We start from the raw sequence: 127,284 nt of genomic DNA on the forward strand, positions 1-127,284 counted from the left end.
GGTTTTCGTTTTAGAGCTAGGCATTTTTGTCTTCTTACTTCTATTATAGCCCCGTAGTGCGTGTCTGGCCTGTTATGGATTGCAGTTACTGATATTTAATTTAAGTCGTCGGGAGGCTCATCCACGCGCTTCCTCTATCTACATCGCTCAAACCTGTTGCAATTGTCCTGTTTAACACTGTGAAGCTGCTTTGAAACAATTGTCATTGTAAAAGCGCTATATACATAAAGTTGACTTGACTAAGTTCTTACTAAGTTGTCACAGAACGTTATATGGTTTTCTGGGTTTATGCATCAGCTTAATCATCCAATGAAGTATGAAACTAAAGGTCCAATTATTACTCCATCCAATTCTGTCTGTTGTTTATCTGTTCGTGTTCCATTTTTACATTTTCATTCTGCATTTTTACATTTTCAAAAAAACATAATTTATATGTTTAAAAATCCATTTACCTTGTGGACACACACCCACAATGGTTGGTTTCGGCGTAGACATTCATGCAGAATCACATGGGGTAGACATACACACGGATAGCTGAAAATGTGTACAGATAACACGCCACTTGGCTTTAGAAAGTGACGTGTATGTTTACTCAAAGTCATGATGTCATGTACTCATATTGCCATTTGAAAGATTTGTATCAAATTAAAAGAGGAATTCCTGGTTTCACAGACAAGGCTCAAACTCGTCCCAGACTTAAATGCATGTTTGAGCTGTTTTAACAGAAAATAACACAGCAATGATATATCTTAATATTTGTCAGTTCATCGTGATCTCACAAAGTTTCGTTATAGAATGAAGTTGTCAACAATAAATCTCTCACTTATATAGTGGCTTGACTTTGTTATTAAGAGGTTTAAAAAAAACCTCTAAAAGGTTTAAAAGCTATGCCGTTTCAAGTGGTGAGATTCTGATCGCGTTCCAGAGATCAACAACTATCTGTGATTGGCTGCATCACTCACCGCTGTGTCTGTGATTGGCTACACTACTCACAGCTGCAAAAACACGCTGTAAATACATTAGGGGTGTCCATGGTTAACCGATTAACCGTTAAAAATTGCGTAACCGGGTAAAACATTTTGCTCGGTTAAGTGGTGTGCTTTGAATTTAGTTGTAATATATTTTGCACCCCTAGAGACCGCCAGAGCGCTCCCAAACATTTGTAATATCCACAAGAAGAAGTCATGACCAGCTTTCTAATCTGGCAATGAAGCGGGCAAAGAAAGCGTGGGAGCACTTTAAAAATGAGAGTGACGGGGCAAAATGCAAGTATTGCAATGCAGTGCTTACCGCATTTTTCAGGCTATAAGTCGCTCCGGAGTATGAGTTGCATCAGTCAAAAAATGCGTCATGAAGAGGAAAATAACTCACTATAAGTTGCACTATAAGTCGCATTAGGGCAGAAGCAGAGCGGGAGCCGCGCGCGCTGTGCATAACGGAGCAGAAGAAAGAAAGTTTGAAGTGAGAAACTTGTGAATGACTAGAGAAAAGCAGAGGTTACTTTAACTGTCATGAAGAAAACAAAAAAGCTAATCGCGGACTGAAAGCAAGATGGCCAGAGCTGAAGGGACGAGTCCACAGATGCTTGAACTCTCTGCCGGGAGAGGCTCAGCCGCACGAGTCAAACGCTGTGTGAATCGTTCTCGGCTGCATATTTTACTACATGCTCTAATCATGCAGGCGCCCTCGCGGCCACTCGCATTGCTCGTGAACTGGAGCGAATCTCATCCTAATTTAACTAATTTAATAATGTCTTTTAACAATTTAAAACGAAAAGAAATAGGCTACTCTCTGATTGTGTAATCCATGATGTGCATTTCTCTCTATAGGCGCGTTCACTACGGAGATGGTGGCCGTCAAAATAATAAACTAAAAATAATAACCCTGACGCACACTATGGTTAACCGAGTATTAACCGCTAAGGGCCTCGGTTAACGGTTCATGAAAAACTTGAAAACGTGCAGCCCTAAAATACATGCATTTGATGCTCTCCAGAGCTCGGACACAAATGTGAAGATCTGCAAAATCTGTTGGCACCTATTGTGTAGGCGCCAATTAATGCTGTAACTGAGGGTGCTTTTGCTTGCGTTTGAGGGTGCTTAGCACCCCTGTGGAACCGGGCCTGCCTCAAGAAACTAATTTCGGATAGACTTCTGAGGCTTAAGAGTTTAATGGTCTACAGCAAAATAGAACAAGCTTTGGTGAGAACTAAACAAATATTTAGCTACTTCATTAGTAATTTCTCACTAGAAATTACATCAGAAGTGAAAAATGTTGGTAAAAAAACATTTACACACAAACACCCTCGAATGCAACTTTCAGACTCTGGGGAGATCTTTTTCCCCCCAGCTCAACTGTCACTGAATGGAAAGCACAGGATTGTGGGATATCAAAGACAGTGAAGGATACATGTATGCCGCCTTCAAAAATCCATCAGATGAAGGTCACTCAGGAGACAGGAAGTAAAGCTAAAAATAGATTCGGACGTGGCTTGATGCCTTCCTGCCTTGAAATGTTTCCTCCGAAGGCAGCATTTTCCAGTTTTTGGACGCAGCTTCAGTCACCTGTCAGATCTGCACTGCACTTCTCAGCATCCTTCCTGCTGCACTCAGTCAGCCATCATCGGCACCAGAGTTCTAATCACCTGCACCTGCACAACCTCATCAAGACCTTTTATAAACCCCCATTCACGTCACTTCCATGTCTGGTCTCATTGCTTCTACTGCTGACCTTGTGACTCATCTGAGAACCTGCCAGTAATAACCTCACCTCACCTCACCGTGATCTTGATCTGTCTTCTGTCTGCCATCTTCTGATCCCCCTCGTCATCCCTCTGGATTCACCCTCAGCCCGCTTCACCATTCACCATCTACAAGAGGAAAGACTGTTCACTACCAGATAAGCCTTCAGTCACTTTTCATCCACTGCTTTCACTTACCTGTTGCATTCCTACTCTGCTCCCTTAACCTGCAATAAAGACTTGTGTATTCACTTACCTTGTCTGTCTTCTTCTGTTTGTGGCAAATACATGGCTGCTTGCCACATAAGTAAATAACTTGACATGCAATATTGATCAAAATCTTTAATTTAGAGATGTCAATTTACACAAATTCTCATGACCGATCATAGTTTAAATTAACGCTTGATTAATCGCTAACAACTGTAATATGCATCTACAGCAGTGGCTTAGACAACAGCATGACAGAGTGTACAAATACAGCTGTCATTTTATTACAGTTACTTCTGATTTAATCAAACTAAATACTGTTTATAGACTGTAGAACAAGTGTGTGTGTATATATAAAACAATAGTGGAATTAATGTCAACTTTTGAAGTCTAATTTAAAAATATATGTTTTTATGTATACTCACATTTGTAATACTTTGGTCAGTTTTTGGAAAGAGTCCATGATACCGGATGCTATTTAATTAGGATGGTCTTATTAAATAACTGTACACTAAATATTTATTTAAGTTTTAATATTTTATTAGCTCACCAAGCACAAAACTTACATGAGGAAAAATCATTCCTTCCTGGAAAGCGTAAAGTGCAGATTTCAGTTACCCGGATGAGCCTGTGTTATCAGTTTTTACCAGTTGTTTTCAGGGAATAACAGACCGCTGGATGGTGCAATTGACCAATCAGAATCAAGTTTCACAGAGCTGTGTAATAAATACCAATAAAGTGGTTATATATTTAGAGCTTCAGTTAACTAACCAAATGGGAAGTGATTTTCTGATTGAGTAACAGTCTCTGTTGTTCTGTAGGTGTGTTTGGTGCTGATGAAGAAGTGAAGATGATGCCAGTGAAGAAGGGAGATTCAGTCACTCTACACACTCCCTTTACTGAAGAACAGAAACATGCTGAGATAGAGTGGGCATTTGCAGCTGCAATAATAGCTAGAATCAATATGACAAGTCAGCAGATCACATATAATGATAATGTTGATGAGCGATTCAGAGAGAGACTGAAGCTGGATCCTCAGACTGGATCTCTGACCATCACAAACACCACAACTGAAGACTCTGGACTTTATCATCTACAGATCACTGGAAAAAATCTTTGGAGGAAGTCATTTAGGGTTACTGTCTATGGTGAGTAGAAAATTAAATGTTATTGTCCTGTCAGTTTTGGTTTGCATCGATGGTGTGAGGACCCTACTGGAATTGCTCAGTCTATTCTTATTCTTCTCCAAAATAAATCACAATTTTGAGAGTCTAAACATGCTCCAAAACTCATGAAGCTTTGCACAGACATCAGAAGTGGAGAAAATTTATGTCTGAATGGGTTTCAGAGTGGCAACATAGGTCGATAGCGACACCTACAATACAAAATTTCAATTAAGCTATGTTCATGCTGTTCACGTTTCAAGTACAAGTTTGAAATTCAGTACACATGTAACAGCCCAATACCTACAATCCCTGTTAGCAACATCTGAAAACCCAACAGGAATTTTCTACGCAAAATTGTTTCAGTTTTTGCCATTTCCAGACATTGTAAAATGTCCACTCTGCTCAATAGTCCTGTCCTGTTCTGAAGACATCTACATGCCAATATTCAGTTTTAGTCAAAGCGCCACCTGCTGGCAGCAGGAAGTGTGGCACATCAAAATTACTACTATTTTCACCATTAGAAGGAGCCAATGAAAAAAATATTTTTCTTAAAATTCTTATTATTGAACATATAAAATATGACCTCAGGCTGTTATTTGTAATAAAAAAAAAATTGTTTTAACTAAAGATTTTAAACGCTACCATACGGTTGAGATGTCAGTTCATGGTAAATCTTGCGTTACATTTACAGTAGTTTATGATGTTTTTTTGAATGTTCAATAAAACTTGTAACAATGTTAGTACAGTATACATTTATTGTAGTATATATACACTGATCAGGCATAACATTATGACCACCTTCCAATATTGTCTTGTTCTCCATTTTGCTGCCAAAACAGCCCTGACCCATCGAGGCATGGACTCCACTAGACCCCTGAAGGTGTGCTGTGGTATCTTGCACCAAGATGTTAGCAGCAGATCTTTTAAGTCATGTAAGGTTGCGTCTCTATGGATCGAACCATTCCTGAACCATTTGTGCTTTGTGGCAGGTGCATTATCCTGCTGAAAGGGCCACAGCCACCAGAATACCTTTTCCATGAAAAGGTGTACATGGTCTGCAACAATGCTTAGGTTGGTGGTACGTGTCAAAGTAACATCCACATGATGGCAGGACCCAAGGTTTCCCAGCAGAACATTGCCCAAAGCATCACACTGCCTCTGCCGGCTTGCCTTCTTTCCATTATGCATCCTGGTGCCAAAAAGGATGAGCATTGCCAAAAAGTCGAAAAGAAAAGTACATCAAAACGCAGGAATAACTTCAGGGCTAGGCCAGGCCTTTATAACAAACAAAAAGTCAGATAAATAATCCCAGGAGAAACTAAAGTCCCTGTCAAAAGAAAAATAGGACAAAAAGTACAACGTCTTTCCTATCTCGCTAACTAAACACAAACAGAAGAAAAGATATCTTGAAAATAAAAAGGCACCTAGCCCCTACAGCGTTAATAAATAACGAACAATAAATGTAACAGTGGCACACACGTCACAAAAAAAAAAAAGAATGATAACAAGGAGAGGGAGTAACTTCAAAGAAAGAAAACACCAATGGCTCACTCAACAATAGTTCACCAACACTATTGTGTTTCACAACACTGCACAAGACTAAAAACACGGATAAGTCTGTGGCTCTCTCCCTCTAGCGATGACGTGCTTCCGCTCCTCTTTTAAACGGACGCCGCACCGCCGCAACCAACCCGCGTGCTCTGACGTCACATCCAATTTGGGCAGAACAACCTATGCAGGATTGACCAGCGAAGAACAAGGAGGAAAAAAAAAAAAACACCCATTCGAGAATAGTCACAGACGTAACACCCAGGTAAGCCACGCACACACAAAAGGCCCTACGTGATATAAAAGAAAATGTGATTCATCTTCTTCCTTTGCTCTGTGGTCCAGTTCTGATGCTCACGTGCCACTGTTGGTGCTTTCGGCGGGGTCAGGGGTCAGCATGGTCACCCTGACTGGTCAGCGTCTATGCCACCCCATACACAACAAACTGTGATGCACTGTGTATTCTGACACCTTTCTATCAGAACCAACATTAACTTCACGAGCAATTTAAGCTACAGGTAGCTCTTCTGCTTGATTGGACCACATGGGCCAGCCTTCGCTCCCCACGTGCATCAATGAGCCTTGGCCACCCATGACCCTGTGGTCGGTTCTCCCCTGTTCCTTCTTTGGACCACTTTTGATAGAGACTGACCACTGCAGACTGGGAACACCCCACAAGGGCTGCAGTTTTGGAGATGCTCTGACCCAGTTGTCTAGCCATCACAATTTGGCCCTGTCAAACTCCCTCAAATCCTAGCTTGCTACATATGTCAGTTTTTCATGCTTCTAATACATCAACTTTGAGGACAAAAATTCCACTTGCTGCCTAATATATCCCACACACAAATAAGTTCTATGATGAAGAGGTGTTATTAATTTCACCTGTCAGTGATCATAATGTTATGCCTGATCAGTGTATGTGTAATATTATTGAAATTGTGTGTGTGTGTGTGTGTGTGTGTGTGTGTGTGTGTGTGTGTGTGTATATATTGTAATGGCAAAACAATTAACTCCGTCGCTTCACTGAATAAGAGACAAACATTAGACAATTATAATTATAAAGGTTTATTTAAAAAAAAAGTTCCTTGCAAGAAAGAGGCACACAAGGCCACACCAAGTGTACACTCCAGTCATAACAGAAGTCACAATCTCTTATACTGTTGGCAGCATCCTCCCCCCCTCAGTACATTTGCATACAGGCCGTTGTTTAAGTCAGGATGTCACATAGGCCATATATCTGATCACACATATATCTGGTCCAAGACCTTTGACCTAGGCATGACTCTGCATAACTGTCGCATGGTCATATCAAGATTTACCATAACAATATATATATATATATATATATATATATATATATATATATATATATATATATATATATATATATATATATATATATATATATATATATATATATATATATATATATATTACTATGTCTGCTTGATGAAAACAATAAAATAAAATATCCCAATGGACATCCTCATAATCCACTCTCTGACTGCCCTATTGTCACACTTCAGTCTGTCCTACAGTCTGGCTATTTTATCCCTTTACAGAGATATTAACCATTTATTTTTGGAAAATTATGGCAAACAGGTGTTTATGTATTTCTCTTATATTTTGCCATATTTTTTATTGTTTAGACTCCACCCTACTATCTACATAATTATTGTGGTTTGATTCTCTACTTAACTGATATCTTATTTGACCCTATTATTTGATGACCGATCAGCAACTCATTCTTTTGTGTGACCGACTGAAGTGTGCAAACTGATACTGTCACCTGAAAACTGAAAAGTCCCATCCCTCCATGCCAAAATCAGACAGGGGGGGTGGAGCAATAGAGCTGTAGAAGAATTCTGTCTCATCTCCTTCTTTTGACTGCATTTTTTTAACACTCAAAGTAAGGTCTACCATGCGGTTGAGAAATCAAAGGGTTAAACGCATGTCACTGATTTTCACTGTTTTCCTAAGGCCACTGGGTGCCGGTGGTCCCAGGTGCGAGGACCCTTTCGTTGCTGCTTGCAGCTTTAATTATGGGCCAAGCACCGAAGGTGCAGAGCTCCTCTTGAAATTGTTAAATTTCTTATTATTATTGCACAATTGAAGCGTATGGGACCCAATAGAACCGCATGCGGGAAAGTTATAAAATTTGGTACACTGATAAAGGTCAGTACCAATAGTAACCACATCAAATTTGGAGTCTTTAAATCATTACCTCTAGCGCCACCAACTGACCAAAGTTTCACTCATGTTTATGCTAATAACTTTTGACACACTAATGAGTAGAAACAAAATTCAATATTTTCTTCTGATTCATTGGTTCAAGTCGATTCGATTGCATCCTATGACATCATTTTCCGTCATGAAAATTTCCCCGCCATTTTTAATTAACCGAAAACGTCCCCGGTTACGTATGTAACCTTAGTTACCTGAGAACAGGGAACGAGACGCTGCGTCAGCTGACGCTACGGGGAACGCCTTCAGCGTGACAGGTGTCTGAAATCGCTATCAAATCACAATCCTACTGACCGTCGGCAGCTGGTGATGTCATCACCGTGCGAACAGGAAGTATAAAAAGGCACCGTGCCAACATGACAACATCCGCTTCGTCTGAAGGGACTGTGGGCAGGCACACCTTGAAGCATGGCCATGTGACGCAGCGTCTCGTTCCCTGTTCTCAGGGAACTAAGGTTACATACGTAACCGGGGACGTTCCTTTTCGAAAGGGAACTCGCGCTGCGTCAGCTGACGCTACGGGGAACGATATACCCACGCCGCCATGCTGAGGGGAGTGCACGCCCCTTACTGGCAGTGAGAACTGCCTGGACGAGTGTTCGCGGAAAGTCTGAACCACTCCCCCTCTAGCCACACAGGCTGCCAGTGACATCATTCCCTACGGTCATAGCCCAAGCTATATGCCTAAGAGAGAACCTAAACAAGTTTTAACTGAGGTTTCCTACTCTCGGCTTGCTCGAGGGCCTGGGACCTACTACTTTCGAAGGAAGGAGTCCCTTAAGGGAATGTGGCTAGGGGACCCGAGGGCGCCACCAGCCGTCACTAATTCGGGAAAACCCTTCACCGAATGCCACCAGGGAGGCCTCACCTGGCATCACTTCTGTGGGACACCCCAGCTTGGCCAACCCTGTCTGTCAAAACAGAGCCTCCGGACATCGCTCTACTTATGAGCATCCAGACTGAGGGACTGCAAAGTGCCAATGTCCTCCTCAGACCGGAACTCGGAAACGGGAATCCTGGAGAGCAGTACTCAGCTTAGTGCTTCTTACCCTTGCCATCGAGGGGAGTCTCTTCTGCTCGATCCTAGGATCTACTGAGCACATTTATTACAGGGGTGCTCAGGAGGCCTAAAAAGGCCTATGGACTGATCTACCCGGGAGGCCCCGAGGGGGGCCTGCCCGTCTGATCAGACTCAAGCTGCCGTAAGCTCGCAGATGATCCTCAATGAGGGGAGCTCTTAAGCCAGCTTGGTAGGTAAACTATGCTGTAGGCTAGCCAGTTCCCTGTCCTGAAGGGACTGCGCAGCAGAAACGGAGACTCGTTGTGCTAGGGCACGAGCCCGCCACTGAGTTATACCGGCCCAGGCCGGGACCCAACGGCAGGCAGCCGCTAGCTGTCAGCCCAAAGCCAGTTCTACGTTCCCGCTTAGGGGAACCGTTTCCCCTCCAGGGAGGCCAGGAGGCGCCTCTACCTGGCACCGTTAGTGCTAGCTGTTAAGAGCCGCAGGAAGGTGGCTTTACTGGTTCCTCACTCATGAGGCCATAACGCCAGAAGCCACCTATGCTAATGGCTAGCTTGTCACCGAGACCTGGTCCGGGAATCCCCTCCCAAAAAGGCCCGAAGGGGCCTGACAGCATAATACACTGGCCTACCGAGCGTCCCAGCTCGGGGGCTCACCCTCAGGCGGCCTAGAGCGGCCTACTTCCTGCCAGCCAACGTGCAAACTGTCGGGAGCTATTGTGTTCCCGGGGCTCGCCTCCAGGGAGGCCTGTTTGATGCCACGTACAGTCCGGTCCTTTTAGGGCGGCCTGGAGAGGCCTATTGCCGAATGGCAGTTCCCTATAAGATTGGTGACATACGGTGCTTATCCGATGGCAAATCCCACCGGAAACCCCGCAGGGCCGGGAAACGACCATAGGACGGCCTGAAGCGGCCCGTCCCTGATAGCAGACTATGCTAGCCGCCTGGCTAGCACCCACGCACACTGTCGCAAGACCTGGGAACCGGGGCTCACCCTACAGGAGGCCTAAAGCGGCCTAGATCCTGTCAACCAATGGTCGGAACCCTAGGTCACCCCCTCAGGGGACGCCATGTGAGGCGTGCTGAAACTCAGCGAGCCCTTAAAGTCGGGCTGACAGTGGCTGTCTGCTGGCTGATGAGGACTGGGTATCCAGTCACTACCTGGGGACTCATCCACAGGGAGGCCGTTAGGGGCCTACTTATGACGAGGTTTCTGCTGCAGCCGACATCGTTGGGGAGAACCCTCCCCGCTCACACGGGCAAAGATGTCGGAACTCACCCGCAGGGAGGCCTACTGAGGCCTACCACCTGACCCAGAGTTAACTGCCCGGACTGCCTCGGCTGGCGTCTCCCGCCAGCCCGCCTTCTATAGTCGGTCCGCCCCAGCGGCCCATAGCAGCCTTCTGCAACGGCGCAGTCTCTCAGGCAGCGCCTACCAGCGTGGACCTGCCTTGTACCGCCTTGAAAACGCCTTGTACCCTCTAAAGCGAGGGGAGTACAACTTACGCCACCTGCCTCCAGGGCGGCCGTCTGGTCGTCCAGCGGTCCGCCATCCGCGCAAGGGCGTCAGCCGTGACAGTGTTTCGACTCCAGGGGAGCATCCTACCAACCGATGCTTTCAGATGGTTGCGAAGTACAGCTCGACCCGAGCCTAAAAGGTGAAGCAGAAGACACAGAGCAAAAAGTGAAATATATTGAACACACACAACCGGCCATTTCCTGAACCAAGCCGGGGGGCCGCCCAGAAGTGGCGGCCGCACTAGCTCTGGGGGGCGGGGCTAGCAAAACCAGTCTGACTGCGCACCGCGAAGAGACGCCTACCCCGTCCCCACGACCACTGGCTGAGTCGCGATTCATTCTGCTACACACTTTTTTGCATTAATAACAACCCCCAAATGCAGAAGGGGGGTGGGCATTGGCCGGACAACCCTACTACGGGGAGGCCGGGTAGGGATACAAAGCTCCTGCGGGGATACCGACAGGAGCCCGGGGCAACTGCCAGGGCGATATGCCACCGCGAGACGCCACCGTCATCCCATCAACAGCCTAGGCCAACTTGATGCACAAGCATCGGTCTGATAATCCCACAACAACGGCCCTAAGAAGGACTGGGACAGACCTTACTGTAGTTCATGCGCTAGCCTAACCTCACAAATTAATCTAGATATTTCACTAGCAGAGGTGCCACCGCTACCCAGAGGTGGCTACAGCTAAAAACGTTCGCCAGGAGAACATACGTCAGTTTATATCGCCGCTACATGCCCGCGGCATGTGCGGTGGCCTCATCTGCTCATATTACACATATCCAGAAGAGAAACCCACCCACTGTGTTTATACAAACATCGTTCTAGCCACCTTTACCGGGGAACTACAGGCCCACATTTCCATCTGTTAATACTTTCCTTCGACAAAATATCTCTCAGGGAAGCATAGAGTCCAAACATACGGCATTGAAAAGAAGAATGTTTGCCCTAAAAGGGGACTCACCCGCTGTCTTCAGTGCCTCATCGCTTCATGTAACATGCATGCTTCGTCGCACTAACCTGAGGGTGGGGCGCTCTCACACACCGGCTTGGCAGGCCGTCAGAGTCTCACATCCGCTCATCATCGGCCCGCGCGGCCTGGTGTAAAGCGCGCCCGGGGAGAGAAAAGAAAAGAAAACAAAGGAGGGGACACTAAACTCACTTCCGCGCCCTCGGGGGCGGAGACTCACCACCTCGCTTCCGGCGCTGGAAGTGGTTCTTCTCCCCGATGTCCCTCCTCCTGTTGCGGGTGTCCCGCCTCTTCTGCGTCCTACTCCTCCACGGAGGGGGCGCACGAGAGGCCACGCTGCTGCGTTGGCCCAGTCGGTGATCCTCGAATCCCGAAGAGCCAGGGACACCCTCCTGCCTGGGCGCCACCCCGGACCTCAGCGGAATACATGTTCTATACGCCGCTGAGCGCACCCTCGCCTCTCTGAACTTTCCCACCACCGCCTTGACGGAGGTGCCGAAAAGTTCAGAGGGCGAGACCGGGGCATCAAGGAGAAAGGCTTTTTCTTTCCCCCCGATGTCCGCCAGGTTCAGCCACAGATGCCTCTCCGTGGCGACCATAGCCACCATCGATCGTCCGATGGCGACTGCTGTGTGTTTGGCCGCCCGGAGAGAGAGATCCGTGGTGCGGCGCAACTCAGCCATCGCATCAGGGGGTAGGCCCTCCCCCTGATCGAGGTCCCTCAGCAGATCGGCCTGATAGGCCTGCAACACTGCCATTGTGTGCAAGGCCGCCACCTGACCTGCCGACGTGTATGCCCTGCCGTTAAGACGCGAGGTCGTCTTCAATGGTTTAGACGGCAGGGCAGGAGCTCTTAGTGTCGATGGCCGCCCAGACGCGAGATAGTTCGCGAACGTCTCGTCGATGGGCGGCATCGACACATACCCTGCCTCGGCCAATCCCTCGACATCAGCGAAGTTAAAACGCTGATGTCGATGGATTCGCGCCGAGTAGGGTTTCTTCCATGCCCCCACGACCTGCTCGTGAAGGTCGGGGAGGAATGGAAGGCTCCCGGGAGCTGGGCGGCTATGGTCAGGGAGAAACCGATCGCCCAGTCTGTCAGGGCGGGCGGGCGGCCTCTCCCCTGGCTCTCTGCGCCGCGCGCCCCATCACATCTATCAGCTCCCCATACACGGGGCAGGATGGCTGGGAGGATTCAGCCTCAGCTTCATTTTCCTCCTCATCCACAGCCATCCTCTGATCGACCGGAAAAGCACGGACTGACGACGAGGAGGAGTCTCCATCCGACTCCTCCTCCGTCAGCCTGCTCTCGCGACCTGGCTGATCGCCCGCGAGAACTGTACTCTCCAGACGATGAGCCAGGTCCATCTGGGAGCCCCAGGACAGACGGCGCCGCTCAGCCTCAGCTTGAGCGGGACCGCTCCCTCCCTCGAGAAGAAGGCCAGGCGAGAGCGGAGCGTCCTCAACGGAAAACACTCGCAGTTTGCGCAGGAAGCCCCCTCGAGGACCTCCCGCGCGTGCTCTTCCCCCAGGCAGAGCACACAAAGGGTGTGTGTGTCCTCAGGCGTGAGAAACCTGGGACACGGATCAGCGCACTTCCTGTATGCTCCCTTCACTTTGCGTGTGCACTTCATTCTGACTTTCCAGCGAACCAGACAAAACAGTCCCTGAAGACGAAAGGATGTTGTCATGTTGGCACGGTGCCTTTTTATACTTCCTGGTCGCACGGTGATGACATCACCAGCTGCCGACGGTCAGTAGGATTGTGATTTGATAGCGATTTCAGACACCTGTCACGCTGAAGGCGTTCCCCGTAGCGTCAGCTGACGCAGCGCGAGTTCCCTTTCGAAAGGGAACCAACTTTTTCAATCTCCTCCTAGGCCGTTGGTCCAATTTACACGAAAATTGAACCAGATCATCTTCAGACCATGCTGACAAAAATGTATGGAATTCAAGTTGATTCGCCAAATCGTTTTCGATAAACGTGCAAACAAATTGTACGTAGCGGTTGCAAAAACACTAAATGCTATATCTCCGCAATGCTTTATCATATTCAAACCAAACTTGGTACCTGAGACAACATGCAATTTCGGCACAATGCCACCTACTGGTCCAGAGATACAAAAAATGGCTATTTTGGCTTATAACTTCTGAACCATTTGTCCAAAAATCATAGAACTGGTCTCGTTAGATTGTGGGCGTCATGCCACGTAGACTGATATCCAATTTTACCATGTCGGACAATTTTGAATTATATGCTAAAAAAGCTGTATTCTACGAACGCATGTATGGATTGTTACGAAACTTGGTATGGGTCATCACCATGGTGCCCTGAAGTAGCCTGAGAAGTTTCAAAACAGCGCCACCTAGTGGATAATTTTTTTCACCCAAAGGCTTATAACTTTGGGTCTGGTTGACATTTTTAACTTTTTTTACTTTTTTAAAAAAGTAACTTTTTTTGTCTCCTGAATCCTTACTGAGTCAAACGATACTCCGATTTGCCAGGTTTCGAAGTATGGTCTGTGCAGCGTTGTAATTATGTGCTTATAAAACATTAGCTGATATCTTTGAAACCGCTAGTCCGATCGAGCTGAAACCAGCGTCAAAACTTCGGAAATATAGGTCGATAGCCAAAAGTTGATGACTAAATGTCAAAATATTAATAGTACGGGCTAGTAAAATCCAATCAAAGTGAGGTGTCAATCATTTTTTAATGTGTTTTTCATATAAATGTCTATAACTCCAAAATGAAATTAGATATTTTCACCAAAATCCACACACACATCTATGGGCTCACTCCGAGGACACACACAAACATTGGCAGGATTGTGCCTCTTGGTGGCACTATAATTAAAAAAAACAAGAAATTGACTCTATACAACTCAATGTATTAACATGGGGTAAAAATGTTTGCTTAAATAAAATTCCTTCTGTTGTGCTTGGCCCCGATAATGGCTGCTTGCAGCTATATTTTAATGTATTATGCTTCTAAATGATTTATTATATATAGAAATATAGATATAATTCATTTCTATATTGTATAATCTAGAGATTCATTTTTGTATACTTGATCATTTTTTGTATACATTTTTTTGTTCATATTTTCTAGACCCTCTGCCGATTCCTGACATTACCAGATACTGTCCTTCATCATCATCATCATCATCATCATCATCATCATCATCATCATCATCTTGTTCATTGTTGTGTACAGTGATGCATGTATCAAGGGCGAATCTCTCCTGGTACAAAGGACGCAGTTTATGGTCCAGCATCAGTGTGTCTGATCTCAGCAGCAGCATCTCTCTACCTCTGGAGGTGGAATATCAGGATAAAAACACCTACAGCTGTGTGCTCAACAATCCCGTCAGCAACCAGACCAGACATCCCAACATTACTAAACTCTGTCACACATGTGCAGGTTCAGGCAAGTGGTGATATTAGTGTTACTGAGCTGAAATGCAATTCATATAGCAGCATACCTCACTTCTTAACCTAAAGGGGGTCGCACACTGGACGCGGAGCTCGGCGGCGCGCCGCGCAGCATCTCAGGTATCGCACACCGGACACGCACATTCTAAAAGGATTTTAAAAGGCTACGTTTATTATACATTTCCCCAAAATATGTTTAGACTTTATTCAAGCTGTTGAACTCAGAATGTAAAACAAATGTGTCTTGTAGCAAAGGTTGAAATCAGTGTACCTTAACGATAATATACTTTTAATATAAAGCCTTGAAATGGCACTCTGTGGCGCGGCAGGATTTAGAACAACTTCCTGAGTCGCCGCGGACAGGCGCCGAATGCCGCCACCGGTGTGCGTACACTCATTGAAAACAATGTGTTCGAATTTTAAAGACGTGGCGCGCCGCCGAGCTCCGCGTCCGGTGTGCGACCCCCTTAACAGTATGCATCATTGCAGAAACTAACTAGCATTCATAACTGTCATTTGAACTTTGTACTATGCTAGTTCTGTTGATGTGAGTTATACACCAGGGGTCCGTTCTTAGTACGTCACAAACTCATAGGGATGCCAGAATTCTCAATATAATATTGAACCGTTCAATACGGCATTCACGGTTCAGTACGCGATTGTGCATTGCGTTCTTTTTTTTTTTTTCGGTTTTGTATTTAATTAATTATTTCTATTTCACTCAGTTTATTGCAGCTCTGTTCGAGTGTGCCTGTGAGTCTATGTGCTGATATGAGCAAATATTCAATCATATGCACTAAAGTTGTTCTAAATAATGCAAAAACTGCTCTTGAATAAAGTAATAATACAGTAGCTTTTAAACAATGTATATTGTATATTAAAGACTGTCGTTTTAATTTAAGCCTACATTTATTCATTCAATATCATACTTAAATGCTACTGTGTCTGAGCTGCCACTATAAATCTTTATATTTATAAATTTTATATTATACAATACACTAGGAATGTGTACAGGTTTTTTTTTAAAGTAAAGTTAAGTTTAAGTATGGTTAAGTCTTTTAAGTAAAATAAAGAAAGAGTATTGCAATAAAAACATTTTTGCAATAAAACTTTCTGTTACTGTCGCCAAAGAATCGAATAGCAAAAAAACAAACTGAAAAGAAAACCGTGTTTAAAAACCAAGACATGTATTGGACCATGGACTAACTGTATTGTAGTATCCCTACTAACTCAGTTAGCTGGATGTGATTGTTGATGATCTGGCATGATCTCAGATTGTTTGGTTCTTCGAAGCTCATCCCTGGACTTGTTGTCATAGCAACAGATCCATAAGATTAATCGGTTACTTCAGCGATTAGCATATGGCTTTTTATCAGTAGAAACCCTGGAGTATTTTCGAATGATCATGCTTTCCCCCCTCATATCCCCCTGAGATGAGAGATTTATGCATTTTATTTCTGATGATGCAAATATCGTCATTTTGCGTTATCGGAGGAATCTTTGGCCAGAGGCTAAAAACTACAGCCAGCAGAGGGAGGGATGGGGGGTGGGATTGCACTCACAGATCAGCTCGCAGCTGAAGGCATTCATGTTAATGGAGCTGTGCAGAGCAAAGTGAGTGTTTCAACTTTTCAAATTAATTCCTATGAAAGTTAAGGGGGGGGGGGTGAAATGCTGTTTCATGCATACTGATCTTTTTACACTGTTAAAGACTTGGATTCCCATCCTAAACATAGACAAAGTTTCAAAAACTAATGTTGGACGTTTGATGGAGTATTTCTGTGTCAAAAATACTCCTTCCGGTTTCTCACAAGTTTTGGAGAGTTTTTTTCGAGTATGGGTCTGCTTGACATCAACGGGTTGGAATGCGCGCACGTGACCAGAGCGAGAGAGAATGCATGTCCCTAAACACTGCTCTCAAGATGCAGATCCACTGTCGCGCCGCGCTCCACTTTATTCCTATGGGTGACATCAAGCGACTTCAACGCTTCAGCACAGCATTCTGGGAAGGCAGCGCTGCATTTGAACCGATTTGAACGCAGAAATGAAGAGAAGCGTCACAACATCACGCTTCAGTCGTGCCGCAAAAGTGGATCTCCACAGTCACTGCTGTCAAATCAACAGTTACCAAAGAAGTGTGTTTTTGATGGAGCGATCCCAGCGATAAAGGTTCACGATCGTGCTTTGGAAGCAGGCAGTAAGTAAAACTGCTTCAAATGTCTGTTGTTGGCTATCGTCGCGTAAGTAAACATCAGGAAACAACACGATCGTGTATAACGTTAGTTATTTATCAATGGATCATGCAATGCATGGTGTGTGTTTAAATACATTTGTCACCCAAACATAAACCTAGGGGATGGTCACACAAAGCGTTCTTCTTTCAAAGGTGCTACTCCGTTGTTTTTCTATACACTATCTGACGTGCAAAACCGTTTTGCTTGCTACTGCTAAGGTTTAGTCGCATACAATAGTCCATAAACCGAATCATGTCCTCATAAACTGCGAGTAAACACACACAAATTTTGACAGGCCACTACAGTACATATCAGCGAGAGGGACGTCCTGCTGTTGCTGTTTCTCCTGTTCAATTTATTTCTGCCTCCGGATCTGATTCTGGATCATTATCTGTATTAGTTTAATCTGATCGATAGCCATGGTTTATTAGGATAATGTTTTCTTTTCCACACTTGAGGATTTCACAGATTTCAGACGTTATCAATACAGTAGCTGCGCACTCTCATGATTCTTTAGCTCCGCCCACACGATACGCCTCCATCCGCTCGTTTTTTTCCAGAAAGACTCGGTACAGCCTATCTTTCTATTATAAATATAATAAAACTAAATACTTTTCGGAGATATGAAGGATGCAATACTACTCTATTGTTACTAGGGATGGCGAAAACTAAACATTTTCTTGACCAACCACCGAGCCTCATTAGCCGGTTGAAACCGGTTAACCGATTAGTTTAAAACAGGGGTCCCCAATCTCGGTCCTGGAGGGCCACTGCCCTGCAGAGTTTAGCTCCAAACCCAATCAAACACACCTGAAACAGCTAATCAATGCTAATCAATGCATTTATAGGCATTGATTAGCTGTTTCAGGTGTGTTTGATTGGGGTTGGAGCTAAACTCTGCAGGGCAGTGGCCCTCCAGGACCGAGATTGGGGACCCCTGGTTTAAAATATGCTGCGTTATTTGAACTAACAGCCGCGAGCTGCGGCTGCAATTTTGCAACTCTGTCGCATCTCTCTATGAGCTCTCTGCCGCTGTGCCTCCCGCTCTCTCTCTCTCACACACACACACACACACACACACACACACACACACACACACACACACACACACACACACACACACACACACACACACACACAGTCCCGGCGCCGCCGCCTCCCTTCCACTCATGTCACTTTTTTTAAATCCCCTACAGTGCGAAACATGAGTCCCGCAAACGCGGCGCCGAGGAGCTTGTTTGTAATCGGAGGACAATAGCTCCTGGCTCCAAAATGCTTTGGGTACAAGGTGATCGCGTTGAAAATAAAGGCATTAGAAGCATTAAAGGCATTGAAGCGTTAGAAGCTCATTTGAAACATTGCCACGGCTCGTTTAAGAAAATGACAGCTCTGAAGAGACGCCGCTTTAGTTCGAGGTAGTGCTAACAGTTATAAAGAAAGATGATGATCAACACCTTATGTGTTACCACTGTAATGTAGATGTAATATATTTCCAAATGTAAGCCCATCTTATGCGGAATGCACACTTCATACTGTCGCCTGCCCTGGCTCTAACCTCGAGTGTTTTAGCCTGTTTACTTTTGGCAAACCTTGTGAGCGCGCAAACCCAAACGCTGTGACCTCACGCCAAATGTTTTTATTGTTTATTAAGTACAAACAGACGAGTTCTGAAAAATTGAGTGTGAGGGATTTGTTCACTTCAAACAAAAAGATTTTGGAATGAGACGGCTAACTGTAGCAGCGTTTAGTCCACTGTCTATAATAGCCTAATTTAGAGATCACTTTATTTTTTAAACGACAACTTTGATCGGTTAACGTTGATACGGTCAACCATCGGTCAAACGGTCATCGGTTAACATCCCTAATAGGTACTCAAGATTGACATGAGATTGACTGAAACTCAGTATTTCACCCCCCCTTTAAGCTTCCAAAGGCATGAACTGTGAACGACTGCCGCGAGTGCGGTTCCATGAATGAGCTAAATGATGAGCTAAATTACCTCAGGTCTCATCACGAGAGCTCATTTAGCTCATTCATCATGGTGAATGTAATCTAACTCCTGCAGCGTTTGTGCTGTGACACTCACACAGCAACTCACTCATTATATTGAACAAACACGTTCAGTTTTTAATTGTAGTGTCTTTTCACTAACTGAACTGATTTTATGAAGATGAACGCGGCCGTGGTGGGAAAGTAAAAGTGATTCAGTAGCGGTGACTTTGGGAATGGCCTCACAGGGCAGTGAAGCATTCTGGAAATTGTAGTCTTTCATCCCCATGAGACGACAATTTTCTGTCTTTTCTCAGTCTAGAAGGCAGCAAATTCAAAAATAATTTAACATTTCTACTACATTAATGACCCAGTTTAAATACAGATTCATCTTCCCAGCGCTGAAGTACCGCTTTAAACCTGCTCTGTCTGGAGCTTATTTCATGTAAACAGGATTAGATCAAATCTTGAGGGATACTTAAAATCTGTCCCAGCCACTGCTGCTTTTTTGCAAGAGTTGAATCAGATTGCAATAATCATTTTAAATAATAATAATATAAAAGTTTATTTGAAAAATAATATTACGATGTGTAAAAGGTGTATAATATTATGCACAGTCACTTGATTGAGATTTATTTGTGAAGGAATAATTACTTTATAGTTGTATTGGAGGTTTACACACATGTTGTGCAGTTAATCTGCGTTGTGCATTAATTTGAGGGATATTATGGGATGGCTTGATGCAGCGCAAGAGATGCAGATATTTGATATTGACCGCTAAGAAACTTTAATTAATACCGTCATGTAACAAATCCGCTTCAAATTTAAATAAAAATGTAATTACAACTTTGAAATAAAAATGTTAAGGGTGTACAAATACTATAAAATCATGAATATAAATAATTGATAATCATGTTAATCAAAACAGTGCACATTTAATTTACCTACCTTTTATGTTGGTTTGGCTGTTTCCTTATAAAGGTCCAAATTCTTTTTTTATTTTTTTATTATGATCAATACGTTGTCTTGACACCAGCCAATCGCTGCATTGCTGATCGTGGTTTCGAGTATCGATGCATCTGCCCTCTTCTGGGAACACAAGAACGTGATCTCGGCTAATTTAATCCAGATATTTTAATCCAAACCGCAAATTTGTTTGAAGAACCAAATTAGCCAGAGATCAGATATCACAATTAGAAGATCTGGGGTCTGTCAAATCATCTCAGATGTATTGTTTGTCAAAATTATCCATTCTGAGCAGTTTATTAAACAGATCTTGATTGAAATCGAAGGTTCATTGCCATTTTTCCCCTCCTCAGAAAACATCTGCTATTGTGGCTCTGCAGAAGCTGTGATCCGATTGGTCGTCTCTGCTCTGATGGGCGTGGCTGCTGTGGTTGCTGTGGTTGTTCTCATCTATGACATCAAATCCAGAAAAGTTGAACAAGAGAGGAGAGAACAGACCAAATAATCAGACCTTGATGAATCTGCCATTTTAAAACAAGACTAGAGTCTCTATTTTTTTTTTTTTTAGAACAGAGTTCAGTCATTTTAGAGATACTGCTGTAAAAAAATATTTTTAAAGTTTATATTAAAGGATATATACAAGAAAGTATTATTTCAGTCTTTCTGCTTCAATGTCATGTTTTATTCAATGCGTTACTTGCTATTTCTTTATAATTATATGTGGAATTTACTAGCAATGTCTGTGTAAAAATGGTTTCTACACCTATATTTTAAATGTACCACACCTTTGACAAAAGTTTTCTATGATGTAATAAAATGTGTTGCAAACAAATAAAATGTTTGTGGTGGGGTCAGTGAAAATGGTTGCAGGGCCAACACTCAGAAAACTAGTGGAGGTGTATAAATGTACCTTTTAAAGGTACACAATTGGTGTACAACAGGGCTTTTTAAATCTTGCCCTGGATGGCCAATGCACTGCAGAGTTTAGCTCCAAACCTCATCAAACACACCTGGGGCCTGTACCATGATGGTAGTTTAACAAACTCCGGGTTACAGGATTAGTTTTGAATTGACAAAACCAAACCATCGTATTAAGGCTTTGTTGGTCCCATGATGCTAATCATCAGCTTTCTCTGTCAACTCAGGCTTTGATCCTGAGTTCAGGAGTTTAACAGTGACATCAGCAGTGAACAGCCAATCACACGCTGTTGAACAATCACACGGAGTTTCCAATCACACAGATTTTCACTTCTCACGAGAGAGGCAGTGAGATTAATTTCTCTCTTCTGCAGAATATTAGGCCTACATGATTGAAAAATATTAAGAATTTAAAAAAAAACACACAGCAAGAAGAAAAGCTGTCTATGAAAGAGGAAAAAATAGTATACGTCAATGCAAGTAAAAGTTATGAAGTTAGTTTATTTGATATAGAGAAAATTGAACATTTAAGCTCAGTAAGCTTCTTTTTAAAAATAGTTTTATTTATTGATTTTAAAGCTTATTTATATGACTTTACCTAGGCTATTTATATTAATTTTAACAAAGTGCATATTAATGATTGATTAACTAAAATTATAAATATGTAATTGTTTAATGGTATAATAAACATAAATTATATCTAAACCATTCAAAATTATTATTTTTATAAATAAGCATTGTTAAAAGTCAGACGCTTTAGTCTTTAAAAAACATTTGCTATGTAGTGACCTTTAATTTGGAGCAGAAACAGGGGGAGTGACTTTATTGCATCAGAGGTGTGTCACTTTACTCACAGCTGATTGGTCCAATTTCAGTTTGAGATCTATTATCCAGAACATAACCTGCCCTGGAGCAGGTTAGCCGTGGAGCATAAGTTACTATGGTGATGAACACAGGTAAAAGCCAAACCACGTTAATGGTACTTATTACAAGGCTCTGTGAAAAACTTGATTCTGATTGGTCAATCGCGCATTCCAGCGATATGTTATTTCCAGATAACACCCGCTCATACGGGTACTACGAGTTATCTTGACCGGTACTACTTCTATGCTTAACGCTGGCGCCATCTTGTGGCTTAAACAGCCGTGGGTTACAATGGAAGACTTCAAGGCAGGTTTCCTTTATAACGTTTTTAATATAGATATTTTTCTTACACAAAGGCATCGATTCGAATCAGAAGGCTCTATTAACCCATTGGAGTCGTGTGGAGCACGTAATTTGACGGACAGCTGCATTTTTTATGGACTTCAAAGTAACACAACTACAACTAACGTTACTGCTGGGATTAACGTGAGCCTGGACTTTTTTAAATACATCTCAATGTCATATACACCTATAATGACTTGAGGGTGAGTAAATCATAGGCTTGGTTTCATTTTTGGATGAACTAACCCTTTCAGCATTCATTTTCAACATTTAGCAGCAATAGATAAAGGCTTAAAGCAGGTTGGAACTGTTTTTCTTCGCGGAAGCTTTGCATAAGAGCTAATAAAATATTTAATCTCAAGACAATATTTTGTGTCTAATAATTATTTATTTGAGACTAGTAGCCGTGTAATAAGCGGGATAATGTACACCCAGCCGGTTGTTACCGCAGAATAAACCCCTTCAGAGTGATGCAAGACCTGATCACTCTGTCAGGGTTTATTCTGCGGTAACAACCGGCTGGGTGTACATTATCCCTTACCTAAAACCCAGGATTGGCACAAACTAAGTTTAAACAAATCTGGCTAGCTAGCTAAACCACCTTCATGGTACAGGCCCCTGAACTTGCTAATCAAAGTCTTCAGGATCATTAGAAAATCACAGGTGGGTGTGTTTGATCAGGGTTGGAGCTAAACTCTGCAGGGCATAGGCCCTCCAGGGCAAGATTTGAATAGCCATGGTGTACAATTATGTTTTTTTCCTCTACTTAGAGCAGAGTTCAGTCCTAGTGATTTGCTGTGCTGCAGAGTTTGGCTCCAACCATGAAAGACATCTATAGAATCTCTTATTGAGAATTAACAGAGGTTTAGATGTAGATTTTTTTTAATTGAAAATGTTATGTTGCCATTAGGGTAATCAGTGTTTCCTTTAGTTGGGCAGTTTGACTCTCGTTTTTTTTATTTTTGTGTTTTTTTAATAGAGTGTTAACAAAACACGAACAAAAATTGTCATTAAGAAAAATGTTTCAAAATGTTTACAATGTTTACAAAAGAAATATAGGCTGTACCGAGTCTTTGCGGAAAAAAACAGAGCGCTTGGAGGCGTATCGTGTGGGCGGAGCTAAAGAATGACGATCGCGAACAAAGCGGTGACGTCCTCAAGCGTGGAGAAACCCAATGGCTATCTCAGCTAATGGATATATGATCCAGAATCAAATCTGAGGCAGAAATAAATTGAACAGGAGAAACGGCAACAGCAGGACATCCGTCTCTGTGGTATGTACTGTATTTAGTGGCCTGTCAACATCAAAGTCTTTACTCGCAGTTTATGAGGACATGATTCGGTTTATGGACTATTGTAGACCTTAGCAGTAGCAAACAACGACATACTTAATGCTGCAATGTATGCTGGGAGCCATGTTTTGTACTAAAAAACATGGCTCCCAGCATACGGTGGCTTAGTAGGGTTGGAGATGAACTCTGCAGGATACAGCTCTCTAGGACCGAACTTGCCTACACTGAAAAAAATGGTGTGCTGGATTTACATGATTTAATCATGTACATCGGTTCCACATGAAGCAATTTAGTTAAACATAACATTCACATAACTTCAACATCATGGAATTAAGTAATTGCATAATCTCAAAATGATTTTAATATAGTTCCCAAACAACAGTGGTGTGCACAGAGGGGCTTGAGACCCGGCCTCTTTAATCAAGCCACAACCTTATTTTGTATTTGTATGTTTTTGTGGTCACTAGAATGATTTATAAGACTGCACTAACTAGCTTTCATTCTGGTAGTCAGCAATAGCACATAACGGACATGTCAAGTGCTATGAATAATGACATGTGCTGTCTCAGCTTAAGCTATCGCCCCGCTCTGCTCCACTATGGTAACCCAGTATAATTTAAATGATTCTAATTACTGCAGCATAATTAAACATGAAACACTATTTAACAATATAAAGTCTCCCCCTTATCTAATTTTGCCAAAAAAAACACATAAAATAACAATTCTACTCTTCTCGTCAAGTCCCACGCAAAGCATGTAGGGAACTACAGTTTCAGCTAAAAACATGTTCAAGTACTTGATTGGTTCACATTCAACCCAAATAATGTAATCTAGTAGATTACACATTTTAGAGAATTACATTAATCGAAAGCAAATAAATCATGTTTAGAAGATGATTTAGCATTAAAATTTGTGTTTAAACTGGGTCATTAATGTAGTAGAAACGACTCCCATCTTTCAAATATTCATATTCTTGTGTACTCAACACATCATCCTCAATAACCCTGACTCTTGCGTGATACCCAGAATATTCCGATCTAATATGATTTCTGACTGTAAGGTTGCCAGAATAATAATCATACACTGTTTGATACACTGTTTGAGTCTGGTTTCTCCCAAGTTTTGGTTATTTGCCATTGTCGCCTGTGGCTTGGCTTGCTCAGTTGAGGACACTAAAATTATGATCCAAGTTATTCAACTAAATATACAAATAAAATGAATTTATTAGGTCTTATTTCATTCTATAAACTATAATACTGATCTGCCAACATTGTCGCTATGATAAATTAAAATAAGCTGATAACATCACTGTTTTCTTCAGAAAGATTGTACAGCCAAATCAAATTTTGTTGGAATATTTTCCTGTTTAACACTGTGAAGCTGCTTTGAAACAATCACCATTGTAAAAGTGCTATATAATTAAATAAAAAAGTTATTAAATATAAAATTATTTTTGAATTTGGTGCTTTCTAGACTGAGAAAAGATGAAAGTCAACACTCTCAGAATGCATTGCTTCGCTGCCCTACAAGGCCACCGCTACTGGATTACTGGATCACTTCAATTTCAGTACAGACACTACAATAAAAAAATGAGCGTGTCTGTACACTATAATGTGTTTGAGCAGAGCGAGTGTCATGGCACAAACACAGCAGGAGTCAGATTACATTCATCACGAGAGCTGAGGTAAGCGTGACCGTGGCAGTCGTTCACAGCACGTGTTCAGTCTGGCGCGTTTTCAGTTCATGCCTTTGGAAGCTTAACCTTCATAGGAATTAGTTTGAAAAGTTTAAACACTCACTTTGCTCCTCTGGCCGTTCCATTTACATGAATGCCCGCAACTGCCCGAGCACTGTGAGTGCGATCCCACCCCCCATGTAAGGGTTGAAAACATGTGGAAATAGCTCCTTCTACTGGCTGTAGTCTTTAGCCTCTGGCCAAAACATTTCTGGAAAAAAATACTCAGATGAAGCAAATATCGTAATTTTGCATGATGGACTTTTTCCATAAATAAAATACATAAATCTCTCATCTCAGGGGGATTATAATTTAAATATAATCCCAGGTTTCTACTGATACAAAGCCATATGCTAAATCGCTGAAATAACCCTTTAAGGGTACAACCCCAGTGACAGACAATTTTGTACTTTTTTTTTTTTTGAGCGCGACTGAAGTTCAAATCAGAAGTACTCTTCCAACTGCTATTTTATATTATTGTAACGGGGACAACAGAATAAGTATTCAATGTACTTTATCAAATAGAGGTTAAATAAGGCCTAGGTTCGGCTCTACGAGGATTTAAAAAGTAGAAATTTGGGCAATTCAAGCAATTAACAGCCGGCAATTTTATTAAAGACTTTATAACAATTTTTTAAATTAAAGATTTTATTAAAAACCTTGAGTAAACAATCTTTCACAATTTACATCAATACACAATTTTCTGGTTTCCACTCAACACCATTAACCAAGAAAAAATGGTTGATATTGTGAAGTTGAATGTGAAGTCCAGGAAGTAAAGAAAGATAATGTCCCAATAATCCTCCTGGATTCCTTGTGTGCAGAGATGGCAAAAGTACTCAGTTCCCGTACTCAAGTAGAAGTACAGATACTTGTGTGAAAAAATACTCTGGTAAAAGTAGAAGTAATGATTTAACTTCTTTACTCAAGTAAAAGTAACAAAGTACAGGCTTGATAATTTACTTAAAGAATAAAAGTAAAAGTAGCCTTGCAAATGACAACCATTTTTAATGTAAAGCTACCTGGACCACACAAAGGTTACTAGAGTGCAAGCTGAGAAACTGTTGATATGTTGATATGGAAAAAATATGCCAGTGCCTACATTTTAAATACAGTCAAAAGTCTTGTCGCTTGTGTACAAATTGACCTAAAGTGCCGCTGAAATATATTTCGAATCAAGATTTTTTTTACAAGAAATGGCTCATTTTAATCCCACCAGCTTTTGTGATAATGTTTCAATGAAAAACTAAACTTTCAAAAAGTATTCTAATATTCACAGCTTGGTAAAGCCCATTGAGTCAATTTTTGCAAAGACATAAGTGTTGTCACCTTGTCATATGAGCTTCACCTGTGACTAATAATGGATCAATTAGGTCTCAAGTGTGTATAAAAAGAACCCCAGTACGCTAGACCTTCACATCAACTGCAACTAGACCTCTGCAAACATGCCTAAGATTCACCCTGAGTCTAAAGTTTTTATTATCTAGAGGCTGAAGACCAGATCCACCGCTGATGTGGCAGAGAACTTCAATGTGTCTCAGCGTCAAGTACAGAGGATAAAAAAAAAGATTTGAAGAGACTGGAGACATTTTTGACAAGCCCAGGTCAGGCAGACCCCTCAAGACAACTGCTCGAGAGGACCGTTTGTTGGCTCGAAAATCCAAGGCCAGCCCATTTTCCACTGCAGCAGAGCTCCTCGAGACCTGGTCACCTGAAGTCCCTGTGTCAACCAGAACAGTTTGTCGGATTCTGTCTCAAAATGGCCTCCATGGTCGAATCAGTGCCCAGAAGCCAGCACTAAACAAAAGACAATTAAAAAACCGTGTGGCATTTGCCAAGGCCCACAGCCTGCTAAAAGGATGGACGCTGGAAAAGTGGCAGAAGGTGGATTTTTCAGATGAATCTTCTGTTGAATTACACCACAGTCACCGCAAATATTGCAGGAGACCTACTGGAGCCAGAATGGATCCAAGATTCACCCAGAAAACAGTGAAAAAGGCACTTTTCGAAAAATGGTGTGTTTCTAGTAAGATTACAACTTTTGATCAGCTCCAAGAGTTAATCTTGTTGTACGATTTTAAATCTTGTGTTCCAGACAATGTTGTTGTTCATTTGAATGAACAAAAGGTGCCAGACTTGCCTGGTGCCGCTGTGATGGGTGGATAAGTTTGTTTGGACACATCGTAATGTATTTTGTTCTACACGCCAGGCTAAAAGTCAGTCTTTTGCTAAGGAAAGCTTGGAACCACCTCAGGCTTCTGCTCATTTTGCCAAATCAGAGAGTTTGTTGGGGGTAGACGTATATCTAGTCCTAAGCGTACAGGGGACAAGCAGGTATGTTTTTATTGTTTTGATCCAAGTCACTTAATTTCAGAGTGTAAGGCTTGGAAGCAGAAAGGTGTCTCTTCCAAGCCCAAGAATGTAGCTTTAGTACAATCCGTTCTAGAGTTTAATGATTTGGAGGCTGTTGCTTATCAACCTTTTCTCTCCTTTGGTTCAGTGTCTCTTTTACATGATTCAGAGAAACGGCAGCAAGTGAGGATTCTGAGGAACACAGGAGCAGTACAGTCACTGATTTTGGAGGAGATGCTACCCTTTTCACCCGAGTGATGGTAGTGATGTAGTAATTTGTGGTTGTGAAATGGGATGTGTTAATGTTCCCCTCCATATAGGGTAAACTTGGAGTCTTACCTTGTCATAGGGCCAGTTACGCTGGGGGTGTGTTCACGGTTACCTGTAGATGGTGTCAGTCTTATTCTGGGAAATGAGCTTGCAGGTGATAAGGTTTTTCCTAGACCTATTGTAGAACACAATCCTAGTGTTGAGTTTTCTGATCTTTCTGCCCAGTTTTCTGCTGCTTTTCCTGCCTGTGTTGTGACACGTGCACAGTCAAAGAAATTTGAAAACACAGTTGACTTATCAGACACTGTTCTTTTCTCTGAGCCTGACTCTGAAAAATGTAAGTTGAGTGTTGTGACTGAATTTGTTCCAGAACCTACTGAGTGAGATGCATTACCAGCGTTATTTGAAGGTTTGTAAAGAAGACTTGACTGCTGCTCAGATGTCTGATCCTTCCCTGGCTCCTTGCTTTGATGCTTTGGTGAATGTTAGTCAAGTGCCAGAAGCTAGAGTAGCTTATTTTTGAGAGGATGGAGTGTTAATGCGCAAGTGGAAGCAACAGCGTTCTGACTTGAATTGGCAAGAGGTTCATCAGAATGTACTACCTTCTTATTATCGTTCACAAGTGTGGCGGGAGGGTGTGGTTTTGCAAGGTCTGTAGCGGGAGAGAAGAGGCGGAGCCGAGCGATGAGTAAGTAGGTCGTGCAGATCAATAACACCTGTGTCTGACTGCAATAATTGGCGTGGAGAGACAGCATTTAAGCCACGGCAGAGGAGAGGGTGAGAGAGAGAGAAGGACTGGGACTGCTGCTGCACTGCACCGCATGCTGCAAGGACAGAGTTTGATCAAGGAAGAGAGACGATTATCCACTGAGAATTGAGTTTATGAAGGAGAGTGCGCCATGGGCGTTCGTTCTGTTTGAGAGTGTTTACGTTAATAAAGAGTGCAGTCCCAGTCTCGCTGACCCCATCTTCTTCCTTTATATCACGACGAACATCCGTTACACTGGTGCCGAAACCTGGGAGGAATAAGATCGCCGCCATGCAGACCCTGCAGAAGACGCCGCTTGCGGACATCGCCCAGTCGCTTGCCGGTCTTCACCAGGAGCAACAGCAAAACCTGCTGGCCGTAAGGGAGGAGCAAGAGAAACGATTTGAAGTCCTCCTTCAGGCCCAGCATGAAGACCGGGAGCTGTTACGGCAATGAGAGGGGCTGTTCAGGCCAACTATCTTGTGGTAGCTATTATAATAGTCAAAATAATCCAGTAATGATGTTTTTAGCTACTCGATCGAATCCAAGATGTATAAACTCAGATCAATGAGGCTAATTTATGCCAGATAACCAGGAATTATAAACAGAATTTCCACTGTCTGGCCATGTGCGACCGAGGGCTATAATCAGCCCAAAGTAGTGACTTGCAGTAGGCTATAGCCTTTGAGCGCTTAGAGTGGGCGGCTCCGCCGAACGCGTCTTTTCGCGATCACGGAGTAGTTTGAAAGGCTATAGTTTGAAAGACGGAGGGTGGCACGGAATAAAAATACCTGGTCCTAAATATCCTCAGACTGAGCTTCGAGGCCATAATCAAATGGAGCAAGCAGATATTTATCTTTATTTCGCAAAGAATAGCACACGTTGATCCACATTAACTCCATCCGATCGGCTACTTTAAATCGCTTCAATTAGTGCCTTTAGTCCAAAAGAGCGCACATTTACAGAAATCTTGATAAATTCTCATATGTTCATGTCTCATTGCTTTACAGAGAATGATCAGTTCTATAAATTTGTTCACTATGCTCTCAAGAGTTTTGAGCGCTCTCTCCACGGTCATCACAATATAGGAATAGGCATAGGCTACATGAAAGACAGAACGAAAGAAAAGAAGAAGGAAAAAAAAACCTTTTACGCCTAACGAGTTCCCATTTTATATAGTTAACACGAGCCTGTGAGGCTATGAGATGTGTTTGATGGCTATGAGGCTATCACACCAGCAAGAGTGCTGTTTTAACGAACATCTTCACAATCGCAAATGTGACATTATACAACAGTTTTTTATAGATTAGCCCAAAGTTGTTTGCTAGATTAAAATAATTAGGATTTTTGAAAGACTTTTTTGAATAAAGGATTCAACTCTCTCATTAAGATAGAGATTTGCTGCCACCTACTGGCGGTGTCATTTTCATAGTTAAATAGTAGAAGTTTCATTTTTTTGCCCCCAATTATTTCCTATTTTCATATTACAGTTTAAACATTCATCTCTTAACATAATTTATGCAATTATAATTTGTTGTGTAAATACACATGCCATGTCTAAACAGCCCGTGTCAATCCCAAAATATTTTATTGATACCGACTCCTTTTATTTGGTCATAATAGCCATACATCGTGTCTGGCTATTAGAGGACAGATAGCTATGACGATGATTTTAAAAATACAGTTTTCTCTTGGCTTTATTATTAGAGTTTGGATCTTCTCTCAACCGAGTGAGCACATCCTGCATTATATTGTATTATAATGACGATGTGATATTAGCCTACCACCAAACTTTGACTAAAAGCATGTTGCATTAATTGTTCTAGGAAACTGGAAGCATATTAATTATTTTTGTGTAAATTGTGCCACTCCATTATGATGTTTGTAGTGCAAACATAATCTGAAGCATTAAAGCAATATTATATTAATATAACAAAAAAAAATGTAAGTGAATAAAAACATCTTAAACAAATAATACATGTATTATTTACATTTGTATGATGACAATGCTCAATGCTCAGTGAACATGTTTTACATTTAGGCTATTTCAAAAGATTTTTTTCAGTCAAAGAAGCCAAATAATTGCCGAAAAACGATCATATTAAGAAGAGGTGGATTCATTTTGTGAAGAGCCACTTTGATGGAGAGCTGAAGATCACTACCAGCAACCGACTCTGTAGTGATCATTTTACCCAGGATAGTTTTATAAGCTTTAGTCGGAGACAACTGGGAATCACTGATAATCCGTTGTTACTGGTGAATGGGGCTGAACCGATTATCTCCTGTCCCGGCCTCCATTCTCCCATCTCGCCGACAGCCGATGCCAACATCATCCGCAGTAACATTACGTGCCCACCAATGAGTTTAAGTTTCCTTGTGTGCTTATGTTATAATTATAGCAGGTAATGTTAGTCCTAACTTAGTTAACTAAATCCTGCAACCCTTTAACGTGATTTAGTTTTGTTTAGATACATCAATATGATTCCTTAGACAAGTGATTTCAACTATTATATCTGTAAACCTGTATTATATCTGCAATATCTGTATTATATCTTTTAGTTTGATATATGACTATAAAGTGGCAAAATACACTTTATTCTGTTATTTATTGCTAGCCTAACTTTATTTGGCTAAGTTTATGCTAGTTACATAACTAGCTAAATTGAATAAAATGGAGAGGGGAAAAGTACGGACCATTCTGTTGCAGATCGAGGAGGATGATGTTTGTTATCAAATATGTTGTGACAGGGGAGGCGTGGTTTTGCGGGATCGGCAGAGGGAGAGAGGAGGCGGAGCCGAGCGGGGCGTAAGTGGGTTAAGTGCAAATGAATAACACCTGTCTCTGATTGCAGTAGTTGGCGTGGAGAGACGGCTTAAAAGCCACAGCAGAGAGAGACGAGGGAGAGAGAGATTTGGACTGGGACTGTGCGTGGCTGCTGGAGGACGACAAAGAACAGAGCTGTTGTTGAAAAGTTAAAAGAGTTTGAGTGTTTGAGCATAACTCCAACGTGCATACTTTGTGTTTGATAAAGAGAAATAAAGTTGCAAGTCCCAGTCACGCCGACCCTGCCTTCTTCCTTACATCCTTGACCCGAACCACACTGGTGCCGAAATCCGGGAGGAAGAAGTGTGCACGCCGCCATGGAAACCTGACCTGGTGCAATCGCTCGCGGGCCTCCACCAGGAAACTCATCAAGATCTGCGGGCCGTCAGGGAGGAGCAGCAAAAAAGATTTGAGGCGCTCCTCCAGGCCCAGCATGAGGACCGCGAGCTGTTCCGGAGCTGGATGGACCGGGAGGTTCAGGCCAGTCCCAAACCCGCCAGCGACTCAGCCGCCATCATCGCGCTCTCGAAGATGGGACCGATGGACGACCCGGAGGCGTTCATCGACCTCTTCGAGAGGTCCGCCGCCGCTCGGGACTGGCCCAGGGATGACTGGCCAATGCGGCTCCTAACCCTGCTATCGGGAGAAGCGCAGGTAGCCGCCCACCAACTGCCAGTCAAGAACCTCCTGGTCTACGACGACCTCAAGCGCGCCATCCTGCAGCGGGTCGGCCGGACACCGGAACAGCACCGCCAGCGGTTCCGGACCCTGGCGCTCGAAGAGTCCGGCCGGCCCTTCATCTTCGCGCACCAGCTCCGGGACTCGTGCCGCAAGTGGCTGATGGCCGGAGAATGCGACGCCGAGGGGATCATCGATCATGTGGTGCTGGAGCAGTTCGTCGCGCGGCTTCCGAGGAAGACCGCGCAGTGGGTCCAGTGCCACCGCCCGGCGTCGCTGGACCAGGCCATCCAGTTGGCGGAAGACCAGATGGTGGCGTGCCACGGGGTCGGCGAGCCCTTGCCAGCGGCTTCTCTCTCCTCCTAACCCCGCCCCGTCTCTCTCCAAACCTGTCCCCGCTCCCAGGTCCAGAGCTGGAGTGCCGCCCCGGCCAGCGCCGAGGTGGAGAACGGGGGCCGCGGCCGAGACAGCGGCGACACCCCGGCCGGCGGCCCGGGGAGGAGGGAGCCTAGATCCGTTCCCGGGATCATTATCCCCGTCCCTCTCTCCACGCCAAGGGCTGGACCCACTTCCAGCCACTAGGGCGGTGGGGAGGCCTGGGCCGGCTTGTTGGCGCTGTGGGGACCCGGGACACTTTATTGATCGGTGTCCGATGATGGAGGTGGGGACGCTGGTCCGGGTCCCCGACGCGCCACAAGCCGCCCCCAATCAAGCTGGCCTGTACCAGATACCCGTGAGTATCAAGGGGGGTACCTATCAGGCTCTGGTGGATTCGGGGTGTAACCAAACCTCCATCCATCAAAGCCTGATTCCACCTAGGGCATTGGGTAACAGCCGCATGGTTAAGGTGAGGTGTGTGCACGGGGAAGTGGTGGACTATCCGTTGGTGCCCGTGGATATCCAATTTAGGGGACAAACGCATAGTGTTGAGGTTGCAGTTAACCCGCGCCTCCGGCATCCCATAATTCTGGGGACGAATTGGCCAGCGTTTAATAAATTATTTCGGCACCAGCGTGGTTCGGGTCAAGGATGTAAGGAAGAAGGCAGGGTCGGCGTGACTGGGACTTGCAACTTTATTTCTCTTTATCAAACACAAAGTACGCACGTTGGCGTTATGCTCAAACACTCAAACTCTTAACTTTTCAACAACAGCTCTGTTCTTTGTCGTCCTCCAGCAGCCACGCACAGTCCCAGTCCAAATCTCTCTCTCCCTCGTCTCTCTCTGCTGTGGGTTTTAAGCCGTCTCTCCACGCCAACTACTGCAATCAGAGACAGGTGTTATTCATTTGCACTTAACCCACTTACTCGGCTCCGCCTCCTCTCTCCCTCTGCCGATCCCGCAAAACCACGCCTCCCCTGCCACATATGTCAGTGTCCTTTAAAGGGTTACTTCAGCGTTTAGCATCCCAGCAAACAAAACGTTTTTACAACTTTCCACAACGTTGTATTTTGGTTGCAATTAGGTAATGTTGTAGTACAATGTTTTAAAGACGTTTTAAAAACGTTTTTTTAAAATAGAAAAACAATGTAACCAAAATAAAACATTTTAAAAACATTGTTAAAATACCAACCTGGAACGTTTTCTTTAAGTAGTCTACTACGAAAACAAAACTAGACCAAACTACAACTTTTGGTAGACGTTTTATTCAGGTGTTAAAATAACGTTATCTGCATGTTGGAAAAAAAAAACGTTTTAAAAACATTGTGAAAATACCAACCTGGGATGTTTCTTTAAGTAGTCAAAAAAAGTAAATATCACGTTTGTCTACAACGAAAACGAAACTAGACCAAACTACAACCTTTGGTAGACATTTTATTTAGGTGTTAAAATAACGTAATCTGAACGTTGGAATAAAACGTTTTAAAAACGTCATGAGAGTACCAAAATACAACCATACCTCCAAACCATGCCAAACCTCCAACGGTACGTTTGTATATTTTTCACAAACATGAACGTGACAGTAACATTTTAACATCAACGATTCAGTGACTGATCGAGTAACACAGATGAGGCTGATGTATGCAGAGCTGAGCATTCGATATGTTGTGAATATACTGTAGCGTTCTCAGGCAATAATGAGACGTGTTGGTGAAAAGGGGTGTTTATTTGGGCTGTTGTAGGCCACAACCCACGCCGTACACACCCCGACTTGAACAGAGAGCCGCACTTGAAACAGCGAGGCACTCCTCTCCCCCCTTTTTTCTAGCCTAGAAATCTAGACGCACCCTAGCGGCAGCAAATTTAATCTGCCCGCAAGTGTCGTCTAGGAACTCTCAATATCCTTCTGAGCTGGATTCCTCAAAATCTGGACGGGCCAATTACATCGTGTATAGAGTCGGCGGGCGGGGCCATAATGACGACGGCCGAGTTGCGTTTGCGTGCTTCTGTTGTCTAGTAAAGACAGAAACTGGCAAACGGTGGTCTTTCGAAATCAGCTTTGACTGCGACTCTGGAAGACTTGGAGTTAAGGTTTTCGCTGAGAAAAGGACAAAGAACAGCACTGAAGTCATTCTTAAAAAGGGAAAATGTGTTCGAAGTTTAGCCGACCGGATACGGTGAATGTTTAATCTATCAACAAGCTCTGTTTCACTTTCATTGCTCTGGTTGGTTGTAGCGCTATCCTATCGCGTGCAGAGGGAGTTTGAAAGACAACCGTTTATCCCGCCCCTTGGATTGAGCCCTGTCTATGGTGAGTTTCCAGACCAAACATCTTGATGTGGGTCTGGCTTGTCAGGCTACCTTTTTTCTGCTTTTTCCCCCAAAAACCCCTAGGGGGTGGTGCCTCTTCGCATATTTAACCCGAACCTCCAATAACAGGTAAAGAAGTTAATGATAAGTCCACAACACCAAAATTAATAGTGTCACATAAACATTAAACTCCTTGTCCACTAAAACACAATAACATTTAGAACATGTTACACTACCCTCCTTCTACTGAAGTCCTCGACCTTGAGGACAAAGTCTCTAAACTTGACTGGGGTTCTCCTCCTTCTCTTTGGATGCCCCCTGAGGAGCGTGTGATCTTGGCGTTCAGGTACCGATTCCTCAGAGCCCCTCGAAGACTTGCCCAGAGGGGTGTCAGTTAACAGTGTCACTTGCTGGCCACCACTGGCCATCTCTGCTAATTCGGTTACCCCCTCTGGCCCCTTCGGGGTTTCAGCGTTTTGCACTGTGCTGGCCAGCGGTGATGCAGCACCCCGGTAAGGGGCCAGCCTATCCTGATGCAGCACCACTTTGCGCCCCCGAGGAGGCAACTGCACCCAATATACAACCTCCCCCAGCTTTTCCAATATTGGGCATGGTCCCACCCAGTGGCTATCCAGTTTTGGACACCTCCCTCTCTTCCTCCCTGGGCTGTAAACCCAAACTAGCTCTCCCGCCCCAAAGTCACGCCCCCAGGCATGCATGTCATAAGCTCTCTTTTGCCTCACCCCAGCAGTCACCAACTGCCTTCTGGCATATGCATGGGCTCAGTCCAAGCAATCTTGGAGCGGTCTCGCATATTCGGGTCCTGTGTGAACAGGTGGAGCATCTGGGGGCTGACCAAAGGCCAACTCTGCAGGGGTCCTAATCTCCCTACCTAACATAAGCAGGGCCGGAGTGCATGAGGTAGAGTCTTGAATACCAGCGACAGATGAGTGTCCCAATCATGTTGATGAGTGGATGTTAAGATGGACAACTGCTCAGCTAGTGTCCTGTTGAATCATTCTACGAGCCCATCACTTTGAGGGTGGAGTGGGGTGGTGCGGGTCTTGTTGATTCCTAACCGCTCACCCATGGAAGAGAATACCTTGGACTCAAAGTTTCTACCTTGGTAACTATGGATACTCTGGGGAACCCCAAACCTATTAAACATGCCCTCTACCAAAGCGTTGGCAACAGTCACAGCCTCCTGGTCAGGCAGTGCAAAGGCCTTAGGCCAATTAGTAAAATAATCCATTGCAGCCAAAACAAAGCGATTCCCCTGCGTGGTGCAAGGAAATGGCCTCATGATGTCTACCCCCACACGCTGCATTGGCTCCCCCACTGGAAACTGCTGTAGCTTGGCCCAGGACTGACCCTGTGTCCCTTTGCATGCTGTACAAAGATCACAGCGCCTGCAAAAAGTCCTCCACATCATGCCTCAGCCGTCCCCAATAGAAGCTCTGACGCAGACGTCGAAGTGTCACCCTAAAATGGCCAGTTCCTGTAGAGCCATGCATGGCCGTCAACACTGTCCCTTGCATGCCCCCAGGAACCACTACTTGGCATCTCTTTTGTCCTGTTGCTGGCACCACCCATCCTCGCTGGAGAACCCCCTCTATTAGCCGCAAGCATCTGAACATGGCCCACAATCCCTTGGTGAATGGGGAGAGGGCTGCAATCTCCTCCCAGGGTGGCCGCTGCTGTGCCTCTACCCACAGCATCACAGGCTGCAGGTCCGGGTCCCGCCTCTGATTCTCTGCCCATAGAGTGACATCCACCTCTTGCAGCTCCCTGCAGACCAAGTCGATTTTCTGGCTAGGTTCCAGCTCCCGGGCTTCTCTGCGCTCACAATACTTGCATCCCTGCGTACTACATGGCCGTCTCGACAGGGCATCTGCGTTACCATTCCGTTCCCCCACACGATGTGTCACAGTGAACTTGTAACTCTGCAATTCCTCGAGCCAACGAGCCACCTGGCCCTCTGGCTCCTTGAATGTCATCAGCCACTGTAAGGAGGCATGGTCGGAGCGTATGATGAAATGCCGACCGCATAAATAGTACTCGAAATGTCTGATGGCGGAGACGGCGGCTAACAGCTCTCGCCGTGTGACACAACATCTCTTCTCAGCTTGACTGAGCACCTTGCTGAAATAGGCCACTACTCTTTCCCCATCTGGGTACACCTGGGACAAGACTGCACCTATTCCATCCCCACTCATGTCAGTGTCCACAACAAAGGGCAGGTGGGGGTCAGGAGGTGCCAGAATGGGCGCGCGCACACCAGGGCCTGTTTCAGAGTATCAAAAGCTTTTTGACAGCCCTCTGACCAGACAAAGCACTGATCTTTCTGTAGGAGTTTGTACAAGGGAGCAGCAATACAGGAAAAGCCCTGTACAAACTTCCTGTAATATGATGCTAAACCCAGGAAGCTTTTTAGCTCCCTTTGGCTCACCGGAACAGGCCACTCCCGTACGGCTGTCACCTTGTCTTCAGCAGTGCCAATTCCCTCACTGCCTATGTGATGCCCCAAGAAGGTCACCTCCCTGCTCAACAGCCGGCATTTATTGGGATGTAACTTCAGACCTGCTGCTCTAATTTTCTCCAGCACTGCCTTCAAGGCTGTAACAGCTGAATTGAAAGAGGTTCCCATGTGCCAGTATGTCATCCAAAAACACCAGACACTGCTGCTGCAGAATGCCTTCCAGTACCCTCTCCATTAAGCGTTCAAATGTGGCAGGGGCATTGCAAAGACCAAAACAGAGAACTTTAAATTGGCAAAACCCCCTACCCGTGCAAAAAGCCATCTTGGGTCTGGCCTCCGATGTCAGAGGCACTTGCCAATACCCACTTCTCAAGTCCAATGATGAAAACCAGCAAGACCCAGCCACATGATCCAAACATTCATCCACACGTGGAAGAGGGTACGAGTCTTTCCGTGTCACTGCATTGAGCCTCCTGTAATTGACACAAAAGCGCCTCTCCCCCCCTTCTTCGGGACCATGACTACTGGGGATGCCCTGGGGCTTTCAGAAGGTTCTATTATACTGGCACGCTGCATCGTCACTAAAGCCTGCTCCGCAGCCTCCTGCCTTCCTAAGGGCATGCGTGCTGTTCTAATTTTCTCCAGCACTGTCTGCTTGCACTGGCGCTGAGCGAGACTAGGGCTTGGGGGTCTGCAGTGTCACGCCTACTGCGCCCCCTTCCTGTTTCCCAAATTCTTAGCTTGCACAGGGCATTCCTTAACCAAATGCCCCGGCTGACCACACCCCCAGCAAAGTCGGGCCTGTGTCTGCCGTCTGGGAGGAGGCAATGCCAGCCCACGAATCATCTCTGTATTCTCATCCAGCCATTCAGGTTTTGGTGAAGCTGTTTGACCCCATCCCATTGCCCTGATGCTGGGGGAGGGGTCAAGTGCTGACCCCATCATTGCTGCTTCAACTGCCATGTCCCTCTCCAGCACCAACTCTACGGCTTCAGCCAAATCACGTGGGCGTGCCAGCTGTGTATGTATGCGTAGTTCTGCTGGAGAAAGAGCTCTGATGAACTGATCACGGGCCAACTCGCTTTGCACTGATGGTGGAATATGTGCATAAGCTCGCCTTGCGAGCGATTCAATATCATTGGCCAGAGCTCGCAGTGGTTCTCCTGGAATTCTTTGACGGCTGTGCAACTCGGACCTCAGATCTCAGATCTCAGAAGCTCAGATCGGAAACACTGTCCAAAGCGGCGTCTCAATGCACCAACCAATGCACCATAAACAGCTCTTTCACTAGTGTCAAGCAGCAACAAACATGAGAGTGCATCATCTGTTAAGCAAAGAGCGAGCTGAAGGACTTTCTGTTCTTCTGACCAACCATATGCATGAGCTAATAGCTCAAATTGGAGATGAAAAGCCTCCCAACCGGCATATTCGATTCATGGCCGCCGCCATTGTTGTTTACCTTTTGACCCCTCGGCGGATAATGGCGGCTCGCTTTCTGGCCTGCATCAGTGGTTTCACCCGGCTCTTTCTTTACCAAATTCGCCTTAAAGTGACTGGTTACAGACGCGGTGTGCCCACCAAACGTATTTGCTGCCCCAGTGTAACAGTCATCATCCTCCATCTTAATGCGCACGGTATTATCCATTCTTACCCGCGGAAGATCAGCTGCTTAAATCACGCACGCACAATCAGGACTCAAATCAGACACTTTATCTCCAGCTTTCTGCGATCGTTTTTACTTCTGACACCAGTTATAGCGTTCTCAGGCAATAATGAGACTTGCCCGACAGACAAGAGCCTGATTAAAACAAAAAATAACTAGCGAATCACCAAAATGCAAGGATGATTGTGCATTAGTTTAGTGTAAATGGCGATCGATAGTGGATAATAATATATAATGAACTGAGGGTAAAAAGGTCTTTGCTGTTGACACTAGTGCAGCCTATCGAGGAGTAATTACAACACTAGAGCGTTTAAGCCATTTCCTGAATACCATCATGACTGAAAATGACACTGATTTCATATGACAGCTCCATAAACAATTAATTAACATTCACTAACATTCACTTAACGTCACTTACATTTTAGATGCAATATTGAGTGTTTTGTTCTATTTTAGCAGCGAAAATCGTTCATTTGCAGAACCGTAGCGCGTCACAAAGCAACTGAACGATTCAGTGTTTGAATGAATTGTTTGAATGAACGACTCAATGACTCAATCTTTAAGATAGCCATCTGCTGCCACCTACTGGAGGTTTAGTTTCATGTTTAAACATTTATTTCCAACATTTATTTTTTGTCAATTCAAAACTACAAATCTCTAAACATTATTTAACGCAGTTGTTATTTTTCAGTGTAAATTATTTACTTTGATTGGTAACAGCCCTTATTTTAATTTCATGTATTTATCAAATTTAACAATATAAAATTAAACTTGAAGCATAGCCTATATTTAATAAGATTAGGGGGAAATGCCCTTATTTATATCACAAATATTCAGATTTAAATATGTCAAAGCTGATTGAACATTGGTAAGAATATTGCTTCGGAAAAAAAAAATATTTACAACACACACACAAAAAAATTAAATAAAAATCAAACTTTTTTTCAGACAAGCAAATGTTTTACTCGGACAAGTGAATGAACGATTTACTTGTCCGAAGGACAAGCACATGAACATGCTTAATGTCAAGCCCTGACAGGTAATGAAGGTAATGATAACAGTCCACAACACCAAAATTAATAGTGTCACATAAACATTAAACTCCCTGTCCACTAAAACACAATAACATTTAGAACATGTTACAATACTTTTAGGTACTCATTTAACTGATAGCATGGCTACATTAGAGTATTATTATATTATATTATATTATATTATATTATACAAGCTTTCATTCATTCCATTTACAGTTTTACGTAGGCACATAGGCTGCAGTTTCCACTTAAACGATGGCCTACGTAATCAACTATCGGGACATTATACTTTAGTATGCAATGTTTTAATTCTAGATGTATGTATTTATGTAAACGCAACACTGCACAAATTAGGCATGACGTGTTTAATGTGCGTGCGTGCTGAACATTCGAACATAGACAGTAAAAGAAATGGACAGAGCTATCCCATTGACTTCAACGGTGGAAAAATGAGGCCAATCAGAGGCACTCACTTCCTGATGGCTGAGTGAACTGTGCAGGCTCAGACTGAGCTTGAGGACGTAGATGTGACGTGAGCCTCCTGTCTGACAGCTGTAGGTCTTCTAGTAGTTGTGGAAAGGGAAATCTGAATCACGTTGTTTAAATATTTTCTCCCGTTGCTTTTGGCTCACTATGGGCTTCTCCTCATTCTTCTCCTTTGACTTTATCAGACTTTGTTTCCACGTCCCCCCGACTGTCTCATAGAAAGTAAAAGATTGCTTCTGAGCGTCTCCTCCTGTCTATACGGTAATTTCTCAACTGTGCGACACAGTCGCGTTGGTTATGACGCAATAGTTAGCCTATTTTTACAAAAAACAGCTTCTACGGGGCGATAGTGTAAGATACAAGGTAACGGAGCCTTTTATGCATTGTCCTGTTTCTTTAGAAATAAACAATGGACAAATGGAGTCTATAAACACCTCAGATGTAAAGTTATTCACTGTCAAAGTGAAGCAAAAATGAATGGGAGTCAATGGGATGCTAACAGCAGGTGATGGCTTGGTTAGCAATGGCAGCCCCTAGGGGTGGAACGCTTTCCGAGCGCTAGATTCGAGTTGCTTTTCCCCTTGCATTCGAGTTGCTTTTAAACTGGAGCGGATGGAATTACCATGGAAGTAAAACATGTGAGTAAAACTGCTTCAAATGTCTATGTAGTTGGCTATCGTTGCGTATGTAAACATCAGTGAACAACACGTTTGTATATTTAATTTATCAATGGAGCATGCGATCTATGTTGTGTGTTTAAATACATTTGTTTAGCTGACCAATATAGGTGTCAGTTTGTTTATTGTAAAACCACCCAAACATAAACCTAGGGGACGTTCACACAAAGCGTGCTTCTTCATTCAAATGCGCTACTCCAGTGTTTTTTTATACACTAGTCTGACGTGCAAAACTGTTTTGCTTGCTACTGCTTAGGTTTAGTCGCATACCAAATCATGTTCTCATAAACCACGAGTAAACCCACACAAATGTTGACAGGCCACTAAATACAGTACATACCACAGAGATGGACATCCTGCTGTTGTTGCTTATCCTATTCAATTTATTTCAGCCTCCGGATCTGATTCTGGATCATATCTGTATTATTTGAATCTGATTGATAGCCATGGTTTATTAGGGTAACGTTTTCTTCTCCACGCTTGAGGACGTCACCGCTTTCAGACGCTCTCATGCAATAGCTTTGCGCTCATGATTCTTTAGCTCCGCCCACACGATACGCCTCCATCTGCTCGTTTTTTTTCCGGAAAGCCTCTGTACAGCCTATCTTTCTTTTATAAATATAATAAAACTAAAGACTTTTCGGAGATATAAAGGATGCAATACTACTCTGTAGGTACTCAAGATTGACATGAACTCGAGACAGGACGGGCTCACTGAGAGTGCGTGTAGGTCACTCACACGCTTAACCGAGGCCAGAGCCAGCAGAAACGCGGTTTTGAGTGCTAAAAGCTTTATGGTCATGGTCATGGTCTGGAGTTTGTTAAAGGAGGGTAATGAGCCTTTAATTGTTTGATAAATGCAACATTATCACATCGCAAACCAAAAAGACCCACAATGACACTCCTCCACAGACAGGAAAGGGGGACGACCCACAGCCAAGTTTGAAACAAACTTCATTTTCAATTTATCAACTGACTGAACTGCATGCACCTCACTTCAACTCTGGTAAGTTCTCTTAAAACTTTAAACTTATTTCATCGTATTACTATTTTTATCTACTTTATTTATCATCGCTTTTCTTAAACACTGTAAACCCTAAAATTGTCTTTGCTTAAATATTACTTTAGTTAAGATCCTCAAAAATGTAAGTTAGTTTAACTTATTAACCTAAAAAATACATAAACTTAAGATGACAAGTGTTATGATCAGAGGTGGGTAGTAACGAATTACATTTATTTGAGTATTTTTTTGGATAACTTCTAGAGTATATTTAATGATGGGTACTCTTACTCAAGTACATTTATTGTGAAGAAACTGTACTTTTACTTCATTACATTTGGTGGAGCTCCTCCACTACTGTCAAATGGTATTAGTTAATTAAAAAAAAAATCATATTTTTAAAAATAAGTTAATATGACTTTTTCGCAAGTCAACAACGTTTTGTTGGACAAAGCTGCTTTGCGAGAGGTGGCCACGAATAACCCGCTTATGATTAGTGCGCGTTTAGTTGGAAGATGATGGGTGCAGCAGAGGAAGATGTGTGAGAGCTACAGGAGCCAGATCACCCGTGGCCTCAAGTTCAGTCTTTGTTTTTACTCCAAGATGTTAAAAAGAACAGTTTCATAATGCGATGCATGCTGTATGCACCAAAATGAACTGACATAAGCATACATGAAGTCCTGACATTTAATAATAATAATAATAATAATAATAATAAATTTTATTTGTAAAGCCCTTTTCATAGTTAAAAACAATCCCAAAGTGCTAAATACAATTTAAATTTAATTTAAATACAATTTACTTTTGTACTGAAAAACTCTGAAAAGACAAACCTTCAGGGTGTGTAACAACAATAAATAATCTGTAGATAGATCATTACTGACACACATGAAACTAGAAACACAACTTGTAATTTACTTGCCTTAGGCCGACTCGAAAACTGCATTTCGGACCTAAAACCAGGGGCGTAGCCATCTTTTCAGAAGTGAGGGGGACAGAAATGTCGTAATACCATTTTTTTTTTTTTTTTTTTTTTGGACCAATATAATTTATCGCATCTCTTGCTTTTAATTGGGCAAGATATCAAATACACTGCTGAACAATAACCAATATTTAATATCTATAATATTATTCTCCTATTCTCCTTTTTTTTTTTTTTTTTGCCAATTTTATGATTGGTTTATATACTACAAACACTTCTGCATTAAGACTCCATAGATTTTATGCAATGTAAAAAAATATATATATATTCTGATGTAACTCATCTGTTCTCTATGTGAATATATAGTAAAATGTAATTTATTCCTGTGATCAAAGCTGAATTTATCATCATTACTCCAGTCTTCAGTGATCCTTCACTAATCATTCCCATATGAGGATCTGATGATCAACACACATTTAGGATTATTATCAGTTGTGCTGCTCATGGTGATGCTTAATTTTCTAAACATTTGTGGTAAAATTAAAAAAGAGAGAAATTAATACTTTTATTGATCAGACATGCATTAAATTGATCACAAGTGATATTTTTAATATTACAAATTAGATAATTTATTTAATAAATGCAAATAAATGCTGTCCATTGAACTTTCTATTCATTAAAGAATCCTGAAAAATAACATGTAGGCTATCATGGTTTCCACAACATTTTGGGAACTGTTTTCAACACAGATAATAATCATAAATGTTTCTTGATTATGAAATCCTCATCTGAGAATGATTAGTGAAGGATCATGTGACACAGAAGACTGGAGTAATGATGATAAATTCAGCTTTGATCACAGGAATAAATTACTATATATTCACATAGGAAAAAAAAGCGGTTTTAATTTGTAATAATGTTCAAAATATTACTGTTTTAACTATTTTCGATTACATAAATGCAGCCGTGGTGAGCAGAATACTAAACATTAAAAAAGCTGCATTATTCATATGATACTTTATTGTCAATAAATAGCCTACATTGAGATGACTTAAAAAACACACATAAAGCATATTGTCGCACTCGTCTGATTGTCGTCGTCACGTTTCATAACTCATAACGATTGTTTTCCTTCAGCTGCAGCTCCAGCTTGACAGGGTATTACGAACCCACTTTTGGACTTTCTGTGAGAGCGCCCTCCTCATATTAAGATTCGGAAAAAATTACAGGTCATGCATAGATAATTTTTTGTCTCTGAATTTAAATCTTGATGTATTCACATTGGTTTCTATGTAAATACACTTGCCCCTGACCTCAAGAAGCGCGCTATCAACCGAGTTTAGAGAAGGCTGTCGTTAGCGTCTCTGTTACTTGTCCGCCCCCATACAGGGTAACTCCAGTTCGAATCCCGCTCGGAGCGGGTCGACTAGGATCGGTGAGACCCAGTAAAAGTGCGGGGGACGAAAATAAATTTTATTATATTTACATTTATTTACATTTACATTTACATTTATGCATTTAGCAGACGCTTTTATCCAAAGCGACTTACAACTCAGGAGAACAGGAAGCGATCCGTCAAGAAGAGGCAACGAAACACAAAAAGTGCCCTAAATTCTAAGATTTGTACACTGCTTAGAGTAGCAAAGACCAGAAAAGGAAAGAAGAAAGGAGAAATAGAGGGGGATTTTTTTTTTTTATTAAAAGTGAGGGGGACACGTCCCCCCCGTAATCTACGCCCATGCCCAAAAACGATGATGAAATCACGTTATTTTTGGCAGATCCATCAAGGATTGTATGCTGAACGTGCTGTCATAGCTTGGAATGCAAATGTAGTAAGTGCTCTGAGAAAATTGCTTTGTTACTTTTGTACTGCGTTACTTTTGCCCCGGTTCTCCCCAAACCATAAATTTTTACGCTATTTTTATTGATCGGTGTGATGGTAAAACAGATATCAAATGATTCTTAATTTGATTTGTAATATTGAAACACATTTGTTAACACACTTACCATTAACCATAGTTTAATCGTGTGTGTTTCTGTGAGAAAGAACATTTATCTATTTCTGAGGCCAGTTAGTGATGTTGTCCCGTCAAACTAATAACGATAGTTTCATGATTTTGTTCACCTTATGATTGAGAAATCAGCGTGTACTGATGTCAATGGGGCAGAATGCCCTCAAGCTGAAGGTAGGCTACAGTCTTTGGCAAACCAGCTTTTTGGTTTAGAGAAAATGTTTGTCACATTGTTGCAGACTTTGTGTCAGCATTGTTAGTATATTGTCAGCTCAGTACATAGGCCTATTAGTAGCATTTTCTTTACTTCATTATCCATTAATGAAGGATATGTTTAAATGAAGTGCAGAGTCAGTTGATATAGCTAGTAATTGTCAGATCACCCGCTCCCATCCAAAGTACACTAGAGTTACCTACCATCTTTGATTAGAAAATGTACTCCCCCACCGCAAGAAAACTGATGGGGTGCAGACCTCAAGGATAGGACCCTGAAAGCACGTTCTCTCTGCTGTTCCTGAATGTATCGTAATCACAGTAATACGCACGCATACTTTTTTTTAGCTGCTAGCTTGCTTTTTCAAACTTCGGCTTGCTTGACAATTTTGATGTTTTACTTCAAAAACAATCATAGGCTACTAAAAATACATTTGAGTGTGTTGAAAGTTATGTTAATGTTACTCTGTACATTCGCACAGTGGCCGCTATGAGACACTTGTTGCACATTGCAGGAAGCTAGATCGATATAAAAATAGTATAAAACTGGATGACTCGTGTTGTTAAATGATATGCAGTTATTATTTAAATACATTATAATAAGAAAATGCTATATTGCTGTAATGCAGTATTACTATTCTGCAGTGATACTGGTTAAAATGTCTGATTTTTCCAGATTTAAACATTGTTAGAAACATTTGTGATAATGTACTTAGTAGGCTACACAAGTCAACAAAACATTGTTCTACTGGTTTTTGGATATTTTAATGCAAAAATATCCTTTATATCATGCTGTGTAAATTCTATAAGATTTATTTAAAATAGATTGATCTAAAAAACAGCTGCATGTATCCTCAGCATTAGATCCTCATTTCAAGTAGGCTACCGCCCTTTCTTGTAGAGGACATTCGTGATGATTGTTAAGACTGATAGTGAAGCTTCAGGTCTGGAACCAATTTAAGCATTTAATGTAAGTTGTAGTTGTACAGAAAAAAAGCTATAAACTGAATAATATTCTTGAATTGTTCTCCCAGGATCTGCTGGTGCTTGTGCTGAGGGAAGCGTGCCTAAAAATTATGATTTCCTTGTTCCTGATTATATGGATTATGCTCCTACTCCACCAAAGAAGTAGGTACTTTTAAGACATACTAAAGTAAACACTAATGATGTGTATACATAAGACTAAATACATTTCACATATGAATTTATGGAAGCAAATGTATGCCATGTTAAAATGCAGTTATTTCAAAGGGGCAATGTTAAATGCAATACACTCATGGCAAGTGGCATAGCGTCTGGGTATGCAGGGTATACATGTGGACATGCGAATTGGGGCCACCTATGAACACAATTTTTCATTTCCCACGGCTGACTTGCTATGCCACTGCCCATGGGCTTGGTATTTAATTTCACACTACAATGAAAAGCAATACTGTATTTATTTAATTTCACATGAAAGTGCATTTCATCTCTAAATTTAAAATATTTGTTTGGCTTGTCAAGCAGAAAAACAACATTTATTCAAACCTTTTTTTTTTTTTTTTTACCAATATACCATTGCTCAGAGAGTTTGGTCAACCTCTATTGATATTGATACTGGCCTAGTGGTTTTTGGGTATTTTACTGCAAAAATACTACATAGTGCACATTTAAAGTGTTTATTTAGGCTAATGTGGGCACATGCAATAACAGCAGCAAGGCAGGTGAGGCCATGCTGTTTTCGGTATGGGTCTGATCTTCTGTCACGTAACGGTGTACGAAGGAAAATTCCAAAACACAGTAAATAAATCCACATAGTAAAAACACAGGAGAAAGGCAAATTAATCTCCACACATTGACGTTACACAAGACAAGATCGGACAAGGAACTCAAATACACAGGGCGTACATATAGTACTACAACACAGCACATGTGAATGACATGACTAATTAGAATTAGGAAAAGTAGGCCACAGGGACTGAACCAAAAACAAAAGAAACACAAGACAGAGCATACAGGTGCTTGTCATATAATTAGAATATCAACAAAAAGTTGATTTATTTCACTAATTCCATTCAGAAAGTGAAATTTGTATATTATATTAATTCATTACACACAGACTGATATATTCCAAATGTTTTTCTTTTACTTTTGATGATTATAACTGACAACTAAGGAAAATCCCAAATTCAGTATCTCAGAAAATTAGAAAACGATCATGTTACCCTTGGAGGGGGGAAGGATCTTGACGGAATCTAACAACTAGCAGTGGTTGAAGGAGCCCAGCAGGAGGTTGACTGGTAGTCTCACAACTGGCACAAACCGAACAGTCCATCACAAACTGGTGCACATCCCAGGCGATGGATTTGCGCCAACCTTGCACATTGCGTCACTAATGATAAAATATGCAACCGATTTATATTGTATTTAGAATTTACCACTTTAAAACATTACAGAGAAATTCAAATGTAAAAACAGCCACATAAATTATTAGGAAGTATAGAGGCCCTTGCTTTGAATGAGCTCAGCACATCTGCGGCCACAGGACATCACTAGATACTCACACTGCTCCGGTGTGATCTTGGGCCACTCTTCTTCCAGTCTCTTCCACAGTCCGCTAACTGTAGTGGGTTTCTTAGCCATAACTTTGTCGCCAATGATTCTACATAGATTTTCAATGAGGTTTAGATCAGACTCTGGGCTGGCCATTTGATTATTTCCGTGTTCTCACTTTCAAGGAACTGCTTTATCCGTTTTGCAATGTGATAGGGGGCATTGACTTGCATAAAATTACGGGCTGATTGGGAGATGCTCGCAGTGAAGGAACCACATGTTGCCGAAGGAGGTTCTGATAAACAGGTTCTGCCATGTAGCTGTACAATAATCCCAACTCCTGCTGCAGAAACATTCCCAAAACCATGCCACTTCCTCCTCCATCTTTCACTGACTTCTTTGGGCACTTTGGGTTTAATCTTTCCCCAGTTTGATGCCAAACATAATGTTTCCCATCAGACACAAATAAATTAAACTTGCATTATCACTAAAATTAACTCTGGACCAGTTCTCCTGTGTTCACACAACATGCTCCTCAGCAAAGGTTAGTCTAGCCTTTTGATTCTTTCTGCTGATGAGAGGCTTGGTCACTGCAGAGTGAGCATTCAGTCTGAATTCTCTTAAATGACAAGACACTGTATGGTGAGACAGATCCTCACTGTGTTCAGCTCTGAACTGGCGAGTAATTCCAGTTGCAGTGTTGAACCGATTCCACATTGAAAGTCTCCGCATTGTCCTGTCCTCTCGCGTATTGGTCTTGCGTATCTTTTTGGGCACTTGAATTAATAAGTGTCTTTGTAAAGCTTCAATATTCTAGGAATTACAGATTTGGAATGACCAACTTCTTTTGCAATAGCTCAAAGGGTCAACTTAATCTGGAAACCCTGGTGTTGTAGGGTTTCAGTCACCTTATGCCTCGTTTCCACTGAGCGGTACAGCACGGTTCGGTACGGTACACATTTATTTGCGTTTCCACTGCCAAAAGTTGTGACTGTTACCAAAATGCCGAACCGTACCATAACACTTTTTTCGGTACCCTTCCGTTGGGGTACATAGCACAGTAGTATGTAGTACTACTGTACTTAAGGGTGGAGCTAGACTCACTGCAGAACGCTGATTGGTTGACAGAGAATCGTCACTTGCACGTGTGACAGGGGGATCGACAACGCAAGAGGCGCTGTTTTTAAATCACAAGATTGCAAAACAATGTCGGCGCACAGCTTAACGTTACCGTGGTCAAGCCAGGAGGTGCAGACCTTGCTGGGTATCCTCAGCGAAGAAGGGGTACAAAGGGAACTCGATGGCATGGTGAGAAACAAAAAGGTTTTTCAGCATGTTTCTGAGAGAATGGCTATCGAGGGGTTTCAGCGGACGTCCGAGCAGTGCCGCATTAAAAGTAAGAAACTGCGGAGTGACTACCATAAGGTGAAAGACCATGACAGCCGGAGTGGTGTTCACAGAAAAAAATGGAAGTGGTTCGATATGATGGACGCCATCTACGGACACAGACCAGCAAGTTTGGGAAGAGAAGGAGGCATTGATACGGCCACCTCGTTGCTGGAGTCGATGATGGAGTCTATCGGTAAGTTCGTATAACTAGTTGTAAAAAAAAGTGTACAACGATCACGGTAAAGCTTACTTCCAACACACAACTTTAGAGCAAGCCTGTTGTTTGTTTTGCAAGCCAGTGAGGTATCAACCGAGATTTGCAAGCTAGCAAGACGCTAACGTTAGTTCATTAGCCAGTGGTGGACAGAGTACAAATCTAGAAACGTACTTAGTACAGATACCCTAATAAAGCGGTTCCCAAACTGGGAGCATCATGCAAACTCCCAGGCATTCCTGCATATACACTCCAAAATAGTCCTTTTCCGTCGACTACTCCCTGCAGGATGATGGAATGCCAGCCTTTTCTGTTGAAGTAATCACAGTGGTAACTCTTTTGGGGCTATTATGGGTATGTGTGACCCATCAATGGCACCAACACACTGTGGAAGTCCCCATCGGTTCTCAAAGTAGGCTGCCATCTCTTTAAGCTTCTGCTGGTCAGGAAAACTAAAGCCCCGTTTCCACCACAGGAACTTTACCCAGGAACCAGGAACTTTGGGTGGTACTCGGTGTGTTTAGACCGCAGGAACCAGGGTCTAAATGAAGTTCCGGGTAAATATTTCCCCCTCCAAACGGCCCTGCTCGCGAGGTAGTACTTTTTCAAAGTTCAGGAACTTTCGAGGGCGGGACTTGGGCGCTGAACATGCTGATTGGTTGAGCTCACGCAGCATTTTATTTCAACGGGCATTTTTAAAAGTCTTTTGCGAGGTTCGGTCTCGTTCAGTAAATATCAGTCTTGCTCTCTGTCTGATGGAGCGCGGTCGTCTCAGCCATCTCACGTTCAATGTCCGTATAGCTGATAATAATATACATTGTCATTTTAAATCTAGCTTTACAAGCTTTCTGAATATTCTGCATTCTGCTGAATCTGCATATTAGTTCTCTTTTCTGTCGTTGTTAATTACCTCTTTAGTAAACCTATACATAACCAGAAAAAGCAGCACAGCTTGAATCTCTTCCATACTCGTTATTAATTTTTTTTCACCATGTAAACGACCAGACCGATTACTTTTAAGTGTGCGTCCTTACAAGACGTGACAGCGCGCGCCGCGCTCATGTTGACAAGAGAGGAAAGTTCATTTTTCTGAGGGGTAAACTTTTTATTTCGTAAGTTATGAAGATAATGTTGGAGTAATGACACAGCGTATATTGCCCCAGGCAGTTTTTACTTTAACTGCGCCTGACAGAAGATTTTTTTTTTTTTCTGAGATGATTATTACACTTTACAACAGATAAATAGCTTATATAATACTGTATTAGTCAGTGGTGGGCCGACAGGGCCATCTCTGCTGGCCCTGTGAAAATCATTATATATATATATATATATATATATATATATATATATATATATATATATATATATATATATATATATATATATATATATATATATTAGGGGTGTAACGGTTCACAAAATTCACGGTTCGGTTCGATACGATACACTGGTGTCACGGTTCGGTTCGGTACGGTTCGGTATGTTTTAGATACAGCAAAAAGAAAAAATTGGCAGAAATTACCTTTTTTATTATTATTTTATTAAAACTAACAAAGTATGATTTTTTTGTTGTTGTATGATTTTACCCATCTTCTATGTAGTTACAGGAATAAGACATTAGCTCTTTACATTAGCGTGTGCGGTGCGTGTTGCGTTGTGTGTTGCAGGAGCCCCACACCCTGTAGTGCTTTACATATGCTGCGTTTGCAGTCCGCAACTGATCCGCTGTTGTATACCACAAACACAGCATTTATTCATTATTTTTTATTTAAAATCCAAAAGTTTTTGCTGAACATGCCTCGTCAGAATTCCAATTTTCTTTGTTTACTCTTTAATAGAAGTCAGGTTACGGAGCCTACTACATTTAAACAACATTTTATTAAATTCATTTATTCATATTTATATACTTTAGTTTTAGCTCACAAAAGTGGCAAAACATTTAAACATAGTTTATAGCCTTAAATCACAAACCTTTTAAATTAGAAACTTACAATAGTCTATTCAAAAACAGCCGACTCTAGTCTTTACTTTCGTTTTTACACCCTTTTAAAAGAAATCCTGCAGGTCAAAAAGAACTTTGCTTTTCACCTCCAAGAAAGTACGAGTGCTCTCCATTATGGCACTTTTTTTTTAACCTAAATGCCAGGTAAGGTGTCGTTTTGTTGCTTTACTTGAGAAAAAAAGCCATGTGTTGACTTTGAAACAAGAGTATATTTTAAATGAGATGCATCTGTGGTGAAATTACTAGATTTTCGCGTCAGTACATGTTTATTTTAACGTGAACAATGTTCTACCACTTTAATGCAGCAACGCAGCGCAGCAAAAAATAGACTCGGTACGAAAACGATCCGTGCACTGCTGCTGCTGCAGACGCAACGCTCCTGGAACGGACTGACGGACAGCACCCGCGTGCAGTTTGAAAGCTGTGATCCGTTAACATGGGGACGGAAAAAAATACGCACCGCACACGCACTGCAGACGGAGTATGTGTGAAACGGGCGTTAGGTCTCATATCTGCGGCTATAAATGGACCACTCGCTGCGGTGATGTTTTTTTTTGCCATTTCAATAAGTTGGAAATGTCTGTCTAAATGCTGCGGGGATAGTTTGTGGGATAGTTTGTGGCTGTTTCTCCTTTTTATCGTCTTTTTGTCGGCGTAAAGACAACAAGATCGTCTTGTTGTCGGCTTTGATTGACATGACATGAATTATTCCCGCTGCTGTACCATCAGCAAATGCGACATACCGTTGTTTTTTAATCCATCAATCTTGCCAACACCATCATAGCTTACCAAGAATCCAAAGTTCACCCAAACACCAGACCTGTTGGTTATTGGAGGATCTTCTATTTCTGGTTTGTTAAACGCAATTGCCATTTTGCCACGAGCATTCAGCGCGTAGCCTACTGAGTAAGCGAGCACCTGACTGAGCAGCCTATATTTGGTGTTTTTTTTTTCTTTCACTTCGGCGGTGTCAGGGGCATTGGCTGTTACGTCATTTTGGTTATTGGGCTACCTTGTTGAACGCATATTATTATATTTCACACACTTTTTTATTTTCCAAATCTAATTAATTAGTCCAAGAACCGTTCGGTACATAATGCGTACCGCGTACCGAACCGAAAGCCTCGTACCGAACGGTTCAATACGAATACGCGTATCGTTACACCCCTAATATATATATATAGTTACGATTATATTTCCAGAAAGAATGTATTTATTTTTGGTGTATTTTCCATATGTCATCATCTAAACGCATCACAGCCCCGAGGACCAGCACTAGTAGAATAGCTTGCCTTCCATTGAAGCTGCTATTTTCCATTGGACCATAGCTTTGACTGACGTGGGTCATTAGCCAATCAAAATTTGATGTGTAGTGATAGAACGGCCCAGAGGCCCAGCGATGTGTCTGTGTGCTACCCCCTGCTGATGTCTGTACCGTCTGAACCGTCTGAGCCGTCTGAACTTTTCGCGGGTTGTGAGATTTCTGTGTGAAATAAACTATGGCCGCCACGGATGACAGGCTGCGTGCGAATGATCGATCCTGATGTCAAGCCGGTAATGTTAGCTAACAAGCAGTGTTTTTTCTGTTTCTTTGGATGTTCTGTTGGTCCGTATTTTTGTTTGTTTAAGAGTATTTGTGCCAGCTGATTTTGATTCTTTTCACCATTTGCCTAAACGGTGACACGTGAGTGCAGTATCATCAATAAATAGTCAAATTGCCTTTTTGTCTCACGTGTACTTTTTACTTGCCCCCTTCCCAACGAACACTATGAAAGCAAAGTTCGTAGTAGTATTGCGTACAGTGCATTATTGTATTTTGCGTGTGTGTGTGTGTGTGTGCGTGTGCGTGTACGTGTTGTTATGGCGTGGGGCGTGTTGATCGTTAGTGAAGGCCCTGACTGAAACCCCACGGTACGCTACTGGTATTAGTCCTGGTGGCCGTTAAGAGTTGCTATGGCTACAGTTAACACATTCCAGCTGCTGGAGAAAACAGTGTTGACATTTTTGGTGCGGCAGACAAACTGCATGTGACAAAATAATTGTGATTGAAAGTCATCACGTGTAAATACCAGATCGGTTTAGATAACGTCTCATGTAAATAGTCCATCTATCAATCGGTACACACAAAAATGATTACTGTCCTTCACTGACTTGGAGGAGCAGTCGCGCGCAGTCCTACATCACCGGACTAATCTGCCTAATCTTCACGGAACTATAGATCGCGGTCGAAACGCAGACAGCTGCAGGTCTGGGGGGGAGAAAAGTTCCTGTAAAAAAGTTCCTGGTACAAATTGTTCCAGGTAATTTTGGTGGAAACGGGGCTTAATCTGTTCTGGAACTAACAACATGCAAGCAGCCTCACAGAATTCCTGGACGCACCGACACACTGTTGTTTTGCTGACTCCAAAAAGATGGCCAATACTTCTGTTGTCGCTGTTGGTGGCCAGCTTCCATAGTACGATGGCAACTATTTTCTTTAGTGCAACACACGCTAAAGTTTGTGTCCTGCTTTTCCATTGCTGGACACAGCATGGCACAAAGGAACAGAAATGTTTCTTCAGACATCCTGAAGTTGTGCACCCACTGTGTGTGTGTGAATCCTGGAACGATCACATCCCACCACTCATTTGAGCATCTGAAAGTCCAAATGGTTGGTCTGCAGCGCCGATTTTGCACCAGCTTGATTAACTTAAAAAACACAAAGAAAACAATGTTAAAACAATGTAGCAGTGATGGACAGTGTGCTAAGATCCTTTAATTAAAAGTTAAACTATCATAGACCGGCTTAAACAATACATAGTCAACAGAAAATTACAGCATTGAAAGTGTTTCTCCACCAGAGAGGGCACTTTCATTGAAGCAAAAAGTAACACTAGCCAACAGATACAGACTAACTATTTTCGCAAAATTACAGACAGTACAGATAATAAGTTATTAATCTCAACTAGTATTGCGCTTGTAATAATATACAGAGTCATGTGAGTGATTGATGTTCTCAAAATGCAACCTTCACCGTTTTTATTAGTATAATGAATAGATTGTAGTTTACAGTTATCACAGTTCTATGATTTTTACAGATAAAGGCCTGGTTTCACTGGCAGGGCTTTTTGTACTTATTTATTCTTACTGTAGGGTTATTTAATTGATAAGAATATTCATTAGTTAGCACATGACAGTACATGAGATGCCATACTGATATGGCAAACAATAATCATAGGCAGCTTGTCTAAGATTATTTGAGAGTAAAATAATCTCTGTTGTAAAGCACAGTTCACTTCAGCGCGACCTCACTCAGGTTAAGGTGCCACCACCCTCTGGGCTGCAGGCCTCAAAAACCTGCTACCAACACCAATAAACACACTTTGTTTTACATTCTGACTTCAACAGCTTGAATAAAGTCTAAACATATTTTGGGGGAATGTATAATAAACGTAGCCTTTTAAAATGTGCGCGTCTGGTGTGCGATACCTGAGACGCTGCGTGGCGCGCCGCCGAGCTCCGCGTCCGGTGTGCGACCCCCTTAAAGTTACGATTTCTAACGTTCCGCCGTTCATTCCAGACGCGGATTTAGAAAGAGAGTTGTCTCGTTATGGAAAGTTCGCAAGTGGCATTAAAATGGTCCCACTCGGGTGCAAGAATGCGGCTTTGAAGCATGTGTTGTCGTTTCGACGACAGGTGTTTATGTTTCTGAACTCACCGAATCTGAATGTTTCATTTAGGTGTGTTTTTGATGGAAAGTCATATATGGTGTATGCTAGCGCTGGAGAAATGCGTTGTTTTGAATGTGGCTCATTGGGTCATGTAAAGTTGTCGTGTCCTTTTAGAAGTGAAGTCAGTGAGGCTGGTCCAAGTAATAAATCGAATGAGAGAGAGCGGAGCAGCCAGTGATAGAAAATACAAGTAACGTTAGTGAAGCTAAGTTGCTAAATAGTGAGAATCGTGTTGAAAATAGTTTGAAACAATCTCAAGATGACAGTGTTACCGGTGCCCAGCTGTTTATCAGTGAAGGGCAGAAGGAAAACAGTTCTGGCAATGTTCAAAAGCAGAATAGTGCTGAGAATGGTTGTGACAAAGGAGTTCGGGAACTAATTGTAGCTGAAGATAATATGGTAACTGAAAGTAGAGGGGCAGAGGAATCTAAGGCTGAAGGTATTGTTTTTCAGTCTCCCAAGGTAGTGTTGGATACTGATAAGGAAATGGTCAATGAGGATGATGATGATGATGATGATGATGATGGTAGTGTTCAGTCTGATTTTTCAGATATATCTGATGTTTCACAAATTATGTGTCATCAAGTGTATTCATTGGAAGAAATAAATGGGTTTATGGATGAGACTTTTGGTAAACCTGTTGATGTAAGGAATTTCTTTTCTGATTTAAATAAGTTTGAAACCTCAGTTTTGTATTGGCAGAAGAGGGTTGGGGAAGATGGCTTGAGTCAGAGAAAAAGATTCCGGTTAAAAAAGATACTTTCAAAGATGAGAAAAGGAAAAAGTCATACAAAACGTAAATTAAATCGTGCCAAATGAGGTGCACTTCACATAAGGTGACTTTGCTGTCTTTCTTTTTCAGTCTGTCTCTTCTTACTTTTAGCCTTCTTATGGAGATTATAAGAGTGGGTTCTTTAAACATCAATGGTATAGATGGTGGGAGGGAAAATGCTTTATTAATCATGGTTCAAACATTAGTGCGGGTGTGGCTATCCTGTTTTCAAAACAATTGGATGTGAAAGTTTTGTCAACAATGGAATTAGAAAAAGGAAGGGTTTTAATAGTTAAAGTAGAAATTAAGGGGTTTGTGTTTTTGTTCATTAATGTATATGCGCCTAACAAAGGGCCAGATCGTGTAGAACTATTTAGGAAATTACAAAATACATTGAGACAACAAAATGATGATTCTTGTGTGATTATGGGTGGAGACTGGAATTGTACTACTCATTTTTTATTAGATAGAAATGGAGATGAGTCTCACCCGCAATCAAGTCATGCACTTCTTAATTTAACTAAAGAGTTTGAATTAATGGATGTGTGGAGGGATAGAAATCAGGTGATTAGGCAGTATACATGGATTAAGATGTTGGATTTAACAATTACTGGTGCAAGACTAGATAGAGTATATGTTAGTAAAAAAGAAAACAACAGAATTATGAAATATTTTTCCAAATTGTTTCTCTGACCATCATTTGGTTACTATTGATTTTAATATTATGAAAATGTCACGTCCTAATTATTATTGGCATTTTAATGTGAAATTATTGCAGGATATTTCTTTCTATGAAAAGTTTAGTTTCTTTTGGGAAATGTGGAAACTGAATAAGAACAACTTTGAAAATTTGACTCAATGGTGGGAGATTGGGAAAACACAGATCAGGGTTTTTTGTCAAGAGTATTCTTGTAATTCTACAGTCTATATAAAAAAGAAAATATTACAGCTAGAGAAAGACATTCATGACATTGAAAATAAGATTGTTGCGAATGATGTAAGCAGGATGAAGGGTTTAAATGATAAGAGAATGGATCTGAGGGCCCTTTTAGAGGAAAGGGTCAAGGGTGCTTTGATTAGAGCAAGGGTAATGCCTATTAAAGAAACTGATGCGCCTACTTCTTACTTTTTTAATTTGGAGCGCAAAGCTGTGCAACAGAAAGTTTTACATTGTTTGCGTCGTGAGAATGGGACATTGACTTCAAATCCATTGGAAATGAGAAAAATGACTATTGACTTTTATTCAGAACTGTTTGGATCCACTGAATGTGACTCTGAAGGAATGGATGAACAGTTACAAGGGCTACCAAAACTGGAGCAGGTGGACAAAGAAAAACTTGAGAAGATGATTACGTTTAACGAACTTTCTGAAGCAGTTCAACAACTATCTACTGATCGAGTGCCAGGAATGGACGGTCTGCCTGCAGAATTTTATGTGTGTATTTTAGGCAGGGATTTTTATGATGTAATCTGTGAATGTTTTGAAAGAGGAGTACTTCCAACAAGTTGTCAAAGAGCTGTGTTATCCCTACTTCCAAAAAAAGGAGACTTGGGTTTGTTGAAATATTGGAGGCCAGTGTCTTTAATGTGTTCAGATTATAAAATAATATCCAAATGTTTAGCAAATAGGCTTAAGAAATATTTACATATTGTGGTGAAGAAGGAACAAACATATTGTATTCCAGGGCGAACAATTATGGACAATTTGTTTTTAATAAGAGACATTATTGATGTTTCAACTATTGATAACTGTGACATCGGGTTTCTATCAATTGACCAAGAAAAAGCCTTTGATCGGGTTGGGCATGCATATCTTTTTAAGGTTTTAGAAGCTTTTGGTTTTGGAAAAAAAATGATTTCTTGGATAAGGTTGTTGTATAATAAGGCCTCCATATTGATCAAAATAGGGGGTGGTTTGAGCAGCCCAGTATTTGTTAAAAGAGGCATTAGGCAGGGGTGTCCTCTTTCAGGGCAATTGTATAGCTTAGTAATTGAGCCACTTTTGGGTGATTTAAGAAGTAAATTGAATGGTGTTTTTGTTTCAAAACAGTTAAGATGTTCTGTATCAGCATATGCAGGTGATGTAACTGTTTTTATATCTGGGCAGGAAGACATTCATACTCTCTGTAAGAGCTTAGACCTGTTTGAAAAAGCTTCCTCTGCAAAGGTTAACTGGGGAAAAAGCGAGGGGTTCATTATGGGGGATTGGAGAAATGGTGGGATACCAAAAATTCCAGGAGGTCTAAAGTGGGGAAAAGAAGGTATTAAAATTTTAGGAGTTTACTTTGGGTCTAAGAATTATAGGAAAAAGAATTGGGAAGGCGTGCTGGATAGGGTGTTAGCCAAGTTGTCTAAATGGAAATGGCTATTACCTGAACTATCCTACAGGGGTGGAGTCTTGGTCATAAATAATTTGGCTGCCTCCATGTTATGGCACAGGCTGAATGTGCTAGAGCCACCTGATGGACTGATTAAAGATATCCAGAGGAAGTTGGTGGATTTTTTCTGTTCGGGCCAACACTGGCTGCCTGGGCCTGTTTTGTATTTGTCAGTTCAGGAAGGAGGACAAGGCCTTGTGGACATTAGAAGTCAGATCAACACATTTCGTTTACAAGCGGCGCAGAGGCTGCTGTATGCGGAGGAGACAGAGTGGAGCAATGTGGCTTGTGCTTTGCTGAGAAGGACATCAAGTCTTAAATATGATAAGCAATTGTTTTTAATAAGAACGAATGAGCTGGACTTGAAAAATGTGACTCCATTTTATAATTCCATGCTACAAACGTGGAACAGGACTTTTTCTGTAAGCAGAGAAATTGATCAACCACAGGGGATTATGGGGGAACCTCTGTTTCACAATTAATTTATCCAGACGAAATGTCTGTCTTTTAAGTGTAGTTAAATTGGTTATGTTGAAGTGAAAATTTAATGAATGGTTTTGTGATACAATAAAGTTTTGTTAAACCTCTCTCTCTCTCTCTCTCTCTCTCTGTACCTATTGTGTAGGCGCCAATTAATGTGATAACTGAGTATTGTGTAGGCGCCAATTAATGTGGTAACTGAGTATTGTGTAGGCGCCAATTAATGTGGTAACTGAGGGTGCTTTTGCTTGCATTTGAGGGTGCTTAGCACCCCTGTGGAACCGGGCCTGCCTCAAGAAAACTAATTTCGGATAGACTTCTGAGGCTTAAGAGTTTAATGGTCTACAGCAAAATAGAACAAGCTTTGGTGAGAAGTAAACAAATATTTAGCTACTTCATTACAAATTTTTCACTAGAAATTACATCAGAAGTGAAAAATGTTGGTAAAAAAACATTTACACACAAGCTTACCCTCGAATGCAACTTTCAGACTCTGGGGAGATCTTTTCCCCCCCAGCTCAACTGTCACTGAATGGAAAGCACAGGATTGTGGGATATCAAAGACAGTGAAGGATACATGTATGCCGCCTTCAAAAATCCATCAGATGAAGGTCACTCAGGAGACAGGAAGTAAAGCTAAAAATAGATTCGGACGTGGCTTGAGGCCTTCCTGCCTTGAAATGTGTCCTCCAAAGGCAGTATTTTCCAGTTTTTGGACGCAGCTTCAGTCACCTGTCAGATCTGCACTGCACTTCTCAGCATCCTTCCTGCTTACCACCTGCACTCAGTCAGCCATCATCGGCACCAGAGTTCCAATCACCTGCACCTGCACAACCTCATCAAGACCTTTTATAAACCACCGTTCACGTCACTTCCATGTCTGGTCTCATTGCTTCTACTGCTGACCTCGTGACTCATCTGAGAACCTGCCAGTAATAACCTCACCTCACCTCACCTCACCTCACCGTGATCTTGATCTGTCTTCTGTCTGCCATCTTCTGACCCCCGTCATCCCTCTGGATTCACCCTCAGCCTGCTTCACCATTCACCATCTACAAGAGGAAAGACTGTTCACTACCAGATAAGCCTTCAGTCACTTTTCATCCACTGCTTTCACTTACCTGTTGCATTCCTACTCTGCTCCCGTAACCTGCAATAAAGACTTGTGTATTCACTTACCTTGTCTGTCTTCTTCTCTTTGTGGCAAATACATGGCTCTTGCCACATAAGTCAATAACTTGACATGCAATATTGATCGAAATCTTTAATTTAGAGATGTCAATTTACACAAATTCTCATGACCGATCATAGTTTAAATTAACGCTTGATTAATCGCTAACAACTGTAATATGCAGTGGCTTAGACAACAGCATGACAGAGTGTACAAATGCTGCTGTCATTTTATTACAGTTACTTCTGATTTAATCAAACTAAATACTGTTTATAGACTGTAGAACAAGTGTGTATATATAAAACAATAAAGGAATTAATGTCAACTTTTGAAGTCTAATTTAAAAATATATGTTTTTATGTATACTCACATTTGTAATACTTTGGTCAGTTTTTGGAAAGAGTCCATGATACCGGATGCTGTTTAATTAGGATGGTCTTATTAAATAACTGTACACAAAATATTTATTTAAGTTTTAATATTTTATTAGCTCACCAAGCACAAAACTTGCATGAGGAAAAATCATTCCTTCCTGGAAAGCGTAAAGTGCAGATTTCAGTTACCCGGATGAGCCTGTGTTATCAGTTTTTACCAGTTGTTTTCAGGGAATAACAGACTGCTGGATGGTGCAATTGACCAATCAGAATCAAGTTTCACAGAGCTGTGTAATAAATACCAATAAAGTGGTTATATATTTAGAGCTTCAGTTAACCAACCAAATGAGAAGTGATTTTCTGATTGAGTAACAGTCTCTGTTGTTCTGTAGGTGTGTTTGGTGCTGATGAAGAAGTGAAGATGATGCCAGTGAAGGAGGGAGATTCAGTCACTCTACACACTCCCTTTACTGAAGAACAGAAACATGCTGAGATAGAGTGGGCATTTGCAGCTGCATTAATAGCTAAAATCAATATGACAAGTCAGCAGATCACATATAATGATAGTGTTGATGAGCGATTCAGAGAGAGACTGAAGCTGGATCTTGAGAATGGATCTCTGACCATCACAAACACCAGAACTGAAGATTCTGGACTTTATCATCTACAGATCACTGGAAAAAATCTTTGGAGGAAGTCATTTAGGGTTACTGTCTATGGTGAGTAGAAAATTAAATGTTATTGTCCTGTCTTGTTTTTGTTTTGACATTCAAATTTATTACAAAACTTTTTTTTTAAAATTATGTACGGTATATGAATTTGTGTATTTCATGTTAAAACTTAATTCTGTCAATTTTAACAGCTCAACCCATTGATAGTTTGAAAGAGTCACTTACATGCACTTTCTGTAAAGCTGCTGTGAAACATAAAGCACTATACAAATAAATGTGAATTGAATTGAACAAGCAAATCCTTGTTCACATAACCAGCAAATCAAAAAGCAACATAATCTAATTAATTTTCAATGAGAGCAGGGTGCTGTTAAATGACTGTAACTGATAGTAACAGTATACTATTTCTTTAAAATTGAAATAAAATGTGGCCTTTAAACAATGTAGACTAAGTTTATTTAATGTGAAAAGACTTTCAGCAGCAACTACCAATAGTGAAGACAGAATAGAGCTCATTATCTGTCTCTTGCAGTGTCAGTACGACATCAGCAGCTCCAATTTTACACAATGTGTGTCTGACCACCAAAGACAATTTTTACAGAAAATAATGGGTGCAAAAACTTGTCTGAGAGTGGTGAATATTACTTCTTACTGGTGTAAGGCCGCCCAAATCGTCCCAATGGAAGCTAACGATCGGCGGGTGAAGGTCGCTGCGCATTCGGTCTTTTCAGCGGGGCAAAAGGGATTTTATTCCAATTCCTCACTGTAACCAATTTCTGTAGTTTTCACAGCATTATTACTGTAAAATGAGAAAATACCTACTGTAGAACCTGTATACAGCATGTTGCTGTAGATCTGCAAAGCATCATGGTCTTTTTTCAACGGCGGGTAAATTCTACAGTATTTTTTTCTCTCCTGTGAATCACAATACAGCATTTTCTAGAATATTTTTTTTTTCAGCCAAGGAAAGCTACGAGATTCCCCACTTTCATCCGAATTTTTACTTCAGAAAGGTAACATAATGTATTTCCAAAGTTTACTCTTGTAAAGTCAACTGTTTGTTCAACTTTAAGAGTGCACTGAGAGAGAAAAGAGTAATGAGCGGCACACTTTCTAGTAAACTCGTCTCATGCTGTGTGTGCATTTTATAATTTTATTTCCACAAATATTTCTGCATGATTTCGATATATTTTCTAGTCTGGCAACATTTGATAACGTCATTGATTTATAGAAGGAAAGTATTGTTAAATAAAAATTAAATTGTGTATGTGATCTCTTTTGGTGCAGATCCGTCACATAATGTGATCGCTTTTTTTCCTGTCACCACATGCGCGTGAGGCAGTGAGCCAAAGCCTGCCGACTCTCGACGGTCTCGAGCTGAAAGCAAACGCAGCGGAGGTATGTACGTTAGGCCTAACTTAACATATTTTTCATAGTGATTAATCATGATTTTTCTGAATGGAAACCCCCAGAAACTAGATTGGTAAAATGCTATTCAAACTTGTGGGAGCATGCATGGGCTGTACTGTATTAAGATTTGTCTTATCGGGCAACATTACATTTTTAACGTCTTTAATTTGATTAAAGACTAACGTCAGCATTGGGAAATGACATTAATTTAAAATGGTGTAATTTTTTGTATTTATTGGCGCGGTAGCCGTTTAATAATCTCTCGTTTCTTTTCTCTTGCTTGCTGTTGCCGCCTGAGGAATCAGACATTGAAGTTAAGCGGGCCGAGAAAACGCAGCCAGCTAGAGGTAACGTTATATGTTAAGCTACGTTACTTAACATATTTTTAATAATTTCATGATTTTTCTGAACTTCATTGCCTTCAAGCTGCAGAAACTATAACGTTAGATTGTTAATAGAGTGCCATTCCCGACTTTTGGGAGCATATATTGTATTAATATGTGTCTTATCTGGCGGAATTACATTTATAACGTCTTTTATTTTATTAAATAGTAGCTACGTTAGCTTTAAATAAAAAATTATTTGAAATTGTAATTTTTTACAGTATTGCCACACACCTTCTCTTATGAATATTGAACTTGTGATTTCTAAAACTGTGTTTTCGTTTTATTTTGTGTTACAAGAAACTTCCACCCAAGCAAACGCTGAGGCTCAGATTTCCTGCCAAACACTCCCAGACTCATCATGCTCGGTAAGATCCAAGCACTCAACATACACAATAGATGCCAATATTAAGGGTTACTTCACATATAAAGCATCTTGCACTTACATTCCAAAAATCTCTAGTAGTTACTGATCCAATAGAAAAAAAGAGGTATTTTTTCTTGGATAGGGTAATGCATAGCCTAATGTTTTTATTTTCAGATTCTTCGTCAGAATTAACCCAGAGCACAGCGAGTGCAATTCAAAGGTCCAGATTAGCAGACAAACTGGGAAGGTGGTCATCAGGGACTTCATCGAGTATGACTGGCAGAACAACTAATTCCAGGTGAGACTTTTAATTGTTACCTTGAATACCTTTAAATGGTGATTGAAAGTCAGGGGTGACCAGCAACTTGTCTATTAAAGGGATAGTTCACTTTAAAATTTATTCTCAAGTTGTTTCAAACCTGTATGAATTTCTTTCTTCTGCTGAACACAAAAGAGGATATTTTGAAGAATGTCGGTAACCAAACAGTTAACTGGAGCCAGTGACTTCCATAGTAGGAAAAAAATAATACTATGGAAGTCACTGGCTCCAGTTAACTGTTTGGTTACCGACATTCTTCAAAATATCCTCTTTTGTGTTCAGCAGAAGAAAGAAATTCATACAGATTTGAAACAACTTGAGGTTGAGTATGTGATAATAGCATTTTCATTTTTAAAGTGAACTATCCCTTTAGGCCTGCCAAGCATCATTTTCAAATCAGGCAGTTTTACAGCGTCAACACAAGGTGATTCAACAACACTGACATGAAAAACAGGAGGAACATTGTGTGACAACACCAGCCAGTTAGAATACTTTTCCATTCAGAACTCACAAACATACATTTCACTGTTGTATCACTAACTGCAAACATGGTATTGTGGCAGAAATGTGGGATATTCATGTACAATTTTATAATATTCATGTAGACAGTTATTAAATATTAAAGTAATGGCAAATGACAGATACCAATTCTGTCTAATAAGAGTAGAGTTGCAACTCCATAATATTTACATTTTATCTTTTAAAAATAGGTTATTTTTACAGATGTTACAGTTTGTGTTAACGAAAATACATTTACATTTTACATCTTTTGTAAAGCTATAAAAAAATATCAGCCCCGGGGGATGCTACTCCACAAACCACCAACAAAGCATATAAAAAATACTAATATTGATTTAAAACTTTATGTGTATGTCATCAACCCATCTGTCTTACTTTTAAACTTTTACATTAATAATGAATTTCTTCCTCTACAGGGTAGAAGACTCAAGCCCAGGAAGTCCAGGTCAAGTTTTAAAAGAATAATAGTTATGGAAAAAAAACATTATTGGAGAAAAACAATATTCAGGTTTGAAATCCTGCTGTTTTTAAAGGGATAGTTCACCCAAAAATTTAAATTGTGTCATCATTTACTCACCCTCAACCTGTATGAATTTCTTTCTTTTGCTGTACACAAAGAAAGATATTTTGTAGAATGCTGTTAACCAGACAGTTGATGGGTCCCATTGACTTCCTTAGTATTTTTTTTTCGACTAAGGAAGTCAATGGGACCCATCAACTGTCTGGTTACCGACATTCTTCAAAATATCTTTCTTTGTGTTCAGCAGAAAGAAAGAAATTTATACAGGTTGAGGGTGAGTAAATGATGACACAATTAAACATTTTGGGTGAACTATCCCTTTAAATCATTTAATTTTTATAGATTTGTAATTTTACCCAAACATTTGAATACATATTGATTGTTTTGTTTGCTCAAAAAAGTGCTGAAATGAAATAAATTGTTCACAGAGAAATGTTAACTTATTGAAAAAAATGTATATGTTCAGAAAATATATAGATTTGAAATCCTGCTGTTTTTAAATCATTACATTTTTATACATTTGTAATTTTATCCAAACATTTTAATAAATATTGATTTTGTTTGTTCAGAAAAGTGTTTTTTGTATGTTCAGAAAAGTGATGAAATAAAAAAATTACAGAAAAATTGTAACATATTTTTTAATGAATTTTTGAAATTAAAAGTGAGAAAATAAATGGCATTTGTGACACTGTCTTTATTTTACAGTACACAAAATTAATGCAGTAATCCTGATTACAGTATAATTATAAAATACAGTACTGTGATTATTACTGTAAATTACATTTACAGTAATTTAAAAGTTACTGCGATTATATTTACAGTAAGAATACTGTGAAATGAAATACAGCAACTTACTAGCTAATTGCTGCCAGCAAGTTGCTGTATTTTTCACAGTTATCTTTTTACAATGCTCGTTATCTGACTCCATTTAATTATAATTTAGAATTTAGGTTAGAATGCCAATTGGTTATTTGGTCATTTATATTTAATAGTTTAAGTACACATTTAATTATTCCGTTTAACCCTTTGTTGAAATTATACCCAACCTGAATAATTCCAGAGCAAGTCAGAATCAATCAAAGTTTAACAATTTATTAACAGTCAGGTAAATGTATAATGCCAATTACATAATCAATTCAAAGGTATACTTCACATCAAATACTCTAAAGTAAAGAATGAGATGTATACCTGACTTATCAAGGTTACATAATGCTGCATGGGTTAAAACGTCCAGCATTACGGGCTGACCTGACTACAGTATCGAGCCCTGAGCTCTTTGCAACATTTCCTTAAATACCCAGAACCAGATGCATACCCAGAACCATTTGAAACTCTTTCAAATGGAAACACCAGTTCACAATGGGAATTTGCATTGATCAAGTCCTATAGACCTGATTAGAAGAGAGGCCAAATGGCTGAAAGCCACACCCACCATACACCAAGGAAAGATATCTTTAAACTCTTAAAACGTTTAGGATGTTCTAGTTTACTTCTGTGGAGTTGAGATATTTGTACCAGTCGCACAGAGACATTTCAAATGATATCAAACACATATAATATTGTATCGTGAGGATTGACATTGTACCAAAGAGATTTCTGGTGCATTTCAGGTGATCTCAAGTTTGGGGGAGCAGTAGTTTGGGGGAAGTTTCATGTGAAAGGAAAGGCATGTAAATTAGAGTCATTCATAGATGGTTCACTCAGTGTGATGTCATCTCGGACAGAGACTCTAACTGTATGAATGAGTTCAGATGCTAATTTCCTTTTTCTCAGAGCGATTAGACATTTCCAGCATCTACTAGCTTTTTCCAGCCTTACACTGGTAATATTAACTGTTAATCAATGTGCATTGACAACATGTTGGACATTTGAAAACATACATACATAATTCCTCTTGCTCCTCGTACATAATCAGATTTAATGGTTAACATACAAATAAGGTAATACAATTTCGTAATTTACACAAACACATTACATTTGTAGCAACTAACGACCTGTGCAGGATTCCAGTAGATTAAAGCTATAGAGAATGTGAGAATGCATTCTGGACTCACTGTATTAGGGGTTAAATGGATCGTAGTTGATCTGTGAATGTGTTTGGATCATGTTGCCAAGCAACGAGGGGGAGAGGATGCTGGCGTTTTCTGTTCGCCGCTTATCCACCCAAAATCAAGTTAAGTGTACTGTTAGATTTTTATTTTATTTTTCATTTTAATATGACCGCGACTAGTCATACAGTCAGAGCTACTATTGGGACTGTTGCTAATGGCTGGCGGCCACTGAGAGGATGTTGTTTGCCGTTTTTCACCGCTTCTCTGCTGTTTTTATTTGAATTGTAACGGTTGCTTCTAGTTTGAAGAACATTTAACGTTACTCACTACAGCTTCTCTTTCTTCTGGGAGTCGGCTGCACACTGGTGTTCTCCATCAGGTTTAAGCTACATGGTGTAATCCTCCGGACAGACTTTCAGCTGTTTCGCTGCTGTTTGGCCTAGAACCAGACCTGGTGCATAGGAACAATCGCTTTCGGTGCCGGTTGTTCATCTTTGTCCCGCTGTTGATAAGACTACATTTAGACCGTTGAGTCACTGGCATCCCTTGTTGCCAGAGGAAAACTATTACTGCTGTTGGCCTAGCTCTACTTGACTGGTGAGCTTGTACTGTCTGAAATTGCTGGTTGATTAGCGGCGTTTGCATAGAGCTAACGTCATCAGCAACAAGCATGATGTTAAATTATTCCGCTTCTCAACTGCTGAGTCTCAACTGCATCACCACTCCATCTTACGACTGACAATGGGGATCGTCGTGGTACCATGCAGGAGGTAAACAAAGTTTTTTCCAGGCACTTCTATGGATATACTGGGGTTGGTGCAGAAGTCCAAATTGTTTTATGGTTATAAAACACCTGCAGCACCCCCTCCCGAGAGCTGTTTAACTACATTGGAATTTGTACATACTTTCTGTATGTAAGTTTCTGACTGTACTAAAGCATAAAAATACCATAATATATTTGCAGATATTTAGGAAACATGCTGAGTTCACATACCGGTACTCGTTTCTCTGAAAAGCAATGTTACAGGCAGTTGTTTTACTTTGAAATGTGCATTCTGTGTCAGAATGTCTGTTGTTGTTTTGGTCCGTTCGATACCGCATGTTGCAAATTCACACAATAGTATTTCAACACCACAGGTTGCCAGTTGGCAGAAAACAACATATTGCAACCATGGAAGTCAGCAAACAAACTGGGTCAGAGCCTAAAAAGCATCAGCACCCATCAGAGTAAATGATCTTACCAGTGCTGATGCCGCTCTATCATATTCATATTTGAGTTAAAAATATTCCTTTTTTATTTTAGAATCTCCTGATCTTTTTAATCGTGAAACTGAAAGTGCTCTTTTAGGTTGTATTGCAGTGCACCCCGCCGATTTTGCTCCTACCCCCTGTTTATGAACACCACTGCCTGGGGGGTCCAAAATGTATGTTTATGTATGCTTTAATTTTTTCCAGATCCTCTACCTTTTCCTGACATTACCAGATACTGCCCTTCATCATCATCATCATCATCATCATCATCATCATCATCATCATCATCTTGTTCATTGTTGTGTACAGTGATGCATGTATCAAGGGCGAATCTCTCCTGGTACAAAGGAAGCAGTTTATTGTCCAGCATCAGTGTGTCTGATCTCAGCATCAGTCTCTCTCTACTTCTGGAGGTGGAATATCAGGATAACAACACCTACAGCTGTGTGCTCAACAATCCCGTCAGCAACCGGACCAGACATCCCAACATGTCATCCCACACTCAACTCTGTCATGCACGTGCAGGTACGGTAGCTGTTGCATTGTATCTTCTCTTTGGTATAATGATAATCTGTGTACAATGAAGACATCATGTTGTAAAATGGAGCGTAGGTGGCCTATGTCTGGTCTGACTGTCCATCAACAGGCCTGAAAAGACCACTTACTTGAATATAAGACTAAAATTGCAGCAGCAAGGTCGGCTTATTTTGCACAGATTGTTGATAACAATCAGAACCAGAGACAATTGTTTCATTCAATCAACAAAAATGACCTGGACTGGAAGTGCTGCTTGGCCTCACTAAAACACGCCCCCTCCGCCACATAATCTCATTTCAAATGCAAAGAAGTCAGCCAATCACAACAGCTTTCGGATAAATCTTCCCAAAAAAAAGGATTGTCAATTTAGATTTTATATGAACTATATTCACTGCAGTAATAGCAAAAATGTGAGTGTATGAGTTTCTTAATTTGTGATTCACAGAAAAGGATTTGTGAACCTGCAATTAAGAATTTAAGAAGTGAACAAAATCACTTTCACTGACTTTTACCATGACTGTTTCCTGCTGGTGAAATGCTGAAGACGCATAGTCTAGAAATCTAGACGCACCCTATCGGCAGCAAATCTAATCTGCCCGCGAGTGTCGTCTAGCAACTCTCAATACACTTCTGAGCTGTAAAATCCAAACTGTGGTTGAGCCAATCACATCGTGTATAGAGTCGGTGGGCGGGGCTTAACATAATGACGGCAGAGTTGAGCTTGCGACTGCGACTCTGGAAGACTTGGAGTTAAGCTTTTCTCTGAGAAAAGAACAAAGAACGGCACTGAAGTCATTCTTAAGAAGGGAAGATGTGTTCTGAGTTTAGCCGACCGGATACGGCGAAAGTTTAATCTATGAATCTATGAAGCTCCGCTTCAGCTTCATTGCTCTGGTTGGTTGTAGCGCTATCCAATTGCGTGCACGCCGTGCAGAGGGAGTTTGAAAGACAGCCGTTTATCCCGCCCCTCGGATTGAGCCCCGTCAATGGTGAGTTTCCAGACCAAACATCTTGATGTGGGTCTGGCTTGTCAGGCTAGAAGATGCATCTTTTTCGGCAACTCTTGACCCATTAATACTCTGAACAAAGAAATGTGACAAATGAAAACAAACCGAAAGTCCACTAACAAAACTAAACTGTTTTTAGTAAATGTTTAATGCCTTTGTTGTAAAAACTTAATTGAGCTTAGTGTAATCTTTATAAGACTGTTGCTTCCAGAGAGCGACAGAATAAGAAATCAAATAATGAACGTCCAACCTAACTAATAGTGTCGGAATGTTGTTGTTGTCTATATGTCATATTTGCTGATGCAGAAGACATTCTTACATTTATACCTGTTTCTCTGTCATTACAGCACAGTGTGAAAATGGTTCCGAAAATGACACAATACATATCAAAGATGTGCTGATAGTTGCTGGTGCTACTGTAAATATTCTGGTCGTGGCTACTATTGTGATTACCTGCATATACAGGAAGCTTAAAAACTCAGGACAACAAGGCAAGTTATAACTGCATTAATGCAAATATATAACTACAAAATACTGGTGTTTGCAAGACAGAAAAAAAATATTTAAAATTATTGACAACAATTAGTTGTTAAAATTGCTGTTAACTCCAAAAATCCATAAAATCCAGATATTTTGTAAACAAACAAAAAAAAAAAACATGCATTTTAAGTAAGCAAATATATGATGTCAGGTACTTTAAATGTATAGTGCTTTTTTAGAAGCCCTTTAAAAAAGTAATGTGTGAGATTTTAGTGCCCTGGGAGCACTGTAATGACAGCTAATATATCTGTAAAACATATATTGAAGATTAAGAGTTTTGCATTTTAACATTTCTGTTATTGTCGAAACAGTTCAGAGAGGTGAAGAAGAGATTATTTATGCCGATCCAACATTCAGCAAACAAAGAATTCGCAAAGTGGTAAGATAATAATTGTATTACTTTGTGACCCTGACCTTTTCTGAGGAAGCAGTTTTATTTGTGTCTGAGAATGTCAGGAAAATTTAAATTTATTATCATTTCATTTGAAAAGTTTACAACCCAGGCCCAAAGTACCAGACTACCTGCAATGGTCAATCCTTCAATTAAATCCACAGTGAGGAAATGACTAACAATGTGTGATCTGAATGTGTGTTTGTGTTTTCTTACAGAGAGTTAAAAAAGAGGATGATGTGGTGTATGCAGGTGTCGCCATGAGTCGTTGACTGTTGAGGCCATTTTGATTGTAATGATCAATTTAGATCAAATTATTTTACAGTTGCAAGAAAAATGTGAACCACTTTTTTTTTTTTTTTTTTTACTTTTTTAATAGTTGTTTTTGAGACCCTCCATTGTCCTTTGTGTGAAAAGATGGATCTCAAAATCATACAGTCACTGCTGGAGAGGGTTCACATCAGGGATGGAAATTAGCACCCGCCACCAGCCAAATGCGGGTGATTTTGAGTTGTGGCGGGTAAACTTGCTTCACCTACCGGCCACCGTGGCGGGTTAAATAAAAATAGCATGTTTCCCCTCTTTATAAACTGTGTTCAGTGCATGCGAGTGCGGCCGTATGTCCGAATATGACCAGTCGTTTTTGCCGTCATTACCCAGATGTAGTGCCAGAAGACGCGAATAAGAACTCGTGCTCGCGCTGAGAGAAGATCCGTCACTGTCATCCGGAGGCGCGCACCCGTCTCACAGCGCGCAAATATTGAGTTCTCTTTCAAGTCTTGTGCTTAAACAGACAACAAACTCACACAAAAAGTATGCCAACATGTTCATCTTGATGAGTATTCTAGCAGACATAGTCTGAATATGCCTTAAGTGAACTTTATACAGTCGTGAAAGATGACGCATATCCCTCCATTAGGTCTTAAAGGGGAAGTAGCCTTTACTGCTGTCTGTTTAATGTCAAACAAACGATAGGGACATCACTCACTGCTCTTGATTGAATAGCTTTTGTAAGTTTAGCAAGGATTAATCTTTCATTTAAACAGTTAAATATGCAGTTATTTTACATTTGATTACTTTATTCAATTTCTGTACCTTTCTGCAGGCCAGTAGACCTGTACATTATTATTTAATGTACACATGAGTGAGGTCGAGTTTACAATTTAAACATTTTAGTTTGAATTTTATTGTATACTGTGGGTTGTTGCAATGTGCTAAATAAATATTTACATAATTTGTAATTGATTTATTATTTGAAACTTTAATATTAATTAATGTAATTGCAATGCCTTGATTTTTAGTAAAGTTACACAGTCATAGCATTTTGGTGCATCCCTACTGACAATGTTCTGCTCGGTATGTCGTCAACACGCTTCAGGAGATGCCATAACTAGTAGTTTCATTGTTGGTACTAAAAACCTAAAACTGGAAGCCATAAAAGATCACAAATCATCCAAATGCCACATCCAGGTAAAAAGAAAGAAAAAAAAGAGAGAACACAGAGCCCTACTCATTTAATGAAATGTATATCAGTTCATGGTTTGTGTGTGTATAAGAGTGAAAAAATGTCAGTATTTCATTGAGATTTGAGATTAAATAAACAGCTTAAGTATTGTAGAGCTTGTAGTATTAATTTTCACGTGCAGTTACACATTGTCGGTTAAAAACAAGAAAGTGGCTGGTAAAAACATTGAGTGGCTGGTAGATTTTGAAATCCACCAGCCACAGTGGCCAGTGGACAAAAAAGTTAATTTCCATCCCTGGTTCACATATGCAAAAGATGCTGAAAAACTGAAGAATATCAATATCATCCAACTGCGGCCCCAAATGTGCGTTATCGTGCTGATGGGGGTTACCGGTTTCGCAGACTGGACGGTAACGTTGTGTTGTGGCGATTCCCCCTTCTTCTTCTTCGCCTCTTCAACTGAACTGCTAGCTCAACATCCGGATTAATATGTTCAACATTTGCAAGTTAGTTTTTTCTCAAACAGAAGCTTCAAAATAAGATCTAGCATCTTGCAACATGACATCATGACTTTGCGTAAACATACACGCCTCTTTCTAAAGCCAAGTGGCGTGTTATCTATACGCAATTTGAGCTATCCGCGTGTATATCTACGCCGTGTGATTCCGTGTGTATGTCTACGCCGAAACGAACCATCATCCCTGTATGTGATTCCTCGTGAATGTGTCTTGTGATGGGTAGGTTTAGAGATCAGGGTTGGGTGTAGGCAATCGTTATTGTGGTTGACATGGCCAAATGAAATGTTTAGAATCGGTTGTAGGGCATTTCCGCTGAACTGATTTTGGGGAAAAAATAACGCATATGTCATCATACCGATGTGCCTTGAGAAACTCATTGAGATTGGTCGATGAGACGCTACCAGTAACGCCCAATAGGCGTTGTTGTTTCATGACGGGAACACCCAAGCCGCAGCTGGACCCTTCACAATTTTTTTGAAGAACGTTGGGGAGTTTAACTGCTCTGGACAATTAAGTGACCTTAAGAACTACCATCACAAAACACAGAACAGCCAATCCAGGTACAGGCACGCAGTATTGAGAATCAATGTATTAAAAGTATTAAAAGGTATCATGAACTGTTTTTTTTATACTGTTGTCTGAGGTCAACTAATGACGTTTGTGTGGTTTTTACATTCAAAAACATCATAAGTAATAAGTAATCAGCTATTTTCTACCCTGGTTTTGAGGCTGTCTTCTGAATGCTGGGTTTTGATGGGTGTGCCGCACTGGAGACTTGGAAGTAAACGCCCACGGCTAGGATTGGATAAGATTTGCATATTTAATGAGCTTCAGCTCCTCTGCCAGTTTACATGAGGGAGGGATTGTTTTGAAAGCGATTCGATTCGCATAATTATTGTCTCGACCGCAGGGCTCATAAAAGTCTTTATCAAACAAACACAATGATTTATTGTTCATCATTTTTGTATTACTTGGCCCGCCCGATCGGTGCATATAAGCGCAAACCACACACACACATGCGCGCAACCTTCAAATAATGTACACTCTAAAAAAGGCTAGTTTAAAAACAACCCAAGTTGGGTTGAAAATGGACAAACCCAGAAATTGAGAAAACCCATTCAAACAACCCAATTCCTGGGTTTGACCATTTTCCACCCAAATTGGGTTGTTTTTAACCCAGCATTTTTAGAGTATAGATCAAGAAAGTAATGTTATATTTCACTATTTCACTAAGGGTCTCATTATAGACCCTTCCTCTCTAGTCCTGATGCTGAGAAGCTTATCCATGCCTTCATCACGTCAAGGCTTGATTATTGTAACTCTCCATTTGTGTTTACCTGCTAGTTCTAGAAAGAGGTTGAATACATACAAAACTCAGCTGCACGTGTTTTGACTTTTACATCTTCACGCCAGCACATAACCCCGGTGTTCCAGCAACTGCACTGGCTCCCAGTTCAGTCGCGCATTGATTTTAAAACTTTATATGCTAAAATCAAAAGTTTTAAAATCAAAAGCAGTACATGGGTATGGAACTCATTACCTTCATCTATTAGGAATGCCACATCTTTGGATTGTTTCTTTCGCATGTTTTTAGTCAAGCTTTTAATTTATAATTATAATTTACTACTGTGTGTTACTATGTAATTTTCCTTGTTTGATTTTTTTCATTTGTTCTGTACGGTGGCCCAGTAGTGCAGCCGTACTAAATTAAACCACAACACAACGGAATCACCACAACACAACGGAAATGCTCCCGACCACGAGGGGGCTCTCGGAGTGCAATAAAGTTAGTTTTCCTTGCCATTGCTCTATAGATTGTCTCTGCAGAATGACGCGATCGGTCACGAGACACACGAGAGCCAATGGCATTTTACAATCAAAGCTGATGTAATGACGCAATTGGTCACGAGACACACGACAGGTCAAAGCTGACGTGACCTTTCTTCCGGCGGCAATATTTGAAATGTATTAATATTCGGCGGATGGACTCGACGTTATTGATGGTGTTTGGGGATTTTCTTCACACAAATCAATTGTTTGGCCTCGGAACACTTTGAGTATTTATAGTTTCTGAATAAATTATGCATGCAGTATCTGTGTATCTGCCTGTTATATATCCTGTTTTTTATAATACACAAATTGGTAGGTTTAGGGAAGGGATTGAGTTAAAACGTGTCTGAATAAAAAGAAAATAAAAGTAAATAAAATGATGCTGACTGAATCAAACTGACAAATATAAGGTATTGGAACAGGGAATCCGTGTGTGGGCCACGGATGCTTACTGTTATTGCAAACTGATCTCATGAAATGGCGTATGTATGACACACCAATTCGTATGCCATTTTTTGGCATGCTATCAAGACGCATAATCGCTTTTTAGCGTGTTTATCAATGCCATTTTGTTATATTTCTTATAAATCCATTTACCTTGTGGACACACACATATTCAGACACATTTTGAACGCGTAACTCAAACTCTTCCCTAAACCCACCTATTTGTGTATTATAAAAAACAGGATAAAAGGCAGATACGACTGCAGGCACAATTTATTCAAAAAGTACAAATATTCCAAGTGTTCGAGGCCAAACGATTGATTTGTGTGAAGAAAATCCCCAAAAGCGATCAGAACGTCGAGTCCATCCACCAAAGATTGCATTGGCTCTCGTGTGTCTCGTGACCGATCGCGTCACTCTCATCATTGTCGTCTCGTGTATAATTTGAATCAGAAATATTAACGAGTACGTGTGTGTTCTGTTCACAAAGGAGTGCGATCATCATTTCAACGACTAAAACATTAATACCAACTCTGTTCTTCACATGAAGATATCGTATGACTTCAGAAGACTTGGAATGCAACGAGTTAATACTTTTATACTGTTTCTTCTCCGTTTTTGCAATAAATACATGTGACTGTACATTTATTTGCCTGTTATGTGTTTTATATTGTTGAGAGTGGGTAAGTTTAGGGTAGGAGCGGAGTTAGTTGAGCGGAGTTACATACACGCGGAGATGATGGTTCGTTTAGGCGTAGACATACACGCGGAGATGATGGTTCGTTTAGGCGTAGACATACACGCGGAGATGATGGTTCGTTTAGGCGTAGACATACACGCGGAGATGATGGTTCGTTTAGGCGTAGACATACACGCGGAGATGATGGTTCGTTTAGGCGTAGACATACACGCGGAGATGATGGTTCGTTTAGGCGTAGACATACACGCGGAGATGATGGTTCGTTTAGGCGTAGACATACACGCGGAGATGATGGTTCGTTTAGGCGTAGACATACACGCGGAGATGATGGTTCGTTTAGGCGTAGACATACACGCGGAGATGATGGTTCGTTTAGGCGTAGACATACACGCGGAGATGATGGTTCGTTTAGGCGTAGACATACACGCGGAGATGATGGTTCGTTTAGGCGTAGACATACACGCGGAGATGATGGTTCGTTTAGGCGTAGACATACACGCGGAGATGATGGTTCGTTTAGGCGTAGACATACACGCGGAGATGATGGTTCGTTTAGGCGTAGACATACACGCGGAGATGATGGTTCGTTTAGGCGTAGACATACACGCGGAGATGATGGTTCGTTTAGGCGTAGACATACACGCGGAGATGATGGTTCGTTTAGGCGTAGACATACACGCGGAGATGATGGTTCGTTTAGGCGTAGACATACACACGGAATCACACGGCGTAGATATACACGCGGATAGCTCAACATGCGTACAGATAACACACCACTTGCCTTAAGAAAGTGGCGTACGTATGTTTACGCAGTCATGATGTCGTTGATTTCACAGAAATCTGTGAGATCAGGTTTCTTCAAGAGAGCAAGCAGACATTTTTGTCATTTATAATGTCATTTGATTTGCAGTTTTCATTTAATCTTTTTTAAATTGATTTATACAATTTAGCATATATTCGTTTTATTAATTGTATTATTCATTTGTCATTTTATGTTTACATATTTTATATTACTTATTTCCTTTGTATCGTTTCATTTTATTATGATTGTGTGGTTTGAAGGAATGTTTGTCGAGTTAGATATAAGAGAATGTGTCCATTTTAAGGTTTTTAATGTCAAAATGCAATGTTGTGAAGCAGTAATGTTTTTTCTTTTGTATAATAGCACATTCACTCTAAAAAATGCTGGGTTAAAAACAACCCAAGTTGGGTTGGAAATGGACAAACCCAGAAATTGCGTTGTTTGAACCCTAGTAAATGGACCCATTTAAACAACCCAATTTCTGGGTTTGTCCATTTTCAACCCAACTTGGGTTGTTTTTAACCCGGGTTGTTTTTAGAGTGTTGGATTTCTACTGGTCAGATGAATTCTGGGCATTGAAACACATCTAAGATTATTCAATAAACATTTTATCCTTTTTATCATCATCATCATTTTGTCTCCTGGTTCGGTTCTTCTCTGGCCTTCTCAGTCAAACACTCAGGCTAATAGAAGGCCGTTTATAGAGTTTTGGGTGCCAGACAAGACTTGGTGTTGATGAGTTTTGCTGTTTTTTTTTTTGGTTTTTGCTTTTGACAGGGCCAGATCTGTCATAACTTAAACTGCCACACTCTTCATCTTCTTACATTAATTCTTAGATCTTCATCCTATAGTTATGGCCCTAAACCACCTTGATACAAACAGTGATGTCACCTGGGTTTCTGGGGCCCTTATTCAGTTTGCTCCAGGCACCCTTGGACTGCAACTTCCATTACACATTGTAATGCCAAAAATCATAACTCAGAGCTTATTTCCTCTTTATTTACTTACATGAGCATTATTAATTTTGCTACATGACTGATCTATAACATCAGCATAAGTAGCTCCCGTAAAAAGGAAAAAACATGCAAAGGATAGCATTGAAGAGCCCTAACATAAATTATGTTGCAACATACAGGCCTGGATTTACAGACGGGTGTTAGATTAAGCCAGAATTAGGCTTTAGTTCAAATAGGACATTTAAGTAACTTTATAAACATGCCTTAGAAAAAAAAAAAAAAACATTACTGGTGTGCATCTTTAGAAAAAACAATGAAAGAATCCAAAATAATCAAAGATATTTGATATTTGACTTTGAACAAAGACATTTGTTTAACTGTGTTCCCCCTCTCTCTTATCAGCGGGGCTGTTTGGGATTCCTAAAGACAAAGAGATGTTGAGGGCCTGTAGGCCAAATGTGTGCCACACCTGTAGTACAATGGGGGAAGTGTGGTCTGATTGGTCAGTTTGAATGTCTCAGGGTTTCAGTCACATGGTCAAGGGATGGATAAAAGAAGATTGCAACTGTTGCTCGGGGCTTTTTCCTCTGACGCTGTCTTTTTCTCTGGCTGTCGCTTCTAGGGGCCTTCTTTGGCTCTTCTCTTAGCTCTCTCTTTTTCTCTCTCTTTCTATCTCTCTCTCTCTCTCTCTCTCTCTAAGGTAACATTCTACACATGCTGGGTACGATTAATGGTATAAGTTTTTATCATCTCATTCATCTATTTTGTAACTATTTTAAGTGTAACCATAACTGGATTTTGTCATTAAATTCTTTCAATTATAAATGATTTGCTAACTAGTTTTGGTTTGGTATTGACTTTGAAGTGCTACCTATTGCAATACAATATAGTCACATTAAAGCAACGCCCTCACACATATTTTGCTATTGTATCTGCGCTTATTTCCGTCGTTGGTATAAGTTGCAGTGGGTGGTTATAGAACAAGAAATGTACAGTTTTCTACCATCACGCTGATAACGTTTCTTTAGTCGTTCGGCAACCCTGCAGTCAGAACCACTGTAGGCGATCCACCCTTACAACAATGACACTGACATATATTACGATATATCAGTTCAGTTAAAACAGCTCAAATGTGTTTAATCTAGGACTATCCATTTATAAAACGTGTGTACACACAGATTTGATCTTAAGAGTGTGTGTACCCTAAAATCCACAGCAAAATTCATATTTATAAAAATGACGAGCTTACCGCAACGTCAGGGTCTAAGCAGATGTACACACTTTTCTATGTAGCAGAGTTGGAATACTGCAGGTATTTAGAAATCTACAAGCAATAATAATAATAATTAAGTAGAATTATTATTATTATAACATGTTTGCATTCATGTATGTTTAACCCCACGATCCACTGATGTTTGTTCTGATCTAGTATCTCTATTGTCCTGTTTATCAGATTCTGGTGTCTCATTTGGTTCAGATAAGTCCACACAAACCACACTCAACTAAACCACCAACATTAGCTGTATCAGTCAAATGACTCGCCACATGAAAAAAAAAAAAAATGTATATATATATATATATATATATATATATATATATATATATATATATATATATATATATATATATATATATATATATATATAACAATTCATTCTTTTAAATCAACATTTTTGTTCAAATAAAGTAAATGATCAATTGAGAGAGAATAGTAAGTGCAGAGACACTTTAATCGTATACATGAGGTTTAACGCATTTCTGCTAAAATAAATGCTGATCAGCAGAACTACTCGAAACTGAAGCTGTCAGGAGCTAAAAGTGTCAAAAAAGCTACAGTTACTTCTGCTTTTATGCATGTGGACGTGTGAGCGAGAGATGAAGTGTGAAAACAGAGCAGAAACTGACCAGTGCATTGTAAAGTTTGTTCGTAATACTAAACATTCACATTCATATCTCTTTTATATAACAATTATATCATGTCCATTCATCACGTTCATGACATTTCTTCTGAAATCGGTGTTCTGAGACCTTATAGATGATCGACATTTATGTGTTGACTGAAAAATTATTTCTGATGAATCAATAGGACTCTTTCTTGCAGTATTACTGTATTGAACACAAACCATTTGAACCATTTACAAACCCAATTCCAAAAAAGTTGGGACACTGTACCAATTGTGAATAAAAACTGAATTCAATGATGTGTAAATTTCAAGTTTCATTATTTTATTCAGAATACAACATAGAAGACATATTAAATGTTTAAACTGAGAAACTGTATCCTTTTAATGGAAAAATAAGTTGAATTTAAATTTCATGGCATCAACACATCTTAAAAAAGTGGGGAAAAGGCCATATTTAGCACTGTGTGGCATCCCCTTTTCTTTTTATAATGTCTGGGGACTGAGGAAACGTCGCTCAAGTTTAGGGATAGGAATGTTGTCCCATTCTTGTCTTGATCCTTGTATTAGGCCTTCTTTGTCGCATCGTCCTCTTTATGATGCGCCGAATGTTTTCTATGGGTGAAAAGATCTGGACTGCAGGCTGGCCATTTCAGTCCCCGGATCCTTCTTCTACACAGCCATGATTTTGTAATAGACCCAATGATGCAGTATGTTGTCTGGCATTCTTATGTTAGAAAAATGCAAGGTCTTCCCTTAAAGAGACGACGTCTGAATGGGAGCATATTGTGTTCTAGAACTTGGATATACCTTTTAGCATTAATGGTGCCTTTCCAGATATGTAAGCTGCCCATGCCACACACACACACTCATGCAACCCCATACCATCAGAGATGCAGGCTTCTGAACTGAGCACTGATAACAACTTGGGTTGTCCTTGTCCTCTTTAGTCCAGATGACATGGCCTCCCAGTTTTCCCTGCTATTTTGCAAGTTCTCCCACTTAGAAATCATGGAGGGATCTGAAATTCTCATAGTAAGTGCATGTTCACTGTGAGAGACATAATCTAAAAATAAATAAAAAATCCAGATATCACAATGTATGCTTTTGTAACTATTTATTTGTATGATATATAGAGGATGGATACCCGACCCGAGCCCGACGGGTCCCGACGGTACGGGTGCAGACAGATATTTAGAAATGACGTCCAAGTTCGGGTCGGGCTCGGTAACGTCAGCTCGATAAGGCATTGAACCTTTTACATTTAAAACGTATTATGTAAGTAGCAATGGGCCTGTTAAACTTGATGCAATGGTTTGTTTTTGCGATTCAAATAAATGTAAAATATTACCCTAACATCAGTCTTCCTGTATGCGGAAATTTGTTTGTGTCGCTGTGACAATGCGCAACACGTGCGTGCATATTGTCCGCGGCATCCTTGTCATTCCAGCAGCAGTAGCAACGAACGCAACTTCAGTGCTGCTGGCAGGAGGACAGCCTTGAAGCCATCCACAGTTGATGCAATCCTTTTTCTGCATAAAACCTAGATTAGCCTAAACTTTGATGGATAGATTGTAAGTATTTGAACCCCTGAGAAAATCAATGTTAATATTTGGTACAGTAGCCTTTGTTTGCAATTACAGAGGTCATGTTTCCTGTAGTTTTTAACAGGTTTGCACAGACTGCAGGAGGGATTTTGGCACACAGATCTTCTCTAGATCAGTCAGGTTTCTGGCCTGTCGCTGAGAAATAAGGATTTTGAGCTCCCACCAAAGATTCTCTATTGGGTTTAGGTCTGGAGACTGGCTAGGGCATGCCAGAACCTTGATATGCTTCATACAGAGCCACTCCTTGGTTATCCTGGCTGTGTGCTTCGGCTCATTGTCATGTTGGAAGACCCAGCCTCGACCCATCTTCAAGGTTCTAACTGAGGGAAGGAGGTTGTTCCCCAAAACCTCGCAATACATGGCCCCGGTCATGCTCTCCTTAATACAGTGCAGTCGCCCTGTCCTATGTGCAGAAAAACACAAAGCATGATGCTACCACCACCATGCTTCACAGTAGGGATTTTCTTGGGATTGTACTCATCATTCTTCTTCCTCCAAACACATTTAGGGGAATTATGACCAAAAAGTTCTATTTTGGTCTCATCTGACCACATGACTTTCTCTCATGACTCCTCTGGATCATCCAAATGATCATTGGGAAACTTAAGACGGGCCTGGACATGTGCTGGTTTAAACAGGGGAACCTTCCGTGCCATGCATGATTTCAAACCATGACGTCTTGTTGTATTACCAACAGTAAGCTTGGAAAAGGTGTTCCCAGCTCTTTTCAGGTCATTGACCAGCTCCTCCCGTGTAGTTCTGGGCTGATTCTTACCTTACTTAGGATCATTGAGACCCCACGAGGTGAGATCTTGCATGGAGCCCCAATCCGAGGGAGATTGACAGTCATGTTTAGCTTCTTCCATTTTCTAATGATTGCTCCAACAGTGGACCTTTTTTCACCAAGCTGCTTGGCGATTTCCCCGTAGCCCTTTCCAGCCTTGTGGAGGTGTACAATTTTGTCTCTAGTGTCTTTGGACAGCTCTTTGGTCTTGGCCATGTTAGTAGTTGGATTCTTACTGATTGTATTAGGTACACAGGTGTCTTTATGCAGCTAACAACCTCTGACAGGTGCATCTAATTTAGGATAATAAATGGAGTGGAGGTGGACATTTTAAAGGCAGACTAACATGTATTTGAGGGTCAGAATTCTAGCTGATAGACAGATGTTCAAATACTTATTTGCAGCTGTATCATACAAATAAATAGTTTTTAAAAAAAATCATATATTGTGATTTCTGGATTTTTTTGTGTGATTATGTCTCTAGATATGCACCTACGATAACAATTTCAGACCTCTCCATGAATTCCAAGTGGGAGAACTTGCAAAATAGCAGGGTGTTCAAATACTTATTTTCCTCACTGTAGCATATCTCAATCAGATACAAGTGGTGGAAGTGATCTCTCACACGTGTCTATGCCATATCGTGTATCATGACCTCACTCGACCAAAACGATGCCACCCCTGAGGCTCTTGTACATAGATTGCATTCGAGGTAAAAAAAAAATTATATAAATACTGTTCAGTTTCTCACACAAACTGATCGTTTCGTGTCTTAAGACAACAATGTGTTGTCACGAGCCACAGGGTTTAATTTGAATTTGTATACATGTTTTTGAACCCATTGACAAGCATTGTATGACTGTCACAGTGCAACAAGTGGAGTAAATATCTCCATTTGTTTTCTACTGAAGAAAGAAAGACACCTTTGGATGCCCTAGGAAGAGGCAGCATCCCCAAAAACCTGGTAGGCCTTTCTGATGGCCCGGGAGGGGAGATGAGCTCCTCATGCAGCTCCGGAAAGAAAGGAACCAGGGTGGGGTGCTGAGTACCAGCACTGGACACCCTGAGAAACCAAACATCCAGCCTTGAGGGTTCGGGACACGGTGGAGGGTTCACACAAGCCCGACTCTTTCAGCGGCCCGGGAAAGCATGGTCATCAATAAAAATACACCCAAAATCTCTTCGATTCAATGTCAATACTCACGATACAGTATTATATGTGTTTGATATTGTTTGAGGTGTCTCAGTGCGACTGGTGCAAAGATCTCGCCCCCACAGAAGTTAATCAAAAGATAATCAATGTTTTAATTCTAGATGTTTATGTTTGTACAGTAAATGCTGCGTGACTTAGACGTGTATTAATGGGCATGCATGTTGAACATTCAAGTTGATCTAAAACACTTTAGCGGCAGTGCAGAGTTGCCATGGAAATGTCGTGCAACAAGCTGCAAAGCTGTTTTCACTGCTTTCGGGTGAGTTTAGTACGGTGGCCCAAGTAGTGCACAACAGAACGAAATTTAAAAACCAAACATAAGTTCACAACACAACGAAATCAGGCCACAACACAACGGAAACGCCACAACACAACAAAAATGCTCCTGACCACTACAGGAGCGTGGTAAAGTCTTACAAAGATATCAATACTACAATCAGTTTTAAGTGTATGTAACCATAGTATATCGACATGAAATATGAATTAAAAATCACCTAACCTTACATGCATTATAGCTGCATGTATACTCGAGAATGCTTCGACCTGCTACCACGGCGCATGATGCCTAAGGGAAAATCTGCCAATTTCACCATGTGGTTGAAACGTATAATTAATTAAAATTACTTTTAACATTCAAAAAAAGACAATTCAAATTCCAAAGTTTTTTTTGTGCACTACACTCTAAAAAATGCTGGGTTGTTTTAACCCAATGTTGGGTCAAATATTGACTAACCCAGCAATTGGGTTGTTTTAACCCACGGACTGGGTTATTTTAACGCTACGTTTGGGTTAAATATTTGCTTAAGACAACCCAATTGGTGGGTTAGTCCATATTTGACCCAACATTGGGTTGTTTTTTACCCAGAATTTTTGAGTGTACTGAGTCAGTCTTACCAATACAATCAAGCTTTGGAATTTGAAAATGTCTGTTTTTAAATGTTAAAATGTGTAAAAATGTTTTAATTAATACAAATTATACATTTTAAAAATAGGGTTGAATTGGCAGATGCTCCCTAATGCCGAGTTCAGACGCACAATTTTCAAACTCATCGGATCACTGCTCTTTTCACACTGCATGACTATCTGAGGTAGCATTTAGTCACTACTGTGTTCACACTGCACGATGGATCAGAGACAGGAGGTTTAACACTGTATGACTGTACAAGAGGAACAATCGCTGCCAACTCTCTATCTCTCTCTCTCTCCGGTGCACAAACTACGTTTCCCATAGAAATGGGCATATCGTTATGAAGTATTGATATATATCGATACTGATGTGAGCATCGAAAAGTATCGATACTAATGTTTTTTTTTAATCAGTAATTTTGTTTATTTAAAAAGATTATTTAATGCATACAATACGAATAACCTATGTTACTGAATAGGCCTAGTTGTGTAGTATGGAACTATTTTCCTCCTCATCTGAACGCACGCAAATGCTGCAAGACAGAACCAATCGATCACAGAGAGAGCGTTCGCTCACTGCGGACACTGTATTCAAACAGACCTGCGTTTCCTAAAACTATCATTAGAAACCATTGATGCTCTTGGAAACGCAGCCCAGAACAATGCACATCAGAAGACAGAAAAACATATTTTGTTTGAGTTATTTCACAATAAACAAATATCTTGTAGCCTACATAGTGCAATTACAGTCTTTAAATGTAATGTTAAAAGTTGATATTGATCATGTTCTATTCTGTAACTAATGTTAATATAAATCATGTCAGAAGTACATTTTTGCATTTTATGGGTGCAATGTCATGTCACTGAAAGTCCCTTATGAAAACGATCCATATTTGTTCTACTAGTATTTGTAAATTTCCATGATAACCAATAAACGTAAATGGAAGCTTCAGTTTAAGTTCTGCCAGGAAGACTTAATCACTTCGTCACTTATTAACCTAATCTTAATCCAATCACGTCTTCATATTTCTGTATAAAGATTGTACTTACACATGTTTGAGTTCGCAGATGCCGATGCGCAACCATATATATGTCGGGCCTAACGTGGCTATGTCTATCGAGGTCTGTCTACGTCCGGTCTAATGTGGCTATATCTGTCGGCCTATCGAGGTCTGTTTACGTCCGGCCTAACGTGGCTATACTTGTTGGTCTATCGAGGCCTGTCTATGTCTGGCCTAGCGTGGCAATATCTGTCGGCCTATCGAGGTCTGTTTACGTCCGGCCTAACGTGGCTATACTTGTTGGTCTATCGAGGCCTGTCTATGTTTGGCCTAACGTGGCAATATCTGTCGGCCTATCGAGGTCTGTCTACGTCCGGCCTAACGTGGCTATACTTGTTGGCCTATCAGGCCTGTCTATGTCTGGCCTAACGTGGCTATATCTGTCGGCCTATTTAGGCCTGTCTATGTCTGGCCTAACGTGGCTATGTCTGTCCGGTCTATCGAGGCCTGTCTATGTCTGGCCTAATGTGGCTATATCTGTTGGCCTATCGAGGTCTGTCTACGTCCGGTCTAATGTGGCTATATCTGTCGGCCTATCGAGGTCTGTTTACGTCCGGCCTAACGTGGCTATACTTGTTGGTCTATCGAGGCCTGTCTATGTCTGGCCTAGCGTGGCAATATCTGTCAGCCTATCGAGGTCTGTTTACGTCCGGCCTAACGTGGCTATTACTGTCGGCCTATTGAGGTCTGTCTACGTCCGGCCTAACGTGGCTATATTTGTTGGCCTATCGAGGCCTGTCTATGTCTGGCCTAATGTGGCTATATTTGTTGGCCTATCGAGGCCTGTCTATGTCTGGCCTAACGTGGCTATATCTGTTTGGCCTATCGAGGCCTGTCTATGTCTGGCCTAACGTGGCAATATTTGTCGGCCTATCGAGGTCTGTCTACGTCCGGCCTAACGTGGCTATATTTGTTGGCCTATCAGGCCTGTCTATGTCTGGCCTAACGTGGCTATATCTGTCGGCCTATCAGGCCTGTCTATATCTGTCGGCCTATTTAGGCCTGTCTATGTCTGGCCTAACGTGGCTATGTCTGTCCGGTCTATCGAGGCCTGTCTATGTCTGGCCTAATGTGGCTATATCTGTCGGCCTATCGAGGTCTGTCTACGTCCGGTCTAATGTGGCTATATCTGTCGGCCTATCGAGGTCTGTTTACGTCCGGCCTAACGTGGCTATACTTGTTGGTCTATCGAGGCCTGTCTATGTCTGGCCTAGCGTGGCAATATCTGTCAGCCTATCGAGGTCTGTTTACGTCCGGCCTAACGTGGCTATTACTGTCGGCCTATTGAGGTCTGTCTACGTCCGGCCTAACGTGGCTATATTTGTTGGCCTATCGAGGCCTGTCTATGTCTGGCCTAATGTGGCTATATTTGTTGGCCTATCGAGGCCTGTCTATGTCTGGCCTAACGTGGCTATATCTGTTTGGTCTATCGAGGCCTGTCTATGTCTGGCCTAACGTGGCTATATCTGTTTGGTCTATCGAGGCCTGTCTATGTCTGGCCTAACGTGGCTATATCTGTCGGCCTATCGCGGCCTGTCTACGTCTGGCCTAACGTGGCAATATCTGTCGGCCTATCGAGGTCTGTCTACGTCCGGCCTAACGTGGCTATATTTGTTGGCCTATCAGGTCTGTCTATGTCTGGCCTAACGTGGCTATATTTGTTGGCCTATCAGCCCTGTCTATGTCTGGCCTAATGTGGCTATATCTGTCGGCCTATTGAGGCCTGTCTATGTCTGGCCTAACGTGGCTATGTCTGTCCGGTCTATCGAGGCCTGTCTATGTCTGGCCTAATGTGGCTATATCTGTCGGCCTATCGAGGTCTGTCTACGTCCGGCCTAACGTGGCTATATTTGTTGGCCTATCGAGGCCTGTCTATGTCTGGCCTAACGTGGCTATATCTGTTTGGCCTATCGAGGCCTGTCTATGTCTGGCCTAACGTGGCTATATCTGTTTGGTCTATCGAGGCCCGTCTATGTCTGGCCTAACATGGCTATATCTGTCAGTCTATCAAGGCCTGTCTATGTCTGGCCTATCGTGGCTATATCTGTTTGGCCTATTGAGGCCTGTCTACATCTGGGCTAACGTGGCTATATCTGTTTGGTCTATCGAGGCCTGTCTATGTCTGGCCTAACGTGGCTATATCTGTTTGGTCTATCGAGGCCTGTCTATGTCTGGCCTAATGTGGCTATATCTGTTTGGCCTATTGAGGCCTGTCTATGTCTGGCCTAATGTGGCTATATCTGTTTGGCCTATTGAGGCCTGTCTATGTCTGGCCTAACGTGGCTATGTCTGTCCGGTCTATCGAGGCCTGTCTATGTCTGGCCTAACGTGGCTATGTCTGTCTGGTCTATCGAGGCCTGTCTATGTCTGGCCTAATGTGGCTATATCTGTTTGGCCTATCGAGGCCTGTCTATGTCTGGCCTAACGTGGCTATATTTGTTGGCCTATTGAGGCCTGTCTACGTCCAGCCTAACCTGGCTATATCTGTCGGCCTATCGAGGCCTGTCTATGTCTGGCCTAACATGGCTATATCTGTCGGCCTATTGAGGCCTGTCTATGTCTGGCCTAACGTGGCTATGTCTGTTGGTCTATCGAGGCCTGTCTACATCTGGGCTAATGCGGCTATGTCCGTTTGGTCAATCGAGGCCTGTCTATGTCTGGCCTAATGTGGCTATATCTGTCGGCCTATCGAGGTCTGTCTATGTCCGGCCTAACGTGGCTATATATTTGTCGGCCTATCGAGGCCTGTCTATGTCTGGCCTAACGTGGCTATGCCTGTCTGGTCTATCGAGGCCAGTCTATGTCTGGCCTAACGCGGCTATGTCTGTCCGGTCTATTGAGGCCTGTCTATGTCTGGCCTAACGTGGCTATGTCTGCCCGGTCTATCGAGGCCTGTCTATGTCTGGCCTAATGTGGCTATGTATGTCCGGTCTATCGAGGCTGTCTATGTCCGGCCTAATGTGGCTATGTCTGTTGGTCTATCAAGGTCTGTCTACATCCGGGCTAACGTGGCTATATCTGTCGGCCTATCGAGGCCTGTCTATGTTGGCTACGTAAGGCAGAAAAGGTATAAACGAGAAAAAAAAAGTGTATATATAAAACAGAATATTAAACAGTCATGGTAACCCCTTCTTTTTATATAATTATTTATTCATTTTCTATCTTCAGGAACCTCAGGATTCACGTCCGGTGTGTATTCTTTTCGTTTACCATTTTGGGGGGAAGGCTGGCCCTGTCCGGTGGATCTACAACCACCTACTTTTGGGGGTCGGTTGCGCCCCTGCCTTCATCTTCTGGCAGGAATATTCTGATCCGCTACCCTCGGATTATAAACCATGGACAAATAAACTATGTAAACTAAATAAAAGTTATAAACTATGCCAAAACTTTATTATGCTTGCTGGGCTGTCAATAAATGTATGCTTCATTCATCTTTCTATCTCCTGAGTCTTTCTTGTAGAAATACATTTTAACCATGTGTAAACAAAAATATGATCTAATAATTTGGAATTAAGTCATGCTGAATCTTAAAATACCTTTCAAATATATTTTTAAGTAGGTAATTTTAATAATTTGATAAATAATTAAAAAGTTAAGTTTAAAATTATCGGTACGTATATTGGTGATACTGGCCTTGAAAGTATCGGTATCGCATCGTAAACAAAATAAGTGGTATCACCCATCCCTAGTTTCCCAACGTTCCCAACCAAACACACATGCAATGTGACAATGTGAGATTGCACGTGTCAGACCGGAGTTCTCACACGAGACTGAAATTGTTAAAGGGAGGGGTGAAACACTCAGTTTCCGTCAGTGTCATGTCAATCTTGAGTACCTATAGAGTAGCATTGCATCCTGCATATCTCCGAAAAGTCTTTATTTTTTTAATAATTATATAAGAAAGATGCGCTGTTCCGAGTCTTTCCGAAAAAAGCCGAGCGGGTGGGGACGTGTCGTGTGAGCGGAGCTAAATAATGACGTGTGCCCGCTGCTGCTATTGTGTTGAGTCGAGTGCGTCGTAAAGCTGTGTCATCCCTAACAGCGGGAAAAAAACTTTATTCAAAATAAAAATATGGCTTTTAATCAGATACAGCCATACATCTATGATCCGGAATCAGACCCAGAGGCTGCAGTTGAACAGGAGCAGCAGCAAAAACGACTAGAGCAGGACGTCTCTATGTGGTACAAGTTATACACTAACTATATAATATGCTTAGCGGCTTGTGTTATTTACATGTTTATACTTGAATTATATCGTCGTATTTTTGTCTTTGAAGGTGTACATGTGGGAAGTGCAGTTGTGCACGTGTGTTTGTGTGTTTACGCGTGGTTTGTGTAGACAATTGTAACGTTAGTAAGCGGACTGGTTTTGCACCGCAGGCTAGTGTTTACATAGATAGACACGGAATAGTAGCGCATTTGAATGAAGAAGCGTGCTTATTTAGTTCAACATATTTCCCCCCTCTTTGTGTATTGTTGTTTGGAGTGCTTTTACAATACACAAACATAAAGTTACACATATAGTGGCCAGCTAAACAAATGTACACGCACTACACATCGCATGCTCCATTGATCAATTAACTATACGTGATCATGTTTGGGCTACTTGATGAGCATAGACATTTGAAGCACTCTTACTCACAGCCTGCGGTTCTAACGTTAGGTCCTTTATCGTTGGGACTGCTCCATCCTTCAGCATTAGGCGATTGGAAAAGCCGGCGTCAAGCTGGGCCTTGTTTATGAAACAGTCGGCACCGAAATGCAGCGAACAGATATAAACATTCGCGCAACTCAGTTGCTGATCCGGAAAAGCAAATTACATCCACTGTTGCCTTAACGCGGGGTTTTTGGGGAATCTGTGCAGGACTGTCTTGGTCTGGCAACCAAAAACGCACTTTTTTGGTGACATTGTTATGTGCACATCACCTGTGCAGCAGCCTACGAGCCAGCGCTTTGATGGGGGTAGCCTGTTACTTTCGCTCTCTCCCTCTCTCTCTCTCACGCGCTTCCGGTAGAATTGTCCGTAAGGCCCATACAAGGAAATTCCGCCCCCATTAACGTCAAAGGGGACGCATGATCTCAAAAAACTTGCCGAAACTTATGACTAACCGGAAGTAGTATTTTTGACAAAGAAATACTCCCATCAAACGTCCACCTTAACTTTTGAAACTTTGTCTATGTTTAGTATGGGATTCCAAGTCTTTAACAGTGTAAAAAGATCAGTATGCATGAAACAGCATTTCACCCCCCCTTTAATAATAATAAACTGCAAAAAGTTTGTGCTCCAAATCGAAAAGGAGAAAAAGAAAAAAATTTTATGGTGGACAAAATTGTTGGGTAGACACAGGGAGCAAGGATTGTGTTCTGCAAAAAGAGGTTGAGGTAAATAAATAATTTTGCAATGTGATGCTGCTGCGGCTGGACGTGCAAATGTTTGGCCATTGTTTCTGTTTGATAGAATTGTAAGTATATAATATAATTTTATTATTAATAATAATAATAGATTTTATTTATAATGCACTTTTCATTCCGAAATATCTCAACAAAGGGGGAAAAAAAATAACAAAACAAAACAAACAAACAAAAATATATATATATATAATAAATACTGATATTCTGGTCTCTAACATAGACTGTAAAAAAAATATGGACAATGTGACTTCATCCGTTTCCGCTGACCAGAGTTGAAGCTTTCAGATGCCCCGCACAGGCCTGACATCTTCAAACCGGAGTCTGCGCAGTAGTTATTTCGGGGCCGGAGTTGCGCAGTAGAGAGCAGGAAGTACAGCCACGATAAAAGCCCACCCACACTCTCACAGATGCAGAGCAATTAATTATGTTGATGTGGAATTATGGAAATGTAGAAATTAAAGCTAAAGGTCCATTCTGCTCCCAAAAATCCCGAAAAAAGTCCTATAGTGCCTCAGTGACAACTTCACTCAGAGAAGACGTCAATCATGAGGGGACACTGTAAACAGTCTCTCAGGTGCAGATCCAGTCGCCCGTGAACACTTATCACGCGCCGCGCTCCACTTTATTCCTATGGGTGACGTCGAGCGACTTCAACGCTTCAGCACAGCATTCCGGGAAGGCAGCGCTGCATTTGAACCGATTTGAACGCAGAAATGACGGGAAGCTTCAAGGCATCGCTTCAGTCGCGTCGCAAAGTGGATTTCCACGGTCACTGCTGTCACAGGACTTCACCAAATCATACCAAAGAAGTGTGTTTTTGACAGAGCGGTCCCAGCGATAAAGATTCGGTCCTGCTTTGGAAGCAGCCGGTGAGTAAATCAACTTCAAATGTCTGTGCTGTCGCATGAGTAAACATCAGTAAACTATACGATCGCGTGCTTCGTCATTCAAATGCGCTAACTCCATTATTGTTCTGTATAACACTAGTCTGACTCTGACGTGCAAAACCGTTTTGCTTGCTACCTCTAAGGTCTAGTCACATACAATAGTCCATAAACCGAATCATGTCCTCATAAACTGCGCATAAAGACACACAAAGGCCCCTAAATACAGTACATACCACAGAGACGGACATCCTGATGTTGCCGTTTCTCCTGTTCAATTTATTTCAGCCTCAGATTTGATTGTGGATCATTATCTGTATTAGCCTATGATATTAGCTGAGATAGCTGATGGGTTTCTCCACGCTTGAGGACATCACCACTTTGTGCACATTCGTCATTCTTTAGCTCCGCCCACACGATACGCCTCCAGGCGCTCGGTTTTTTCCGGAAAGACTCGGTACAGCCCATATTTCTTTTATAAATATGATAAAACTAAAGACTTTTCGGAGATATGAAGGATGCAATACTACTCTATAGGTACTCAAGATTGACATGAGATTGACTGAAACTGAGTGTTTCACCCCCCCTTTAAAGGAATGTTGCAAAGAGCTCAGGGCTCGATTCTGTATTCAGGTCAGTCCATAATGCTGGACGTATCAAGATAGCCAGCATTACGTAATTTTCAGAAGTCAGGTATACATTTCATTCTTTACTTCAGAGTATTTGATGTTGTATATGGATTACCTTTGAATTGACTATGTAATTGGTTTTATACATTTACCTAAATGTATCTTGATTTACCTGATGGGTCTGGCTTGTCAGGCTATCAGACAGGCCTACAAGTTACGAAACTTGCTTTGCTTGCACAGCATTATTTAAACATTATTATTTTTTGCACTCATTTGCTATTTATTGATTGAATATGCCCAGAATGTGACGGATTAATCAATTGTGTAATTTGTAAAAATAAATAAATAATGAAAACACAAACCAAATGATTGCAAGAATGATATCATGCTCTTGTTTCTGTTTGACCCTTAAAATTGTAGTTTGGCAGCAGATAAGATTTGACTTTACAAAAGTTTGTTTTACTGTCCATTTTTATAATGCTATAAAATACTGTAATTAAAATAGCACTTTCATATGTAGTATTTAACATTTTGTTAAATGTCACTATTGAAAAATAAGTGCATAAATAAAGTCTGCTCTATGGTTTACATTCCACTCTGCTCTTAGTTTGATCTTTATCTCTCATCTCAACTTTAGCCCACGTTTGCCTTCATGGCTGTTGAACCGCATGAGTTTCAGATGTTTGGCCTGATCAAGTCTCTCATTGTCCTTCAGCTGTTCAAATCATTGTTTGGTTCAGTCTGTGTTTCTCTGCTCCACACAAACCATAATGAAACTCCACAGACCAACTAAACCATCAACATCCCCTCCATTGGTCTCTGAATCACCACATCAAACGCTTTACAGCGAGAGACGAGTTCAGTACAACAATCTAAAGGATTTACAAAAACATGAATGCTTCAGCAAATATAGACAGTGATCAATTGAGATCAGATGAGAGAAGAACTGTTAGTGCGAAGACACTTTAACCTTTAAACACTGTGAACATGAGGTTTAACGCATTTCTGCTAAAATAAATTCTGATCAGCAGAAGTACTCAAAACTGAAGCTGTCAGGAGCTAAAAGTGTCAAAAAAGCTACAGTAACTTCTGCTTTTATGCATGTGGACGTGTGAGCGAGAGATGAAGTGTGAAAACATAGCAGAAACTGACCAGTGCAGTGGAAAAATACTGAACATTTACATTCAGATCTGCTTTATATAAGATTATCATAATACATGTTCATGGCATCCAAATTTTCTACAGAAATTGTCAGCACCGTTTTTGGAAATAAATGAGACTCTGTACAAAGTCTCATTCAACAATTCTGATGAATCCATGTGGCTCTTTTCTGCAGAATTACTGTATTAAACACAAACCATTCAGAATACATTTTTTTTAAATGTTTAAAGGGTAAGTCAACCCAAAAATGTTCATTTAAGTCCAGCAAGTTGTGAGGTGGGGCCTCCATGGATTGGAATAGTTTGTTCAGCACATCCCACAGATGCTCAAATTTTTGGGTGAACCATCCCTTTAACTCAAAGGGTCATGAAACCTGTTTCAGCAGCAGTCAGTTCTTACCACGGTTTTGAAAAATACTATAAAAGTGGGCATGGTTTAGCGGCGGAGTGCAGGGGTGTGAGGGGAGACTGACAGGTGACAGCACAGCAACGGCTTTTTCTGATTCAGACAGTTTTATTTCCCTCTCATTAAAAGCATCAAAGCTTCCCAGTCCCACAAATGCACGCTGCAAATGATCATTACGTTACACGCAACATAATACACACAAGGATTTGTAAGCTCACCATTACACAAATACATATATCCTGTGACAATAATTCAATGCTCAATTTAATGCACAGCCATTCGCAGTTTGTTATCTGCTTTGAAAATATATCAGAACACGCTGTTGTATAACTTTGATAACTTTTGAGGCTTATTTTGTGGAGTAATATGTTCCAATTGGTCAAATAGTGCCATTGGTCAAAAGTTAAATAGCCGTGAAGAGCGGTTACACTCACAGTGCAGATGAATTGTGTTAGTGCGAAGACTCAGGATCTATTGAAGAGAACGCAGGCAACACAGACACTCATACAAAGCAGAAAAAAATATTCGTTTTTGATCCATAAATGCATCTCTCACTTACAGTATGCGATCTCACTGTTATTAAGCGCGTGCTGTCATGAATTAAGCAACGCTTCTTCTTATAGGATAAAAGCACGCAGGCCCCGTCCACACCAAGCTTACGCGATCCCCCCCCCCCCACGCTTTAAACATGTCCTAATTCTATTGTGCATTCTGAGGATTTTCACAGATGATGTATTATTTTCATGGCTCATGGTGTGGTCTGTTCTCTCCTGCTGGCAGATGTTGAAGCTACACTTCTCTGAGAACACAAGGCATCTTCCTTCTTTGAAGACCATTCAAACGAACATGTGAATAAATTAATGTACTTGCAAGCTACTTAACGTTGAAACCTTTTTTTTTACGGTGTTTATGTAAATACAACAATTAATTGGTTCAATAGAAAAATTAGATCAACAACTCTCTTTAGCCCGAAAATAATGAAACTTTTAAAAAATACTATACAAATGTATACACTTCAGAGTATTCTGGAGACACATTAGGTATGTCAACCTTTTTGAGTGAAAATTAATTCGGACCAAAAATAAAGATTAGAACAAGCAATTGATCTGCAAGAGATTTTGGATTCTATTAATGCTATGCAAAACGGTAAAACCCCTGGCCCTGATGGCTATTCTGTTGAATTTTATAAGGCCTTTGCTCCCAAATTAGCTCCGCTCCTTCAGAAAATGTTCGAAAATTCCCTAGATAATGCAAAATTACCACAGTCTCTCACAGAAGCATTTCTTACACTCATTTTGAAGCCCGGAAAAGATTCACTCATGTGCAACTCCTACAGACCAATCTCTTTGCTAAATGTTGATTTTAAAATTCTTGCCAAATTATTAGCCTCTAGAATTGATACTGTTACACCAGCAATAGTATCTCCAGATCAGACCAGCTTCATTAGGGGTCGTCACTCCTTTACTAACATAAAAAGGCTTCACTCCTCTAGAAGCATGGCCTCGTCATGGGCATGGTCATGTTGAATACCTTTGGAAGATATCGGTGCGGCGGCAGGCTGGGCCTCTCCGTCCACTTTTGTCAGGTTTTACAACTTGGAAGTTCCTGCTTTACAAGCCAGGATTCTGTCCATTGAATGTGTATTGCCATTCTTTCTCAGGTCAGGCCCGATTTACCTCCGGCTTTATCCCACCCAACACATATAGCCTGTGTTCACAAGCATGTGTACTCTAGAGGTGTTAGTGAGGCCAGCAGGGGTTGCTCACCCTGTGGTCTGTGTGGGTCCTAACGCCCCAGTATAGTGATGGGGACAGTATACTGTCATAGAGCACCGTCTTTCAGATGAGACGTTAAACCGAGGTCCTGACTAGGGTTGGGCATCGTTTTGATTTGTGCGATTCTGATTCTGATTCCGATTCTTACTTTCGATTCCGGTTCTTTGAGGGGTGGAGTCAAAACATGTCAGATCGATATTCAATGCTATTTTCAATACCACAGGGGGGAAAACGCTGCATATACTGTCAATTAGATATTTTTTATATAATTATTATTTTTTTGTCTGTCTTTTGAAAGTCTAGGCAATCAAAAAGTTCTTCTGAAGAGATTACTTTATATGATAAAGTGTTTAAGCTTTTTCTCCTATATAAACATTGATCAATTACTATTAAAATTCTCTCACAAATATTTGCTAACTCAATGTATTTTTTACAACGGTGTAATTGTGTTGCAATAGCTTACACAGCACAAGGAAGCTTAATTTCAAATGGTAAATTGAATTTAAAAAGACGACTAAACAGTAATTAAATAAGTAAGGGATAATGTACACCCAGCCGGTTGTTACCGCAGAATAAACCCCGACAGAGTGATCAGGTCTTGCATCACTCTGAAGGGGTTTATTCTGCGGTAACAACCGGCTGGGTGTACATTATCCCACTTATTACACGGCTACTAGTCTCAAATAAATAATTATTAGACACAAAATATTGTCTTGAGATTAAATATTTTATAAGCTCTTACGCAAAGCTTTAAAACAGTGCTTTAAGCCTTTATCTATTGCTGAAGATTTGCCATATGCCCTTGCTAAATGTTGAAAATGAATGCCGAAAGGGTTAGTTTACCCAAAAATGAAACAAGCCTATGATTTACTCACCCTCAAGTTTATAGGTGTATATCATATGACATTCTTCTTTCAGACAAATACAATCTGAGTTATATTTAAAAAGTCCAGGCTAACGTTAATCCAAATGCAGCTGTCCGTCAAATTACGTGCTCCACACGACTCCAATGGGTTAATAGAGCCTTCTGATTCGAATCGATGCCTTTGTGTAAGAAAAAGATCTATATTAAAAACGTTATAAAGGAAACCTGCCTTGAAGTCTTCCATTGTAACCCACGGCTGTTTAAGCCACAAGATGGCGCCAGCGTTAAGCATAGAAGTAGTACCGGTCAAGATAACTCGTAGTACCCGTATGAGCGGGTGTTATCTGGAAATAACGTACCGCTGGAATGCGCGATTGACCAATCAGAATCAAGTATTTCACAGAGCAGTGTAATAAGAACAAATAAACTTATTACAAAAAAATAGCACAAATAAATAAAATAGAATAAAAGATATAAATGAAATAGACTGCTTTTTTTTGTCAGGTAGGTCTAACATTCAGGTAATAATCTGAATTAAAAAACGCAAAGTGGCTAATTAAATTTAAAATAACATTGGATAATGTTTTTTGCACAAAATTAAATAGTTTCATATAAAACCATTAAAGGGATACTTCACCGTTTTTTCATATTAAACTATGTTATTCCCTTAACTAAGATGAGTTGATACATACCTCTGTCGTCTGAGTGCGTGCACTTAATCTATCTGAGGCGGGGTGACATTCTGATAGCATTTAGCTTAGCACACTAATCACAGTTCATTCCTATGGAACCAAAAAGAGATCAAGTTAGAAGCAACCAATCAACTCCACGTTTCCCCTATTTAAATACAGTTACACGAATAGTTGGACGATCAAGTATGGTGACACAAAATAAAACGTGGCGCTTTTTTAACCGAGTTAAAAAGGAGAACTATAATGTATGGCGGAATAGCACTTCTGAGAGTACTTCAACTCGGCGCAGTAAAAAGTCCCGGCCGAAACATCCTTCCTCACATCTCCCCCTCCCTCTCTCATTTCCGTAAATAGAACCAACGTGATCTGCACGCCTGCATCAGTAGTAGTTTGAGCAGAGTTGACGAAGTACCAGTTTGTAGGAAGATAGTTTGAACAATCATGGTTATAATGTGCGTCGTAAAGGGTTGTGAGAACAAGGCGAAGGTATTTACTGCCGTCATGTTTCACCGATTTCGGCGGAAAGCTTGGTTAGCTGATTTGAACATTGATGCAACAACATCGCTGGAGATTCTGAAGAAATGGCGTGTTTGCTCCGAGCATTTCACATATTACCATATTGACATTAAAGCTTATAGTGTAAGGGGAGTTTTTATGTTTATTTTCTCACTGCGGTTGCAGGTTTCTATATTGAGAGGTTCATCTCATAAAATCTGTTTGTTTGTTTTTATGATGTTCTCGTGAATGTTCCATCTGTAATATTAAACGTTGCTATCTTAAAGTATACTAATATTGGCTTTTGTCTTTTACTTAAGATCACTTGGAAAGCTGACACAGTGCCTGTTGATTTGGTGACACTAAGTTATAACGTTACACTACGGGCTTAGGCTTATACTTCATTTTTATTTCTGAGCTCACTTCTCAAGTACATCAAACAGTCAAAAACTCTGTATTGCCTGTCTCACAAGCGCACTGATTTCGCAGCAAAGTTACTTGTGTTTACTAGGTTAAACACCACAAAAGTTTGATAAGCTAAGGTTACTGCCACTTCAGGACAACCAAATACCATGCAAACGGACACTTACAGTGTTAGGTGATGATCCACTTTGTTGTGTTCTTGCTTTGATTATTGTCGGTGTGGCAGAATCCTTTAGGCGTAATCCTGTGGAGGTATAGTCCGCCTGTGTGACATGCTTGGAGCAAACACGCCATTTCTTCAGAATCTCCAGCGATGTTGTTGCATCAAATCAGCTAACCAAGCTTTCAGCCGAAATCGGTGAAACATGACGGCAGTAAATACCTTCGCCTTGTTCTCACAACCCTTTACGACGCACATTATAACCATGATTGTTCAAACTATCTTCCTACAAACTGGTACTTCGTCAACTCTGCTCAAACTACTACTGATGCAGGCGTGCAGATCACGTTGGTTCTATTTACGGAAATGAGAGAGGGAGGGGGAGATGTGAGGAAGGATGTTTCGGCCGGGACTTTTTACTGCGCCGAGTTGAAGTACTCTCAGAAGTGCTATTCCGCCATACATTATAGTTCTCCTTTTTAACTCGGTTAAAAAAGCGCCACGTTTTATTTTGTGTCACCATACTTGATCGTCCAACTATTCGTGTAACTGTATTTAAATAGGGGAAACGTGGAGTTGATTGGTTGCTTCTAACTTGATCTCTGTTTGGTTCCATAGGAATGAACTGTGATTAGTGTGCTAAGCTAAATGCTATCAGAATGTCACCCCGCCTCAGATAGATTAAGTGCACGCACTCAGACGACAGAGGTATGTATCAACTCATCTTAGTTAAGGGAATAACATAGTTTAATATGAAAAAACGGTGAAGTATCCCTTTAAAGTTACACGCGTTGATCAGTCAAGAGCAGTGTGATCGTTTGTCTTTTTGTAGTTTGACTTTGAATACCTGCTGTCCCTTTAAGAACTGCCGCACTCATGGATCCTGAACACTGTTCCTGTTACTCATTCTTCATTTTTTTCCTGAATTGTTTACGACTGTGTTTACATTAATATTCTTCAAAATGTGCACAGAGAATTTGGTTGATTGTATTTGACCAATAATATGCTGGAAAAACAAGCAAATATTTAGAGGGGGGTTTATTACGGTATGTGCGTGTGTGTGCGCTTCAGATGTGAGCTTGAAATCTGAGGGATTCGTAGAATTATGTGCGATCCCGCGCAAAATTCAGACCAATCACACACAATAACACTAACACGCTGTCGTAAGGAAAAGTCCAGCAGAACGCGCGTTCGCCGTGTTCAGAGGGTTAACCGGGCTGAGTGAGAATATGCGGCTGCGCGTCAACTCGCTGTCGGTCAGAGAAGGAGAGGAGAGCAGCTGGGATCGATACTGTAGAAACGGAGCAGACTATCATATCTTTTCAGATATTTCAGTATTGATATTTTTGACAACACTAGTTGCACTGTGCCGCTTTTTAAAACTGAAATAAATCCACACTTCAGAGTGCCGTTTACCGGGCTTCCATGGCTAAAAGAACAAGCGGGCGCGCAAGCACCGGAAATCAGGTGGCCATGAAAACCAAAACTTGTGCGTTTGGAACTAATGATCGGAACCGAAAACATGTTTCGTTTATTAACGATTCCAATGGAATCGTTATTTTTTAAACTGTTCCAAGTTGGAACCGGTTCTCGATGCCCAACCCTAGTCCTGACTCTCTGTGGTCATTAAAAATCCCATGGCACTTCTCGTAAAAGAGTAGGGGTGTAACCCCGGTGTCCTGGCCAAATTCCCTTGATTGGTCCTTACCAATCATGACCTCCTAATAATCCCCATTCACTGAATTGGCTCTATCACGCTCTCTCCCCTCCACCTATCGCTGGTGTGTGGTGAGCGCACTGGCGCCGTTATACTGTGGCTGCCGTCGCATCATCCAAGTGGATGCTGCACACTGGTGGTGGTTGAGGAGAGACCCCTGACATGAGTGTGAAGCGCTTTGGGTGTATAGTTGTACATTTGAAAGCGCTATATAAATGCCTCATTCATTCATTCATTCATGTGTACTCGATTACTCATGTAACCTCGCTTCCCTGAGAGAGGGACAGGTATTGCTTAACACGCAGTGCTTGTGCTTCTCAGGATATCGCTTCAGTCGATTTGAACCTGAAATCATGTGGCTGAACACCTCTATTTGCTAATTAAGGCGACCTTTTCCGGCGGGATTTTTCAGCAACCCTTTTTATCTCCAGAGTTTTTGGGTCTGACTCTGAGTCTCGTTCTTTTATCACAAGACCACTTCCTGGTTCAGTGTCTCGCAACATATAAAATATTGCTCGTATTATTGACTGCAGGTTGTAATATATTTATTTTAAAATCATCAGAAGATATGGTTAATAAACATTTATTAGACCTATCCATTCTGACCAACCCAATGTGCCCAGGATTCATAGGAAAATCTATTATTAGAGAGAGAGAGAGAGAGAGAGAGAGAGAGAGAGAGAGAGAGAGAGAGAGAGAGAGAGAGAGAGAGAGAGAGAGAGATAAGAAAATGCAGCTAAATGAATATGCATGCGTCTTTTAAATAGTGTACAAAAATGAATGACGAAACGCAGTATGTGGCAGCCGGTATTGATTCTGTGGCGGACAGCCACAAATTAGTCTATGTGTGGAAAACACTGCGTGTTCTCGACTGCGTCCTTCAGAGGACACATTTCAAGGTAGCAAGGCATTGGGGGAAGTCCGAATCTAATGTTAGCTTCACTTCCTGTCTCCTGAGTGACCTTCATCTGATGGATTTTTGAAGGCAGCATACATGCATCGGTAAGAATTAGTTTTACTGCTTAGGAAAAAGCTGCCATCCAAAACCCTGCAATAAAACTCACTAATCTGGAGAGAAGATCTCACAGAAAGAGTGTGACTACCCTGTCCCCTCCTTCCTAACCCCTTATTCAAGTCACAGAAAGAACGTTTGAGAATTCTGGGCTCCTCTTTGAGTGGTCTCTGAAAGATATCTAAAACCTCTCCCCCGAAACCAGGTGTTGTGTTGCAAGTATTTACAATCCTTTGTTCTGGTCTGAGTATTTTAGGAAGGGTAGCAGAGCCATTTGGGAACATTCTGTAGCCAGAATCCCCATGCCATGTTGTGTCCATGTCCTAGTGACACTCACTCACACGGTTTGTATTGTGCCAGATATCATGGCTCTTTGAAACTATTTTCATATTACTTTGTAATTCTTTTTTATATTTTTATGCTGACAGTTGTGTACCATGGATTTGCGTTTAAATGTTATTTAAGTTCTGTCTGGCCAAAATAAATGTCAATCTTGATTCATCTTGGATCAGTCTGAAATCATTTATTTTAGTAGTGTCGTATGAGGAGTTTGTAGGAGTTTCCACAAATCTTTCTGTCTGGACAGATTCAAACGGAGGACCCCATGAACTGGAGCATGGCGCTAAGCATGAGGGGCATTCCGATTTCTGACTGTCGCTGTTATTAATACGTTGCAGCTATCGTGACTATGGTTCAAATTACACTTGGTGTTATGAGTAAGCATGTGCGACTTACTTAAAGGTAAAATCTGCAATCCTCTATAATAACAGAACTGACAAATTTGCATCCGTGAGGTAATGTGATTAATTAATTAATTTTGCGAGCATTATCCTCTGAGCGACTCAGTGTCCCATGGTGGAATAAATCTTTGAAGATAAGAGATACTAAGAGAAATCAACGATCTAAATTATATCACAACTAAAATTATGATCAGCTGTTAAGTTGCAAATGCAACAAAGTGAAAGAAGTCACATATAATTGGAGTCAGATAAAATGTATTAATGGAGTCCGATTTAAAATTCAATCTCAATAAATTAAGTGAATTTAACAGTAATATTTTCAATATTTTCCACCTCTGATGTAATTTCTTGCAAAATTTACAAATGTTATAATAACATTTTTGTTTAGTTCTCACCAAAGGTCTCTCCATTTAGCTGTAGATCATTAAACTGTTACACTGCCTTAGAAGTCTGTCCGAAATCAGTTATGTGAGGTGCCTTCATGAACAAACGCTGCCTTACAACTTAACGTTATGTTTAGACATGTACATGATGTAACCTTGTATTTGATTTGTAATGGTCGATGCAATACTATCACATATAAAAAAAATGTTTTACTCACATTAGTGTGTTACTTCATTCATTCATTCATTCATGTAATCTCATCCTGTCTGCAAATCCAGTCTCTTGTTTATAAACAAATTTGGTGAAATGAACATATGGATATTCATTAAAAATAAAGTTCAACCACACATTTTCAATATTAGAATCTGAAGAAAGCTGCAGCGACTGTGTTCTTCCACAACCAGGCACAGCACAATATCTTCCTCTTTTCTGCATGTTTTTTTGCTTGGTATCCGTTATGTTACTTTATTTGAGCTTATTTTTTGTACATATCAATCCTAATTTTTTATTTAATATTTTGCCCCTATTTTGCAGTTACTGTATTCTTGATTTGTATTGCACAAATACACTTGGAGAGAGTGTAATGTACATCTCCCAAAATGTGGCACCATACCAAGGAAAAAGGCACATTCTCCAAAAACTATTTTGCCAAAACTTGGGCTCTGGGTGTGTTAGGGTGTACTCACACTAGCCAGTTTGAACCGTGCCCGAGTGCGTTTGACCACCAAAGCGCGGTTCGTTTGACTAGTGTGAGTGCCCCGAACCGTGCCCGGGCGCGGCTCGATTAGCCGTGGCCCGCTTGGAAGAGGTGGGCCAGAGCATGGATCAGTTGGACTCGGTTCACATGCAGTGTGAGCGCTAACCGTGCTGGAGTCCGTAATCAAAGCTGTAAAGTCCTTGCTGCACTTCGGCTGGTACCTTGCAAACCTCCTCATACGAGCAGCACGATTACGTGAACATTTTCGCGTTACTAAGGCGACACATCTGTTTAACAACAGGCTGTGAGAGGGCCAAATGACACAAAATTATCCATAAAGAAAACAAAGCAATGGACATGGTGTTCAGACTCAGAGAGCACCGCTCTTCCTGTTTATCCCGAAACCGTCACACCATAATGACGTAGGCGTGCTCCGGCACGAATGCTGAAACCCGAAACCGTTACACCATAATGACGTAGGCGTGCTCCGGCACGAATGCTGAAACCCGAAACCGTTACACCATAATGACGTAGGCGTGCTCCGGCACGAATGCTGAAACCCTATGTGAGTGCAGGCCAGAGGGGGAGTGGGGAGGGGGGACAATCGTACTCGGGCCCGGTTCATGGAAACCGTGCCTAGTGTGAGTACACCCTTAGATACCCTGTATTTAAAAAATAATTGGAACCATTTGTTTTCCTGAATATGGATATACCAAACCCAAACTAATTTGACTATTTTAGGTCAATATTTTTCACTCTGATCAATATATGTATATTGATGTCAGTATGTCATAATTATGCATTGTATTAACTTCATTAGGTCCATAAAAAAAATAATGCATGACTCCCCAGACCAATGTTTAATATTAAATTGAGTTTGGTCTGGTGAGAGCCAGACAACATATAGCTTAATTATCCTCAATTTGAAAAATTGTTAGTCATTTGTGTGATAGTAAATCTTAGTGCAGCCACGTGTGATTGTTTCTGATGTTCATGAAGAAGTTCAGGCTATATTTATAACTTATAGCCATATATGTTTTACTCTGAAGACGTGTATTCTGCCTTTGCTGATCTGAGCAATTAGGGTACCAGACAAGCAGGAGCCCAGGTCAAAGGTCTCGGGGAAGCAAATGTATGACATTTCCTAAAGGGTAAAAGCAAGTAGGATTTATGTCTAAACTGTACATGCAGTATGTTCTTCAGGTTGGGGAAACATCACGTGATGGTTAACACTTTGCTGTGTATGGAAATTTACTAGTGGGGACTGATATATATATATCAGTATAAGAGAGCAACTTCTGTTATGACTTCAGTGGACACTGTGCAGGCCTTGCAGGTTGTGCCAACTGTGCCTCTTCTTGCAAGAATAAATCTTTTATTGAACCATATTGGTAAGACTTTGTCTCTTATTCAGTAAAGCAATTGTTTTTGCCGTAACATTTGCAATACACGAGCCACGGTTTAGCTGTGTGAGACAAACGCTGCCAGTGTGAATGCATGACAATTCAAAGAAAATCCACAGAGCAGACAGAACAGAAAGAATGTGTTGAAGCTCACATAAATTCAGTGAAGGTTACTTTGGAAATGTAATTTCTTACTGTTATAAGTTACCCATTATAAATGTGGTTTGGATTACTAATCATTTTAATATGATTAGTAACTAATTGAATTACACATTTTACCTAAGTAATAACTATTACATTAATTTTGTAATTTAATAACACAATTTCATCACCCGCATCTAAACTGTAAAATATAACAGAAGAGGTGTGGGATTTTATGACTTCAAACTCGACTATTGACTGAATGAATTCCCGCCACCTACTGGCGGTTTTATTTTCATATTTATACTTTGCATGGACTTTTTATTTAAAATATTTAACTTTTAAAGTTTAATTTGTACATATTTCTAAATTCAAAAACGTACTTTTTTTTGTAAGTAAAATTAGAGTTTTTACAATTACAGGTTACAAGTTGAAGTCAGCAATTCCTAGTACTGAATCGGCTCAGAGATGCACTAGTGCTCAACACAGAGACATGCCAGTGAAAATAAGAAACTAAAGGATAAATATTATTGTGCAAAAGTATTAGGAAAGGAAGAACAAACTGAAAACTTATATGTAAAAATTCCACTATGGATATAGCCCAAACAGTCAAAAAAATGAGAAGTCTTTTTAATCTTCGGGAGAGAAGAATATATCAGATAGGATTTTAAAGGAACCTCAACATTGCCAAAGGCTACAGCACTGAAAAACACCCAAAACACTTAAAAGCTTTGTAAATCAATTCATTACATTTATTATTGAATCAATTTAAGGAATCCTTATTGAATGAAAGTATCACTTTCTTTAAAAAAACAAGGATTTGTACTGACCCAAACATTTGAATGGTAGTGTTTATAACCTATAATAAATTAATTATCAATAAGCCTAAGCATATTAGGCATAATAATCAGCATTCAAATTCAGGGAAGACAATTGGACTACATTTTATTTGAAGGGGGGCGGTAGGGGACCTAGAGAATGGGTAAAGGGCGCTAGCACAAAAAAGGTTGAGAACCACTGGTCTAAATTAACACTTTAAAAACAACTTTTCTATTTTAATTTAAGAAATTGACAGATGATGCATACATTTATAATAACATTGAAAGTTATAATTGGAATGCGTTTGATGGATTAGAAAGTGCTCCTTAATTTTTGACTGTGCTCCTCAAGAAAAAAGCTAGCGTAGAGCCCTGAATATTAATAAATTTTATGTCATAGGATTTTGTATTTTATTTTTTTATTATGTTTGCATTATTTTTGTCAGTGCTGTGTGTCTGTTGGTACTGTGACCCTGCTGGAGGTCCACCTAGTGGATGAACATGTGATTTCACCAACAGCTCTCTCTCTCACTGTGATATTTTAAATCAAGGGTTCTCAACTCTGGCTCTTGAGATCCACTGTCCTGCAGAGTTCAGCTCCAACCCTGATCAGACACACTAGAACAAGCTAATCAATGTCTTCAGGATTACTAGAAACTTCCAGACAGGGGAGTTTGATCAAGTCTAGAGCTAAACTGCAGGGAAGTGGATCTCGAGGACCAAACTTGTGTAAAAAGTTGATATGCAAGATAAATCTGTATTTCATAAATTACTTTAGCCTCTTTCTGTACAATGCTGAATAAAGATGGTTTTACATATTCTTTAAATACATTATTCGGCCTCATTCTTGACCTCTGAAAAAATATTAGCAAACATCACAACATTTGTACAATCATTCATCTCTTGCCGCACAAATAAGGAAATCTACTGTAAAAAGTGTTATAAAGTCTTATAGCTGTCACATGAACATCCAACAACATAACTTCTGAGAATAACAGATCTATGCACTGGAAAAAGCATTTTGTAATAAAAAACAAAATCACTTCATATTGCTTCTGGATTCTGCAAAATTATATTCATTTAGCAAACCCTTTTATCTAAAAAAATATATATTAATAAGTAAATTCAATTCATTTTCAAACTTTGTGTTTTAAAAGGTGACAAACATCAATCTTATCATGGCGGGTGAATGGCGGGCGAAAACACTGTGGGTGTTTCTGTTAAAAATACAGTTAAACAGTTCTAGGAAGATGTTGACCACAGGGGAGGGGGGAAAAAAAACTTTGAGTGTGAAATGCGAAGATGTGAAAATGCACATGTGGTCAGAAAAAAAAAAGTGCGAATGTTAGTCATTTCAGTTTATATTCCACCCTGCTCTGAGTTTGATCTTTATCTCTCATAGCGACTATTTTAGGATAGTTTTTGCATTCATGTCTTTTGAACCCCATGAGTTTCTTGACAAATACAGATCCACAGATGTTTGACCTGATCGAGTCTCTCATTGTCATTCAGCTGTTAAAATTATTGTTTAGTTTAGTTTGGTTTTGGTCCAGTGGTTTTCTGTACAAACCATAATGAATCTCAGACCAACTAAGCCATCAACATCACCTCCATCAGTCTCTCCCGTAGGAAAGACAAATCCAAAGTGAATCTCTTTAACATATCAAATGGATCTCCTAGAGAAAAATAAGGTTTGTTTAAGATCAAACGAAGACTTTAGCTTGAGTCTCTTGTTTCTCACACTTGTCTCCACAATGGTCTTCTCTAAAGTTTGAGAAGAGATCTCAACAACACACACTGTGCTCAGATTTTTTTTCTTTAGCTAAAGACTCTGAAGTTCTCATATTTGTCTCCTCTAAAGTTAAGAAGAGACCTCAGTAACATTGCATACTGTGCCTGGTTATAATTTAAGTCAGTTACATAAAAAGGTAGATCGGTTTCATTTTAATTGGAAAAGTAAGACTGATTGCCCTTTGGTTAACTACTACTAGTCAAAGTAGTTCTTAAGTTACTATGCAACTATGCTAAGTTTATGCAACAAAGCTGATACCTAAATGAGACCTATAATACCCCTTTTCCACCAGAATGAACCCGATGCTAGTTCGGAGCCAGTGCTAATGTCAGTTCTAAGTTGGTTCGACTTGAGAGCCTTCTAAGGCCCCGTCCACACTGAGACTGGTTTAGCTGTATACGTATAAATGTTGTACCGTATCAGCGATTCGTCCACACGGATCCGGCGTTTTAGAAGCATGAATCCGATATTTTTCGAAACCCGGTCCCAAAGTGGGTAAATCTGAAAACGGCAATCTTCCGTTTTCGTGTGTAAAGCGAATCCATATATTTTCTGAGACAGTGATGTCATCACACTACGTCCAGCACGGTGAAACAGTTAAGGGATACAACTACGGGCACTGGGCATGCGCACATCAATATCGCGTCATTTAATTACCGTATTTGCATTATTGTAGGAGGAGGACCGGATCGTTTTGATAGTTTTTTGAGAACCAGCGAACATTTAAAAGACTAAACCAAACAAAACGAAAGAAAGTCCCTCATGGATATCTGCCACGCACACACATAATACAACATAAACACAACTCAACGTAAAATCCAGGTCTGGTGAGCTCTCATCCTTTATTGTTGTCACTCAACCTTATATGCCTCCGAGCTCCCTCATGAGAGGACTTGAGGTGACGCTTGCAGAGGCTCGCAGGTGACGCTCGTTCGCCATCACGATAATCACATATTTATCGTCCGCGCTTCTACCCGCCTGCACGGAATTAATTATCCGCCCACATCCCTGCCCGTGTATTTTATAAATGTCACAATCCACCCATTTTAGCCACTTTTATGCCCGCGGGTATCCGACCCGTTGCAGGACTCTACTGCTAGCGAGGCAACGGGAAACACAAACACACACACACACACACCAGGCATGTTCTATCTAATGCATCGATGCTGCACAGACCAATCTGCATATGATATCCAAATACTGCGCGAGCGATTCAAAAGCATAGAGTCGTTTGCTCTCACTGTACTTTTATGTCATACGGCGGTCACATCGCCAATTCATCTCGAACAAGTCTTCCATCAACAATGGTGAACATTGCGATACTATTGATTCGACATCGTAATTCATCGGCATCAAAACATAGCGAATCCAACACATTCATGCAGTTCGCAGTAATTTGTATAGACGCTGATTACAAAAGAGCAGCAGCTATTAGGTCCATTAGCTGCTATTTAAAAAATGGCGGATCTCAAGTTTGTGTTCACCTTGCTGACCCCGCCCTCAGTGCCTGACGTAAGCGGTTCTTACTTCTAGCCCAGCAATGGTTTGGTGCTACTTAAGAACCGCTTTTCCTGGCTCGGAGCTGGTGCTTTGGCTGTGGAAACACGAACCGATTTGAAACTAGGCTCTGGCTCTGAAGTAGCACCAGCACTGCCTTGGTGGAAAAGGGGTATAAAAGATAATCAGCCCGCCATAGCCTTGTGGACAGCACATCAACATTTAAGCCCAGCAGTACCTCAGACAGCACGAGTTCGAGTCCCAGCTGAAGGTAGTTTCCTGCTGCTGTTCCTTTCTCGCCTCTCCCATTGTTTCTCATCCTATGGTCCTGTTATAAAAGAAGAAAAAAAAAAGCATAGTTACTGAAAACAACAGGCCAATTAGAAGAGAGGCTCATGAATATTAACTAGACAGGCCAAAATCAAACTGTTCTTATCAGAGCTCCTGAGAAAGGAGCTGTAAAATATATTGTGATGGTTTTTGGTACTTACAATGCAAATATATATCCTTAAGGACATCAACATCTAAAATAGAGAAAGGAGTACAATATGAGACATTTAACTCCTTTTCTCTCAAATATTTTTCATGTCTCACTGCGTCTTCTCTTATTTTTCCTAAGGAATTTTAGGAGAAACATCTGAAACTCTGTTGATACTGAAATGAGAGATATATGAGAATCATAACTCAACTCAAAAGTCTCATGAGCTTAGGAAAAGCAACGACTAAGCAATACAGTTCCTTCTAAAAAAATTAGCATGTTGTGATAAAGTTCATTATTTTCCATAATGTAATAATAAAAATTAAGCTTTCATATATTTTAGATTCATTGCACACCAACTGAAATATTTCAGGACTTTTTTTGTTTTAATACTGATGATTTTGGCATACAGCTCATGAAGTCTCAATAAATTAGCATATCATGAAAAGGTTCTCTAAACAAGCTATTAACCTAATCATCTGAATCAACTAATTAACTCTAAACACCTGCAAAAGATTCCTTTGGCTTTTAAAAACTCCCAGCCTGGTTCATTACTCAAAACCGCAATCATGGGTAAGACTGCCGACCTGACTGCTGTCCAGAAGGCCATCATTGACACCCTCAAGCGAGAGGGTAAGACACAGAAAGAAATTTCTGAACGAATAGGCTGTTCCCAGAGTGCTGTATCAAGGCACCACAGTGGGAAGTCTGTGGGAAGGAAAAAGTGTGGCAAAAAACGCTGCACAACGAGAAGAAGTGACCGGACCCTGAGGAAGATTGTGAAGAAGGACCAATTCCAGACCTTGGGGGACCTGCGGAAGCAGTGGACTGAGTCTGGAGTAGGCGTGTGCAGGAAATGGGCTACAGGTGCCACATTCCCCAGGTCAAGCCACTTTTGGGCTACAGAGAAGCAGCACTGGACTGTTGCTCAGTGGTCCAAAGTACTTTTTTTCGGATGAAAGCAAATTTTGCATGTCTTTCGAAAATCAAGGTGCCAGAGTCTAAAGGAGGACTGGGAAGAAGGAAATGCCAAAATGCCTGAAGTCCAGTGTCAAGTACCCACAGTCAGTGATGGTCTGGGGTGCCATGTCAGCTGCTGGTGTTGGTCCACTGTGTTTTATCAAGGGCAGGATCAAAGCAGCTAGCTATCGGGAGATTTTGGAGCACTTCATGCTTCCATCTGCTGAAAAGCTTTATGGAAATGAAGATTTGGTTTTTCAGCACGACCTGGCACCGGCTCACAGTGCCAAAACCACTGGAAAATAGTTTACTGACCATGGTATTACTGTGCTCAATTGGCCTGCCAACTCTCCTGACCTGAACCCCATAGAGAATCTGTGGGGATATTGTGAAGAGAAAGTTGAGAGACACAAGACCCAACACTCTGGATGAGCTTAAGGCCGCTATCGAAGCATCCTGTGCCTCCATAACACCTCAGCAGTGCCACAGGCTGATCACCTCCATGCCACGCCGCATTGAAGCAGTCATTTCTGCAAAAGGATTCCCGACCAAGTATTGAGTGCATAACTGAACATAATTATTTGAAGGTTGACTTTTTTGTATTAAAAACACTTTTCTTTTATTGGTCGGATGAAATATGCTAATTTTTTGAGATAGGAATGTTGGGTTTTCATTAGCTGTATGCCAAAATCATCAGTATTAAAACAAAAGACCTGAAATATTTCAGTTGCTGTGCAATGAATCTAAAATATATGAAAGTTTAATTTTTATCATTACATTATTGGAAATAATTAACTTTATCACAAAATGCAAATTTTTTGAGAAGGACCTGTACATTTTTCCTATCGGCTGTATCACCACAACAAACACTTTAAGAGAAGAGTTCAATACAACAATCTGAATGATTTACATCAATAGAACTTGTATTTGTGCAAATATAGTGAGTGATCAATTGAGATCAGATCAGCGATAAGAGATGTTAGTGCAAAGACACTTTAACCTTTAAACACTGGTTTATTGCACTTCAGATTAAAAATAAATTGTGATAAGCAGAACTACTCGAAACTGAAGCTGTCAGGGGCTAAAGTGTTAAAAATATAAAGATACTTCTGCTTTTATGCATGTGGACGTGTGAAAGAGAGATGAAGTGTGAAAACAGAGCAGAAACTGATCAGTGCATTGGAAATGTGTTATTTATATTATATATAACAAATATAAAGTATAATATAAAGTATTTGAACACCCTGCTATTTTGCAAGTTCTCCCACTTAGAAATCATGGAGGGGTCTGAAATTGTCATTGTGCATGTCCGCTGTGAGACATAATCTAAAAAAAAAAAACCAGAAATCACAATGTATGATTTTTTTTAAACTATTTATTTGTATACAGCTGCAAAAAAAATACACACACTGCAGGAGGGATTTTGGCCCACTCCTCCACACAGATCTTCTCTAGATCAGTCAGGTGTCTGGCCTGTCGCTGAGAAACACAGAGTTTGAGCTCCCACCAAAGATTCTCTTTTGGGTTTAGGTCTGGAGACTGGCTAGGCCACGCCAGAACCTTGATATGCTTCTTACAGAGCCACTCCTTGGATATCGTGGCTGTGTGCTTCGGGTCATTGTCATGTTGGAAGACCCAGCCTCGACCCATCTTCAGTGCTCTAACTGAGGGAAGGAGGTCGTTCCCCAAAATCTCGCAATACATGGCCCGATCATCCTCTCCTTAATACAGTGCAGTCACCCTATCCCATGTGCAGAAAAACACAAAGCATGATGCTACCACCCCCATGCTTCACAGTAGGGATGGTGTTCTTGGGATGGTACTCATCATTTCTTCTTCCTCCAAACACGTTTAGTGGAATTATGGCCAATAATTTATATTTTGGTCTCATCTGACCACATGACTTTCTCCCATGACTCCTCTGGATCATCCAAATAGTCATTTGCATGGTTTGTCATGTGCTTGTTTAAGCAGGGGAACCTTCCGTGCCATGCATGATTTCAAACCATGACGTCTTAGTGTATTACCAACAGTAACCTTAGAAACGGTGGTCCCAGCTCTTTTCAGGTCATTGACCAGCTCGTCTTCTGTAGTTCTGGGCTGATTTTCTGGGCCTTTCATAGGATCATTGAGACCCCACGAGGTGAGATCTTGCATGGAGCCCCAGTCCGAGGGAGATTGATAGTCATGTTTAGCTTATTCCATTTTCTAATGATTGCTCCAACAGTGGACCTTTTTCACTAAGCTGCTTGGCGATTTCCCCGCAGCCCTTTCCAGCCTTGTGGAGGTGTACAATTTTGTCTCTAGTGTCTTTGGACAGCTCTTTGGTCTTGGCCATTGTGGCAAGGGGGGCGTGGTTCAGCGAGGTCTGCAGCGGGAGAGAGAGCCTCGGGACGATCGGTAAATGAGACACTGAGAAACCAGAAGCCGGAAGTGCTGCGAACCCGGAAGTGAACTGAGATATTGAATGAAAATCACACGCTGAAGTGTGCACGTTGTGTTTGAGTTATTTACCCAATAAAGTCGTCAGCAGTCACGCCGACCCCTTGTCCTCTTCCTTCCATCCACGAACATTGTTACACTGGTGACGAAACCCGGGAAGGAAGCAGAACAGCGCCGCCATGCAGACTTCGTCCTCAACCCCACTTGTGAACATCATATCATCCCTCGCGGTCCTTCACTGCGAACAACAGCAGGCTCTGCTGGACCTTAGGACGGACCAGGAACGGCTTTTTCAAGCGATCGTCCAAGGCCGGCAGGAAGACCGCGAGAGGTTCCGGAGCTGGCTCGACCGGGAGGCTCACGCCGAGGCCGCCGGGCAGACCAGCGCACCGCTCTACGTGCCAATGCACAAGATGGGGCCACAGGACGATCCCGAGGCCATCCTCTAATTAATTCAAAAGTCAGCGGAGGCCTGTGGGTGGCCACGTGCGCAGTGGCCGGTGCGCTTCATTCCACTTCTGTCCGGGGAAGCCCAGACGGCTGCACAGCAACTTCCGGTGGCGAACCTCCTGGTTTACGATGACCTCAAGAGGGCCATCATCCAGCGGGTCGGCCGGTCGCCAGAGCAACACCGCCAGCGGTTCCGTTCCCTGGACTGGGGTGAGGCCGGCCGGCCCTTCGCGATGGCCCAACAGCTCCGGGACTCCTCCCGCAAGTGGCTACTGGCCAGCGGAAGCGACGTGGACCATGTTGTCGATCTCGTGGTACTGGAGCAATGTTGTCGATCTCGTGGTACCCGGGGCTTATGGGGGCGGGATAATGCTTCCGGGTCTCCACTCTCTATGCGTCCATTCTCCAACCCACTCCCCACCACTGGAGCGGCGGGTAGGCCTGGGCTGGCCTGTTGGCGTTGTGTCCCGGACCCCGACCCCTTGTCCTCTTCCTTCCATCCACGAACATTGTTACAGCCATGTTAGTAGATTCTTACTGATTGTATGGGGTGGACAGGTGTTTTTATGCAGCTAACAACCTCTGACAGGTGCATCTAATTTAGGATAATAAATGGAGTGGAGGTGGACATTTTAAAGGCAGACTAACAGGACTAACAGAATTCTAGCTGATAGACAGGTGTTCAAATACTTATTTGCAGCTGTATCATACAAATAAAGTTAAAGTTAATGTTTTAGTATGTTCATGACATTAAACTTTTCTTCTGAAATAGTCAGCACCATTCTTGAAAATTAATGAAACTCTGCACATGATCGACATATCTGTCTTGACTGAAGAGAAAAATGTATTCTGATGAATCTATGTGACTGCGTTATTAATGTATTAAACATTAATATTTTTTGGTGAATTTTTAATCATTTAAAATAGATTTTTGACATGTTTAATGTGATCCTGAAGGTCACTGTGTGATCAATTTAGACTAAAGGTCAAAATGACAAACATCGCACACAGGGCCGTTGCAAGGCCCTGTGAGAATGTGATGTGCGAGGCCCAGGGGTATTTTAAGGGGAGTCTACTGTGACAAACAATTTGTTGTTTATCTGGATATTTAAAGCTACACTGTGTAACTTTTTTAGTTTATACTTAGCTAAAAACACTTAGTTCTTTCACCTAGTTGTCAAATGTCAACATAGCTCAACTGCACTGTATTGCCAAGTCCGCGTTTTTTCTGCAGGTTGTTTTCCATGTCCGCGGGTTGAAGCAACTATTATGTGATATATAGACCCATGAGTGCGAATTTTGGCAGGCAACCTTGCCAAAATAACACACATTGAACCCTCTAAACACCATTTTTTTTCCGGAGAACCAATGGGTACCAAAGGGTAAGTGAAATGAAATCGCTAGTTAATACCACTAACAAGGCTACAATTTTGCCTCACACTAACACGGTAGCATAATGAGGGTCCCTACATACAAACCGAAAGGATTGAGAACGTTGTAAGTGTACAAACAGTTTAATAAGAAGATACTTTATAAACAGTTATGGTCAGGCGCCATCTTGGAAAACAGTCTTGACTAGTCGAGCGACGAATGCGGTGATAAGTGATGAACTGTGACTTGGAATCTCTTATGGGCCGTTGTTTCTGGAAGAAAGCACTGAACACAACAGAGAAAATAAATAAATAAAAATGCCCATGTAATTAGATTTCACAAACTTAAATCCTATTGACCAGCTCACTTAGCACAGCGCTCGTCGCTCGACTAGTCGAGACTGTTTTCCAAGATGGCGCCTGACCGTAAATGTGTAATGGACTGTCTTTATAAAGTATCTTCTTATTAAGATACTTTATGCGTTCACACTTGTAGTTCGGTTAGTTTGGTCCGGACCAAAAAACAAAAACAAAACATATAGTCCTGGTCCACTTAGCGTTCACACTGGCATTTTTAACAGCGAACCTAAAGTTACCAAACCAAAGGCATAGGGAGGCGGTAGCAACTTGATTGGTCGGCTTATATGACGTAGGAGCTTTCTTACCAAACATTCAAAACAATGCTGTGCTGGATTAAACACGATCATTTTATGCGTGTACATATGGCATTATTTTTACCCGCTGAGAACTCATGAAGAGCTCATAAAATTTTCAAAACATTCAAAACAGCAGCAAGATTTCCTCCGTTGTGCAGAAAAGAGACGGGCGTCTCTTATGCAAATGAGACGGCCGTTCTGTCGTCTGTACCTGCTAATAATGGGCAACACAGATCCTTTGATGAGAAGAACCAGGTATGCTTTTTGTGCATTTTTTCTAGCATTTTAGAAACATGCTCATCAGACCAAATATTGATTAGGCACCTCCTCGTTGCTCTACGTTTGCCCTCTAACGTTAAAGTTACTCATTTTGGATACACCGATCTTTCCGCGTCGTCAAATCAGCGTCGCATCTTGTGACATTACGTCCGGTTTTTGGTCCGTTTACATGTCTTTGGTCCGTGTTGCGTTCATATATCAATCGAACAGCACCAGAGTGGGTTTGGAAGTGGACCGAGACCCATCTTTTTAGCGGTCTCGGTCCGCTTGTTTGGTGCGCACCAGGGTTCGGATGGCAGCGTTCACATATGTTCAAATGAACCGCACCACCTGGGTTCGTTTTAATCCAACTAGGGATGTCAATTTTCACAAATTCCCATGATCGATCGTCGTTTAAATTAACGATCAATTAATCGATTAATCGTTAACCATAATACTGAAATATGCGTCTACAGCAGTGGCTTATAGCCGACAGCATGACAGTAGGCCTATGTGCAATGCTGCTCAAAACGCCATGTTCTTTACCAAATGAATGAGAAGGATTTTTTTTTATCTAAACAAAGGGCTATGGGATTGTAAAATTAGTCGATGTTATTTATAATTTAATTAAATTACTTATTTAATAACCAAATATAACATGTAATACAACACGAACGCCGCCTCAGATCTGTTATTCAGAATTTGTGGACGCTCTTGCAAGAGCAACGTGCTGAAACGTCACCTAAACCCAGTTAATTCAAAACGATTTATTAAAATATTGTTTTCATTAATGTTATGTAATGTGACAGTCCCAATCATAGTTATTATTAGTCGTGCGTTGCTGTTTTGAACTGCGCGAGCTGAAGCCGATCCGCTGAATCAACACTGGTAAGTTACACTGAAACTTTGCTAGCACGTTATTTAACTCAACAAAAAGCTTCCTATATGAGATTAATCAGATTTATATAAAGTTAACAAAATATTACAAATTATATATCTTCACAAAATGATGCGAATGGACAAGTGAACTTGAATTGAGTTCCTGATATTCATATTCAGAATGGGAGACGCGTGGTGTTACGCGCTCTAGGAACAACGGTCTGAACACGGCACCTAAACCCAATGACTTTACAACCATTTATTAAAATAGTGTTCTCATTTCTGTTATATAATATGACTGTCCCAATCATCGTTATTATGCATTGCTCTGTATGCGCTAAAGCCGAAGCACTGAATGAAAACCAGCCATCACTGACTGAAGCCATTTGTTAGAGCATTTTATTTCGCTGAAAGAAACGCATCCTATATGATTGATCACATATATAACGTCACAAAATAAATGTAATATTACAAATTACTTCAGCACAATCTGATGCGAATGCACAAGTGAACTTGAAGTTACATGCGCGAGTCAGAATGCGTGACTCATGTTGTGCACGCGCTCTTCCTGGATCAACGCAATACAACACACGGCAAATAAACCCAAATGATTAACAATCACAATGTTTTATTCCAATAGTGTTCTCATTAATGTTGTGTAATATGACAGTCCCAATCATAGTCATTATTAGTGCTGTTGGAGCTGCACGCTGAAGCTGATCACCGCCACGCTTTTACTACCGCTCGCCTCTAGCGTTAATTATTAACCAAATGCATACTTATGAGATAAATCAGCTAAAGATAGGCCTGCACAAAATAAACACAATATTACAACTTACATTTGCACAAAACAAAAGGCTGCGAATGCACATGCAAACTTGCAGTCATGATGAAGGAGTAACTCCAGCTGTAAAATAGTTCCAAATAGAACTCGGGCACGCTTGCATCATTTTTCCTCCCGTTTCCTCACGCACGCACATGACCCTGCTTAATCGATGATCGATAAGTCTTATCGATCAAATGTCTCATCGACAATTAATCGATCATCGATTAATCGTTGACATCCCTAAATCCAACCAAACATGACAAGTGTGAACGCACCCTTAATTTCACTTACCCTGTGCCCCATAGACAAGCGTTATAAGCTTATCTGTTTTTAGAGATAAAACTTTTCATGAAAACCCAACCCACAGAACTATCTACTCGGTAACCATCTGTTAATTACCCCTGGGGTCATTTCTCACCAGAGTTGTCCTTTAATACAGTACGTAAGCTGCTTGCTTACATACATTTATTGTGAAAATTGCTTATATAAATCATTTTTTATTGAAATTCTTTTTATTGAATGCTTCTTGAGGTTTATACATCCAACATTAAGTATAACCAATTTAAGTTTGGAAGCAATATGTTGTATTTATAATGTCACACTTATATTTAATAAACAGTTTAGAAGATTTTTCCAGATATTCTTGCTGACAGTGTCTGTTTAATCCCCAAAAGGCAGAACATGCTTGAACAGCTGTTTATTAGCATATTATTTTTGCTACTATTATAATACTAGTGATAGTGATTGAATCTGCACAGAATGAGATTGATTAATCAATTGTGCAACTTTTTACGAAAAATTACAAAAATACAAATGATGGCAAAAATGATATCATGCTCTTGTTTCTGTTTGACCCTTAAAATTGTAGTTTGGCAGCAGATAAGATTTGACTTTACAACAGTTTGTTTTACTGTCCATTTTTATAACGCCATAAAATACTGTTATTAAAATAGCACTTTCATATGTAGTATTTAACATTTTGTTAAATGTCACTATTGAAAAATAAGTGCATAAATAAAGTCTGTTCTACGGTTTACATTCCACTCTGCTCTTAGTTTGATCTTTATCTCTCATCTCAACTTTAGCCCACGTTTGCCTTCATGGCTGTTGAACCACATGAGTTTCAGATGTTTGGCCTGATCAAGTCTCTCATTGTCCTTCAGCTGTTCAAATCATTGTTTGGTTCAGTCTGTGTTTCTCTGCTCCACACAAACCATAATGAAACTCCACAGACCAACTAAACCATCAACATCACCTCCATCGGTCTCTGAATCACCACATCAAACGCTTTACAGCGAGAGACGAGTTCAGTACAACAATCTGAAGGATTTACATCAATAAAACATGAATGCTTCTGCAAATATAGTGAGTGATCAATTGAGATCAGATGAGAGAAGAACTGTAACTGTAGAGACCTTTAAAGGTGCCCTAGAATGAAAACTTGAATTAACCTTGCCATTGTGAAATAATAAGAGTTCAGTACATGGACATCACATACTGTGGGTCTCAAACACCATTGCCTCCTACTTCTTATGTAAATCTCGTGAATCCATAACACAAGAGGGAAAAAAAGTGCTTCTCAACATAAAACCAACCTTGACACAAGCGCTGGGGATCATTTATATGCACGCCCCTAACATTTGTGACCAGTCACGGAAAATAGGGAGAAATAGCTTTCCAATTATGTGTAACACATGAAAATCTGATAATATTTGGAGAAGTTGTGGCCATCTGAATGTAGGCCTTTAGAAAAGTTTAAACAAGAGAAAAGTTTTACAGTTCTCACCTGTTGGGAGTGACAATAGGGCTCATTTACATCTCATTAAGATAAGACATACCCCCTGTAAAGCTGCATGGTTGCTAGTAACGACAGACGCAACGGAAAAATCAGACCGCATACTTTTAATAATAAAGGTAAGCAAATGCTAACATTACCATCTAAAAACCCATTATAGTAATGGGGTTTTTGGCAAGTGATAGACATTGTTCTGTTTTTTGTTAAAAAAAAAGTTTTTTTGTGAAGTAAAAAAAGACGAGGCGACCGCTTCACGCAATACATAGTCAATGGAGAGCGTTGGATTGCCTGCAACCCCCCCCCCCCCCCCAACCGACGTGGGCTTGGCCTAAATACGCTCTGTCTCTATACTTTTTTTTTTCAAATAAAAGCTCTGTTTGGGGGATTTAATTACTGAAATCTGGCAACTAACAAGCCCTTTCTCGTGCGCGGATGATCTGAAAACGCCAATAAACAAGTAAGCTGCAATATCTCAGTCTCCATTTGAGATGTTTTGCTTAAAGTTGCTCATTTAGTCTGTCTGTGTTCTGTCAGGACGGTCAGGACTCAGAAGCTGCTTCACTGAACAGCTGAACTGCTGTGAGCAGCTGAAATAAGCCAATCAGAGCAGAGCTCAACATTAATATTAATGACTCTTCCAAATAAGGCAAAAACAGAGCATTACATCCTAGGGACAATTTATAGGGTTGTAAATGGGCCTGCAAAACTGTATCTGGACCATTTTTGCCCTTAAATAAGCCACATACCCTCTATGTAGATATCAGAGAACAATTTAACATATTGTTTCAAATAATTCTAGGGCACCTTTAAACATTGCGAACGTGAGGTTTAACACATTTCTGCTGATATAAATTCTGATAAGCAGAACTACTCAAAACTGTCAGGGGCTAAAGGTGTAAAAAATCTGCAGTCTGCTTGTATGCTTGTGGACGTGTGAGAGAGAAATGAAGTGTGAAAACAGCAGAAACTGACCAGTGCAGTGGAAAGTGTGTTATAATTATAGAATGTTTTAGTATGTTCAAGACATTAAACTTTTCTTCTGAAATTGTCAGCGCCGTTCTTGAAAATGAATGAGACTCTGTACATGATCGACATTTCTGTCTTGACTGAAGAGAAAAATACTGAGGAATCCATATGACTCTCTTCTGCAGTATTACTGTATTAAAAACAAACCATTGAGAATTTTTGATGTTTAATGTGATCCTAAAGGTCACTAGTCTAAATTAATCAAACAAAGGTCAAAAATCACAGAGTGTTGATCATCATGAGATATTGAACTAATTCTTATGATCTACTCAGTATATTTTTAAACCCAGATTCACTCACTTTAACTCAGTTTAATGGTGTACAGACCATTTGTCTCTCCTAAAGATCCTGCTGGAGCGCCAACTAGTGGCTGAACATGGAAAAACAACATATTTGCAGCGTTGGGGTCTTAAAACGGATTTGAAACTTCCCTTTTTTAAACTTTAATTTAAATATTCAATATTTCAATAATATAGCTATGTGATTTTGATACAAATTCAGTCTGATTATCATCACTAGAAGCTTCTGTGAAACGGTCAGTATATTATTCTGTGATCTGTGTTTGATCAGGAAATATCAAGACTTTATTATCAGCTCAGATTCCTCACTAAACTCTGATTAAATGTCGTTAATGTTCATCACAGTGAAGGTTATTGAAATCCTCTGTGTCTCCAGAGGAGGATTCATGAATGGTCTCGATCCAGTGACAATGTGCTTTAAACATGTCCTAATTCTATTGTGCATTCTGAGGATTTTCACAGATGATGTATTATTTTCATGGCTCATGGTGTGGTCTGTTCTCTCCTGCTGGCAGATGTTGAAGCTACACTTATTCTCTGAGAACACAAGGCATCTTCCTTCTTTGAAGACCATTCAAACGAACATGTGTAGTCTGAATAAATTTATGTACTTGCAAGCTACTTAAAGGATACAATTGCAAATATTTTAACATTGACTAATATACGCTGCACTTACCTAATGGACGTGTTGAAACCTTTTTTACGGTCTATGGTTGAAACTGCCGATGTAATTACGAGTGTTGCTAAACAATAAACTTGTGCCTCCGCTGGTAAACAAAAAAGAAAAGAAGCCAAAATCCAATCACCATCGAGTATTTCACTCTCTCAGCATAAAGGCCAATCACCGTCGAGTATTTCACTCTCTCAGCGAAAGAAAAAAAAAGCCAATCACCATTGAGTGATTCACTTTAACAGTCAAGCCCATATAAATAATATACGTAGACGCCCCATAGACTGACGCTGCCTATTGGAGCGGACGTATCAGCGCGGGGCCATCTTGGATGGGTCCTCGATGCGCCGCCCCCCGCATTTATTTCTACTGAGGAAGATGTATTCTCAACTACAATGATCATAACTCCCCAAGTTTTTACCGGATTTTCACACGGTTTGGTTTGTTACTAACTGTAGAGACTGCATGATACAGGACGCTGTCACACATTGAAAAAATTCTGCTTTCATGTAGAAAGACTTACTTAATTAAAAGTATTACGAGCTTTAGCTAAGACATATGGTAGACTATGACATATTGATTGATGTATAAATGAATGAATTTTATATTTTAATAAAGAAACAAGTTTGATTGTTCATTTGAATTTAATTCTCTCACACAGGCATATTGATAAATGTATAAATTGAATATTTTAATAAAGAAACAAGTTTTATTTTTTTTTACTAGATTTTATTACACACACACACACACACACACACACACACACACACCTCAGAATTATTATTATTTTTTTTAAGGCCTAAAGTAAACACTATAATTCCAGGTCATTCCAGCATCTTACATTACCCTGTCAGGCTTGCAACTGGGACTGGGGAGCTAAAATCCTTTAAAAAGAACTGTTTTGCACAGCTTCTTGCGTATGCGTGCACTCTGTAACTTCAGGGTAGTTCATTTTGCAATGTGGTGAAGCCTTACTTTGTGAAATACAGACACCACAAATGACAAGCATGAAATGATAATGATTTATAAATTGTAAAATAACTAAAATTATTGTTCAATCTTACTTGTGAAATGTAATCCCATACGATCTGGTATCAATATTGCGTTATTGCAACCGTAAGCTGCACAAAATACGGGCATAATTGCTAGCTCTCCGTTGACTCCGATTGACTCTGAATGCTAGCGTTGAGTGGAGAAACCCAACCAATATGGCGGCGAAGCTGGATCACGCTCCAGCACGTCATGAGGCGTCTACATATATTATGTCTGTGGTCAAGACCGGAGTATGGTCGAGAGTCGAGACCAAAACACGCATTTAGACACAGTCAAAACTTATTTTTGAACACCTCACCTAAGTTACCTAATAATATTTGGCCATTTAACTAGCTACTAGAACAGCAGCTAAAAATTAAAAATTAATCTCTAACACGGATATTGGATTTTTTTGAGTGAAATTAGGCGAGTTAAATTAATTTATATTATCTTGCTGTAATATCTACTCAAATGTCTGTGAAAACCCTGCTAAAATAGGCTAAATGGTTGGCAGGTGTTGTTTTCAGTCTGGCTAAGACTGTGTTCAGCCGATCACAGACAAGTTAAAGAAGTGGTCAAAACCAGTCTGCTAAACCAGCTATGACCAGGATGGGATCTCACGGGATCCTCTATTTCAGCAATGATGTTCAGCTTTACATTGGGATCAAAGTCTTTTGTTCAAAGAGATGTTAGCAGCCACAAGATGGCGCCCCAGCAGTGTAATCTGTAGTATCAGACATGTCTGAACTTTTGATCATTAGGCTACTAAAGCACTGACAAAACATACCCTGCAAGTGTGTATACTATCCACCATAAATAGTATTGAATATTACTGTTTCATACTAGGATGGATAGTATGCACGATGAGCTGCAGGCATAGTGAATAGCAGACGAGATTCTTACATTACCGTGTGCTTATGGGTCTCTGCTCAATGAGTGAATTTTAAGTTTTAAATGAACACAGAATATATGTAATGTGGTCTGGCTGTTATGCCCAGTATTATGGTGTTTATTAATGTTTAAGAATGCATAAGAAATGGAAATAAAATATTAAATAATTGTGGAGCAACAGCCAGTGTTTTCCTCCAGAGCGATTAATCACATTCACATTAACTGACATTATATAAAACAGAAGATTTAAAGGGATAGTTCTCTTGTACACCACTACGTCCGACTGATCCGAGGGCGCGCGTGCGTGTTTCCTGTGGTGTACAAGAGGTAAAAACGATATAAATACTGTTCGTTTTCTCACACAAACCGCTCGTTTCGTGTCTTAGTCCATCAGTGTGTACTTACGATGGGGGATTGTTTAATTTGGACTTCTCTGTGTCAGCTCTTTGAGGTGGTGACCATAGACCTGCATTATGTGAGGCACAGATAAGAACGGTTTGACCTAAAATGATCAAAATTGAAACTACTGGGGAAACAAATACTCCTACATCTCTGATGCCCATGAGGTAAGCTAAAACATATCAAAACTTAATTTCAAAGTGAACTATCCCTTTAATAGTATTTTCAGGCTAACAGCCTGTTCTCCTAATACAGAGACAGTGCTTTAGCTCTCCCTGGTGTCTAAATAAGAAACTACGTTAACCCTAAAGAAATAGAACAGTGAAGGAAATGATAGGTCTAAAGTTGGGAAATAATATATTTTTTAAAAATGTTTTAAGATTGATGCTGATATTTGAATGAACATCAATTAACTATGAATCCTTATGGTGTAGTTACAGCTGTTACCACATCCGTTGATTGAAAAAAAAAAATCTGGTAGGTCAGGCTGCTTTTCCAGCAGGGCTGAACCTGTGACCCTTGACCCCTCACATGCAATTCTTAGGCATTACACTCTTCTGCATGCAAGATGAGTCAAAATGTTTTGGTCTGTTTCCCAAGTGGAAGCCATTAATATATTTTCTTAAAGATGGAACTTTAATTCTGCACTGCAAGTTTTCCGTCCGCTAGAGGGCGCCTATTCAAAACAAAGGCGTAGTTTGATAATGCCAAGTTTGAGCGATATTGTAAGAACTCAACAAAATATATAACACTGGCCTGGTGGCTTTTGGATATTTTACTTCAAAAATACTACATTGTGCACATTTAAATTCAATTTTCATAGTTATAATGGATTTATTGGCTAATTTATGAAGTTCACTGAGAGAATAATCTAGTTTTTACTGTGCATTTTCCTGAACAGATTTGCAAACTCTCTATATATTATATAATTCTCCAGATTTCTGCTGTATTTGAGGTCAGATTCAGTCTGGTCTCTGAAAATTTGAAATTGTACATAAATCATAAAACATACAGTATAAACTAGACCTGTCACAATTGTGGTTATTTGATCTAATCGCAGTTGTCAACGCTCCATATTGATCTATATTCTAATTAGGGCCGGGACTCGATAAAAAAAAAGTAATTAGAGGCTTTGTAATTAATTAATCGAAATTAATCGCATTTTAATTGCATATAAATATATGACCTGAGAACAATGAGAAGTAATTTTCACATGGATGTTTAGTATACCATTGAATAATGACTGAATACATAAGCTTAATCAACAAAATATTGTTTATTTATTTCAGTCCAGCAGACCAGCGCAAAGTTTGCCATTAAGTGTAGCTAAAGCATATTTGTGATATTTGAGGCTCGATGTGCTGCGGTGATACGCTAATTCCTTGTTGTATAGCAGGGGTGTCCAATCCTGCTGCTGGAGGGCCACTGTCCTGCAGAGTTTAGCTCTAACCCCAATTAAACACACCTGTACCAGCTAATTAAGGTCTTATTAGGCATACTAGAAACTTTAGCAGTGTGTTGAGGCAAGCTGGAGCTAAACTCTGCAGGACAGTGGCCCTCCAGGACTGACTTTGGACACCCCTGTTGTATAGCTTGCACACAACCATGCTCTTGTCGACGCTTCCATCCTTTCGTTTTTTAAAACAAAATTTCCCATCCAAGCAAAGCAGTCTCATCAGCTTCCTCGTTCATGTGTTGTTGTCGTGACTCGTGAGCGCTAGTTGGTGTTCCAGTATAATCAGTCCATCGAAACTCATTCATTTAAAAAAAATTTGCATCGCGGAACGTAAGTGTGGTTAAAATTGTTATTTTTTATTTGCGTAATTAGTCTTAATTAACGCGTTAAAGTCCCGGCCCTAATTCTAATGCTTTCCAGCTCGTCTGCCATATCAACATGTAACTATATTTTTTCTCGACTTTTGTCCCATAAAAAATGATTTTACATACACACAGTTACAGCAGTCGGAGAAAAGCTAATGCTATAAAGTGAAGGGTCAAGAGGCCAACTAAAACAAACACTGATCACCATAATGGTGACTAACAATGAAACTCAATATATGATCGGCATCTAAACCTCAGTTAATTCTCAATAAGAGTTTCTGTAGACGTCTGACAGAAATAAAGTCAGTGTGGTTAGTAATGCGTGAAGCTGGTACTGCTGTCTGTGGAGCTGTTTAATCCTCCTCTACTGAGATCTTCAGAGATTTAAAGTCTTCTTTTATCTTCAGTTGATTTCATCTAAGGCTGTGACCAGACATTTTGAGGGGCAGTGGCTCAAACCAAAAAAGGGTCACTATAAGGGGATTGAAACTGATCTTAATATAATGAATAAACCTTTTATAATAACATTGTAAAAAAATGTTGTTGTAATTACTCCTCCAAAAAGTTGATTCTGCGGGAAATGTTTATTTAAATGTCAGATTAATGTAGCAAATGCGAATCGCTAAAACTATTCAATATATTTTGAAAAAAAGGTTGATTTTCAGTTTTGTTCAAGGTCATTAAAGCAAAATAAATTCAATAACAGAAGAATATATATGCATGGTACTTGAGGTAAAAGGCACAATAATTAACATAATAAAAACAGCCGTTTCCATTTGTTGACATGACATGGTTAGATTCAGATGGGAAATATCATATTACATTGGGTATCCACTTAGAGATAATCATATTTATAAAGAAACCATTCTATTAAAAAAAAAGTTGTGTGATAAAATATCATATTAAGTTGGGTGTCCACTTAGAGATAATCATCATATTTATAAAGAAACCATCATATTTAAAAAATAAAATAAAATAATCAAATTTAATAATTTTTTAACTACTATTAAGCTTTAAAAATTATTATATATTTAATTAAATTATTCAATGCTTTCATTTTGTTCTGTATGTTTAAAATATATTTTTATGCTAACAGAGTAAATTTATTGAACAATTATGCATTCTTTTATTTATCAAAATAAACTGAAAATAGTACAGACTTTGCTAAAGTGATTGTTTTGAACTAGTATTAAGTATTTACAAGTATTAACAAAGACAAGATTAAACATTATTTTAGCTAAAGTATTCGTATCAACTTTGCCTTTTGCCCAATGATGTTTGACCCTGAGTCTGTGGGGTAAAAGCCCCCCCTCACCGACCTATACATTTATAAGATAAAAAAAAAAAAAAAAAAAAAAAAACAGTTATTTTTATGATTGATTTTCACATAAACCTTTTGCTCCATTAATGTTAAATACAAACATACATGTTAAACATAAACAAACAATATATTTATTGATTCTATACAAAGCACAGGGTGTGCATTAAATGGTTAGTTTACCAAAAAAATAAAACATATGTCATTAGAGACTCACCTTAATGTCGTTCCACACCCGTAAGACCTCTGTTCCTCTTCACAGTTTAAGATATTTTATAATTAGTCCGACAGCGTATCTAAGTGAATGCACACTATACTGTCCATGTCCAGAAAGGGAATAAAATCATCAAAGTAGTCCATATGCTGTGACATCAGTTAGTTCATTAGAATCTCTTGAAGCATTGAAAAAACATTTTGGTCCAAAAATGTAACGAACTGCTCTGAGACAGAAAGTTGGTTGAAGATCCAAACGCAGTATTTATTGAAGGGTAATCCAAAGTCGTAGTCCATAGAACAGGCAAAAGGTCATAACAGGAAATCAGTCCGAAAAGGCAAACAAAACAAAAGGGACAGGCAAAAGAGTAATCCACAGAGAAGGCAAGAAATCAAAGACCAAGAGACATGAAACCAGGGAACCGCTCAAAAATGCAGTTGTGACACTAAACAAGACTTCGCCCTGAATGACTGAGTGAACAAGGTATATATAGGCAGAGGTAATGAGGTCATGAGAGACAGGTGTAAACAGTAAGTGCTAATGAGTCCGGGGAAAGGATTATGGGTAATGTAGTTTGTAATGGAGTGACAGTCTAGGGTGGCGTGCCCTCTGGTGGTTATCACGGGTACTTACAGTGGTGAATTGTGACAAAAATATAACAAAAACTACGACTTTATTCATGCAGCATTGTCTTCTCTTCCATGTTTGTTTTCAATCCTCCAACAAAGAATCTGATCTTTAATCTCACAGGTCAAGAACTGCATTCACAAGAAGTAAGTCTGCTTAACAAGGGCTTAAGTTTTGTTCCATATAAAGCCACAGACCCTTTTGTCACCAAGATTGAACTTTTCCTTAACCTACGTTTTTTCGGACACTAAGACTTAAATGCTTCTATAAAAATGTTCAAGTAGATCAAACCAATGCACATGTGAGTAATGTTCGAGCTAAATTTAAACCTACTAGTACTTTTTGTCCATCTGTACCTAATTCTTCTATTGATGCATATTGTAGGCTAGTGGAAAGGGATGTTACTAATTTATTTGATCAGTCTTTGTCATCTCAGAAAAAGTCTAATTTGACATGTTCGTAAAAAGAGGCTCTTGATAAATTGTGTAGAAACAAAGGTATCGTAAATCAAACCTGCAGATAAAGGAGGTGGATTGGTGATCCTTCCCCGAGCTCTTTATATTCAGGAGGCTCTTCGTCAATTAGAAAATACCAGTTATTATCAATTTCTACCTTCAGATCCAACGGCCCAGTTTGAGAGAGAGAATGAGATGTTTCTTCAGAAAGCACATGCTCTTCTATTGATCGCTGTCAAAGAGATGCAATATTTATTCAATCGTTCTCCAAGTAGGCCAGTGTTCTACATTCTACCCAAGGTACAGTTTGACTGAACCACTCTCTAATTTTTTTGATTTTGTCCTGAGACCGTTAGTCACATCCCTTCCTAGCTATCTCTAAGATACAGCGGATTTCCTCCAATGATTATCAACTATTCGAAATGTTGAGCAAGATGTTATACTGGCAATCATGGATGTTACCTCGCTATATACCAATATTCCACATCATGAAGGCCTTTTGGCCCTTAAACTTTTTCTTGATTTACAGGTGAAAGATGATGCCCTTTCATCCAAATTTATCATTGAAATGTTCTGACTAAGAATTACTTCCTAAAAAAAACAAAAACAGTATTATTTACAGATTGAGGGCACTGCCATGGGGGACACCATGGCTCCCGATTATGCCAATTTATATCTGGGCTTTTTGGAGGATAGGTATGTTTTTAATAACAATCCTTTCTTGGGTAATATCATGCTGTTTAAGAGGTACATTGATGTTTTGTCATTTACAAAGGTTCTACAAAAGATTTTGAAGCATTTGTTCTATATATAAACTGCCTAAGACTTTCAATTAAATTTACACTTGAGGTTGGGATTACAACTGTAAATTTTCTGGACACCTCAATTGTTAACAAACAAATTG

The 127,284-nt window shown here is 40.6% G+C and overlaps 1 protein-coding gene and 3 long non-coding RNA genes across 6 annotated transcripts in view; 3 read left to right on the plus strand and 1 right to left on the minus strand.

Annotated features, from left to right (window-relative positions):
* Window positions 1-20,559, plus strand: part of LOC137039424 (CD48 antigen-like) — a 47,731-nt gene extending 27,172 nt beyond the window's left edge. Inside the window, exons 2-4 of the mRNA XM_067414732.1 lie at window positions 3,769-4,095; window positions 14,528-14,839; window positions 20,393-20,559. Coding sequence (XP_067270833.1) covers window positions 3,769-4,095; window positions 14,528-14,839; window positions 20,393-20,544 — 791 coding nt within the window. The 3' untranslated portion in view covers window positions 20,545-20,559. The remainder of the gene's footprint in view (window positions 1-3,768; window positions 4,096-14,527; window positions 14,840-20,392) is intronic.
* A 21,509-nt stretch (window positions 20,560-42,068) lies between these two features.
* On the plus strand, window positions 42,069-60,774 carry LOC137040108 (uncharacterized). Its single transcript, XR_010897850.1, has 3 exons — window positions 42,069-42,096; window positions 46,272-46,365; window positions 60,652-60,774. It is a non-coding gene; the product is annotated as an uncharacterized lncRNA (long non-coding RNA).
* LOC137040107 (uncharacterized) lies at window positions 59,664-119,816 on the minus strand. The gene is made up of 3 exons (XR_010897849.1): window positions 119,630-119,816; window positions 107,753-107,842; window positions 59,664-59,766 (listed from the first exon to the last, which is right to left on the minus strand). It is a non-coding gene; the product is annotated as an uncharacterized lncRNA (long non-coding RNA).
* On the plus strand, window positions 61,718-64,497 carry LOC137040106 (uncharacterized). Of its 3 annotated transcripts, XR_010897848.1 has the most exons (6): window positions 61,718-61,943; window positions 62,218-62,328; window positions 62,646-62,687; window positions 63,024-63,091; window positions 63,265-63,388; window positions 64,345-64,497. It is a non-coding gene; the product is annotated as an uncharacterized lncRNA (long non-coding RNA). The 3 variants fall into 3 exon arrangements; XR_010897847.1 differs by having other exon boundaries at window positions 61,721-62,328; XR_010897846.1 differs by lacking the exons at window positions 61,718-61,943; window positions 62,218-62,328 and having other exon boundaries at window positions 62,354-62,687.
* Window positions 119,817-127,284: the final 7,468 nt, after the last annotated feature.

This window comes from Pseudorasbora parva, chromosome 14, assembly GCF_024679245.1.
Source record: "Pseudorasbora parva isolate DD20220531a chromosome 14, ASM2467924v1, whole genome shotgun sequence".
NCBI classification, from domain to species: Eukaryota; Metazoa; Chordata; class Actinopteri; order Cypriniformes; family Gobionidae; genus Pseudorasbora; species Pseudorasbora parva.